Source organism: Pholis gunnellus (genome assembly GCF_910591455.1).
Source record: "Pholis gunnellus genome assembly, chromosome: 8".
In the NCBI taxonomy this organism is placed as follows: domain Eukaryota; kingdom Metazoa; phylum Chordata; class Actinopteri; order Perciformes; family Pholidae; genus Pholis; species Pholis gunnellus.
The window spans coordinates 17368378-17482400 of record NC_136534.1 but is presented as its reverse complement, the minus strand read 5'-3'; the positions used below and the strand labels follow the sequence as shown (position 1 = coordinate 17482400).

The 114023-nt window shown below is 43.2% G+C and overlaps 7 protein-coding genes across 10 annotated transcripts; 1 reads left to right on the top strand and 6 right to left on the bottom strand.

Annotated features, from left to right (window-relative positions):
• The first annotated feature begins 14159 nt into the window (after positions 1–14159).
• Positions 14160–31320, top strand: pitpnc1b (phosphatidylinositol transfer protein cytoplasmic 1b). Its single transcript, XM_079164415.1, has 10 exons — positions 14160–14773; positions 18525–18673; positions 20756–20844; positions 21086–21093; positions 21247–21318; positions 23298–23390; positions 26874–27029; positions 27963–28026; positions 28297–28380; positions 29938–31320. Exons 1-10 carry the CDS (start codon positions 14726–14728, stop codon positions 30093–30095), a joined length of 921 nt encoding a protein of 306 aa, XP_079020541.1. The 5' UTR covers positions 14160–14725; the 3' UTR covers positions 30096–31320.
• Positions 31321–50846: 19526 nt separating this feature from the next.
• On the bottom strand, positions 50847–62865 carry LOC306699360 (myocardin). 2 transcript variants are annotated; one of them, XM_079163956.1, is made up of 16 exons: positions 62579–62865; positions 61470–61611; positions 59586–59639; positions 58706–58761; positions 58186–58252; positions 57316–57441; positions 56980–57176; positions 56695–56823; positions 55906–56071; positions 55620–55788; positions 55358–55499; positions 54659–55243; positions 54454–54552; positions 54169–54306; positions 54032–54086; positions 50847–53941 (listed from the first exon to the last, which is right to left on the bottom strand). In XM_079163956.1, exons 2-16 carry the CDS (start codon positions 61522–61524, stop codon positions 53514–53516), a joined length of 2466 nt encoding a protein of 821 aa, XP_079020082.1. In that variant the 5' UTR covers positions 61525–61611; positions 62579–62865; the 3' UTR covers positions 50847–53513. The 2 variants fall into 2 exon arrangements, with proteins under 2 accessions (XP_079020082.1, XP_079020083.1); XM_079163957.1 differs by having other exon boundaries at positions 55620–55785.
• A 4423-nt stretch (positions 62866–67288) lies between these two features.
• LOC306699707 (uncharacterized protein) lies at positions 67289–70932 on the bottom strand. Its single transcript, XM_079164428.1, has 2 exons — positions 69027–70932; positions 67289–68296 (listed from the first exon to the last, which is right to left on the bottom strand). The coding sequence occupies exons 1-2, from the start codon at positions 70833–70835 to the stop codon at positions 67937–67939; spliced, it is 2169 nt and encodes a 722-aa protein (XP_079020554.1). The 5' UTR covers positions 70836–70932; the 3' UTR covers positions 67289–67936.
• Positions 70933–72766: 1834 nt separating this feature from the next.
• Positions 72767–81343, bottom strand: ntd5 (ntl-dependent gene 5; the record flags this gene model as incomplete). Its single annotated transcript, XM_079165494.1, has 8 exons — positions 72767–73294; positions 73430–73627; positions 73861–74043; positions 74827–74903; positions 76179–76305; positions 79529–79720; positions 80054–80188; positions 81277–81343. The coding sequence occupies 8 exons, from the start codon at positions 81341–81343 to the stop codon at positions 73212–73214; spliced, it is 1062 nt and encodes a 353-aa protein (XP_079021620.1). The 3' UTR covers positions 72767–73211.
• Positions 81344–82313: 970 nt separating this feature from the next.
• Positions 82314–91705, bottom strand: dbpb (D site albumin promoter binding protein b). Its single transcript, XM_079164912.1, has 5 exons — positions 91100–91705; positions 90640–90933; positions 89403–89951; positions 85716–85966; positions 82314–84704 (listed from the first exon to the last, which is right to left on the bottom strand). Exons 2-5 carry the CDS (start codon positions 90827–90829, stop codon positions 84489–84491), a joined length of 1206 nt encoding a protein of 401 aa, XP_079021038.1. The 5' UTR covers positions 90830–90933; positions 91100–91705; the 3' UTR covers positions 82314–84488.
• A 2348-nt stretch (positions 91706–94053) lies between these two features.
• Positions 94054–103440, bottom strand: LOC306699701 (uncharacterized protein). Of its 3 annotated transcripts, XM_079164422.1 has the most exons (4): positions 103275–103440; positions 102617–102722; positions 100064–100721; positions 94054–97978 (listed from the first exon to the last, which is right to left on the bottom strand). In XM_079164422.1, the coding sequence occupies exons 3-4, from the start codon at positions 100278–100280 to the stop codon at positions 95625–95627; spliced, it is 2571 nt and encodes an 856-aa protein (XP_079020548.1). In that variant the 5' UTR covers positions 100281–100721; positions 102617–102722; positions 103275–103440; the 3' UTR covers positions 94054–95624. The 3 variants fall into 3 exon arrangements, with proteins under 3 accessions (XP_079020548.1, XP_079020547.1, XP_079020546.1); XM_079164421.1 differs by having other exon boundaries at positions 94054–100721; positions 102602–102722; XM_079164420.1 differs by having other exon boundaries at positions 94054–100721.
• A 6468-nt stretch (positions 103441–109908) lies between these two features.
• Positions 109909–113632, bottom strand: shisa7a (shisa family member 7a; the record flags this gene model as incomplete). Its single annotated transcript, XM_079165493.1, has 5 exons — positions 109909–110927; positions 111127–111312; positions 111588–111653; positions 111974–112128; positions 112875–113632. 5 exons carry the CDS (start codon positions 113630–113632, stop codon positions 109909–109911), a joined length of 2184 nt encoding a protein of 727 aa, XP_079021619.1.
• Positions 113633–114023: the final 391 nt, after the last annotated feature.

Genomic DNA, 114023 nt, shown 5'->3' with positions numbered 1-114023 from the left:
CTCTCACACACTCTTACACCCAGCAGCTGGGGGGGGCTGTTCCAGATGTCTGAGAGTGTTTGAGACAAGTCAGCCCGTTGGGGAAGATTCCTCGGTGGCAACAGAGGGATAACAGTGTGCTGCCATACGCCCAAATATTCACCGTATCGGGATATAAATAGATCAAGAGGAAAAACTGATCGGCAATCTTGCGGGTTTAGCGGTGGATATAGGACGAGCAAGCAGACGCACTCACGCGCGCACACACACACACACACACATACACACACACACACACACAGCACTCGCGCACTAACATTGACCACGCAGCCTGAGAAAATGAGCATCAACAGATATGATCACCTCAATTAATATATCCGCAGCGGAGTGAGGGGGGAAACTGCAGCCAGCGCTGGTGTTTAAAGACTTAAGCGAAACCCAAACTCTGTCTTTATTAATAATGCATGGAAAATTCCTGGCAGACAAAATCATAGTCTAAAGGTTGAGTCTATATGATGAATTGAACTACCGGTAATCTGCGAGCGTGTGTATCGTCGGAACACGTATGCCGGCTGCTGTGAGGAACATATGCGTTAAGGGGCTGAGAGGCTTGTGAGTTTTTTAGGCGCAGCAATGACAGAGGGGTCAAAGCTCCGGTGCGCCGGCCGTTTCCACCTCTCCATCCCCGAGCATCCATCTCTCCATCACAAGCGGCCGCACAGATGCCGACACCCGAGCCCCCTATTCCTGTCTCAATGACGCGTATAGCACCCTCTCACTGCCCGAGCCGCAATTAATCTAAGCAGCACAGAGTCTGTGTACGTGTGTGCGCGGCGTGAAGCGGAGGAAAGAAAAAAAAAATGCCTCCGCACTGCAAATATCATGGAAAATAAATGTACTTACTGTTTTTCACCAGCCTTTCCCCCCTCTTTTCCTGCGTCCCTCCATCCTTTTTCACATCCTTCCTTTTTGAGGTATCCGTTTTGCGGGTGTCCCCCCCCCCACCACCACCGCCACCACACACGCACACACACAGACACTCACGCTGGGAAAATATATATATCTAAATATATATATATATATGTTCTACATGTATTCAATTTCTCCGGTCTCTCTCTTTACCTCTCTCCCTCCCTCTCTCCTCTCCTCTCTCTCTCTCACACACACACACTCTCTCTCTCTCTCTCTCTCTCTCCCTCTCTCCCTCTTTCCCTGTTCTTTTGTTAAAATTCAGTATATGCGCCCCGTCACCTAGCAACCGTCAACCTCTCTCTCCCTCCCTCCCTCTCTCTCTCTCTCGTTTCCTCCCCCCCTCCCTCCATCACTGGCGACACGTGTTGAATGCTAAACTTAGCGGTCCGGAATAAAATTAATAAAGGGATGGACGCTCTATATCTCCCCCTCTCTGCCGGTCCCCCTCTCGCTCTCTTTCACTCTCGCGCGTATCATACTGCAATATAAATATTTACTAGAACCACTCAGCCCTCTCATTGCCCCCCCGCACCCCACCTCCCTCCCTTGCGTCCCTCCGCATTTCCCTCCCTCCCCTCCTTCCCTCCATCCATCCATCCATCCATCTCTGGCTCCCTCCCTGCATCCCTCCCTCGCCGTCCTGCCTTTTTCTCCTGCCTCCTATCACCTCTTTCTGCTTCTCCAAGCAAAACGGAGGCGCCACACCAGCATCTGTGGATCCACATGTGAGTGTCACCCTGCCCGGTGCGTCTTTGCATGAAGAGCGTGCGTGGCAGTGCATGTGTGTGTGTGTGTGTGTGTGTGTGTGTGTGTGTGTGCGCCACTGAGAAACTACATAGCATGTCAGTGAGCATGTGTGAGCAGCTTGCAGAGAGTGGGGGGAACATGCCGTATTTCAACACTGCAGCTCAGTTAGTGAACTCCTCGTGTTTTGGCTTCAGAGCTGTAATAAGATATTTATAATTAAGTCACTTTTTTATTTGTTCAAGAGAAATGCTAAAGTAGGCTGTGCTAGATTACATTTGGTTTATAATTCTCTTTTATCCGAAGGTGAATCTCTGGGAGATGCAGACGGTTCACTCAATTTGGGATGTGTTGTTATCCTCCACTCAGTCATCCTTCATTTCCTCTGGGAGAAATCTGGAATCATCACTAATCGATTGAGCAATAGTTCACCTCAGATCACCAGCAGACTGTTCATGAAGCGACTCAGTAAATGTTCTGTTTTTTGGGGTTCAACCTTTTCGTCAGACCTTTGGTTGTCTTTCGTGATCACATGCAGAGAAACACACAGTCAAATATACGGTATAAACACAAACGGAGAGGGATAGGCTGAGGGCTTGAATGTATACTGCTTTGGGACAAGCAGGGCAAAGGTCTCACTGTATCTTTTGCCCCTGGGTGTTTGGTAAATGATGGACGCACTCCTCAGCTCAATCGAATTGAACAATCATCAATATGGGACCGACTCCAAGCAATACACAAGCTGCAGTTACAATCATTATTAAGCTTTGCCTCTAGATAGGTCACTGTAGTCAATGTGTTTGTTTGTGTGTGTGTGTGTGTACATTGTTATATACATTTTGTTTGGACATTTTTACATTTCTACATCCTTTACTCAATTCAATTAATCCAAAACGTAAAAAACAAAACATATTTCCAGCCGTTGCAGGTATAGTTTGGGTTTTATTTGCACTGGTTTTGAGATATCATCTTCCTCCACTCCACAAAAGAGCTGAATGGAATTTTGTTTGTGGTTCTGACAGAATAAAAAAAAAAAAATGATTTAAAGTTTCCAACAACATCTCTTTCCAAAATCAGTGTCCTCATTACTCTGGAACAAGTTGTCAAAAGTTTTTATATTTCCTTGGTAGAAAGTCGTTCCAAGAAAAACTCTTGACAGGGAGGCAGTAATCTCAGAGATGGATACTTCAAAAACCTATAGGCAAAAAAACTACCTGTGGTAGTTAGTATTAGTAGAGTTGAACTAGAAAACATGTTTTTTAAGAAGGAAATCTTAGTGAACCGACCCTTTAATCTACTATTAAATGGGGATTCTACAGGTGGAATTGAGAAAAGTTACACACGCCTACACTCAGTCCTAACTTGTCTCCAATGTATCCTAATACAACGGTTGGTATCTTACGAAAAAGTTACCAAAAGATTTCCTACGAAATGCCAGCTACACGTGTCAATTTCCACACGTTACACGCATAAAGTCTTTCCAAAATAAACTTCCGTCTTCACAGGCAACAACAAGTAAGACTTGGGAAAAGATTGTGGTTTGGGTTAAAATAACTACGGAAGTGGTGTTACTTGAGTACAGCAAGTTACGTGAAAAATGAATCAACTCCCATCGGCCTTGTGTGGGCTTTTGCGGTCTTTGTACTTCCTGTTTCATGATTACGTGGATTATATACAAATTAATTTCTTGGGATATCTACCAATTACAGCGCATTCATTTTCATAGCTACAAACACTGTATGAGAACAGCCTGAGGTTTCACATTGCACATACAGGTGCACAGATAGGGCAGCAACTAAGGAATACTTTCTTTATAGATTGATCAACGGATTATTTTCTCAAGAAACCATCAACAAAACGTGGAAATAGTGAAATATGTCCATCAAAATTCCCAAAAGCCCAAAAAGACGTCCCTCTAGTTTTGTCCGACCAACAGTTCAAAACCCAAAGATATTCAGTTTACAGTATAATGATGTAAGACAGAGAAAAGATTTGAAAATGAGAGAATGTTTTGAATCTGTGCTTGAAAACGATTAATCAATTATTAACACAGTTGCACAGACGCACATGCACAAAAAGCCGCTCTGTTTACACCCTGGATGTTTTGTGATGGCTTGATGCTGCACGAGCAAACAACCAACAATTAAGAACATTAACTGCTGCTACTCGTACACTGATCTATGGTCAGTTTTAGGACTCCGTCCATATGGCAATAAAGGTTGGCATGTCGGGTGATTAGGCTGATCTGCACACCCCTAGCCCAGCGATTAGGCTCCAGATGGTATAGAAAGAGTGGTGGCCGCTGTTTCTGGGCCATACGATTTGTGATAAGGGATCCATATCTGGTTCAGTGGTGCGTTCACTGTCGCTGCTGTGGTATTAATAGGCCAGATACACATCAGCTATTCATATTTTCAGCTGCGGGTAAAAGGTGAACCAGCCGCTGTACTCTTCATATTCGCCTTGTTATCTGTATTTGCCACATGCATTCATCTTCATTTGCATTCATCAATCAATTCATCATCACAGCTCACCCGCGTGCTCCTCTCTCTCTCTCTCTCCCTCTCGCTCGCTCTCTCTCTCTCTCTCTCTCTCTCTCTCCTCTCCCTCTTCCTTCCCGTCTCTATGGTGGTCTCTCCATTTTTGCCTGGGGCCTATGGAGATATTGGAGTGGTAACATTAGGGTTTATGAGGCATGTGATGGTATGCGTCATCAATGTATTTACTCCACAGTGTGTGGAGCACACAAAAACCGACAATGTCTGAGTACATTTACATGATAGTTACAGCGCAGAGGAGTGTTTTCCTGTTGTGGTTAATAAAAGTTGGACATATTATTGAGGCGCATTGCTTTGCTGATGTCTGTTTGTTTTCCCAGTTCCCCCTACTGTCTGAGAGAGCGCGTGTGTGGGAGATCGAGTGAGACAGACAGTTTGATTTTTGTTGTTTGGTCTAATCTGATGTGACTGGGAGCCCCTATCTGTATTTACGCATCTGTTTAGCTCTGAGCTAACAATCAAACAATAAGGTTTCCTCTCCCTCTCTAACACACACACACACACACACATACACTGTGTACACAGATGCACAGAAACATTTAATGTTGTTGAAATAGTTTTATTATCTATTGCAATGTTTGAAATATCTCACATATCTTATATGCAAATGTAGATCTAGATTTGTAGATGAATGTTTATTGTTTATTATCCTGCAAAAAGCGAGTGGTAAATGAAGAATTCAGATCCTTCCCACACTGTAAAAATACACTACAGGTATAAGTCTGTAAGTATGTAAGTATGATAAGGAAAAGGTTTTAAAAGTAAAAAAACTAAATGCAGAAAAATTAAAAAAATGACAGAAAACAACAGAAATGTTTATCATACATATATTTGTTAGGTACTTTAATTACTAGTGCAGTGCCCGAACAAAACATGCCTGTTGAGAAGGGGCCCGAACGCTTGGCCTGTGCCGTTGCTGCTCGCAGCTTTCTCAACACAGAAAGCTCACACAAACAACTTCACACTCGATGCTGCAGCCACTCAAGGTCAGAAACAACAGTGAAATAAGCCTGCAGTCTGGTTCACAGGAAACAACACCGGGGGCAGACTTCACCATCGTAGGCGCAGCAGGCAACTTCCCAAACAGCTATATGATGTTTGATATGAAAAGCATAACTAACTCATTGCACCCCGAAATAACTTACAAAATCACTTTAAAAATATGCTACTCAACTGTATGCTACTCTGACTGGTCACATTGCAGATTCAGCTTTTACTCAAAGAATATAATTAAAATGTTGATGGATTGTTATTTATTTCACTACCCAGCAGTCATTCAGTACATTTAAGATCATTGTGTTGATACAGTCTTCACTTGAATTATACATTTTAATGCAGGACTTTCACTGTGCGATATTGTGACGTACTTCTACTTCAGAGGAAAACCCTGTTCTAATGTACCTGACATGAGATGTTACTAGTTATGTTACAGATTCGGATTTGACTCACAAAGTCTAACAAACAAAATATAGTGCATTATTAATCACTAAACTATCCAGCTTCAAAGAATTTAAAGCTCCGCCTTGAACAGATAACACTTAATTAAGTAAATTGAAGTACATTGTGCTGCTCCCTCTCTTTCACTCTTTGCCTCAAGTAAACATTTGATTGCAGGACTTTTTCTGTGCGGTATTTATAGTTTTACAATTGATGGAAAATATTTTTTCTTCAGAGAGAACGTTTTGAGTATTTTAAATGAAAGTTTTTGATACAGTATGGCACTTTCTTAAGTTTGAATGCGTTTTCATGCGAGAAAGTTTCCAAATTACGCCTGTTTGGAAATTTGCTGCCATCGTTTTTCGAAGATGGGAAGGCCACTACGGGGTACCTTGACAATGGTCCGTCTGTCGCTTTGCATACTTCAGTGAACAGTCTGATGGTAAAATCATACTTAATATTTCGAACACAGCAGTGGGGACTCGCAGGCACTAACTCGCTCAGGTGTCCGGGTCCGTTTTAGCAAAGATATTTTGCGTTTTTTGTGTTAAAAATGAGTATAGCAAAAAACATGTTGACACAATTTCAGTTGTAATGGCAGAGTGGCTGTTCCTCTGCTCGTGCTTGTTGACTCCAGAGAAGTGACGAAAAGACAATTTTCCAGGCAAGAGATTAATTTTACAGTAATATAGAACAAAGAAAAAATCCGTACATCATCACACTGGAGAAGCCGGAATTGTTAAAAAATATTATTATTAATGTTAATTAATTTTGTTTTGTTATCATTATTACATTATTAAAGTTATTGATTGATTATCACAAATAGCTGCTAGTTCATTTTCCGTCCGCTTCAACAGCTGTAAATTCACCATCACTCAATAAGATCACCACCTGTTGATGAAGCTCACTGAGAATTTGAACACTGATGGACCGTGCATCGGTGGTGGAATATAACTAAGCACATTTACTGCATATTGCTAGGCCCACTGGAGGGAAGGGAGGCACGGGAGAACCAGAACCATGGCCTGCACGGGGCAGGCTGTCAGACCCTGCTGCAGTCAAATGAAACACTACCGCTGTTGTCCACAGGGACCAACAAGATCCACACAGAGTAAAGTTCCTCGTAGTAATTTAAAGTAAAATTGTCAATGCAGGACTTTTACTTGTAATCGAGTATTTTTACAACAAGAGATTGCTACTTTTCCTAAACTAAAGACTGTGACCCTGCATTCATGTGCTACTGAGAAGGTCCACCATCTGGAACTTGGCAGTTGGCTGCTTAATAGCTTGTTCTCACATTCTATTTTATTGGAAAATCCCATTCATAAGACAAGTGATAAACAAAAGCGGGTGGCCTGCAGCTGAAACAACTGACACAATAAACTAAACAAATGCTTCTTAAGACTCCGACAATACCCACACACGTTAAGTTAAAGCGGTGCATGTTCATACAAGAGTTGTTTTTTCTCGAGTGAAATGAAATGTGGATTTTCTGGCTCGGTAAGACAGTTAATTGTTGATGATGTTGTATCTTTCCAAGAAGTTTGATTTGGTTTCTAAATAAATGAAAAGTGAATGCAGGGAGAAGCAGGATTCATTTTCATCTGTATCCCAGATGGTGAATGTTTTGAACATGAAACAGTCATACTAATTTTGCTATCAATTAATATTTACAGTATGCTGAGACATATTTACACTTCCCACTCTAACGATAATAATAATTCAAACAATACTATCACACATGTTGCACACAAAAGTCTGGTTTTAGTCAATATTTAGACAGTGGAACTGAGTTTTAATTTGAGTCTTAGTTCAGTCAACGTTGTAGTCATGATTTTCACAAACAGTTTCATGATGCTGTCTGTAAAAGTTCCATTGAAAAGTAAGCACATCTTTAATTACATATTTAGTCCTCTAAGCTGAGAATGTGTTCCTGTGGCCTTCTGCTAAATCCGACATATTTCACTCAGTAGAACAGTAGGCAGACGAGCTTTATCTGGGAAACATCACGTCATTATGTGGAGCTAAAACTGATATTGAATGAAGTTGAATGTTCACCGAATGAGTTGGTGTCCGTTTATGAATCGTAAGAAACCGTAAATCATGTTTTAGAAGGAGTAGATTACTGTAAAGGAGCATGAAATGTCATGAAATAAAAAAGGACGTCAACAATTACTTTTCATCAAAATGTTCGTTGGCAAAATTGAGGCTGGTACACGAGCAATTCAAACTGGTTTGAGAACAATTCAAAGTGCAGTTAATGAGGGAGATTAAGACATAGAACAGGTCCTTTTTTACTTTTACGTTGTGCGATTCCTGCTCTTTCTGCAGCACATTTGTCAGATCCCACTGAAAAAGGAAGACAGACAGAAAGACGTTGACCACAAGGAGTGAGAGATTGCAGGGCTGTGAGAACACTTCTAGTGTCTCAGAGGAGTGGTGCTTGATTGGCAGTATGTTCTATCTGAAATAAAAACTTGTTCACACAGGTCAAAATGGAGGTTTTGAGCAACACATCTGGCTGCAGTGTGAGGGGCTGCTCCACTGAACTCCTTAAAATATACCCTTTTTCATTGATACGCGTCATATAATTCTTTTATTTAAGATTTCCAGTTAAGTTGTTTCCTCTCACGGTGACTGGTAAGTTCCTCCATCTGGCGTGGATGTTGTTAAACAAACAGACCTCGAGCCGCGGGGAATATACTAAGATTTCCACACGGTGCTGCATTACACAAACTCACTCAAATTGTATTTCTTTTGGAGAACTGCATTTGCCTTAAAGCTCTTGGGATGACTTTCTGCACCTGCATTGACTGTACGGTATTAACAATAAAGACGTGAAGCCAGACGGTGTGTTGGGGAGCTGGTTGGATGAGATGGAGACAAGAGCGTGAGGAAGGGGTTCAGTAAAAAAAAAGAGAGGCAACAGAGCACAGCCATGTTTTTAAAAGAGCTAGAGATGCCATTTCAACTTTCTTTAGATGCCTCCACTTCGCCTGCGACACTATATGTGTGCATTTACTTTGCATTCAGTCACTGAGTCTATCTCTCTTTCACCCTTTCCTCCTGATCTCACACACAGGGCAGAGAGTGAGGTAAAGTGGCAATTGAATTTCCTTTCAGCGGTGGTGTGTGGAATAGGAAAAAGTTCAGGGCCACAGTGCTAGCCTCTATCTCACACACAACGCAGCCCAAATCCATTCCACTGCCCTTCCTCGTCCACACATACTTGCCTCCAAATCCCCTCCGCTCCATTCCTGGAATAAATTATTTATTTTCGGTCCGCAGCATTTTTATCGTCTCTGTGGTGCGCCTCAACTTCTGTCCCTGTGGAGAGCCCTGATGAATGTGTTGGGCTCACACCCTCTGATCATCCCTGCTCTGAACGCCTTTAGATACACACTGGCTTCTGGCTGCCTCCAATGCACATAAGGACTCTCTCTCTCCTTCCCTCACCCCCCTCTCTCTATCCCTCTCCCTTACTCTATCCCTCTCCCTCACTCTCTCTCTCTCTCTCAGACTCACAAATACACAAAGGGATAATGCAAGCTATAGAATAGATCTGGATCCTTTATCTTTTCCTTTGCACACACAAACTCTGCAGAGACAAAAACACATTTTCTTCCTCCTCTGTGGATCTCAGCTGGCAATGTTGTTCCTTGTTCAGATTAATGATGACATTTAAGAACACTCAACAATTTCAAATAACATCTATAATTCATCGGGGAACATGCGTTCAACAATGTATGGAATTCAGTCTATATTGCTGCGCTCATGAATATGTAGAAAAGCTGCAAATGAATTATTCTTTTTCATAATTGGGAGTCTCAGGACTTGATTACCAGAGCAAGAAGCCTGCCCCTGTGTGTGTGTGTGTGTGTGTGTGTGTGTGTGTGTGTGTGTGTGTGTGTGTGTGTGTAATGGTATGTGTTAATATGTGATGCACATCTAGTGTGTGTGTGTTTGGAGGAATTAATGAAGGCAGTTGAATTTTCTCTTGCGCCAAGTTATCATGTCGGGGTGCTGCACTGATTGGCGTGGCCTGGACCGCTTTCTGGAGCCCCTAACGATGTCGGATAAGACCTCATCTTCCTCGCTGGCGTGCGCGCGCGTTTCCCAACGGGGCACAGCTTGACAACACGAGATTGGGATTCGATAAGGATAAGTGAGCGCTCTGTTTCATCCAGGTCTCCGGGGGATTCACTTCTAACTTCTAACGCGCCATAAAAGCACACATACACACATAGGAACCACATCCCCCCTGGCGGGCGGTCCTCCAGTGGTATCAATTAAGGAGCTGGTCCAATCAATGTCTTAGCACAAGCCTGACACTCCACAACAAGGAGATTAAGACTAATCTTACATCTCAACACAGAAGGGACAGCCACACAAACATACAAACATACAAAGACACATCACAACACACAGAGATGTTAGCACAACAACCAGCCTCCTTTTTGACTGCTTAGCAGTTGTATCTGGCGGCGTTTGTGCTTTGAGACACTCAACAAGGGACAATAATGGAATGTGTACTTTCTCTTTCTCTCACTGTTATTTTTCTCTCCTCTTGTCTCTCCTTTTTTTTTGGCCAGGCTAAAGTCTGACCTCAATACTTCAGGTTTATGATGATTGGACCAAAACAGAGATCAGAGGCGTCCAGCGGGCTTGTCGTGATAGTGGAGGGAAAAGAGGGAGGCTGAGGATCCGGACGCACTCGCAGAGAAATGCTGCTACTTACCACACTTCATAACTGTACAACACGAAGTACATAAACCAGTCAAACCTTATCCGCACTGACCGCTGAATTCCTCATCTTAAATCTCGCTCAAAGTCTTACCTTTCACCCGGCCGTGAGATGAAAAAGCTGTAGCGTGTCAACTCTGCGCCCCTCCACCAAACCACCGTTAATCCAGGCCCTGGAGGGAGGGGTCCATCATTCACACGCTCGGAGGGGACACCACAGAACCTTTGACCTTGGCTTGTGACCACATCTTGAGATTGGAGAGCCAGTAATGCAGCAATGGCAGGGAGCCCACCAGTTAATGATCTGCTTCTTCCCTATTTCCAGCTACAGATCCGTACTGCTCACCACCATCGCAGCACTGACACATAGCCACACGCACACACGCACACACACACATTGTCTTTCTATCAAACACATGCACGCGTATGAACACAATCAGAGCCGGAAACATAGAGGTCAAAGAACGCCTCACCAGTTTTTTAAGTGCACCCATTCATTTTTCATTTGATGATGTGAGGGGATGTGATAGGTGTAAGCACCGTGATGAAGTCCCCTCCAATTCCATCACCGCCTGCTCCTCCATCCTGCAGGACATGAAATAAGGACGAGCAGCTTTGACCAGGAGCAGAGTTTCAAAATGTTTCACTCAGGTGGAAGTAAAGCACTGCCGCCTCAGCTGAATTTGTTGTCATTGAAAAGATGAAGGTGAGGGAAGATTGATCACAGCTTTACAATCAGAGCAAGAATAGTTCGCAAGAATATTTTATATATTCATCTTTGAAATTTTGGAAAATTCTGTATTCCATTCACATTTTTAGCTTTAAGTTTATTGAAAATGCAACGTTTCTGTCAAAGACTAACCCGATCTTTAACAAAACTCCATGACAACTCAATTTTCTTCTGTTGCAAAGATCACGAGTACACTCGAGAGTACTGTTGTGCCCTGAGGGGCCATGGTGCTAAAACAGGAACTACAAGTCGGGCTATCTTACCCTGATCAGGGAAAACACATCTGAATGCGTTTAAAGAGCGCATCGTTATCTGAATGCAGTCAGCTAAACCACATTTGGAGAAACTGTGATCCGATCTGAGCAGGATGCAGCTTTAACACATTCTTGATAAAAATAAAATTCACCCACCAGGCTGAATGGTCACCTGATTCTGACTCTCTCTGCTAACATGCAAGCTACCCACCAAGAGCAACAAGCAGCAGTATCTAGCAAGTCCGATAGCGAGGCCTTACTAATTTCCATTTCGAGATTGGATCAAGACAACGAGAACGCTTATTAATGCCAGGTCCCGATGATCAGGTGTGATCATCCAGATAGTGTTTCCAGATAAAGATCCCATGTTTATACCGGCATGTTTATTAACAGCAGCTTGGTTGCATCTTTGTCCTCCTCTCTCTCCTCTCATGTCTTGTCATCTCTCTCCTGTCATAGCTAATTAATTAAGGTGTTGTGAAAAAAAAATTAAAAAGATTACAGACATTTCAAAAATAATGTTTCTCTGAATTCTTCAGTAACAGCTAGTTCCACCTCTGATCTTTTAAAGAAGGCAGAGTATAAATCTACAGTAAACATACATTACATCTTTTAATCAATCAACAAACCAATCTTTTGATCAGCTCCATAATTTGCAGGATCAGTGATCCGAGAGCCCTGCCGATTCTCACCATGGTTACCAATAAACAGCCCTCAAACCACAATTACATTTTCAATCAAAGCAATCAATGACTCAACCAACTGCTGAACACACATCTAAATCACCACCAATCATCCTTTAAACAGCGGCAACGCGTGTGCTGTCAGAGCTCTGCGTGCGTGGAGTCCAGGGGAAAATGGAGGCAGAGAAGAGAGAAGCACACCTCAGCACTCTGAAGTGGCTTCCCTTCTCTAAACACTGATCTGATAAGATAGGAGCAAACCCCGCCAGGAATTTGTTTCCACCGCTCTTTCACTGCGGAGCGGATGATAGCGAAGACACGTGGAGAGCCACTTTGGCCCTAAAGGAGGAATTAAAATCATTTTCCCAGCAAAAAAAAGCCCCCACAAACACCTACTAAGATCTGTCTTTTGTCTTTTCTGGGAGAGGATACAATCAGCATGACTTGTTGCAGTATAGTCACAGGAATTTCATCGGCTCCAGCTCCGATCGGCAGTGATGGAGACATGACACTCGGTTTGATGCTACGTGACACGTGAATATATAATAAATCTAATTTACAAGGATTTGGTTATAACAATTTATTCAAGCAAAAAAGATACAATTACTCTGCCTTCCTCAAAGTCACCAGACAACAGAAACTTTACCTCGCTGACCGTCAAAACTCACGTCATTCAAACCCGAAAGAAACAAATAAAAAACTCATCAAAGTCTTCTTTGTTACTCTTTCCACTATGTCAACGATCACAACAATCAGAGAAACTGAATAAGTAACAGGTATAACAAAGAGGTTACCACCGTATTATTTTCACTGTTTACTAATGGTGTTTTTATGGCTGTAGCGAAAGTCCTTTTTAAAAATTCTATTGAGGTTTTCATAACGAAACTTCAAATGATGATATGACGTCATTCCCTTAAAGAAATAAGAAAAATATGATTGCGTGTTACTGTGACAATATGAATTAATGTTGCCGTTAGATTGCTGCTCGACCGCCCTCCTAGTACTAGCCTCCCGTTTTGTCCTGCAAACGGGAGAGCAGTTCTTTAAATGTTTTTGAAAGGCTTATGCCAACAAATGTGGATTGAAGGTGAATATTTTGTCGGATAAAAACCTTGTGAATTTGGAAATGATCTTTTTTCAATAAATGTTGACTGTTGGACTGAAGACTGAGACAATTACGAGAACTGAGCGCTGCGAGAGAGAAGGTGGAAGGTGGATTGCACACAATGTTTCAGTAAGCTAATAATAACGGTAATTTGTATGTCAACGTTATGAATGAAGCTTCAAACTCAACTATTCGGGAAAGCTCTATCTGTTATGAACATGACACACCAGAAAAGAAAACCGAAATGCTTCTATAGACCGTTTTAGCAGGTTTTCCCATGTTTAAGAATTCTGATTGTACGTGATCATTTTGGTAGAAAAAGGGTATAAGAAGCAAGGGTTGGTTATTTGGCTCTTGGTTAGACTGACCCGGAGAGGCCAAACATCTGCTTCTCTTATTTGATGAGGAGGCAACAAAATGTGCTTGGCAGCCACAGTCAGCTCTCGCTCACACAAAAGGAGAGCGGCGCCCGTGACTCAAGGACGGACACGGGCGAGAAATTCTGACTGCTTTGATTCCTCTACTCATTGACTAAACACGGATTCAATTAAACCCGGCTCAAGGTCGTGAGGTAATACAATGTGAGCGAGCCTGGCGTTGTGCTTAATGGAAGTTCTCATGGCTCTGGTAATATTTAATCCGACGGCCCACCCTAACTACCCCTGTGTGTCAAGCGTGGGGGTCCTGTCTGAGGAATATGCCTCAAATTCAAAAGGTGTCAACAAACAGTGTTACTTATTGTTGCCAAATAGAGAACGATGATAGAGTGTGTTGTTGATGACACGTGTTGGCGACAGAGAGAAAAGAGCAGATAAAGATCAGAGAGAGTGAGAACGGGAGAAGGGGGGAGGTGACACAGGTGAGGAGGCAATAAAGTACAGTGGGCGGGGAGTGGATAGTATGGGAGGGAGAGAAAAAAAAGAGATAAGGAGGGAACAGACAGAGGAATTTGTGAGGAACCGAAAGCAGCGGAGGGCAGTTGAGGGGAAAGGCAAGAGCGCTCAGCAGACACCAAAGGTTACGCTTAAGAAGTCTGAGGAGGAATTAAACAAAGCACAGAGAGGCAGAGAAGGAAAAGAACAGGTAGAGTTGGTTGGCTTTCAATCTTACCTCGCAGCTAATTACCACTTTCTTACTGTGGCGAAAGAAAGCAAACAGAAGCTAAGTGAGAAAAAAAAAAAAAAAAACTGCAAACAGAAAAGGGCAGCTGAAGGCAGGAGAAGAGAAAGCAGAAGTAACAAGAAAAGTAGGGAGAGACGGCAGTTTACTCAATTAATTGAGTAAGAGAAACAAAACAGGAGAGACGAGGCTGCAAGGGAGGGAATAGGTGACACTCATTGACAGAGAGGACCGGACTAAACTCAATGGATTACTGACATCAGCAAAACAAAGGAAGAAGAGCGTCAGAAAAGAGGTCACTGTGGTCCGGCTGCAGCGTAGCTTGCCTGAGCCTGTCTATGCAACCAAGACCGCTGAGATAGACAGACTCCAGCACAGACAGCCCTCTCTGCAACAGCACCATGTTGATGAAAGAGTACCGCATATGCATGCCACTGACTGTGGATGAGGTAAGCGTGTTTGTCTTTCCCACGCTCACACACGTGCGCGCGCACACACACACACACACACACACACATAATCCTCCCACGACTTTAAATTGAAAGGACAAGAGAGGGGTTTATTTCTAACGTGCAAAGTGTTGTTTTCACTTGTAATCTTGAAAGTGTTAATGTGCTGATAAGGACAGTGCCAACGGAGCACACAGACCTCCTGCGGCGGCTCTGTGGGAGCTTTGGCACGCTGGGGTAGCGAGGAATGATCAGCACCGACGGGCTCGGCCAAACTGATGGAGCCAAAGCAACAACACCTGGCCGGCAGCAGCATAGCGTTTCATCTCCCCATCTGTCCGCTTCTCGACTTCCCTCGCTTGCTTTAGCACACCAGCTCAAAAAACTAGTTGGACCGGTTTACGGTTTTTCAAGACCGTAAGCCAAACAAAGGCCTGCGGGTTTATCAACAAGGGAGATCCCGCTATGAGAGAAAAGGCGGGCAGACGAGGGGAGTTAGGCGCCAAAGTGCCCTTCAGAAGAAACGTCCTCATCGTCGTCGCCTCCTATACCGTCCCCCCCCCCCCCCCCCTCAATTGTACGTGTTACCACAACAATGACAGTGACAAATAGCAGTCCAAAATAGGATTTACAGTATCAGTTCGGGGCACACAGGAACTCGAGCTGGCAGCAAATCCTCTTTCGCCTGAATGTAATGTAAGTTTAAGTGCAGCTTATTTAAGGCAGTATCAACTCGTGACAGTTACCTCAGTCCAAGCCTTTTAATTTTTTAGAAGGGAACGCTGCTGATTTTCAGGTGTGAAATATCCAGAAGCACTTCCGTAACACAATACAGCTCAGCGTGCGTTAAGGAATGTTCACTTTTGTGTTCTGCTGTTGTTAAAAGCTGACAGGTGGCGGCTGCATTTCAGGTGGCGGAGTGCGTTAGTGGAGTTGCACAAAAGCAACTGCCAAATAAATCCCATGATCCAACCTGTCCGAGACTCTGGGCAAATCTACAGCTGTGCCATACTTGGAGCTGAGCACACAATAAATGACAAATATTTAGATAAGGTTGTCACATTGTCATTGTCAGTAGACGGATCCAGGGTTACATAACAATTTCAAGTCTTTGCTCTTAGTATTTAATCACTGGAAAAGTTGCCATGAGCTTTACTTTAATCTTAAATTCTTTCATGTTCAGTTGCCGTCACACTGGCACTATCTGCAGAGTTTTCCGCCCCGCAATCATGAGCTATATTTACACTCAGGAATTTATGACTAATTCACAGCTTGTAAACTATCCTTGCCTTTTTTTCTTTTTTTTTTTTAAACAGGAGGAGGAAAATACATGCCAAGTGCCGTCAATAGATGAGTCTGTCAACACATAACTCATCACCGCCAGTCAGATAATAAAAATGATTTAAGGACAGATAAGTCTTTTCAACTTCCTGCTAAGATTAGTATCCTAAAAAACAACCTGTGAGGGAGGAGCTTATTGCTTTGCAGTCTGTTAGTCTTAAGACTGTGTATAAACTCCCATCGCTTTGATTAATGAAGTCCCATGGATACCCAATAAGTAAATATTGAATGTTGACATTCCAGTTGTAATTGGAACAAGAAGGAGGAGTGCCATGGTGATGTCAACAGAGTACATCGAAGGATCGAAAACTGAGATCTGCCCACCTCTTTCTCTCTCTTTAAATAATGCTTTAGTGCCACGCAAATATAGGGCAACGAAATGAATTACATTACAGTGGCCACAGCAGAACAGTTTACTTGTTTGCAGTATAATTTAATTGCTTTTTTTCATGCAAACTTTCACCAAGTGCTCTGCAATTAAAAAGCGAACCCAATGCTGTCCATAGAAACAACGTCGAGGAGGAAAAGACAGATAGCAGCATCAGTGCAGAAACTGAAGTATCATTGTGGAAATGGTTCAAAAGGACACCCTGAATCTGTCAGGTTGGGCTCATGGAGGAGGCCGCTCCAGATGCCCAAAGGTCTCGTCCTCTTTAGACTCACTAACTGAAAACACTCCCGCCTCATCAGCATCGGGCACAAACTGTGGGCTGCAGCAGAGAACAAAGTATTACTCCCCCTCTATCATTTAGACTCGTGCATTCACCCTCACTGGCCAAATTACATTTTGATGTCAGATATGGTAACTTGAGGGAAATCTTTAAACACAGCAAAAGACTATTTAAAATATTGAAGAGCAAATAACAAAGCGTGTCCCTAAACAGTGTACGACAACAGCAGTGAGTAAGTGCCTGTCGAGACAAAATGAGACTCAGCAACTATGGCTGAACCTGCTGCCAGGAGATTTTTCTGTCATCACTCCCACCAGCTACTTCCTCTCAGTGGCTGATGGTTATTATAATTTCCTCAATGGAGTGTGCAGTTCATTGAGTAGTAGTAGTGGTATTACTGTATTGAAGTCTATACAATTCCTTATTACCTTGTGGCCACCAATGAGTAAACATTTCTTTCATCTTTCAATTAAAATCCTTCAGAAATGTTTATTTGTATAGCCTAAAATCTAAAATTTGTCTCAAAGGGATTGAAAATCATATGTCACGCTATATCCTTTAAGTAGGGATGAATGAAAGAATGCAAACCCCATTAGTTCACATGCGTGGTCATATTGTGCCTATTTTACAACATTTACATTTTTTTAACAAAGTACATTCATCTTTCCCTCCCTCCAAAATAAGAGCTTACGCAACTTTTAGCGTATCGCACTTCATTCTAATCAGATGAAAAGGATTTGATTTAAATCCCTCTTGTAACTGTACACCTGGGGAATACGTCACAGTCATACTTAGAGAACTGGTACTAATAAGATGGGGGTATTGTATAGCTTTTAACACCAGGGTATTGTGATACCTTTCTAGTATCGGTACACTGTGCAACACGACCCCTTTCGAGTATCTCCCCCCATGGCTTTAAGAGCTACCTTTGCAAAGGTGCACCATATTTTTCTCGCAAGCCAATCAGAGCAAAACTTGGCTTTTTTGGAGGAGGGCTTAAAGAGACAGACGCTAAAATTGAGCATTTCAGACAGAGGGTGACGGCTAGTATAGTCAGTATGAGAAAAAGGTGTGTTTTTGGATCTTAAAGCTTGCACATTTTTCTAATAGAAACCCAAAATACAAGTATGACCTGCAAATGAGCATGATATGCCCCCTTTAATCACTCTGTGTTTATTAAGAAAAACTCCTGATAGACTTTTGATTGGGGGGGGGGCCTCGGGAGGAGCAACACGGAACAGACAGACATGCAATAGATCTATGTACATAGAAGAGAGAAATAATGAAATAAAGTTGTGTGCAAGCTCCTAAAGTTAAATTAAGACTATAAAACTGCTGTGGCCACAATAAATATTAGCAGTCCTCCTGTAATGTCAGTGAACAGCAATATTCGGGCCATATGATTACCACACAATCTCTTTTATTGCCAATGAATTCAACTTTACATTTGTAAGAAGAAGAGGATGCGAGTCCCTTCAAATGTTTTATAGTATTATTTTAATCTATAAACCTGCTGAATAAAGTTTTCTTGTTGCATGCTATCAACAAGCAGGTAATGAATGAAATAAACACTGCACTCAAATGTTGTCTATTTGGATGGCTTTTGATGACTTTGCTTTGTGCTTCACGCTTTCTCACCACAGTTTCTTATCTTTCTCTCTCTCTCTCTCCCTCTCTTTTCACCCCATCCCCATCCTCACCTCCATGCACCTCATCCTAAACCTCTCCTCGGGCTCCAGTACAGGATTGGCCAGCTGTACATGATCAGTAAGCACAGCTGCGAGCAGAGTGGCGGGGGAGAAGGGGTGGAGGTGGTGAAGAATGAGTCAGATACTCACCCCCAGCACGGCCAGGGACAGCTGACAGAGAAGCGAATCTACCTCAGCAGGTAGAGTGCAGCTCAATCGCGTTGTTGTACTAATGAGGCACTAAAACTAATAACTGGTGATTTGCAGTCGGAGCCTTATATGCTCGAGTTGTCAGCTCTGTCATTATGATAACCGATTGTGTTTGCTCTTTGATCCCTCACTTCACTGCAAAGCTTTACGCTCTATAGATCCACGTTGCAGGTATCACTACTGACAAGCAATAAAACATCATTTCAACACAGTAACACCAACACTGCAGTGTAACCTTGCCCACATCCAAAGTCCAAGTACCCGCTGCCTGGAACAAGTTGAGGCCTATACTGTGTGGTTACAGTAGACCTGTTACTGTGCCATGAGCTCATCTTACAGTCAACGCTTCAAGTGTTGTAATGTACAGACTTTCAGCTGAGAAAAACACGTCATCCCAATGGTCATAGAAACATATCTCTGTTGGCAGTTTGAGACATTTTGTGTGCTGGTTACACACAAAACACAAGCTTTTGAATAGAAGTTCATATATTTAAGTGGTGGTGACACTTTACTTTAACACCATCTTAAGCATTTATATACAGTGTGTAAACAGATCATGTTTTTTAGCACACTATAATTTATTTGTAATTAGATATACGGACATTTTTTTAAGGAACATATCCGGCCAGCAGCCGGTTAGCTTAGCAGAAAACGGGGTTAACAGCTAGCCGAGCTCTGCCCAAATGTACCAAAGCCCACCTAACAGCACTTCTAAAGTTCACTAAATAACATATCATATCATGTCATATCTCACTTGAAAGAGATGTCACGTTTTTTATAATTATAGCTTGTGTTAGAAAGTTAAACAGGTCATAATTCCCTCTCTAATATCGCTTTTCTATTAATATGAAAGCAAAAACAAACCTTCAAACAATTCAAGTTATTATTCAAGTTTCTGGCCAAAAACTAAATTTAACAAGATAACATTGGAAGACATTATGATAATGTTATAATTTACCTTTGCCCAATTCTAATGTTTACTGAATAGAGCTTGAAAGCGTCAATACGTGACTCAATGTAACCTCCGTTATGTAGTTGTTAGCTTAATTATTAAGCCAAGCAGAGGTTGTGCTGCCCACATAGACTGTATATATCCACCTTGCAACGTGCCGCTCGCAGCCAGTGAAACATGCAGTCAAACGAGGCGAGGGGCAGGACTACACTACACAAACACACATGGTTGTTGCTCTCAGCCACATGCAGATGCGTGTAGTACTACACGGGTGTGTTAATAAACACTTATATATGTCTGTATATCTAATTACAACTGTATAATAACTGTAATACTGTAATATAATATACAAACTCTGAATGAGGGGTGTTAAAATAAGTGTTGAGCTTTGCTTCCAGTTACAGTCATCAAAAGTAAACAAGGAAGTATGTGAGAGATGCCAGGAGCTCTGCATGGATCCATTGTTCATGTTATTGTGCTGAAAGGAAGTGTTATGTTTGGGTTGTGTTCAGGGTGACAGTCCATGAATCAACACATTGTGATAACTGTTAAAACGTCAGACTGAAAAACAACCTGGATTCTCTTTTAACTCTAAATACAGTCCCTAACCCTAAACTAACCTCACTCATTACCCTAATGTAACCTCAACTCTTATTCTAATCACCAGTATGAACTCAAGGCCTAATCCTAAAATAAACTCTTACAGAAGTAAAGAAATGTTCTCACTGTGGAGGATTTTCCTAATCTTTCTGTGCTTGTGGGGCATTTGGTCCTCATTAGTAAAGATATGCTGGAACACACACACACACACACACACACACACACACACACACACACACACACACACAAGTACAGTAAGTGCAAAATGTATTTTACTTCAATCATGCTCTGACATGTGATGTAAAAGCTAAAGCTACAGTGACAATTCCTCACCAGAGGTGTAATTGGGAATGAGTCATAAAATGAATGCTGTGGTGAGAGTAGCCTACAGGTAATCTGGCTGGAAATGGTCCAGAAACCACTTAGGATTTCTCTGTCTCCTTCCATAATCTCTACCTCGTACCATTCCCCTCTTTCACTCTCTGACTACGATCCTTCTTTCTTCCCTTTTTGAGTTCAGTAAACTCCCGGCCTGGGCGAGAACATTTGTCCCGCGATTCTTCTATGTGACAGAAAAGGCCTGGAACTTCTACCCGTACACCATCACAGGTGTGTTTTTGTGTTTGAGCGCCTTTGTTTGTCTTAAAACGTGAAGTTACTTTCACTTCAATGCATTATACAAAAAACATATTTACTTTTAACAGCTGGTTCCATCAAATATTCATCACTATGTATGCATGTATTCCCCCACGGTGACGTGCATGTGTGTGAGAGCAATTGCGTGCTCATGCATGTATGAGTAACTAATGCCGTTTCTCCCTTTCCATATTGAACGTCCCTGGTGCTGCAGAGTACTCAGTAAGTATTCTCACACATCATTTAGTGTACATGAATAAACAGAGCTCATCTCTTTCCAGTATCAGTGGATCTAATCTGCTGCGTGTTTCCACTCTCTCTATCTCTGCCCTCAACCCTTTTTTCCTCCATTTTTACCTCTTGTCACCCCCGTAGGTATCACTCCTGCCCAGGTTCAGCATCCGCATTGAGACGAGATTCGAGAACAACAACGGCGATAACAGCAATGTGAGTATGAGAGGGAGCGAGAGGTGAGAAAGATGGAGTGATTATGGGAGAGGGGGAGGAGAAAGACAAGGGGGAAGGAGAGAAATTGCTATTTTCTCTGCAGCACGAAGAAAATGTTCATCACATTGATGTGCCCATTACAAGGAACACAAGCAAAGCACAAAATGCAGTATTGGCAGATCTATTAACCAGACATGCAGCGGCATGTTGTCCAAGACGAATAAACACACACACACACAGAAATTCAGTGACAACTGCAACTCTGTCTGGCCATTAAATGTGCGCTCTGTAATCAGGGACAGAGTCGAGGAACAAGAACCAACGTGTCCAAATATTATTAAGATCTACAGCTCTGCTTGTGGAGAAAAATGTGGCGAATCTTGTTTCATGTCACACAGTTACAGGTTACATAAGTTTATTCCAAACAAACACGAATTCATAGAGTCGTGGATGATTTATGCACATCATTATATTAGCCAAGTTCTATACTGAAGAACAAATTTTACTTTGAGTAATTTCTTTTCTATACCACTATATTTCAATAGAAAATGTTGTACTTTGTATTCTACTATATTTGACAGTTGGAGTTACTTCTTTACAAATTAGTTATTATACACAAAAGAAATAAAGGGCTTATGAAATATGATACTTTGTTACAAATTAAACTACCCAAAAGGTTATCAAATTAGAGCTACAATATTTAGTCTATTTTGATAATCTTTTACGCCCCTTTTTAACATTTCATGTTTCCAGGTTCTCAGGTTTTTTTCCTTGTCATTATTATAATGATTTTATTCTATTTCTTTCAGTGTGATTTTATGCATATTTTGTATTTATACTTCTGATACTTCAACTACATTTTCCTGGTCTTACATGCATACTTTTAAAAGGTGCAATATACGACATTCAGAGCATTATTGTGGTAGCAAACAACTATTTGCTATGTAAAGATTTAGTGGAGTAATGTCTACCTGTGCAGAGAATGATGCTGATCTCCCTCTGTGTAAGACGAGCTTTTCCTAGCTTTGTTGCCGTAGCCGGGCCGGCAGCGTATGCATTTAGTGCATGTTCGTGCATGTGAGCGTGCCCCACTGGCTCACTCATGGCCACTGCACTGTGCCCACTGACAGCTTTGTTGCGGAAGCGTAGCCCTCACCCTTCCATTCCCCCTCAGGTGAACATTGTAAGCACTTTTGCCGTAGTCAGCACTGTAAGCATCGTTAGCTGCAAGCTGCCGACGAAGAAATGCTTAGAATCCCGTATCGCACTTTTAAGTAACATTTTCAGTGCAAGACTTTTACAGTTCAGACTTTTACAGTGCAGAGGCTTTCTATATCTATCTGTCTATCTATCTCTGAATGATTATCTAAAGAAAACAGAGAGACAATGACGAGGAAACCGTGAGAGCGTCATGCCCTGAGCACATTTGTGAAAAGCAACACAAAACAACAAGCTGATGTAACTCATTCCATGAGAGGGAGCAAGACCCTGGGTAGACACAGACCAACAACAGCACCACGGGAGCACAGCGGGCTTTTATCTAACAGCAGGTTTTCCTTATTTGTTAGTTTTCAACTGTGCAATGAAGAACTTCAGCAAGGCATTAGAACACATTTTAACCAAGGTCAGATAAAAGAGCAGCTCCCCTCTCTCCATTGCATTCCTCATTTTCTCTCAAGGAAAAGTGTATTCTGCTCTCATAATTCTTCTTTTTCCCCCTCTTTTAATACCTCTCATATGTCCTTGCCGCCCCCCCACCAACCTCCCCCTCCTCTGTCTGTTCTCTCCCGTTTGCTCCATTGTGATTTGCTCCAAGGGCCTCAGGGTGGGATATAGTGAGGGGAGTTATGGTGTGTGACCTCAGTTTTCTACACAGTTACTCATCTACTCTCATCCACCCTCTCCACTGAGTGAGTGACTCTATGTGTGTGAGAGATCGGATGTACTGCATCTGACCTCCCCCATCTGTTTGGATGCAGGTGTTTGGGGACACGCCAACCCCAGCAGAGAACGTGAGTTTCTTGGATATCCTGAGTGACCCCATCCCTGAAAAGCACTACAAAGAGTCAGAAGTACGTACTGTTTTGTTAATGTGCAGCCACATAAAGGCAAAAACTAATTACTATGTGCAAAAAAAACTATATTGATCACAATAAAGGGAACCTATCATTTACATTTTCTGGTCCATACTTGCATTTAGGGTGTCGGCTAGAAAGCATTTACATGCTTTTAATGTTCAAGAAAAACTTTATTTCTCCAAAACTGTCTGAATATACCGTTATTTACCCTCTGTCTGAAAGACATTTTAGCTCATCTCTTTAAGCCCTCCACCCCCAGTCTGCTCTGATTGGTCTGCGTTTCTGGGCCTTTCGCTTCAGTGCCTGTCGCTGTCTTGACAGCGGCCCAAGAGCCAAGGACTCACTGCGTGTGTGTCAACTACACAGAGTTTAGCTGCACTTCTATCTTGAACTATAACCAAAGCAGTTTCTTTAACCAAAAACTTGACGCGGCACACGTTCCAGCAAGAATCTGATCCTAAATCGGGGCGAAATTAGCAACACCTGCAACCAAGACCACAGGATTTCCTGACGTTTTCTCTGGTAAATAATGCTATTTATATCTCTCTGTTACATCATGTTAAATTAATATTATTCAAAAACTCTGTAAACCGTAAATATACACTCTTTTTTTGTCTTTTCAGGTACATTTGTGAGAAATGACCAACAGAGCTCAGAGAAAAAATAAAGAGATAAGGAAGAACATTGGGTCATTGTTTAGCCAGAAGAAGAAGAAGAAAACATTTACAGTGAGGAGACACAGATGTAACATGTTAGCATGTAGCTACATGTAGCAGAGTATGAAATGCAAACACAATGACTCCCTGGCTGTGGTGGTGGAAAGTACAATATGAAACAATAGAAGGTGTGAAACAATAATCATGTGACCATTTCTTGTAAAAAGATACCTGGTAAACATAAGAGGGTAGAGTAATTGCTTGGTTATTACTGTAAGAGCTGTCAACATGTGTTCACACGGTGTCTGACCAGTTGAACTTGCTTAACGCACCAACATGCAGGAATTTACTTTGTCCTGCCCCTTGTCAACAAAAGTGAAGGTGAAATTACTGATCTCATATAAAAGCTGCTCAGTAACTACAGTATCAGCAGCTACTGAGAGATATTTAGATATTTTCACTAAGTTTTTGCTATATTTGTGCAGTGAAATATTTGTCAAAGCTGCAGATTATCAATTTGAAAGACTTTCAAAATACGGTAGAGAATATTTTCTAATTGATATTGTCATCTGTCAACATTGTAATAAAGTTTGACTGTGAAACAGAAATGTGTGGCCTAACAGTCAGGATTTTTTTTACCCTTCTACACGCATGAAATCAGATTATTTACCTGTTAAAACAATGCAATTGCATAAAGTCTCTCGAGGGGATTGTATTCGTATTAGTTCGTTGCACGTATTGTATTGCGGGTTTGCTCGTCGCACTTATTGTATGTGTTTGTTTCTGCACTGTATGTTTGCTCTGGTTTATGCTCTTAGATACTTGTTTAGCAAAGGATATGCACTTATGACTTCTGGTGACTAGTAGTTCTATTGAATACCGATGTTGAATACACTTACTGTAAGTCTCTTTGGATAAAAGCGTCTGCTAAATGACTGCAATGTAATGTAAAAAAATGTAATGAAATAACATGTTTTTATCTAAGATAAATGACATACACCCTTGTTAAAAATATAGCCTGTATACTAACTTTGTGTCAGCTGGTAATGGAACCCTCAGGTCAGTATACAGAACAAGGCAATAGTGGTTTAAATCCCTTAATTCTCACATGAAAAAAACAATAGAATCCACAAAGTCTTACTTTCTGCCTTTCTTTCCTCCCCCTCCCCCATTGTTTCCTGTCATCAAGTAAACCCACTTACCATGATTGCTTGTAATCTGCAAGCAATCAGGTAACGTGTTTGGCGGTTGTGAAAAAAAGGTTTGGAGCGGATATTGTTGAAATAAAAAGCACATATCTGACTGCTTTGGTGCATGGCTGTTTTGCTATGTGCCAATCACCGTTTCTAAATATATGACCTAGGCTGCATTGTATACACCCATTGTCTGCACTAAAACTGTATTCACAAGCCACTTGGTCTGATTATCAATACAAGACAAACATTTAAGAGAAATAAGGTTACTTACAGTTTGCACTTCTGTCTTCTCAACGAAGCCATTTTTTTGATGGAAAAGCCTTTTAACATCAGCCTAGCCGAAAATCACACACTAGGCTGTTGTTGAGGAAAGAGTTAGCATAGGACAGTTATTGGCCCAAAACTGTATCCAATATTTCTGCATCAGCTTTTTGCGAAAGTAAAATAAAAACTGCCTGCAGCCTGAGGTTAAGGCTCTTCGGGCTTACTTTTACATATGTTTACCTCATAACTTGAAACAATGGCCACGTTTAATATTCTGTCACATTACATATATGACAAGGTCCCCTTTAAAGGAATAGTTCTGCATTTTTGGAAATAGGCTTGGTATTACCTGAGGAGATTGATACCACTCTCATGTGTTTGTATAGCTAGAGACTTGAGGCACATAGCATAGTTTAGCATAAAGACTGGAAGTGGGGAAAGAAGCCAGCCTAGTTCTGATCAAAGTTGTTTTAAATACACCTAACAGCACCTCTAAAGCTCTCTAGTAACATGTTGCCCTTTGTGAGTTTAATTCACATCAAACAGTGATGTAAAAACGTCAAATTGTGTTTTTTAGGTGGAGTTACATCGGTTCAGGGCACAAATGAAAACAGTCAAGAGAGTGCAAATGTGGTTCCAAAATTGGTTTCAAGTGCATTGCATTACATTTGGCTGAGGAGCTCAACTTATGTCGTTGCAAAATGGTAACGTTAAGCGAGTAGTGCCAGAGAGCTATCGTCAATAACATTATACAAGCGGCCTTATGGCAAGAAAGCAAATAAGCATACTGACCAAAATGTAGAACTTCTCTCCATAAAATATTTATTTATAAAGGCAAATAAATGACATTTTGTGTTATTTACTTTGATTTACTGGCTTGAGTCTTTGCTTCTGAAAGAGCATAAAATTGGTGACACACCCGCACTCCTCTTTTAAATCTTCACTCCCTCCCTGCCACGGTTTTACACTTCTTCACTCCCTTCAGGTCTTTAGAGAGAAAGGTCAATTCACAGTCATGGGTACACAGAAGCATGCAGATGAGCACATGTCAACACAGATGCATATACATGCACACACAAACACACATGCATGCACACACAAACCGAAAAAAAGCACAACACACTAAACTCATAGATTAAGTGACACGGTGAAAACGTAAAACCACAAACACTGTTATCACACTTTCCTCCTCTGGGCTCTGTTCAACAACAATCTGCTTGCATCTCCACACACAACACACACACACACACACACGCACACACACACACACGCACAGAGTTTCCCCCCGAAGACACCTCACAGGGCCAAAGTTTCTGCAGACTCGGCAAATAACGTATAGACCCACTGTTTACTCTGTGCAGGATCCGAGTCGCTGGCAGTCAAGTAAAACTGGCCGAGGGCCTCTGGAGAAAGGCTGGAGAGACAACCAGAAGCCCATTATGTGCTCCTATAAGAGGGTGCAATGCAGCTTCGAGGTGTACGGCTTCCAGACCAGGACTGAGGAGTTCATACACAAAGTGAGTTTTTTTTTTTCATCATGCCTTTTCCCTGTGCTGATGTAAAGAGGGTTGGATCAAGACACGATATGCAATTAATGTTACGAGCCCATATAGGTGTAATACAAGGTGCCAAAATTAGAATTTATAGCTAATTGGATTTAATAAAGCACTGCGTTTCATTCAAGCATTGATTTCTGCATGTTGGAGTCTTTATACACCTACAGTAAAAATGGTGATCCTACACCATCCGGATTGGTTATTTGTCACTCAAATGTGCCATGTGTTGCATTTTAACACAAACAAATCATTATGACATTAATTTACAGACATTAGTATAATTACCAAGACCATCGCCACGAAGGCTCCCAGTGGACCTCAGTTTTATGTAATACAATATTAGACCAGATTTATTGGAAAAATAGCGCTATTGTTTTATACAACTAAAAAGAGTAAGAGGACCTCTGTTCTTCATGGCGTAAACAAAGCAAAGGTTTTCAGAGGTTCTCACGGAGGAAGCTGGTGTAACAAGTTTAAGAGCTGATTTTTTTTTTAATCTCTTTCGATCTGACACATGTATCCTACACAATGAAGCAAAGTAATTAAACTAGAAAGAAAAAGCGAAAGCACTAAGAACAAAACTAGAAACGCCTAGTTTCCACTATTACTACTGCACGCAAAGGGCTTTGACGGGAATGTGGTTTTAGTTTCAATACAGGCAAGCGCAAACAAAAGTGCTGAGATAAGTTTCCATTTATCTGAATCTTGATCTAATTATTTTAAGTAGTGACATGAAGTAATCACTATTATTCTTGACAATGACGTACTTTAACACACTGCTGAATGTAGCATTCCAGACCCATACCTGCACGATTCTAAATTCAGATTGCTATGTAGCCTTTTTATTTACATTTTCCTTTTCCTGCCATGTGTTTGTTTTTGATATTATTTCAGAACATCCGGGAAATTCTTCTGATTGGCCACAGGCAAGCAGTAACATGGACGGACGAATGGCACGGTGGGTCACAATGTAACAATTTAGATATTACAGACACAACATAAGACTCAACGGAACAAAGCAGTTATACTTAGTTGTATTCTTAGATGTACACCCTGTGAAATGTAATACACATTACAGACTCTGTGCTGATGCTGTATGTGTGTGTGTGTGTGTGTGTGTGTGTGTGTGTGTGTGTGTGTGTGTGTGTGTGTGTGTGTGTGTGTGTGTGTGTGTGTGTGTGTGTGTGTGTGTGTGTGTGTGTGTGTGTGTATTTTGCTTTCCCCACAGGACTGAGTATTGAAGAGGTGAGAGAGTACGAGCAAGAAATGCAAGAGAAGACCAACACTAAAGTCAAATCCAGTCTGAACACAGGTGAGGTTGCAGCTCCTGACCTGCACTGTACAGAAATATCACAGAGGATTAAGAGGGAAGACAGAAGGGGGGAGTAAGGGAGAGGAGAGAGAATACAGCTGGATGTGACACCAGCGAAGGTACAGAGAGAGATGAGTAGTATGTGAAAAGAGCAGTAAGTTGGGAATGCATAATTGTGCTGCGCGGTTATTATTCTTGCATTTCATTCCAGCTAAATAAGTAGCAGATACAGAAGGAGTTGTAGAGGAATTACAGAGAGGGAAAAACAAATTAGGAATCTACAATAAATCTAACAGGTCATTTGTATTTGTACCATTGCTGTCAACCGACTACAAAATAGTATGAATGGATAACTTTGTAATGCTAACAGGCTTGAACTGAGGCTGGTTGCGCCAGTAGTGCCTTAGCTGTGCCCTACAAGTACCCAGATGGCTGGTGCACATCTGTGGGAGAGAAGAAAAAAAAAAACGAAGAGGGAAGAGCAGTCAGGAGGCATTTCACTACATATGGAGCAGTGAGGAGGGAGAGACGAGAGGGTGTATGCCCAGAAAAGGACGACAGAACGACAGATGTCAGGGGGGAAAAAGAGTAAATGCTGGCTCATGAAGTGATAATGCCACTGCGTCCGTCTGATAAACAGCGTAATGCAGCCACCTGCTGAACTCCCCACATCACCAGCCCTCTCAACATAAATAACCAGCCATTGCAGCACTTAGCTGCAAATGTCAGCCCTGGTGGGGGTCTGTGTCTGGGCCTATGTGTGCCTGTTGTGGGTGCATACGTGTGAGTGTGTGTGTGTGTGTTTTTGTGTGTGCGTGTGTGTGTGTGTATGTGGTCACCCTGCCCCCTGCTGGTTAGTCTAGTGAACCTCAGCTGGATGTGAGAGATATCAAAGGTAGAATTCCCAGTATGGCCTGTAGCTTTTTGCTGCCTGTGCTCTCTCTCTCTCTCTCTCTCTCTCTCTCTCTCTCTCTCTCTCTCACTCTGTGTGTGTGAGATGATGAGAGACATCAAGCTGCAACAAATCTGCAGTCATTGCTCAACCTGCTGCAGCTCGCTGCACCGCCATGACTCCCTACAGGCCAAACGATGCCACTGTGTTTTTATCCGCACAGCCCAAATGATAGTTTTCATTTCATTCATCTACCATAATAAAAGTAAATGGATGTCATTTACACTAGAGTCTAATATAAAGTCGGGAGTGTGGGTTGAATACCAATAAGGGATTTAACTAATGGGAATCTAAGTGAACGACACAGATCTTGAGTATACTTAAATAAATTGAAAACTCAAACAGTTGTCCCTCTGTTTCTCTTCTTCTCAGTGTCTCTTTTGCTTTTATTCCTCTTTTATCTCCGTACTGTTGTTCCTTTCATGTCATGTGTATCTAATTCTCTCTCCATCTCTCAGTCTGTCAATTTCAATTTGCTTTAATGGCATAACGTGAAAAGCATCTCGATGTCAAGGCAAATGGAGGAGAATGGAGGATAAAAGAAACAGGAACAATTCAGAAAGCATCCCTCTCTCTCTCTCTCTCTCTCTCTGTCTCCCTCTCAGACTCACCGACTGCCTCGCGTCCTGTGATCTCTCGCTCCATCTCAGTGACGGACGAGCGTTCCCTGAAGAAGATGGGAGTGACGACTGTGGCCATGTCTGACCCCTCTGCCTCCTCTGTGCCCCACAGTCCCATTCGCCTCAACTCCACCCCTGAATGACGCCTTACACACATTTACTGTACAGCGCATACAAAAGTCAAATAAAGGCTACAGCTAACAGCCGTTTAGCTTAGCTTAGCATAGAGACAGGGAACAGTAGGTAGCTGCTAGCATGTCCAAAGGTAACATCAACCGCTTACAAGCACTTCTAAAGATCATTTTTAACATGTTATATCTTTGTTTCGTTTAATCCGTACAAAAACCAAAGTATGAAAATAACAATTCAGTTTCAGGGGTTGATGTACTGGACAACGTTGTGTCATATTGCAGTAAAACACTCCGATTTCTGTGCAGATTAAACAAGTGAGATATAACCTGTTAATAAGTAATCTTTAGATGTAGTGGCAGGCAGATTTTAGAACCATTAGACAGAGACGTCTAGCCGTTTTCCCCTGTTTCCAGTCAGTGCTAAGCTAAGCAAAGCTAAGCTAGCTGGCTACATATTTACAGTACATATATGAGAGCAGTATATATCTTCATATCTAATCCTCCAGCAGAGAGCAAAATAATGCATGTTTCCTGCAAGACCACCAAAGAAATATGCATCTATTCTTATGCACATGTAGTTGCGCTCTTCACTGCATGTTAAAACCGCACAAACGCAGAAGAACACACAAACATTATGTGCCTATGTAAAAACAATTTGTACTGTTGCAAACAAAAATCCTACCAGTGTCTTGGACAACCTGTAAACTTGGTGCATTTCAGCGCTTTTTGTCAGTTCATCAGCGATAGTGGAGCTCAGCGACCACCAGCAGTGCTCTCCGATTGTTCCCTAACCCCCTCCCAGCAGCCTACAGACAGCTGCATAAGGAGTTTAATAGAGTGGATCTAATGAGAGAGAAGAAGAGAACGGAGGAGGCTGCTATAGATCTGTTCCACCTCTGCCAATAGGTCAGACCAGGTGTATTGACGGAGAGCAGTGAGGCGTCTTATTGGTTCCTTGATCACTTAGCTGAGCACTGCAGATTGGTCAAACCAGGGCTAAACTTCAACTATGAGTCAATAATATGACCATTTATAAGACTATTAGCTGAATTCTTTTATGTACATTTAGAGGAGAATGGGTTTTCAGCATAAGGGATCAACGATGGCAACGATGAAATGTGTCTGCTGTCCTTATTTGTTTTACCTTTCAGTTTGAAGAAGTATCAAGTGGAAGATGTGGAAATTACACTGTACAGTCTTTTGTAATGGATTTTTTTTACTAATAAATACAATTTATATCCAATGAGAGAGTCAAGTAGTATCCTGATATCTGCCTAGATAAGCAAAAAAAAAAGAAAATGGACTCACTGCACACATTATCAGCCATGTTTAATCAGTATTGACCTGTAAAGATGGACCAGCTGCTCTCACATCATAGCACTCACATATAATCTACTCACCAAGTTCACACTGGTGTGCCATGTGGAACCGGCTCCAGCAGCAGTGGACATGAAAAGAGGCAGCCACTTGGTCCCGCCTGGTTCGGCTCTGCAGCTTATGGCAGTTTTCTCTCTCTGCAAGACAACGGAGAGGAGAATAATGAATGTTTAACAGATGCAGGGTTGTGGGTTTGGGGCGTGTGTGCATGTCCGTCATCACTCTATCTCTTCATTGTTCAAGACTTCAGGACAAAAGCTGAGGCTTTTCACGAAGTTCCTGTGACTGACAGACATGGCGGCTTGCTTCAAAAGGGGCACTAAATAGCTCGCATTATGGGGCTCATTATGGCTTCTTTTATCCATACAAATCAAGAGCCAGCATGACAATTTGTTATTAACTTCCCGACAAAAGGGTTTGCAGACGTGCATTCGCGTACACACACAAACACATAAATAAATGCACGCAAAACTCTTTCTCTCAATGCGTCTATTTTACAGAAGCAGCAGGAGGCTGATATGAAAGAGCAAGTGCTCAACACAGCCAAGAGTGTTCACAAGTGCTGCAGAGGGAGCCCAAACTGCTGGCTGCACTGCATTAACATTACCCCTTTCTCTTTTACTTCTTTGTCTCTCCCATTAAATGTTATCTCTCATTATTGCAGTCTCCACTATTCTGCCTCTCCTTTCTCTCCATCCTTCTCCTTCAGTCTCCCTCTCTTATTCTTGTAATCTCCCTTTCTCTCGTTCCTCTTTATCCGTGTGCCCTCGTCTTCGTTCCTCAAGAGGGCCTCTAAAGAAGATATGGTGTTCATTATATGGAAATGTTCCCCGTGGTACATTATCATAGATCCTGACCCTGTAGCGCTGAATCATCCTGCTATTCCCAGTTCGCCCGTCAGACCCCACAAATAGCACGGTAAAGGAAAGACGGGACGCTCTCCCGGGCCGCAACCAGTCGTCTGCAGCGCCATCGCCGGCGCTGTACAATCACTTTCATGTAAAACCTTGAGCTGGACACCTTGGGTTCAGAAAGGAAGGAAGAAGGTACAAAGGAAAGACAGCGGAGGAAAGTAAGGAAAAAAAGGAAAAGGAGATCAAGGAGAAAAAACAAACTATAATAAACTAACAAACTAATAATATTTAGATAGAAAGACAGTTTTAACAGGCAGGAAGTTGAGCCAGTTTATTCTGGGAAAGAAAAGAATAAAGAGTGGGTGTGCGAATGTCTGTACATGATTTCTCCTCCACCTTAATGGCATTTTGCCAAACCACACTGATGTACGAGCTTCTTCTCCAGATCAATACGCGCTCTCCATTCACTAGAAAGGCACTAATGCAACGGCCTCATTTGTTTGACGACGTGTGCACGTGCATGCAAGTGTGTGTCTGTGTCTTTTCAAACTGGTCCCCACGTCCTGACTGTGCAGTATCTTTAACTCAGTCGTTAAGGGAGAGTGACCATTAAGCCCCATAGTTTAGCATGTCACTAACTTAATGTGTGGGTTTGCACTTGCGTACCAATCGAACAGTGGACCGTGGCGATATTACACATTTACCAGTGGAGGAAAGGCGAGCCGAAGGGGGATAGTTTGGAGGTCTACTGTTGGTCATGTATGTATGTGTGTTAAAGTTTATACTCAGCGCTGCCCCTGCAGGCTGGAGCAGGGATTTTAACGACTCACTAACGCCCTCCTTCACAACCCTCCACAGTGCGAATGGTTTGCCACCGCAGGTACTCTTTCAAAACCATTGCGGGGTTATTCAACAAGCCACCAGCTGATTAAGACAGTCTCCTTCTCATGATTTAAAACTTATATTTATGGGGGGATAAAGTCAAATTCAATCAAATATTGGAAACAGAAGTGGAAATGGAAATGTCTGAGTGACGCAAAGTGCTCAACTGGAATACGAATGTTTCAGCAGTAGGTTTTTCACCTCTGTACATGTTGTTGTCTCTAAAATGTTCTTATATAAGGATTATAAACATTGTTCAATTAGCTGTCTTTTTTGTTCCTTTCTTTCGTACCGCTGAAATGCTGGTTAAGTTCTTCAACATGAAGACGAAGGTGAAAGTGTTGCCCTTCAATCTCCTCTCTATACAAATGTAAATTGTGTTGGGGGTTGTGTATTTTACTGATTACAGCCTGGCTACACACTCCCAGCCACCTCAACCAGCCCCCCGTGCACACACACACGCACAACAATATTTAATGCAAAGTATTGAGATGAAAGGTTATTTTCTGAGTAAGTTATTAATAATTTACAGAAACATTGCGCGCAATAGAGTGCGACAGGAATAATACCTAAAACCCAGAAATGTGTTCGCATTTTTGTACTTACCTCGTCTAAAAGAGAAGGTTTTTCTTTTTTATGGGTTTTTGGTTAGATGCCTCAAGTAAGGTCTGTGGTTAACACAAGCTTAAGATTTTAACGTTTAGTTCTAAAACATAAAATACGACAGTTAATACCCCACTCGTGAAGATACGTAATCCCTGCAGATCTATGGTCCACTTTGTTTCTCTCTCTCTCTCTCTCTCTCTCTCTCTCTCACACACATGCACTCAGTCTGCACCTATGCATTTATGTTGACAAAACTGATGTCATATTCATTAAAGAAAGTTCATTTCATAAAGAAATGTCAGACCACGAGCTAAAGGTCCTGACTCACGAGGTGCGGATGCATTCCTCAAGACTTTAGATGAAAGGAATTTAAACATGGCAGACAGAAACTGTATTTGGGATTTAATATGCCACAGTCACTGGAAAGTCAGGGCGTGACCCCTTTTAAATGTGGTTCAAGTCACCACCAACTCTCTGAAGACGCTAACAATTTCCCTGTAACTTTGTGTGGCTAAGTTGATCTTAACTAATTTGCATAGAAAGGGGCAAATTTTGCGGCAAGTTCATGTTGCACAATATTAATGCCTAATTTAAATAATGCAAATCGGACAGGAGGCACAGTTAGGTGTGCTTTGAGTTTTACATGGTTTGTTATAATTGTGCAGGTTTAGAGGCCACAAAAACCGCGCAATCCTTGCCTCTCTGTGTTCATTTGATTTTCTTTTTTTTGTGAAGAATTAAATCATTTTCAGTGTTATCATCACAGGCGAAGTCCATGTCCTTGGTTACTGTACTTTGACATTACACTGCAACACTGGTGGGCAACCGTTGCCCTTGTATCTGGTTGAACAGATGCACATCCCTTACAGAATGGATGTTAGGCGCATTAAAGGGTGACTTAGTGTTTGTAAACGAGATGGTGTTGTAAGAATATCTACCTCCCATTGTGTTGTTAGTTATCTGTGTCTGATACGGCATGCGTGTGCGCCTGTGTATGAACTCCCACGAGTATTAATCTTGCGTAAGACTACACGGTGAGGCCAAGATGCTTGTGTTCCCTCATTACAGTGTCAGCAATACAGTTTTTAGCCCACTCAACCGCATAAATGACTTCAAATCCTCTGTGTATTAAGCCGTACCACTGGGAACCCAATTTGTAACCTCTGCCCAGTAATACGTTAACTGGACTTTATCTGGGGACAGGCAGAGTGTAAAATTCATAAAGTATCTGAGAGAACTAATTGAACCAATTAAGAGAGTGAATATGGATTACTGTGGGACTGTGAACACACACATCCCCTCTGGAATAGAGTTGGAGACCACTGCTTTCACGCGATAATGATTGTCATTGCAAATGGATGGCGGTGCAGGTCTCAGCGTGCCGCACAACAACAGAGTTGGCCGGCTTTGCATTTACTCTGATGTGTTTTCATTTCCTTAGCAGCTGATCCCAGGGCTGCTATTCGGGGCAGTAATTAATTGTGTGCGGGTAAAGGAAAAGTCAAGGATAAGTGTTGAAACTGTTCCTCGTCTTGTACGCACTCTCAAATCGCACACTAACACAAAAGGCAGGGCTCATTTTTCACACAACCACACATTTTCCTGGAGGACACAAAAAGAAATTGAGTATAAACAAGAAGATACGCAGAAACTTGCACAAAAATAAGAGCCTTGGGTACTTTAAATATCTTAATCAGCACCCCCATAAAGCCTCCCGATTTTAATTGCCCCACCATGACTATTAATTACATAACAGCCATTGTAGCCAGCATGCCCATATGTTTGCTAATAGGAGAGGATGGATTAGGATAGTGAGTGGAATTTATTAGAATACAGTGTTTTTTATTGATCTACAAAGGTAGTATTGTATTTCCCCCTCAGGATGTGCACACAAACAACAGCAGTTACAATGTACGACTTAAAAAAAATGGCAGGAGACACTTCATAAGCTGAAAGAACAAAGAGCCGCATTATTGTAAAGACGCTTCATAAGACAAGTTTACTGTAAAACAAGAGATACTTCAGCTGTAAGCACAAAGTACTAGGGCTGGGGCTGGATTTAAAGAATCCATTTTTCTGTTTCACAATGTTCTTCATTTGAATGATGTGATATCTATTCATAAAATCCTGAGATCGATCTTTTAATATTATGACTATTGAACCTCAATTGAGTCAGAACATGCCGGGTGCTCCTCCACTGAAGGCACCACCAAGCAGCGGCCCGGGTCCATTTCAGAAGCGTGTGCGACGGTGTACATTTAATAAGACGAGGCAACTTCACGGCTAATTTCTTCTGTGCTTCGATCGAAAAACAACAGCCGTTCCCTCTCTGTCGCTCAAACACATTCGCTGCTTCCACACATCACGCTGCTCTTACACCAACATGTCCGACGTAATTGGGGGGAAAATGTAAGGTTACAAAATTGACCTCATTTGATTGGCAGCCAAATTCAACTCACACATGGCTTGGGTAACCCTTGGGTAACTTTTGTGCTTCCAGCAGGAGTTTTAAATATACCAAGAGCCAATGCAATCCTTCAATGAAACTGATCCCAATAGAAAATACCTTGAAATACAGTAAGGGACATTTTTTTAATTCAATTCAATTTCTTTTTCCTCCATTTCTTCTATTTGTGCGGTGTTTAGTGAAGCGTAATCTGCATAGACAGCTGTTTAAAGCGCACAACTATCCCACAGTATATATGTGTTTTGAACTTATTAACGGTGTCTGCATTGACTGATCCGTCTGTGAGCGTGCCCGTTTCACTACAGGCAGATTCCCCTCACTTGCTCCAGCGGACGGGAAAATAAAATCAATTAATCAATACACAGGCCTACAAGCACTTCTGATTTCTTCCCATGGAGCCGACATGAAAACTATTCAGGTTCAGTAAATGTCTGCTGTCAGTCAGCCCGGTGAAGGCAGGTTAGCGAGCCGCTGCCCACTCAGCTTCTCCCAGGAGCCGCTGCTGAGTGACAGGCAGAGATGTTTGGATGGAAGATGGAGTCAGTGTGGATTTGATGACATAAGGCTTACGCGCCACTCACTGATGTCTCCTTTACATCTCGCTTCCAGTGGGGATTCCCAGTTAGACGTGCGAGGCCATCACCTGCCAAAATGCTTTAAAGAACTATTCACATGTGCTACTGTTGCTTTGTTGCTTTGTTCAGTGGGCAGATGCAGCCTGGTTCTGGGATGTAAACAAAGCAAATACAGTTAAGAATTGAATCAATTCACTGTAGAGTATTTGATCGTGTTAACAGTAAAAATTCCCCAATGGCAATTTTCTTGACCGATTCAGATTTCCATTTTTTGAGCTGCAGTTATCGATTCTTTTGCGGAATCCGATTTTCTTTCTTTCCAACACCTAGAATTGACAAAAAATGTTGTAACCTTTTATTTTCTGGAACATTTTAATTCAATATTATGTTCATAATAAAACATGGACTATTCAATCACTGTTTTCCAAAACTGCAGCCAAGTTACAGGACCCATCGATGCTTCTCTAAGCTCTGCACGAAGCCGGTAAATTGGCCTTCAGTGAAGGTTCTATTGTTGTTGTTGTAAAATATCCTATTTTAAAGATTGCACATCATTTGCCTTGTGGGGCCTGTAGGGTTTAAACTGTAAGCATCCCACCGTTTGTTACCCAGTGACCTCATTAAGGACTTCTCTCTCTGGGCGACTGTGCAGAATTGTGTGTCTGCAACGCAGGTCACGTTGACAGGTCGCTCCTGACAGACTGTAAGGTGGGACACATGTCAACAGGTGACTGGCTCTTCAGTGACAGTTCAGGAGGACAGTGAGGTGCCAGTCGAAGAGCACATTGGAGCAGAGGTATCCTTTCACTTCTCCCAGCTCACCTGTCAGCTTTGTCTCTATTAGTACTAAGACTGAAGTTTGCACTTTTGTAGGCTCAATGTTTTTACTTTTTGTTAGTCATTGAGCACCCGGGCTTGATAGACTTTATTTCTTTTGTTGGGGACCTTTCAGGCTGATGTACTTGTTGTTTCCCTTTTAAAGGCTAGCTCTCTCCGAGAGTTTGTTTGCATTTGACGAGACTGTTTATTATGTATTCTAGAATATCATTTTATGATACCTGACGCATGGCAACAGCAGCTCATGTACGGCAGCTCATGTACGGCCGGCAGCTCATGTACGGCCGGTAGCTCCCGAGAATTTTGAAACATATTAGTCTTAATTTGTTGTCTTTTCGTTAATCACTGGAGCACTTATAACATATGACAGAATACAGAGTGGAGTGGAGAGTAGAGATAAATTCATGGGGGAGTGGGCCTTGAGATGATCACCGCCCACTGCCGACGAACCAGCCAGACCTGCAGGAACAAACGAGAGAGCCGAGATGGAAGCTAAGCTAACCAAGCTAGGACCTAAGGCTATTCCCCCACCCGATCTGCTCCTGGCTGATCTCCAGTCGCAGGAAAATTCTGCCTAACCCAGCGACAGGAGGTCGGTGACTGTTGTGTCCACATCTTTACAGAGACCTGGTGCTCCAACATAGTCAAAGTTGATGGACAGTGTTTCACTGGTGTCAAATCTTTTATGTTAAGATGTCGGCCATATTATCTACCCAGAAAATTGTTTTGTTTCTGCCGTTTGCATTCCTCCTGATGCAAGTGAAAAGAAATGCACAGGAATGCACGACTAATTTTGTTTTATTTGTTTGTCATGTCTTTCTCGTGTAGCAAATGGGCTACAACTGCATTTTGTTGTGCAACCCTGTGTTGCAAAATGACAATTAATTATCCTTGAATCCTTGATTTCTACCCTTACTGTTTTTTAAATGAAAGGCTTATAAAAGGTAAGGTCCAGTCAAGAATTTGGTGTAAGTGGCTTTATAAATTTGAATTTAAATTGGGAATATAAAGCCTTTTATTTTTCCCATCATCTTTTCTGTGCTTTAACTGTTTTTTAATGAAAGTAAAGCTCTTTAAGTCAGCCTATTCGATTAGATGCTCTCACCGTTTAAATGTGTGCATCTGCATATCTATGTGCATTATTTGGGGATGTAATTTGAGAAAAACCAATGCAATCCTCTGAAAAGCTGAAAAGTCTTAGACAATATGGTAATGACTACCCAAGTCTTAATTCCATAAAAACGCCCACATGCTTTTTATTCTCCTGCTGCTCACATAACATCTATTACAACTTTCCATAGCTCTAGGCCAAGCTTTCCTCTCGTCTCTCTTTCTTCTCACCCTCTGTCTCTTTCTCTCCCTCTCATCTGCGCTCATTTTCAACTTTGCCACCACACTCTGTTTTCTTCCCCAAATCAAAGTAATGAAACGGATCGTCTTCACTGAGGTGATTTTGTAGCAAGCGAAGAAGGGGCTGTCGTTGCCGCATCATGCGGACAGGACGATGAGAAAAAACAGGAGGAGGAAGTGAGCAGAGACGAATCAAAGAGACCCGGCTGCCTGGCTTACTTTTATTTCAAGTGTCAGATAGATCTAGAGCTACTGCCTTCAATACTCCTCCCTTGAATACTCTTACACTGTTATAAGTATTCAATCTGTGGCGTTCAGTGGATTGCAGGAGTTCGTTTGTCATGAAATGTTGACATTTACAATGGAGTTATCCTTGTGTGATTGTTGAACAGTGGTGCAAAATTGTACGTCTAGAAAGAAGCTGCCGTTATTTGATTCTCAGGTCTTTTTTTTAAAAATGTTTCAGAAAAAAATACTTTTCTCTGCCATTATATCTGAACTATTAAGCACCAGAAATATTTTGACACGACGTTACATCAACTGTGGTTGGGCATTCATGGGGAAACGAAACCAAGAAGACTGCCGCCATGCTAGCAGCTCTGAGGCTGTACTTAAAGAGGTCCAGCACACTTAAATGTGTATTATTGACATTTCTTACCAAATGTTTGTGGCTGATGGAAATGCAGGTATTTGGTCATAAACCAAAGTATGAGACAATGATTGAAATGTAAACCCGATGATATGCTATATGAAAGTCAGGGCACCAAGGTTATTACAATTCATCCTGAGGGGGAACATAAATATGTGTAGCAAATTAATGACAATCCATCCAATAGTTGTTGAGACATTTCACTCAAAAGCACGAACGTCAACCTCATGATGGTGCAAGAAGAAAAGTCAAGGAATCACTGAAGCAGTCCTTTTTTACAGCATTTTTTCTGCCTTAAAGCCGCATTAGTTAAAGGTGTAAGAGATTTGGAGCAATTTGATTGTCTCTCAGTGCCGCTCAACATGTTGAGCATGAGGGGGAACCCGGAGGGGGGGGGGGGGGGGGGGCTACATGTGGCCACGACTCTGTCGGTCCGGACGGCAGTGCAGAGCTGCGGCCGCGAGCTAACCAGTGGGGCACGCTCACATGCACTAGCGCGGCTATGTCAACATAGCAAGGAGAAGCTTGGATAGCATCACACACGGAGGGAGAGCGACTTCTTCCGCTGGTCAGATGCAGGACTCCACTATATCTTTACATAACAAATGGTAGTTTTCTGCTATATTAATGTTCAGATTGTTAAATACAGCTCCTTTATAAAAACAAGTCATTGCAAATAACAAATGGTGCTATTTAATCCATTAACTGAAATTTCTGTGAATTCCCCCAAGTTGCTGGGGTGGAATGGAGCTTAAGCACGCCTGTGAGCCTCTGTTACTGTGGGCCGCTGCTTTGTGCTGCCGTGTCTACCTGCTTCACAGGCCTATTATAGAGACATCAGGGGAGTAACAGAGGCCGACAGAGACAAACAGGTCACCCTTACCTGGGCTGCAGGATAAACGATTTCCCCTCCACCACTGCTCAACCCCCCTTGTTTTCTCTTTCTTTGTACCGTCATCTCTCCATTCACTCCTCTATCAGCCCCCCCCCCCTCTCCTCTTTTCTACCCGTCTACCACCCTTATCCCCATCCCAACCCCACCTCTGTGCCCCATCCCTCTACATACCAGAATTAATACTAAAAAGATGGATGTGTGCGCGTGTGTCTGTGTGGTTAGAGGGAGGGGGTGATGAGCGGAGGACATCGTGTACACAATGACCTTACTCACAAATCGTTGCCTCATGTACACCAGGCATGTCCTTGTTGCAGCACCATAACAGCCCCAGACCACAGCGCGGCATAAACAAACACACACACACAAACATGTCTACCGACTACTCTCAGTCTCTCTCTGCAGCAGTGTTATGTGCTCATTAGGTACCCTGAAAAATTCACTCAGTTTGCTTGGTGGGCATTTAATAGAAAGCACAACCGATATTCCATTCTTGTAGCATAGTGCAGCTGAGTAGAACAGCTTTTTTAGGTCTGACACCTCAGTCAGGTGGAATAAGGAGGACGAATGTGCCGGCAGCTTGTTCCTCTTTAACTGTCATAGAAAGGGACAAATGATGTCAGACTCTGTTGCCACTGCTTCAAAGATGCACATGTCCTTTTAAAAAGCCCTGGAGCTCTGGCATTTAACATTAACACAAGACAGGTGCCGTCATGCATTCAGCTCCGTCTCACCAACGGGTTCTTGCGTATTTATGCAATCTCATCCGCTGATATATGATCGCATGCGCACTGTATGCATGAATGCATACGTGTGTGTGTGTGTGTGTGTGTGTGTGTGTGTGTGTGTGTGTGTGTGTGTGTGTGTGTGTGTGTGTGTGTGTGTGTGTGTGTGTGTGTGTGTGTGTGTGTGTGTGTGTGTGTGTGTGTGTGTGTGTGTGCGTGTGGCGCTGTGCTACCATGGCATAAATCACTAGAGCTGAGCAGGGGGCTGGCGCTGCTCTCTCCATCTGTCTCTGTCTGCAGGGGTGAGGTATTTTACACTGATGATAGGGCAAACGGAGGGAGGCAAGAAAAAGTGAGCCGCGCTCGAGTCGTGTGGGATGGACAGAAAAATAAATGCCGTGGTATCGAAGGGCAGCGTGTGCATCATGTGAGCATGCAGAGAGACTTGGGGGGGGGGGGGGGGGGGGTGAGCCTTCAGTTCACATAATCTGCATCCAGTTACTCACTACCTAAGATCTGCTTCTTTGAAACTGACTCTGTTATCCAGTGTTGGGAACTACACATATAATGTCTCTGCATGCCGTCTTCCCTCTCCTGCAGGCTGCTTGCTGGATACATAGAAATGAATGCACCTGGAATCTAGAAACTCAATACATTTTTGAGTCAGTAATATGAACACATCAGGACCATTCATGGACTACATTTCTTGTTCCATCCACATGCAACATTTCTTAAGGGAGAGCAACTGGCTGTCCACCGGTTACCTCCCTTCCGTCGATCATGCTCACCTCGTCTTAAGAGGATAAACCGAAGCAGAACAGCTCCTGAACAAAATGTATCCAGCACTTCCTAATCAGGAAGGGAAAACACCCTTCAACGCCAAAGCGCAGAGATTCTAGCTACAACATAGATCTTGTTCCGCTGAAGTGTCCTTGAGCAATGCAATGGATCTCTACAACATCCAGAGATCCTCTGCAGTCTGTCATACCTGTAGAGCAACAGCAATCGAACTGCACTTGCAGCTGGTCTGCACGTTGCACAGCTTTGACAGCCGCACCACTGGACACTCTGCAGCCTCTGCTCCAGCTATACCCACAAGAAACTAAGAGAGCTTAGTGGAAAACAATTCAAAAGCTGGAATAGGTTTTGAGCCCCAATTTATGACTTGTGTTGCATCCCTCATCCCTCCTATCAATTTGGATTACAGAGTCTTCGAAGAGACTGAATGACAAAGACAGACACGAGCAGAGTGTTGGCATATATGCGTCTTCCATTGAAGGAGAGGTGGTCATGCTTGGTTGGCTTCGTTGTTAAGGTAGAGGGAGCAGAATCTCTCCTGACAGACAACCAGTAGCTTGCCGCAGAGCAAGATTTGGTTCTGGGGTCTGAGATTAGCTCATGCATGGCAATCTCTCCTTGGAAGCATTCTGGAGGGCTTAAAGAGGCAGCCATAGAGCAGAGACACAACTGTTGAAAGGACAGAGCCGTGCCAGGATTCTTTTTTGCACAAGCAGAATTGGCAACTGAATGCTGCATAGTAACAATGTGTACAATTGTATGAGTGTTGCTGCACGGTCATGTAGTCTGGTGCTTAAAGTGGAGATGAAATGAAAAATACCTTTTTAACCCTTTTAGGTCGTCTGTTAGTCGTTCAAAAAAAACGGAGGAATTTGACTCTAACAGCTCAATTTAAAGCACTTTGCTTACAAAAGGATAAAATGTTTTGTTTTATAATTGTATTGAATCGCATTCTTTGATAAGAAAAATAGTGCAATGTTGTGTTCAATCAAATGTATTGATATTTCTTAAATATTAAGTATTTTCTTATGAATTCATCCACATGGTTAAAACAATTTTTCTGACAACAAAATGTGTTTTTGAGCACAGAAAAAGAAAAAAAAAACATTTTTGGAAAAAAACAACCCTCAAACACATCTGCTATTGACAGCGTGCAAGGACATGCTGTTACCGTCTAAGCTGGACAGATATCTGCACTGTGTGTTTTTCACACATTACACCGTTATAAGATGTAAAAACAGCACCGCTGATGATATGGGTGAGAGGGATTGGCGCACCTTGAGCACACACGTGGATTACGATAAGTATGTACATGTCTGCACAGACAGAAACCCACACGTGTGACAAGGTCAGTCTAATCTGTGTGCCCATGGTCGTATTCAGAGCATATGGAATAAGGATGCAGTGGGAAGTTAATCCCTACAGCACTCCTACAGTGTTTATGACCTTGGAGGGATAGGAACTCTTACATCCTCATTAACATGGATGCAACATGGCCGCAGGGTTAACACACCTACCAGCTCACCCTGGTTTGCAGCAAACTAATTGAGGAGGTAACACTTGTACATGCATACGTGCACACACACACTCGAGCAAGCAGCCAGGCATGCACAACCCCCAGCATCAATTTTTCATTAATACAACGCTATCAGCTGGAGGCAAGGTTGGGCTGTGTTACGCTGCAGCTGCACAGACGCCGAGCGCGTGTGGTGGGCTGTCATTGACACCCGGCCTCAAACATGAGTCGTTACTAAAAAAGTACAGGAAAAAACCCAGCGGGGAGCAGAAAGGGAGCAGCGAGCAGTGCTGGTGCACATCCTGCGCTGGAACTCAGCTGTGTCCTCTGCAGGCACAAATACACACACGTAGATACACACACACACACACACAAGATGCAAGCTTGTGGCGCAGGCTTTATTTGATCTAATCTTGCTTCTACAGGACAATAACTCTCAAGAGGATTAATCTACAGTTCTGGTGCAGGCAGTTCAGCAAAGTGCACAGCCGGGGTCAGACCAGTTTGTGTCATGTCCTGTACAGTGTCCTGTCCTGTGCCAATTCAAGTCTTGTCCTGTATGAAGAGGTCCATGTTTTATTAGCTGACTGTTCTGACATGAGCGCTAATATGTCCTTTATGTGCGGCCATGCGCACAAACGTAAAAGAAAGAAAAAACGTGTTTGATTGACTGTGACGGGACAAATATTTGATGCCCTGAAAGTCTAAGGTACCAAGTGTGATAAACAGCAAAGTAAGATTTGCTTGTGCTAAATTTACACACGGATGTCAAGACGGTCAAAACAATAGCACCTATTAGTGTGAAGACTTTCATTAACAGACAAAATGATCTAATCCTCTGTCAAAATACAGTAATAGTACCACCGTGTACCATTTGTCACTACATTTTCATGCAGTATTTGAGGACTTACATGGTTTCATTAGTTGTAGAGTTTCACATTTCTTTAGACTTCCTGTGGGTCACTAACATCCAGCTCCTCACACACAAGTTGGCTCTGAACGGTCCTTTGTGATTTTTGATGTGATTTCTGATGATTTTTGTCGCATCTTTGACCTTTATTATAAAAGATTAAAAAAAACTGCATTATTCAATTTGGATTTCAATTTGGAACAAATTGACACTCGCGGGTCAGATTTCTAAAATTAACATCATTGTTATGCAGAGTAACTTGACAAGAAGAACTTCAACACTGAAATGAAAGTAGAGTCACCTTTGAGGATATACAGAAACTGTGCGAGGATGAATCACATTTCTGTCACCTTTTTTTCTGTCTGCACAGCTAAAACTAAATAATAAATGAAATGTCCCAACCCGTTTGTTTGTTTCTTTTAGAAAGATGCTTTTTGTCTGGCTGTTGAAGACAGAGGTCATTCATTTCAACACGGCTAAGTTATGCATTCGTGAGTCTTATTTTTCCCTCTCAAGACATAAATGGTTCAATTAAAAAAAATCCCATCACTCATTCTTCTGTCATTTTGCTCGTTGACCTTCTTATTCACAGGATTAAAGAGATTTAGGCCTTTTTTTAAATCACAAAACAGTGTAAATTGCTGCAGATTGAGGTTGTTAATTTGACAATATTTCAGTTGCTTATGTGAGAGTATATTTCACATCACAGAGACTTCAGATATTTACAGCATCCATTTGTGTCCAGTTGTAGCTTAGATTTGTAGTAAAAATGTAAATCTCAGCATCAAAGGTCAAACAACCCAAACTCCATCACAAAACTTTGTTTAAATGCCTTTCAGCATATGTTTAATTAAATGCTGCAAAAGACACATTTTCATGGATGATAGTAGAGCTAAACTAAAAGCTAAACTACTAATAAATCCTGAAAATTAATAGTCTGTTAAAAGCTGTTGAAAAAGCTGTGCTTGTAACTGATTCCATGGAAAAGGACCAAAACAAACTATATTATTATGTGGGGTTACAGGTTACATTATGAAAATCACCTGTTCAAATCCCCTGTGTGTTTGCATAATTTCAGAGATAGAGGAACAACAGCAGCTCTGCCATCGTCCCTTTAGTGTTGACAGCTACATTTATACATACGAGTATTAATTAGCAGTATAGAATGACTGAAAACAAAAGATTCATAACGTCTTCCTGTGTAAATCTAAACACCGATATTTTGATGAAATAAACAGATATAGAGAGCTTTGTGTTACACTCCTACATAACCGCATTGAGAATCTAATTAACCAATTTAATTTAAATGAAGTTATCATTGGAACTGAATGTCCTGAAGAGACAAATTTGAGACTAAATTTCATGTTAAAATATTCACAGGATCCACGAAAGCTTCTCAGTCTTTTGTATTATAATAAACCACTATAATGAAAAATACTGTCTATATTTATCTCACGCTAAGCCTACAGCATGCTACTAAGATTTTCAAGATAGGGATACTTACCAAAAGCCCTCTGGGTTACTCTCTTTTATTTTGTTGGTACAAGACAATGTGTGCGCTGCACAGTGGAGTCATTTTGGGCTGATAATGTGAAGCACTGTGGCAATAAATGATGAATATGAGGCACATAATCTTCCTCATGTTCCTCAGCAGAACACAGAGAGCAGAGAGTAGCCTTAGAAATGGAATTAAAACGCTGTTCATAGAATTCAAGGCATTACGTGCTGCATTTGCTCAAACCTAACTTTGCTGTAGTCTTTATGAAGTCTGCATAAAGTACGTAAACAAAATGAACTGTGAGGAATCAAAAAGGCAACGAGTGTAACCCATAGATATGCCCATATATGGCCCATAGACTGTAGTTGTAACCAGCAAAAAGCCATAAACCAACCTCCACAATGACGAGGAGGGATTGTAATGATCTGTGAAATCATATCTCATATTCATGGATTAATATATGTTGTACAAGCCCTGTAAAGAAACCAGTTAAGTATCGCATGCATTATATAGAAACAGGAGGTTAAAAATCCTGCAAATTTGATTTGGCTAGCACAAATATTTACTCAAATGAAGATTTTAACACCTGCAGTTTCTAAAGCATCTAAAAACGAATTGACCTGCTTTGTAAATAGTGTTTTTATCAGTAAACTATCTGTGACAGTCATGCTACAAAAATTCCAAGGTGCACCACCAAGCTCCCCGACCACTTGCCCGCCATGATTACGTCGTTTTCCGGCGAGTATAAACTGAGCTTGAGCCAAGAACAAAATAGAGTTCAGACCAGAAAAGTGCAAAGTTGGTTAAGCTTTCATCCCACAGGGTAGAGCGCCTCAAATACTGCCTGTCAAGAAGCTCGGTTGGAGTTGTGAGAGTCCCGCTATTGTGGCAAAGGTCAGTTAAAGCAGCAGCACATCAGAAACATGTCTACCCGCCTGTTTTGTGACTGCACAGAGCCTAATAATGCCACATCGGGTTAGCCTTGAAAATGAGTCTCTTTTCTCTCTGCATCCTTTTTTCCCCACTAAAAAGGGGCGAAACATCTGTGGTACAGAAAGACAGTTCAGTCAAGCCTTGTTTTGGTGCTAATTAGTCCAATTAGCCTTCCCCATCTCACACAGTTTTAAACAAAGCTGAGCAGCAGCTATGCTCAGCTCTAACCAGCTCTTCAGTTTGATGTGTGGCAGAGCTGGAAAGCTGCAGAAGCCTCTAGTTACAGACACAGACGCAGGCTACTTTAAACAGTTACAGGGCCTCTTTGCTTCACAGGATAAAACTGCACCCTGCCACGTCTTTTGAAATAGTCTGTGGATGTCCCTTTAGCAAGATTTCAGCACAGAAACATGGTTTTGTGCAGCAGGAGTCGATCCTCCGCAGTGAGGAGGTAAAATTCCCACAGACGTAATTTCACGATTAGCAACGCTGAAGGGCACGTTCCACATTGGGCGCGTGCACTTCGTGATAACAGATTTTATGAGGAGGTGTTAATGAACCAGTTAGATACAGTTGAACAGAGAACTACAAGGAAATAAGTTATTCTGAACATAAGAAGAATAATTCATCATTCCTCAACAACGGCCTCTTTACAGAAGCGGTTTATCATCACGAATCAACCCCAATCTTCTCTCAATTATTTCTCTTTTATAAACACAAATTATACAAATCACTCTACCTTCTAATGACATAGAGAACAGCAACAGAGAGCTTTTGAATTTATTTTCAAATATTTCCTCGTTGAGGCAGAGCAGCTGTAATAATTCACCAGTTTCCGCAAGAAAAAAAACAAGATTCAAAAATCCACTATAGCAGGTTTAAGTAAGTACTTTATGCTATCTACAGTACGAGGCTGTGGATGGGGAGCCAGCAGAGGTTCAGGGCATCATGCTCTTGCAGTCCTTCATTGAGCCTCTTATAACCACACAGCTCACATAGTAAAGAGATTATTAAATAGATTTAACATCCCATGTCCTGGTTGCTGTGGTACCAAATGCCTTCTTACTGCCTCATACTGTAAATGCGATTCATGTTCGCTGTTGGCTAACTGACACGCGGGCTACAGTAGCTGCTGAGAACATTACCTTCCCTCTGCCTTCTCTCACATGGTTTATAATTGCAGAGCAAACGTCTCAGAGGAGCGCCAAAGAAATCGAACCACAGCGACCTTCTGCCAGTGATCAAAGCCTACCTCAAACCCCCCCCAACACCCCACCACCGACCCAAGAGAGAAGGAGAGAAGGAGGGAGGGAGGGAATCCACACAAACCATCTCACGTCTCAGCAAGAGCTACCTGCTTTACATATGAAACACACCTTTCTCCCTTTAATTCCCATGAAATCGCACAGGAAGCAGTTATTGCAAAGGGGGAAGTGATGTGGAACGGCTAGAGGGGCCATTACAGAGAATCCCTCATTACACCCTGGTCACAGCTTTGGAGTATTACCCCTGTGAAAACACACTCTCACCCCTGGGTGGATAAGTCAAAGAGAGTAGATTGTCTCATCTTATTTCTTCTTTGTGCCTGGTCTCTAGACAGGTACGGCAGGGTTAAACTTGTCAACATACAGCAGCTGTAGCTCGCTGTACAACCAGCAGACAGGCTGGTTTAGATCTTTCTGAGCTGTACAAACGAATTGTCTTTATATCCGCATCTTTGATTGCAATGGAGATGGATCCTCACAACACATCTTGGTCTGTGATCAATCAATCAATTAATCAACCCACCTGCTTTTATAGGGGTAGATCATTTGCAGCAACAGTGTCTGAACCACTAAAGAAGACTATGAAGCTAGATGAGAAAAAAAAAAGGACACTTCCTTAAGGCGTCTTCTTGCATAGCAGAGTAACGAGTTGTTTGGCAAGACATCAGAGGGGAAAAACAGCCCGACTCATCCATCAGATACATTTGGATCCATTAAGCCAAGTTTTTTCCATTCATTAGGAGATGCAGTTTACAGTTAAGCAGTTTGCAGGAATATATTGAGAAATAAAAAAAAATAAAAAAAACATGGATTATAAAATAGACCAGCAACACAACAAGTAAGAAAAACAGCAAACACATTTAATAATGACACATTACAATTTTAGCCATGGATTGATGGATGGCAATGTAAGTCCAGCGTTCGGTCCGTTACTTTAGCCAAGACTACTATATCTCAACAACTGTTGGTTGGATTATCATGACATTTTGTGCAAATCTTTGCTATACTGACGTAAAATAAGGGCCTAACGTTTTTCTCCTGAGGTCCATTTGATCAAACCAGCATTATATGCATGCACGTGCGACTGTATTTATGCCTCACTGTGACCGTTAGGACAGTAACGCTACTACAACAACACAACGCAAAGCAGCCACAAACTCGCACAAAAAAAGGCTTTTTTTATACAGTCAGAAGCCATACAAAATATCTCTAAATGCATTATAGAAGACAAAATGATACGTTGGGCTCACAACATTAATACCACCATCGTTTATGTTGCACGTTGCCCGCACATAACAGACACTTTCATCAGACAACAATCACTATCAACAGAGTGGAACCACTGATACAAAATGCACATGTAACCAAACTGCACTAACCTTCCTAGCTTATTATATATCATACATGGTCAACATTGGTCAAAAAAGAAAACATGGAACATTGGCAGGCAAACACATAAACGATGACGAAATGCACAAACTGTCGAAACAATAAATCTAAAGTACTAATTGACAACTAACAGTTAATTGATAGCGATGTGAACTCACCAGTAGCAGAAGAACAGCGCCACGGCCTCAGTGTCCAGTCCGTTAACGTGGGTTTCTATGACGCTGATTGACAAGAGATCCAGGTAGCTGGTTCTCGGGTATCTTCAGCCCGATGTAGACGCGAGAAACTCGGTTTGCATGCAGCTGATGTGACAGGCAATGTCGAAGAGATAACAGGTAAGTACGACTTGAACAAGTCCGGGGAAACGTCCTGATGTGGCCTTATTAACACGAGGGCAAACGCCTGGTGAATTTCAGCAGATTATCGTCACTTACTCCATAATGTGATTCTTTTAACTTTCGGACGCTGCTAGATAGCTACCTGCCGTCTCTCTCTCTGGCGCGTGATCTTTGAGCAACCAATCAAAAATAGGGTCAACTGAGGTCGATTTTGTACGAAATGACTACATACTTTATATTTTATTACGAACGAATCTCATAGGATTCACTTTCATATAAAAGTTTAATTCCAAAAAATATTTTTACTGGATTAATAAATAAAAAAATATTGACAAACTTTTTAGAGGGCTCTTCCTTTTTTGGAGGAAAATACATTAAAATGTTCAAACGGATCAACACTAAATACACTTATAGGTGTAAACCCTTTTACTTAGCAAACTATGCTCACCTGTAGGTCTACTCACCATCTATGAATAGGAAGGTGTATGCTACCTAATACACTCTTCTAGTGCATATAATAGTACCACTATATTATTGTCTTTTTTGCTTAATTTGATGTTCCTTGCCTCATGATGATCACTGACTGGGGTTCATAGATTATCCCGCTTTTTATTTACAGCTACACCATCGCTCTCTCCACATTACAATTCTGTGTCATTATGAAGATTAACAATGCAGCCATGTGGATGTTAGTGCTGCTTCATGGATATTTAAACAGCAAATTAATATTTAATTTTACTATATCATCAATATTTAATGAGACATCATTGGGGACAGTTTCTTGTGAAATATGTCAGTTATCAATAATTCGTTCTTTCTTTATTAAAGCAATCCACTTGTTAATCCTTTAAATGTGCCATATGTGCAGCAAAAACAAAAACAAAACAAAGAGGAACCAAATAGAAAATCTATTAAGACTTTAATTTTCTTAATGCTTTACATACATTTTTGGACAGTGGTTAATATCTTTTGCATGAATAAGTTACATAATAAATAAAAGCAAAAACATTTTATTTTCTCTTACGTTTTTACAATAAGGCATTTATAGCAGCAGAAGTAGCCAACAGAGACTTAGTTACCTTAAACACCTGCGTGTTTCCAGTGTACATGCGTCTTAACCAGCCCCAAATCTAGATCAGGACAGTTTCAACCCCAGTTTAAAACAGAAGTATCAAACCTGCGGTTTAGTCAAACCTGTGAAACTGTCTCAGGAGTCTTCCAGGAACCTCTGCACCAGTGTCCGGAAATTAAATAAGTAACAAGGAAAACACTGGGGTTGGCCCTAAAGCATTGGAAGTCACAGGAGGTAGCATCTTACTCTCCTGCCAATCAATTTTCTTTTTTTATTCATGCAGCAGGAAATGTCTATTGATCTCTATGATTATCATAGCCATCCTTCCACATTCAACTGCATTTTTCATAGTCTCTGTAGTGAAAGCTGTACAAGAATTGCTTCAACATAAAGCTGTGTGTCGAAGGTTTGCCTATGCACAAATATCTTCTTCCAATAATTTACCACGGCTGTCTTGCGTAGTAAGACACCGGTTTATCATTAGAACAAGGCACTGGTCGGCAGCAACACTGAAATAATTGCGTACAAAAAACATGACATGATAACCTCAGATCTGCCAGTTGATGTGCCCTTTACACAAATCATATTGCACTTGGCACTTAACTTTTATTTTAACACAATACTTTGGAGAATGAGGAGGGACAAAAGCTGGGTTGGTCTTACAGAAGGACATCCAGTTAGTTGTCAGATTATACAAATGTTCCAGATATGAATGAGCCAATCAGAGCTCTGATGAATGATTGATGGGACATGCAGCCAATTAAGGGCAGAATATAACTTCATGTAGACGAGATCTTCTATCTAAATTACATTTATGTGGTACGGCAGAGGTTAATGGCAGCTAACCTCTGTCCGATTTTTTATCATTAGTGTCATTATGTTAAGTGGGGTTGAGAATGGACATAACTCAATAAAAGTGTATTATGCAAACAAATAATGTGCTCATTTTTTGCATGGCCAGTAAATCATGTTGAATATAAAAGCAAGATCTCTGTCACCATTAAGAAAATGTGCAGTTTTTACCGTATCAGCTTCAACAGACAAGTTCTCCTCTGGTCATGCTACCGGTTCTCCAGACATATTAATTTGTGCTAATTCTACAGTGCATTTTCTCTTAATATAAATGGTCGTTTTGTATATTTAAATATACAGCAAAGATGTAACAATGTCAAATGATACATGCGTGGAATTAATTTACACTAAGTGAACAGGTGTGGCCTTGATGTTGGGTTATGAATTGTGCTAAATCTGGCTTTGCTAGTAAGCACCGTGCAGCGGGCCAGACACGGTTGGGGGTTAATCAGGCAACAAAATGACCACCTGTTTTTGCAAAGCGATGAGGAAACTCTAACTTGTCTGATTGGGGCATTTATATGGGGACTATTTTTGGGGTGGTTGCCTGATTGCTCTCCTGGAGAATGGTGACTTGAACAAGGTAATGTGGCTGTTCTGATGATTACACTGGGTAACTACACTGGAGTTACTGCCTGCTGGCAATGAGCCTACAATAAAATGTCTGGTCTGAAATGTGGACACAGAGATCCACAGCTTTTTTTCTGTGTCTTTCACATGTATCCTCTCACAGTTCAATCATACTACGCATACAAACACGCACACTTATTAATTGCAAGCAAACAAATAACTACAAGTGCATTTGGCATTAATGCTAATAAATGTACATGGAAGCAGTCGGGTGTTGACACGTACAAAACAGAAGCAGCCTTGTGTGCTCAGTCACACACAGTCAGACATATTGAACGCACACATACTTCACACAACACACAAGCTTTCGCACACACAAGCACGTACACACGAGAGCACGCACACACACACTGCTTGTTTGCAACTTCTGCCAGCTTTCTCCCTCTGCATGCCGACTGTGTGTCTGGCACCGGGGTTAAGGTCTGGAGCCACACACAAGCTGTGTGCTCTGTCTGGCTTATACACACTCTAAATGGGCTTTATGAATGGCTAGGACTCAATGACTGAGTCAACACCAGGGGCCACACTCAACCCAATCCGACAACGGGTCTTGGAGATAAGTCAGAAACAACATTCTCCCAGCGCAACCAGGAAGCATGTTTAAATTAATATGCCACCAGGTTTTCTTTTGTTTTGCACTGCAAACATTGCGCTGTGGAGTGTGTCAATCCACAGATGTGTTGCTTGTTTGCCATTTCTGGCTGAGCCCAAGTGCCTTTAAACAGCATTCTGCAGCGTCTATGTGTGTGTTTGTGTGTGTGTGTGTGTGTGTGTGTGTGTGTGTTTGTGCTCTCGTTGCCCCATCAAAGCCATGTTTAATCTGCTCGCTGCAATGAATCCAGCTCTCGACATTGCGTGGAGCCAGTGACTCTGATAGCCTTGCAATGATGGATGGACGGATGGAGGCCGCTAGTCACAATCTTGTTCCCTCAGTGGGATGCATGTTTGCCCCATTCATGACCATCAAGAAACACTCACCTACTATACATACAAACAGACGCATGCACACACATCCTCACCACTTCTCTATCATTAGATCCAACACTCGACTGACATTCAGATCTGAATCCAGACTGAAGTCTGACTCAACAAAAGGAGCTGCCGGCGGAGTAAGAGGGCGGAGGCCGGACGTCAGAGTTTCAAGCCAGTCGGCAGCGTCAAACGATGTCGGAGCCCGTCGTTTACGTGACTTCCCAGTGGACGGCAGAGGGGAAGTACAGCTGGGTGGCGGTGGTGGAGGAGCTGAGATCACCTGGCTGGGGTTTATAACAGCAGGAGACGGAGGGAGCTCCAGCAAGAGAGAGGAGCAAAGAGGGGAGGGGAGGTAGCTGTCATCCTTGTGCAGCTGGGAGGCCTGGGACTGATCGGCTTGAGAAGGAGGAGGAGGCGAAGGGCCGGCGACTGAGTGGGCAGGGGATTTATGATCACAGACGTTGACAGAGCCTGGAAGAGAGGTAGTTAAATAGATTAGACACTGAAAGAAATTGCGAGTGCCATTTAAGTTGTGCTCTTTATTAATTGTGGGATACTTACCAACACAAGTCACGGGCTCATCCAGAATGTCATCTATGGATTGCCGAGGGTCCATCTGTGGCCAAAAGAAACACTTAAATCCCACTGTGTAAAAGCAACTCCAGGTGATCTCTTCCACCTCATCTACAGACTCTAACCTGTGCTTTCTGGATAGCCTCCTGTAGTTCTTCCTCCAAGCTGCGAACACAGGACAACGTCTGAACTGGACTTGCTGTAATCTGCACTGGCAGCTCAAAATCCTGGCCAATCATATCACACGGCTGGCAGCAAAACACCTGATTGGAAAGCCGGGGGAAATCAGTTGACAGGTGGGTGATGAGAGTATGCTCACATGTTTGACCAGTTTTCTAGATTGACGACTGCGTAGCGTGCCCTTGAAAAGCGATTATCCAAGATGCGTGTGTATTGATTTGTGTGTTTACCTGTGTAAACAACACCTCTGTCTGTGTGTCCGTTTCTGGTTTCCGTCTGGAGCATCCAGGATCCTGTTGCAGGAACGGATGAAGGGATCCTCCACAAGACTGGAGGAATAATAAAAAAAAACGTGATGATTTTAGTTCTGGAAAGCAGTCATCCTGTTATTCTCCCACTCCTCATACCAAACAAACAAGCCCTGTCTTTGCTCACCTCGTTGCCGGTGATAGTGGAGTGGTCCCTGGGCCTGCTCCGTAACCTCTCCCTCATCTCCAGCTCCACGCTTAGCTCCTGCTGCTGTTGCTGCTGCTGCTCGTTCTCAGTTCTCCAAGGAGTCCCACACTGCATGGGCGAGGACGACGACATGGGTAGACTGGGACTTGGAGTTCCTGAGGCGGTGCTGGCAGGAGCCAGGAAGACAGCGTTGGAAAGACACTGTTCACCAGCCAAACTGACTGGCGCAGCATTCGATAAACCATTGGTCACGCTGTTCAGAATTCCATTTTGAGCGTCACTGAGAATCCCATTAGGAACTCCCCTGTCCGGGACGTACATCTGTTGGTTCGGGCTGCTGCTGGGGGAGTCTCGTCCAGAGCTGGAGCTTGAGCCGGGGCTCTGGCTGGGTGGCAGCGAGGGGCAGGGGGTGAGCGGCTCCAGGCTGGTACCCAGCTGGCAGAGGGGAGCAGGGGTGAGGCAGGAGTGGGGAAGCTGGAACGGGCGGAGACGCTGTAACAGAGCAGGCTTGGTGCCGGAGACAGGGAGGCCACGCTTACGCAGCTGCTGCCGCAACTCTGACACCTGAAGAAAAGGAGGAGGTGAAGGAGGATGGGCAAAGGACAAGGAGAGTTTGTCTTCTCCATTCATTTGTAAATAACAGTCATCATTATTTCAGTGCTTTCATAAATGTCTTACTGTTAGATCGACAAGATTTGCAGGCAGAAGCTCAGGCTTGGACGCAGGGTTTGTGTCTGTTGGGTTGTGGTTTGTTGTGGCGGGAACAGGTTGGGGATTCAGGGGCATGGCTCCAGAGGACTTCACATCATTGTGCTCTCCGCTGAAGGAAACGACACAAGCATTACCTCAACCAAACGATCTGAGGACTAATACTAGTATCTCATGATAAAGAGATCTGCCTAGTTTGCTCATTTAGAATTACAGCCATCTATACGCATACCTGGGAACAGCAGTGAGCTGTTGTTGTGGTTGTAGTTGTTGCTGTTGTAGTTGCTGTTGCTGGTTCTGGTGGATTTGCAGCTGGAGGAAGACCTGCTGCTGCTTCAGGAGATGGGAGTAGGCCGGGTCTAAAGACTGGGTAGGAGTAGGGCTCTTCTGTTTGGCTCCTGCTGGAAATAAACAATTGTTTAGGATAAATTCAACCACCTCTCCAAGAGCAAGACTTGATTTGACAAATGAAAAGATTTTTTAAATAAATGTTGGAAAGTAAAGCATTATAGCGGTACCTCCAGTCCCGGACCCTCCTCTCTGGTCTGGAGGAATGTACTGGTGATATTTGAGTTTCCTCATTTTGGGTTTGGTGTCCCGTGGTTTCCGTGGGCGGGGGAGATGGTTGAAGTTGAGGGAGGAAGGTAATGAGGAGGAGCAGGTTGGGCTGTGGGGCCGTGCTGTCTGTAAAGACACACATTGCCCACATTTTAACTGTAACCATACTGTGGTCCTGGTGACTCATTTTAAGAGTAGCGTGTTGAATATTGCAGAGAAAATGTAAAATCGTTTCACGTTGTTTCACAGTATTTGCCCCATGTCAAGGTTAAACTCTTACATGAAATGAACAAATGCCTCACAAATCTCCAGATGACAGCATGTGCTGGTTCTGACATACAGCCATGCCTGTGTGTGAATGTGTTAACCTACAGGGCAAATACTGAGCTCCCCCAGAAGTGCAAATTGACAGTAATGAATGCAGAGCAGCTTACTGCAGAGCATTGTGTTTGACAAAACAGACGAGTGACCATCTTATTTGGTTGAAGATCTCTACAAGTTCTTTAGTTTCTATGCTGCAGGAAGCACATGCACACATACGCAATCTAAATGTGTTTTATTCTGGATGAAAATGGCATATTACCGCATGTATTTCTTTCATTCTTGATTCATTATAATGTTATTTTGAGGAGTTGTCAAAAGATTCACAACAAAAGAGACTCTTGTGAAATTCAAATGAGCCACAAAATGAAAGTCAAGGCGATGTGGTTGTTATGTGACAGCATTAACATGCACTAACCCCACATTACCTTTGGCAGCAGGGGTGTGGTCTGAGAGGTCAGATACATCCCATTTGGTCTCCCAGTTGTTGCCATGGAGTTTGATTCACTCATAGTTTGTCTGATGCCCTCGGTTGCCGGGAGCAACGCCAAACCAGACTGAAGGCAGAATATCAGATTTTCAGAGTTGACATATGAGGCTGTTTAAAAACTCACAAGTCTGTTAATGTGAGGATATTGGCGGGAACTACTTTCTTGTCGCTGCCAACAGACATGGGTCTTAATCTAAACTAAATCTCGGTGGTGTTTCCTCACCTGAGCATGAACAGGGCTGTGGTTGAGGGACGGGCCCACAGCCGAGAAGTCACTCAGTAATTGGTCACCTGAGAGCCCCGGCAATGACGTAAAGGCTGGTGATTGGTGAACGCCATGTTGTTCTGTGGGCGAGGAGGAGGGGCAGGAGGAAATGTCATCTTCGAAGACATCAGCGGACAGAGGGAAAGAGGCAGTGCCTGAGGAAATGAAAAGTGAAAGGAGGTAAGGTCAAAGGAGGAGGAGATGAGATTGGAATAAAAAATTGAAGGAAAAAAAAAAAATATGTGTGTGACCCTGTCTGTGTGTGCCGGCGCATGCATATGTGTGTTGACTCACGGTTCTCCAGGGGCAGTGTGTGTTTGCGCTGTTGCTCCACAGGCCCAGGTGGACGTTGGATCCTCTCAGTGAGGTCCTGCGTCTGACGAGACTTCTTCTGCCTCTGGGCCCCACACGCAGTCCTCTCTGCGGGGACGACAAGGACGGTGCAGATAAGTGGAGAGATGATGGGACAGATGGGAGATCAGCAGAGAGAGAGAGAGAGAGAGAGAGAGAGAGAGAGAGAGAGAGAGAGAGAGAGAGAGAGAGGGAAGCAAAATAATTCCAGAACATATGTGATGTGAGCATGCACAGCAGTGTTGCCACAGGCAGTCAGTCCCAATTCAAACCAGCAGAGGCATCAACAAATTGTAAACACTCCTCTCCATAGGGAGATGTATCCCCATGGATATGAACACACATACAAACACATTTACACAACATTTTTAAAAGGGCAGAAAGGGAAATCAGATAGTTTCGGAAAGCCTGATATTTTAAAAATAGTCTTTTCAAATTAAAAGGAAGGTTAGATGGTGTGGAAAAGATAAAGTGAGAAAGACGTCAGTAGGCTAAACGATGACTCTGATTTCTGGATCGGTGGGTTTATCGTGCGCTGTCAATCACTGATATGTTTGCAGGCTGCTTAAAATGCAGAGTTACAGTGTGCAACAAGGTCACTTGTATTTTTAACTGACAGCTGATGAAACGGCGAGACCATTGCCAGATTTGCACACTTCCTTTCCTCGCGCTGTACAACAGGAAGCGGAGAGCAGACATGATAAAATACAGAAAGAAAGAAAGAGAGAGGAAATATGCCACTATTTTTTTTGCCAGTAGCACAGAGGGTAAAGCAGGAAGGAGACAGCAACATCACTGTAGGCAGGGCATCACCTTGTGCAGTTTCAGTGTTCAGACCACAAGGGGGCAACTTCTGAGCGGCGCCACCGTCAGTTAGACGCTGCATCAGGAAACAGCAGGTCAAACAGCCAGGGCCCACAGATTACAATGCAGTTCACTCAGGGGAAAGCTGAATCATACTTCAACGTCAATGTGGCCTCATGAAATACTAATTTACACCAGTGTTTCCCCCCCAGAACATTTGCAAAGTCTGTGGGTGAGATGGCTCAACACAGAAGACCATCTCACCCATTTAACAGTAAAGCAAACACTGACCTACACTTAATCATTTCTCACAATTCATGTTAATTCATTTATTCAACTGTAAGACAGGTAAACAAAAATGTGGTCTCATCCTGTTCTACCAAATATAATCAACTGTACAATCTAATATCAATTAAAAACATATGTTTTTCTTTACATGGGAACTTGACTCGCATCCAAATCCGTATTTCATCTATAGCGTGGAAATGTAATGCTGTTGGATATCATTGAGAAACTGGATGCTACTTACCAGAGCTTCACTCTGATCTTTCTCTGCTTTTTTAGGGGAGCAGGCAGATTTCAACCCTATGGAAACAGACAAGATGTGGTGGTATGATGAAACTACACTACAGGGCAGAGTTTTTTTTATAGGATGCTAGCATGATACAGGAGCAACTCAGGTGAACCAGTGCATCAACAAAGCACTCTCAGCTTTCAACTCATCCCTCAAAGTTACAGCATGGAGCATCTGAGGCGCTCTTTTTTTGTTGGCAGGCGTCAGAATGTGCAACCTGCTTCAGCCTCAGACAACAAGGAGGGAACTGAAGCAAGGTGCACAGCCTGTCTGGCTTTGAGATTGTTGTTTTTTTCCCATGTCTCTAGATTAGTCTTTATTACATTTGCTGCACAATTTATTTGCTGCTTTATCTTAAAACAATGTCTGATATTTAAAGCATATTGTTGGCTTTGGACATATGTTATCTTGGTGTAATCATTGCATGTTATCTGCAATTAAATACTCTCTAATATTAGAAGATGCTAGTTTTCTTTCTTCGTAAATCTCTGACACCTGCTGTATGTGTGATTTTGTGCAGGCTTCTTATTGTGAATACAATGACAGTTTTGCATCCTGCGCATGGTATAAATGTCACATTTTATTAACATTGTTAACAAAAGATATGCAGTATAATATGAAAACATTAAGTTCTAGGATCTTGCACAATTTTTTAAATAAACACAAAATTTCAAAGGAAAGTAGAAACCTGGTCAACATAGTAAAACCAACAAAGAAGTTAACGAATCATGTGTCAGTGAAGAGAGGGCGACCTGAAGATCATTAATATGAAACCCTCCCTGCAATCATGGCGTTCAGGGATCAATAACAATGTAACTGATAGACATAAACTAACCAGGGTCTGCATTGATTTCACTCTGCCTTCGGTTCTGAATCCTCAACTGCAGGACTGAAAGACAAAAAAAGAGATTGAAGTACTACAAGCAGCGTTGATAGAGCAGTAAGTTAGTTTGATTTGAAGGACAAATGCTCAGGGGAAAAGAAATGACACGCAGAAAGGTAAGAGTTGAGCAATGCAGGACTGCATGATCACTGTTAAATGATATGGCCTCGTAATGTATATTACCCCATGACTTTGCAATGCATATAGATTATATATCTCCTTGGATGCCTGTACACATCTACACACCACACATTTGCACATTAGCATTCAGTACACACACAAACAGGTGAAGCAGGGTAGGGCATGGTGTGATTTCGGTAAGTTTTGAGACCTGAGAGACCTGATGAGGGGAGGGGAGGGGAGAGGAAGGGGGAGTTACTATTTATCTCTCAGTATGTCTATTTCTGTTGATCCCATCCCCCCTTCAGCTGTCCCGCTCTCTCCACCAGCCTCCCATACATCCCCTCTTCCTCACGTCATCCTCGTTTGTGCTGCTAACTACACTACTCTCTGACACCTCAAAATAAAAGTTTAACGTTGTGATTTAGAGCACATTAACGCGAAGTTAAGGAAGCTGTGCTGATCACACTGGAGTGTCTGTTTGATTTCAATGTCTGTCTGTCTGTGTGTCTGTGTGTGTGTGTGTGTGTGTGTGTGTGTGTGTGTGTGTGTGTGTGTGTGTGTGTGTGTGTGTTTCTACTGTTAGATTGTTTCATATTTTAACATAAGGCCCAATAGAAGTGTTGAATTTTTCATGTCTCTTCAGGCTTCTTCAAATCTTTCAAATTAAACAATCTTATGAAGTTCTCACAACTAATATGATGAGGTGCTGCAAGTAGATTACATTTTAAGGGTTGGGAGCTACTTTTTACCACTTTTTCTTAACATTGACCCTTAACATCTAGCATATGCTTACTTTGTGATGTTCATTGGAAATGAATTGTGTCAATGGTCAACAAAAACAGATAGAATTGTTAACAACTGAACAATGAACTCAAACCAACTGCGTCATATTATACAATGACTGACAATAGTCAATGTTTTTTCCACAAGGGATGAACATCACTTTGATGTACCGGCAGACTTTATAGACTAGCATAGACTCTTGTATGTACATACATGATGTCAAACAGAGCAGCTGCCCTAAGGAATCATGTTTTCCAGCAGGTGTTTGTACACCTAAGGGACTGCGTCTATGCCATTTCCCCGCCTTTCTATTTTACTAGCCGTTAACGACAGCTGCCTGAGAACACAACAGCCGCTACAACTTGTAGGGAAACTTGAATTATTCAGTTACAGGAAGGTTGTTCAATGCTGTTTGTCACAGAATGCTGGTTGTCTGCTGAAAGTTGTAATCAGTCGAATAATACATCAGATAAATAAAACTAATTTCAGCTATTCTTTGATTATTTTTGCCCTCAACATCTTAAACATCTTTACTGATTGTGATAGGATATCATCATTAATAACTCTGTTTTTTTTTTACTTTAACGTTGGTTGGTGCATATTTAGACATTACTATTGTTATAGAGGTTTAAAAGGGGATTTAAATAAAAGGATTTCCCTGCTTATCAACAAACCAGAGCATGTTGTGGTTTAGGTGCCACGCAGTACCATGCAGAGAACTTTAGCCTCTGGCTCAGCTGTCAATTGCTGAATCCACTCACCATGATCAATACCTTCACTTTATCGATCACAAGTTAGACAACGTGAACGACCAGCCAATAACCCTCATAAACACTCTACATATTGTTGCACGAGATGAAAAGTCGTTGTGGGGAAAATAAACCTTTCTCTCCTTTAATTGGCGTAAATTGAGACTCCAGGATTCCTCACCTGAGCGGAACTTGTTCCGGATGAGAAGAGACCTCTCGGAGGCCAGTAGTGTCATGGTGGAGGGGAGGGCGGGGGAGGAGAGAGAGGAAATTCCTGGAGTCACTCTACCAGGAGGAATGGACCCCTCTCCTTCTGTCTCTCACTGTTGCAGGGGAGCAGAGGAAGCAGGGGAGTGAGAGAGACAGATGCTTGTTAATCCACTGATAGACACAAACCGATATTGATAGAGGCACACAAAGCACAGCGGAGATAGATGGAGGGGGGAAATAGAGACGCAAAGCCTCTCAGACCTACGGGCGGACTGAGCACTGCAGTGAGCTGCTCTGGCAACAGCAGGCCTCACTGTAGACAGCCTGTCATAGTCACACAGAGAGTCGCAGAGGCCCACCCACAGAGACAGAACTAACGACACAGAGAATTAAACAGACAAGTAGGCTTTTAGAGGGACGGAGCGGAGGAGCCAGAGGAAGAGGAAGAGGAAGAGGATGACGGAGACAGAGGCTCTATAGCAGAGACTGAGACGTCAGGGCCGGAGGACGCCGATTGTGACAGACAAAACATGACCTCGTGACACCTACAGCATCACGCACACACTTATACAGTGACAGCAGCACCACAAATGTGTCATGCACTAAAAGAAGTGGAGCTGCCTCTCAAACAGGGAGAGCTGGGAATCTACATAAACTGCATTAGTACACACACACACGAAAACACACACACACACAGAACCGATTAACAATATTGATTTGAACTGGCCAGCCACACAACACCCAAAGGAAGATTGTTTGAAGGGAATGGACGAACACACACGTACACACACACAAACACACACAAAAAAACACACACACACGTGCTGTGGAATCGCTGAGGTTATGCATTCTAAATCACCACAGTGCCCTTCCTATTCCCAATCCCATAAATGCACACACACCTCACTTATTTACAATATGAGTCCAAAAAGAAGGCCACTCACTCATTAATGCAATCAAATAACAAGCAATTGATTGACTGTCTGGCACAGGTATTATTTCTCAGTAGGGCACTGAGGCCCAAGAAGGCACTGAAAACACTGAGAGAATAAAAGCAGTAGAATGAAAGAGAATACTTACAGGAAAAGAGAGAATTGAGTCCCTCTGGGGAAATTGGAGTGGATTTAAGATTAAACTGAGAGAGGTGCGAGATGGAGGAAGAGAGGGAAAGAAAGAACTTCGTAGTGTGTTTAATGACGATTTCTTTCTTTCATGTTCTTTTCATATCCTATTTTTTCCTTTCGCCCGCTTTCTACACTTCTTCTTTCCCCTAAAGGTGAAATGCAAAGAGAAAAAAGGATCAGTGGTTCCTTCGTCCCCTTCCGATAGAAACTCACCCTCTCTACCACTGCCTCGCTCTCTCTGCCCCCTCTTCCCATCCGCCCCAAAGCATCCTGGATCCTTGGTGCCAACTGTGAGCGACTGTCAAACTTTACCCCTCCCCCTCCATGGCCTCGCCCCCCCCCCCCCCCCTCCCCTCCCCTCCCTTTGAACAGCCATTGACTCCCACTCTGTTATCTGCTGACTGATTGATTCACGTGCAGATTCAAAGACAACAAGCACTTTTTGTGTTTGTTTGTACGTGATTTTGACAAAAAAAAAGTAGACACACTGATGAAGTAAGGCCAGCTCCCTAAATGTTAGGAGCAGAATTGTCATAGAAGAGTGAAGCAGGATAAAGAGCCGGTTTAGTACAAGGCAGCGAGAAAAGCCCGGGAGTGTTTTGGACTCGCATCAAATCATGTACTGCAGCAAGACTGCAGGCTCATATGCTCCTGTCAAGACACCTTTGGATCACCCTCTTAAAGTGATTTAGTACTGTTTGCGGGCAAGTGTACGTGTGTGTATTGCGTGTGTGAGTGTGTGACACCACTGAGAGTCACAGGTCAGTAAGTCAGTGTCCGTCAGCATATACTTTACAGTATGTATTAGCGTTGATGCCAAGGAAAATCACCCGAGTTTCACCTCAACCTTCCAAAGCAACTTGAGTGAACATGTAGGAGAGTGTTTGCCTGTGTGTGCATGCTCTCTACGTGTGTGTGCGCGTGTGTGTGCGTGCGTGTGTGTGCGTGTGTGTGCGTGTGTGTGTGTGTGTGTGTGCATGTGCCTTAGGGCTGCAGAGGGAGAAAAGTGGGGGAAGTGAGGTCGTTGCTGGAGCACCTGTTCTGTCGATTTGACAGACAAGCCGGCGTGTGCTGGTTCAGCAGGTCGTAGAGAGGGGGAGACAGAGAGGGGAGGTAGAGAAGGGTGAGGCTGAGGGGACAGCAAAAGTTGGAGAGGGAAGGGAGGCCGCAACACTTGGGGAAGTCTTTACTACGGGGGACAGGAGGAGGGCTGGAGCTGATACGGGGGAAACAAGGAGGTTGCTGCCATTTTATCTGATGCGGAAAGAAAGATTGACAAGGAGAGCCACTAAACGGAGAACACGGAGCAGAGAAGGCGTCGCGTGGGCCAATTACGGTTGCCATGGAACAAAATGGAACAACTAATGGAACACAAAATGAATGGGAACTTAAATATAATACATGGTTATAGACGGATGGCTCTTTTGTGCCATTTGCACAGTACGTGTGCTTTTTTTTTAGTCATTATAGAATCTCACCTTTGACAGCTTTTTCTCTGATGTCCTGTAAATGCATCACACGCACACACACACACGCACGCAACACACATACAAACACTCACTGCACTGACAGCATGGCATGTTATTGAGGGAAAGGTGATGTAATTGCTTATTCCTCTGGTCCCCCTCCACAGACACACCCTCTTTTCCAAAAGCCTGGACTCCCTCTCTGAATAACACCTGTTACTCTTCTTCTTCTCTCTATCTCTCTCTCTCTCTCTCTCTCTCTCTCTCTCTCTCTCCCCCCCCCCCCCCCCCTCCCACACTCTCTCTCCCCAACACACACATACAGATTTCATAGTGTTAATCCTGCACTGTGTCTGGTGAGCGAAGAGGCTTGCACGCTGTTAACCTTTACTTGTGAAATATCATATTTCTCTGTTTAATTCTGGACTCATCTCTATGTACAGGACCCTGCAACCCACAGAAGCATCACATAGCTTGGAATCAAAGCATATTCATGGCCGATTTTCATATTAATGTCAAACCTGCCTCCTTCGCTGCTGAAACAGCAGAAATTGAATGTGGATCCAGCTCTCCCCAAGCTCGCTGTTTTCTGCCTTTCACCCTGGTGTAAGTATCCCTCCACCATTTGAGAGAGCCGAGAGGCAGCATAGGGAATGAGCCAGCACATGCAAAACAAGTGTGAGTGTGCCCTCTCATGGCTGAACTGTGCAACGACAGAAACAAAACGAAATCCTTCCATGGTTAGTTTAGCTTTCCATCATGTTGGCTCTCAGTGGCATTAATGGGACGTGTGTGATGCAACAGAGCGGATATACAACAAACCTATCAAAGTGCCGAATGTATCAAAGAGAGTAAAAGGCTGAAACATACCAGTCTAACACACTTCATTACATCTGCTGCCTCTCCCTGGTCGTTCATCACTGCGCCTATTCTCGCTCCTTTCCTCCTCTACCTTTATCACTTCAATCACTTGGCCATGTGCCTCGTGCCACTCAGAAGCCCTGCTGCCTGTTCCACTTCACGCCATACGAACACATCAGCCCCACACACACACACAGACCACACAGATTGCTGTCTGCTCTCTGTCCATCATCCATCTGTCTGTCAGTCACTGCACTTTGAAGCTGTGTGTAATCTGGATAGCTACCAACCCTACACAGACACACTACACTGTACTGCACACACACACACACTCACATCTCCAGCTGGACTGCTGATCTCACACACTCGGCCGGGTTGAATATTCATCATCATCATCATGCACTGAGGACCTTGTAGGCTCAGCGATGGAGCAGTCCAGTGGTGTCAATTAGGGGACCAGAATCGTGTTTGTGTTGCCGACAGAACAGCATCGATCTAATGGCTGAACCCTCAGAGTGACCCTAACAATATGTACGCAGCACTTCAATGAGCGTCTACAACAAGAAGGCGCGATTGTTAGTTAGGGCCAATGAGGAGGGGAATACTGTAATTAATGAATCAATCAATCAGGTGATGCTTGCATTACATTGCAGGGTAACAGCATGACTGAAATGAATGGGACATGTGTTTAACCTCTTCAATCGAGGTGAATGTGATTTATTATGTGTCTCACGTTGTTTATTGGCAAAATAACCACATGGAAATGTTTTCATTATAGTTAACTTTATTTATATATAATGAAGAGATGTAGAGATCATACATGTCTTATTGAAAGAACATTTTAAAGGTGGGAATTATTCATATTTTTTGTGATTTGCAACGGCATACAGTTGGGATAAAGTCTCTCGACTGTAATATAGTTTATAGTTTAACTTATTGTATTTCCTTGTTGTATCTGTGTGTGTAAATAATGAAACTATATTTGTTATAAACTTAAACTTTTAAGGTAATTATCACAAATGAATTGCATATTTTTCTAGCCATTGTATTTTGGGCTCCTGGCAGCTTTATACTTGACTGAGCTGAGTTTGTGCTGAAAATGAAAACCATGAATATAAGGTAAGGACAGTTTGAAAGGTGCTGAACAAAGACAAAAACATATACAGAGAAAGTTGGCAAAAATGAACCAAAGTTAACCTGAATTTTGGAACTTCATCAAATTGATTGAAAAATCCTGTGAATCCAATGACAGACGTGCTCACTTATTTGCAACTTTTCCCACAATGCAGCTTCAACAGTCTGACCAATAACTCTGAACTAAACAGTAGCATAGTTGCATCTGAGCATTGTTTTAAGATAAACTTGAAAAAATGTAAAACCTCCATTTAACGAGTAATTGACGACAGCTGAAAATGGTAATTGTATTAAACTGTATTATTTATCCTTTCTGTGTGACTCCTTTGTGGACCAAAAATCAAAACCTCGTAACGAACAAGAATCCCTATGCAGTTATACAGTCAGTTAAAGGTAAAATAGTGAAAGAAAAATATGCATTAAACATCTGCTCTTTCAGTTTTACCACAGCAAATAGTCTCCACTATCTCCAAAAACAGACGGTCTCTCAGCAGCACATTCTTCATTCTCTGCTTGGTTAACCTTTGTTCTTCACACCTCTCTCCTTCAACTGACCCTATAAAACGGAGTTTGCCGAACTAAAGTAGAATGAAGCTTAGCGCAGGCCTTTCAGCACGCCAGCGCATCTCTATTCTCACGATGACCAGCGCAGAAATAAGGAAAGGGTCGGCCACAAGGACCCACTCAGGTCATTTGAGCGATCCAGTATTTAATAACTTATCTTGAGCCGAGCTCCGTTAGGCTCGTTGGCTTAAATGGAGCAGAAAATTGAGAGTGTGCAAAAAAACAGAGGTCTTACAAAATCAATTACTCTCTGGAGGCAGTCCAGCAGATATATATCAGGTATCTTCATTTTTTTTTTTTTCCCCTCACAAAGATCCATGTGAAGTCAGGTCTCATCTTTGGTGATTAACTTAGAGAAGAGAATCATCTCTGGGGATCAGCTTAAATTAGAGGAGAGATATGGCCCTAGTGTTCATTATCAAGGAGAGATGTATGTGATTAATATGAAAAGCCACATCCAATACACTTCAAATACTCAAACATCTGGAAAAGACACACGAACGTGGAAGAGAAGATGGTACAAAGAATCATTTACAGTTGACAAAATTTAATTCAAATAAATTAACATAATTCACATTAAAACAAAAACAAAATTCTGAATATAGTGTTTTGTTAGAATAACTCAAAAACATTTGGTCAAACTCTCACATGATGAGTTAATTCAAATACAGCTGCAACAAAAGATAAAGCAAGCATTTTCCATCACAATGTAAAAAAAAGTGAATTGAAATAAAACAAGTGCAAATGACTCACAGTGTCTCTGACGTAAGAAAGATAGATTACATCTTTCACACAAGATAGTGCAGAAGTGCAGCTCTTACAAGTAGTACTCTTTATATACACACAGCTAGTGCAGAGGATCCTTTAGAGCAAATAAGTTATCCTTCTTTTCTGAGCACTTGAGGGTTTTATAATAGATTGTATGGGAATGCGTCTTCATGGGGGGGGGGGGGCACGTTAGCAGTCTAACTAGTATTATGAACTCACATAAAAACCACGATTTCAAGCATGAGCTTTCCCATTTCATATGCATATCCATGTATGCAACTTTTTTCATACAGGAAAGGCGAATGTCAAAATCAAATTTTGACTGGCTGAAGTTTTGACCACTGCATGGAATGGGAATAATATACATTCATATAAATAAATTAGCTTAAAAACACTGAAATAAATATTGCAAGTGCTCCCTTTTTTAGTGTTAATAAATGAGAAAGGTTTAGTGTTTAACCAGCGTTACATATGATCACCCTCCTCCCCTTCACTTTGGAGCCCATCTGCAGAAAACTCTTTTAAGTTTCCATCTCAGACTCGGAGTTTTCCAAATTGGACACAGTGGAGCTGTACCATTCAGCGCTCTCTTCTTCGTCCTGCACTCCGGATCCGACGCCGCCGCCGCCTCCTCCTCCTCCTCCTCTGTCCCTCCTCTCGTTCAGCATTTCCATGGCTACTTGGTGGTAAGGATGCTTGCGTTTGGTGTGTCGGCGCAGCGTGTTGCGCTCGGCAAAGCGCGTGTGGCAAAGTTGGCACTGGTAGGGTTTCTCTCCGGTGTGGACCCTTTGGTGGCGCTGGAGCTCGCCGGCCTCCCTGAAGCGTTTGGCGCAGATGGGGCACACGAAGTTCCTCTGGCCTGTGTGGATGTGCCTGTGTCTCTGTAAACGAAAACAGTAAATGGGTCAAAAAAAAAAATCTGTGAAGCTATCGCTCGGCGCTTTTATCAAAGTGCCTATCGCCAATGTTTTTAAATGAACAATGGATCACATGACTACTTGTAGATGAGAGCGATCGCTTGTAGTGATGAACCCATCGAGACTCATCACCCGACACCTCAGCTCTGCAGAGCTGCGTAGCATCTTTCAGCTCATTGTTGCGATTTACTGTTTTGGTTCACTCTCACCACTAACAGCAGCGTGCTCGGTCGCAGCAGGCGGCGGCTGCTGCTGCTGCTTTCAGCTAAATAGCTCTAAAGCACCCACTGTGCACTACCTGCTCAGCACCAAACGACAGACAGACTAAGTCAGAGACTAGCTGCTGAACATAGTGAAGCGTTTAGCAGCTAAAGAGTTACATATTTCCCCCAGGAGTTGGTGAAAGCCAGAGCTAAATGAGAGTGAACATTGAACTTGTGCATAAGCCACAAACATCAAATCAATGCTAACATATGCATTGATTAATCCATGTCTGCTGGATGTATAAATAAGCAACTGTTTGCTAACATATCGACTTAAATAAGGGGATTGTGTTACACAGTTTGAACACAATCACCTTGTGCACTGACAGCTTTAACAGTCAGTGCACAAGTTAGTGACATCTGTTCAAGTGGCTGATGTTATTACTTGTACTGCCGATGAAATCACAGTTATAATTGGCTTGCAAACTGACCTGCAGATGGCTGGAGCGCTTGAAGGCTTTGCCGCACTGCTGGCAAACGTGAGGCTTCTTCTGCGAGTGCGTGATGGCGTGGCGCTCAAGGTCGGAGAGGTAAAAGAAGACCCGCGGGCACAGCTGGCAGTACAGCACCCTGCGGGCAGCCATGTCATTGGGCGACCCCTCTGGAGATAGAGGATCCAGCGGGTCGAGATTATCAGAGGGGAGAACGGGTCCGACGGGAGGGGAGGGAGGAGCAGCTGCGTTGGAGAAGTAGAGATGGTCGTCCAGAGGTAAATGTTCCGAGTGCAGGTCAGACGGGTCAAATCTGGGCTCGGAGGCTGGTGATTGGGCCTCCTCGTGGGTCATACTAGCCGACTGTGGGTGCGGAGAGGACGCTGTAAAAGTTGATGGCTTGTTGTTTTCACTTGAGACTTCTTCAGCAGATATGGCTTCGCTTCCAGGGTTTGACTCGGAAGGGCTGACTTGAGAATGAAGGCTTGCACCGCGACGCTCGCTCTGAAGAGCAGGAGAGGGCGAACAGACGGCGAGAGAGGTGAGAACAGAGCTTACGGTGGTCACTCCCGACAGGATGTCAGGGGGGTTGTTGGGGCTCAGTCTGCCGACGGGGTGCGACAGCGTGGGCAGAGGTGATCCCAGCGTGCCGACCTGACTGGGGGGCAAAGGGAGGGAGACGGGGGCTGAGGCCGCCATGATCTGGGACAACTGGCCGGTCGAAGGGTTGAGGACGGCGATCGGGGTGGAGGCAGAGGCAGAGTCACCGGAGGAAGAGGTTACGGACGACAGGAGGAGGAACATTGGGTTGGAAGCACCAGGGGAGGTCTGAGTAACCGTAAGGGGAAGCGAGAGACCCACGCGAGCCGAGGAGAGCTGAGGTGAGGAAGAGGAGGACGACAGCAGGAGAAAAGGAGTGTTAGTAGAAGGGTTAGTGAGGATCTGAATGGGCTGAGTGGGGATTGATAGAACAGCGTTCGCCTCCTGAACAGTTTCAACAGTTGGCTCTGCGGCGTCGGAGGTTTCTGAGTTTGTAATCAAACTCGTGAAGACTTCTGTCGGTTTCGTTTGATCAGCACATACTGATGGAGAATCCGCGGCGGGGGCTGGTGAGTTGTAAAGATGATCACAAGGTGCATTTAGTGCATTATCTGAACTTTGGCTGAGGCTAGGATCGGCCAACGTGGACAATTGAGGTGACCCCGATCCTTCTACCTGATCCTCTGAAGCATCGACTTGCGGCACTTTGAGTCCATCTGGATTGAGCGTGTACGGTATTCCCTTGTCGTCTATGAGAAGAAGGTTTTTAGTGTCACAGTCTATAGAGGAGAGGGAGGTAAAGACAGAGGTAGAGAAGAAGGAGGGAGACAGGAGAGAGTCTTCAAGGGCATCTGTGCCGTCCATACGCAGCACAGAGACCTCTCCTTCGCCATCATCGTCCTCTTCTACTATATCTCGGTCTCCCTCTCCCTCATATTCATCCACCTCCATAATCAGCGAGCTCTCGCAGCCAGAGTCATCCAGAAAGCGTTCACACCTCCTCTCTCGACTCTCTCTTTTCTTGGGCAAAGTCAGGTCCAGTGGTTCCGTCTGTTCCTCCATTCCCATTTCGTCAAACGTCAAACAAGACTTCAAGTCCATAGCTTTGAAAATTAGAGGAATATTTTCCTCAATGTTTCCCTCTGTAGTTTCCTCTTTCACCACTTTCAGGCTCAATATTTTAACTGTATTAGTGCTTGAGATTAAAGGAGTTTCTGACCCATCAGTGTGAATGACTTTAACACCCGAAACGTGTTTGTCTTTGCACATTGTTTCCTCACGGAATGATTCTGGCTTAGCTTCCTCAGTCTTATGAGAAGTAACTTCCTTGACCTCTTCTTCATTCTTAACAGCAGATATTAGGATTGTACCGTTTCTTTCTGCTCCAGCTGAGACCGACACAGGTCTTGTAAAATGTGAGCGAGCAAAGTCTTTGGTCAGGCTGATGGCAGAGTTTGTGATTGGCCTCTTGCACCGTGGGGGAACAACAATTTTGAGTCTGATTGGTTGGCTGCGTAACACAGGCACGCCAGTCTTCACTGTGATTGGCTGTCTGAACACACCAATCTCGCTTGTTTCCTGAGAGGCTGGCTTAGAAGTCCCGCCCACCTCTGGCTTATTCCCATTGATAGATGGTGCAGACTGCCTGATGGTCAGTGCTGCTTTATCAGGGCACGGCTGGAGGCTACCTGGTACAGTACAGGGTGAGGTTTCTTCCTTTGGGTCCAAAGAACCCTCTGTCACTGGCCCTGATCCCTCTGCACAGTGGCTGCCATTTTGGACATCCAGGCTGCCCCTGGTCAGGACTGAAGCCAACTGAGAATCCATTTTGGGGCATACCCATTTATATTTCTAGAAGATTGGAATAAAAAAAAAATGTAATTAGAAACTCTAGAGTAGCACAATTAGGATATAAATAAGCACAGTTCATGGTATCAAATTAAAAATAATTAAAATAATATCCTGGGATGGCTGGATCAAGTCGAAGTCTCAGTGGTGATTATTGGGGTCAAGTTGAGTGCAGAAGCTAATAATCACTGATCTTCAGATGTGATATTACGAGCAGCCTGTAGGCTGCATGAGGCACTGAGCCCCCCCCCCCCCCCCCCCCCAACTCCCCAGTCCGAAATGATGAGCGACCCCCTTTTACCCCCTCCCCAACATCACACCGTGTGTTTTTGTGTTGGTTACCTTGTGTGATCCGAAATTATAGCTCAGCGGATTTGTTACCGAGGGGTCGACCGGAGTCGCCTATCATTCAAGGGAAACGCACCGGAACACAGGAGGGTCCGACTGATGTGAGCGAAATAGCATTTCCTCTCTCTCTCTCCCTCTCTCTCTCTCTCGCTCTACCACTTCTATCATGCACACGCAACACCAATAATAACAACGTTGCCTTTCGCCCTGAAACAATATTCATACTGCAAACACAAGCCTGCTCTAAAATGTGTCTGGGGGTAAACCGAGGAGAACGGTGTGTGGAGGACGCCATTACGCACAAGTCCTAGGTCCGAAAATGCCAATATTATTATGGTGCGTGTGCGCCCCTGACAGCTCTCGGACCTGGGACAACGCCGTCGATAACGCCGTCGGTGAGAGTAGAGAAACGTGTATATTTACAGACAGTCGCGGTGTGGAACGGATCCTTCCCGTTGCACCGGAGCTTCCTCGGACCTACAGCCAGCCATTTTAGAGTCGAGGGTCCGAGACACCGAGAGCGCAACCCGGCAGCCTCCAGGACAAACTTTCCCGGCGCGCTGTCATTTTTATTGCAGGCTCTTGCTGTCAGAGCCGGCGGAGGACGCGCCGGACGCTCTTCCGATACGTTTAAAAACTGTATTTTAAACTCTACTCCACCCCGCACACTCGCTGCATAGGGACTGGCTTACCCGTGCTGTGGATATTTCCGGAGGACCAAATATGACTGTGCAGTGTAAAAGGGTGATGCTGCGAATGCCGAGGGAGGGAGGGGTCAAGGGGAGTTGCTATGGTGTCGCAGCCTACCGGGTCCGACCAGTAGCCATGTTCAGCCTATGAGTACGGTTGAACCTGCAGCCTGCCGAAGGAAGGCTCTCGGCGGCGCCTGAGAGTCAGAGACGCGGGAGGCAGCGCCAGAGAAGCGTAGAGAGGAAGCAGGACTTGAGAACTCACACTGTAGGACTGTGTGTGTCATGTAGACGTAAAGTAAGCCAGGGACCAAACCGATTTGATATTACTTTATTTCACATCATTAAAAACTTACAAGCCTCGAGACTTGACGCGTCAACAGAGGAAAAGAAAGATCACACAGTGAAATATCACAGAGTCAAGCCGTTATGGGTTAAGCTACGTGGACAAAGCATAAGTGATATAGCATGTATTCATGCATTATACATAGATCCTCACATGGATGCATTGGCTCAAGATGGAGGAGGACCAAGGTAATACTTGAGGGGTTTTGCAGATTATAATTTGTTTGATAGTATGCAGGAGAGAGGGGACAAGGGCCACAAGCACAGGGAGCCACACATGTGTCAGCGTCTTAACGGACCACAGTCACAGCATGGGTAGTTTAAGCAAAGCTGCGGAGACGGTGTGATGCTGAGTGTCAGGAGGCGTTTCATATATAGTGACACAGGGTCATGAGTGTTGGACGGGTCAAGGTCTTCACTCCACATCATGAGGCTCACACGCTTCAATCTCCGAGACCAGCCGGTGAGGGAACAGCTTAAACTGCAACCATGTGGGCTCTGAACGAACAAAGACAAGGTGCAGGTTGCAAAACGGTCAATAATGTGAATCAATCCCCCCTCGTGTTATTCTGACTGACATGCTGAAGCAGATGCAGAGTAAGAAGGCCTGTGTGGGAGGTCCAAGGTTTTTACCAAGGTAGCAGGCTGGTGGCTGCAGCTTTCCATCAAAGCAGGTCTGGGTTGCGGTGAAGCTGCACTGCTTGCGAGGGTGTCTGCAGTAGAACGTCACATTTTCCCCGTGAGGAACCACGGCATCTGTCACGTCAAACGGCCAGCGCTTCACTCCGCCAATCACCACGCGGCTTCGCTCAGCAGGGATGAGACAGCGAGCTGTGAGAAAGATCAACGCGGTATGAAAGTACGATAAACACCAAACACAAAATGCTGTGTTGATTCTTGCTTGTATGTGCACTCTTGTTAGTATCAAGGACAATGTAAATGGGTATAATGCAAATTGTAATGGCATGCAATGGCATGTGCAAGAAGCTTTTTTTATTGGCTTGAATACATCCTTATTTAAAACCTATTTAAACTTGTCACAAGCATACTAAAACATCCCTCACCTCTGCAGTATGGCGGGGATGCACTCCAGCTTCCGTTCAACAGGCAGGTGACCTTCTGGGGTCCATCCAGCAGGAAGTTCTTTTTACAGAGGTAGTGAATGTCAAAGCCAACTTCGTATTCAGTCTTCTGGACAGCCACCACGTAGCCCTGCTCCACCTCTCGGGGAGGCTGGCAGTACACTTCTGAGAGAGGAGCAGATCATCAGTCTGTTTATTCAGGGGGATCCACTAATCTTTCAAACTATTAATAGAGAGCTCCTTATTTACCGGTTTTAACGTTAACAGTGCTTTATACAAGATTGGGAGCTAACGACGCTAACAGTGCTGACAGCGCTAACGGTGCAAAATACGGAAAAGGTTCTGGCAGAGCTAACAGTGTTTAGCGGAGGGGGAACCGGAGGTTGGGTGCTACACTTCTGCGACGATGCTGTCGTTCAGGACGGCGTTAACAGCTAAAAGCACATGCGAGCAACCCGGCTTTGTCAACAAAGCAAAGAGAAGCTCGGTTAAGACTACTCCACTATATCTTTACATAGTAAATAGTTATTTCCAGCTATGTTAACGGTCTGAAACCTGTATATTGCACCTTTTAAACTGGAATATTTGAAACTGCAACAATGTCCTTTTTCTGCTCTTATCTTTACTCCTTGTCAACAGAAGGCCGTGCAATGCCAGGTTCGACCACAAGATGGCAGAAAAGAACCATGAAATGGAGCAGTAGGTATCGAAAGGTGAATACTTGATGGGGTTTGTGTGTTTGTGTCTGTCTCCTTCTTTAATTCATTCTTTCGCATGAACACGTGAACGCAATGCACACAACAAATAAACGAACATCCCTGCCAAGTAAATAGTCTCTCAGTCCATTCAGTCACTCATCAACCACCGTTCTCTCCCGCTAACCTTGAAAGATGCACACACATAACCTGCTCACACACACATGGCCAGTGCAAGATACAGTGCGCTTACTTTTACAGATGGGGTGAGGATACTGCCAGGTCTGATTATCCTGGCAGAAATTTTCACTGCTCCCCACTATATCGGCCCTGCAGGAGAGAAGGAAGAGAGTGATGGGGACAGATGGCAGTGTGTAATGTACAGCATTGACAGCTAAGGACAAAAAGTGATAAAAAAAAAAAGAAAAAAGGTGTAAATGGTTTCTTTTTTACACTCTGTCTCTCTCTTTCTGAGTGTCTGAATTCTGTGTGCACAGTTCTGGCTGACACATCCACTCGGGCTCATCTTATCCTGTGGATGAGTCAGTGTGTAAAAGGAAGTCAATACAAGATAGACTGTAATGACCTAGTTAGCTCAATGGAGAGATCGTCAGCTGGGAGATCAAAATGAATTCCCTGCCATTCATCGCTAATCACTAAACGTTCCCCAACACCTCTCCCACAGCTGTGGGAAGTAGCTAAGTACATTCACTCTCTACTGTACTCTACTTAAATACAGTTTTGAGATGCTTTAGTATTTCCATTTGATGCTACTTTATACCTCTAATACTTTACTTTTACTTCACTACATTTATCTGACAGCTATAGTTATTAGTTACATTCCAGATGTTACATAAAAAAAAACATATGATACACTTATAAAATACAACGTAGTGTTAACGGTTAAACCAGAGGTTTTGAACCGAATTGGCTTGTGACCTCTTATGATAAAGCAGTCTCTAGTTTGGGCTCCTTGACAGGCCCAAAGAAGCAACATGATTCAATATTTCACCATAACAGAAAAGATTGTATATAAGTTAAAAAAATGAATTGCAGATTTGTGTAATTAGTTTTCTCTTCTTTCCTACAACAATAATCATTTCATGACTCCTCACATTTACCTTGTGAGCCTTTGAATGGGGCCGAACTATAGGTTTGGATTCACTGGACCAAAGTGCTAAACTGTATATAGTTGAAAGCTCCACCACAACCGGCTACAACAGTAAAATTCTGCATATGCATTAATACCTCAGTATTAACTGACAATGTCAGATAAAATGCTATATGTCTCGTTTTTCTACTATTATTTATCTGTTATTACTTTAGGTACATTTAGCTCATACTAGTAATGCACTTTTACTTCAGTAGGATTTAAAATGAAAGTCTTTTTTAATGTTGTATTGGTTTCTTTTACTTCAGAAAAGTATCTGAATACTTCTTCCATCACAGCTCTCCTGTATTCAAGCCATCCCTCCGCTTCATGCCTCATCTTCACACTCCATCCCCGTCTTCTCACTTCCTCCATTTGTACCTTCGAATCATTTTAGGTTTTCATAGCCTCTGCCCACGCACTCGCTTAACCTCCCATCGTCCCCCATCTCTCACCCAGAAAAGCAGGTGTAGCGGATGGAAGTTCCTGCTGTAGCGTTGCCCTGGATGCTGAAGGTGTTGACGATGTCCTCAGGCAGAGGGCAGGTTTGGGCAGCAGCAGGTTCTTCAGGAGACTGACTCTCTGTTGGTAAAAGAAGAACAGAAGGTTGAAGACTTTATCGGCAGGTCCTTTGCTTCGGTGAAAGTACTGTTAAAAATACCTCAGTACTGGTCCTGCATTGACGAAAACAATATACCCAAACCAGCAGAAAAACAGTCAGACCAGCCTTCTGTTACTTTTATATAATATTTTCATCAGAGAAGTTGCATCTCCCCAAAGCAGTGGAGGAATGTGCCTCAGAACATTTACTCAAGTGATGCACTAAAGTACAATTTTTAGATACTTTACTTTGCCTGAGTATATCCAAATGAATCAACTCAAAATAGTAATCTTAATACTTTTATATTTTATAGCTGTTGACACTTATGTCTTACTTGTATTGGAGTACTTTCATATTGTAGTATTAATACTTTTACTAAGTAAAGGATGTGAATACTGCCCTGTAGTGACAGTGATGTGTGCAAAGCTCCTCAGAGAGAACACTCAGCGTGCATTTAATGTGAATTTGTGATGCAAAGACGTAAACACAATCGATGTTACACAAACACAGAAAACACATTAGAATCAGCATGTAACTGATAGGTGGGGATGTGATTGTGCAGGTGACAACGAGGAAAGAAGGCCTCATTTGACTCCATGTCTTGTTCTATTTAAGTTAAAATAACCCTTCTTAGGTAATAAATCAAAGTTCGATGAGCAGGTGAAGCTCACAGCTATATATCTGTGATTGTATAACACCTGGCACTGCTCGTTCCTGGAAGTTCGAGTGCCTCACTCTTGTGGAAATATAAATATCAAAAGTGGTGCTTGGAGAGAGGCTGGAGCGACCCGAGCTCCATCAAGCGCGGGGTTTCGGAGATGAACGCGGCTTTGAAAGGAAGAGGCAGCTCTAGCCTGAGGGCTGTCTTAGGTATCCGTAACCGAGAAACGTTAATATAAAAATGTAAAGGGACCTATGGGAGAGGGAGAGTTACGAGTCTTGTTTGGCTGCGGATGAGAGCCTGAAGCTCAGTTCTGTTTTCACATAGCGCCCTTCTCCTGCCTCTTCTACTGCTGCCACCTACACAAGCTGCTGCACCAAACTGCTATGAAGCAGGTATATCAAATTCATCTTTAAAAAAACACAACAACTACAAAACAGGGAGTTTGAAAGAACCACAATGTTAAATACACAGCAGTCCGATTGCGACCAAAGATGTAAAAGGTTGTGTTTTTCTCCCACAAACACACACACACAGATGCATGCACGCACCGCAAACTGAATAGCCTCGGGCTGCATGCTTGTCCTTGGCTCCCATTGTAGAGAGAGACCTTATCAGAGGCCTCAGATGGAAGAGGATGAGAGGAGAAAGAGATGAGAGGAAAAGAGGACGAGAGAAGAGAGCAGAGGAGAGGAGAGCAGGGAACAGAAAGGCCTGGAGCAGCATGAGCAAGAGAGAGCTCTCTGACTCTCCTGACTGTGATCTGTCGCCCACGCACGCACACACACACACACACACACACACACACACACACAGCTCTTACACATGTGCAATCCGCCCCCCCACACATACACATCTAATGTATACAGAAAAAAATCTACCTCTCTACCGCCCTCCCATAAACACACACACACACAGACACACACACTCACTCACACACACACACACTCACAGCAGACGCACATTCACACCCGCTCTGTGCCACTTTGACAGTGATCGGCCGCCCACTGCCTCTCAACAGGCATGAAGGAGCTCGACTCACACTCTAACACACATGCAAAGGACACACACAATACAAACGCTCTCACACGTTCAAAACCCACCTACCTTCTGCCTGTCTCTCAGCAGGAGGATACACTCTACGAGAAAGAGAGCTGAGACGCGTATCCTTATTTAACATCTTTGAAAAGATACAAAATCAGGAGGGTGAGAAGAAGCTGGGTTGAGGATTCCTAAGAAAGCATATTTACTGTAGCTCCACGGCGTTTGGTTAATGCAGGGCTCAGAGCTCAAATTGTATTGTTTTTCTCAGAGACGTCAGGTTGAACTGTGTGTTGATGAGATAAGTCGAGATAAGAAGTATTGATAGCTGTACTTCATGTACTGCTGTGCAGCCTTGCGGCACAGCAGTACATGAAGGCAGTAATGTGGCTGCAGAGCGGTAGAACACATTTTGCCACTTATTCAGATAATTTTTTGTTCTATATTTAGACCAACAGAAATTTGAAAGATTCAACCACATGGTTATCTCAGGGCTCAGGGGTACTTTGGTTGTAAATGAACTTTCAAACACTGGAAGTCCTTTGTGTCCTTTGTCAGCAACTCATGCTTTTGTTTAAATGTGTTGACCTCTCTGTTCCGGCCCCTTTGGCCGACACCAGTGCATCTTTAAATCAAAGCTGGTCACATGTCAGTTTGAGGTCAGTTAAAACAAAGATTGCACAAGATCTCCTGCAAACACAAGGTTGGACACGACAAGAGTGAAGCTTATGATGAATTCATAATCCTAGATTTTTATTAAAACTGTGTTCAAGAAGTTGTGATTCATCTTGATATAAATAATTGGGGGTTTTGTATTGCATTGCCTTATTCCATATAGTAAAGGTGAATACACCTTACAGTCTAATTTTGTCAAAGTGTAGACTAGATAATATAACATGCTCCACAGAATGAACAAATATAGTTTCATACATATAGATTATAGATTATAAATATAGATTACTGTGCTGTGGTGTACATACCAACACCACACACATACACACATGTGCATCCATGTGATCTTCACACACACACAGGCGTGTGTTCAGCTATCCTCTCCTCTTTAAAACTTATTAACAGTTCATCTGTAAAATCCTCCGACAGCCATTATGAACAACTAAAGCTCCGGTTGCTATGGTGATGAGGAGAACAGGTCCCAGTTGTGCAATGTCTCAGCCGGCACGACCACCGACGAGTTTCATTCCTGAATATTTCTCTCTCTCTCTCTCTCTCGCTCTCTCTCTCTCTCTCTCTCTCTCTCTCTCTCTCTCTCTCTCTCTTTGTCTGAGTGCGTTGCATAAACACAAAATCACAATAAAAGCCACGTCTAATCTTCGCCCACATCACTGACCTAAACTCATAAACTGTACACATGCAGTAGAACCGCTGCTTCGGTTACAGAACCGAGACATTAGATTTGAGAAAGCAACAAATACCACAGCAGCATTGCTGTGAACCTGAACATGAAGCGAGAGAGAACATTTCTCTGTTGAACTCAAACCCACCTGTGCAGATGGGCTCATCCCCACTCCATTGTCGGTCACCTTGACAACGGCGAATAGTGGCATCCAAGCCATTGGGCAACGTGAATCCTGGCTTGCAGCGCACCTCGAGCAGGGCGGAAAAGGAGTGAGTGGGAGAGAGGAGACGAGCCTCTGAGGTTTCACTGGGGGGCAGAGGCCAGGGACAAACTCGACCTGAGGAGAAAAGAGACAATCCAGAGGGAGGAGAGACGACCTCAGAATGTGCTGGGTTGTTAAAAGGACACTAATGAGGCTGTATAACTACACTGAGTGCATTCGCAATGACCACTTTTACAACGTGCAGGAATAATACAAAGCTTTGGTTCAGCACTGACACTCTGAGCCCAGATTTTGTCCACGACCGAGGCTTTTTTTTTTTTCCAGGAAAACACACACAGATGTTTGTTGGCACAGCTGCGTTTAGACACACACACACACTTTTAATGACTGAGCTCACAATAGTGTTCACAGTGACAACTGAAGACACACATGCATACAAATAGTTACCTGGAGCCACACAGCTGAGACCACACTGGCCGTCACACAGGCACTGGCGCTTGTTGCCACAGTCTCCGTCAGCTTTGCAGGGCCGAGGACACGTCCTCCTGCTCTCCTCTCCCAGAAGTCTATCCGGACACAACCCTGTTGTGATACCACACACACCATCACAGTGATTGGCCCTTTGTTTGCTTCTACTCCATTCACGGGCCCCCTCGTAAAAAATGCAAACGCTAAGGGCTCTAATGAGATTTTGTTTGCCAACTCTGCTTTGTTTTCCGTTTGAAGGAAAGTGAATTCAGTGTGGGTGGCCGGGCAAACATTTGCCACCCAGGTTGCCAGATGAGTAAGTATTTAGATGGCAGGCTTTGTCGCTCTTCACCATTCAGCTATCGTGTTTTTATTTTTCAGGAAAGTGAGAGTGTTGCCTTACTTCTGCGAATAGTTTTTGCTGTGTTTTCTCAGATAAGTAACTTTGTCATATTTGAACAGGATCAGTGTAGAGGAGTAATCTGTAACCCCTCCTCATTTCCCCTCACTTCTACATATGTATTCCATCACATACCACAAAAACGAATTCCCCACTTATTTTACATTGCAACGTTGCCAACATCGACACACCCTCAATGTACAGAACATTTGAGGGGGAGAGAAGGGGGAAAGACAGGGTTCCCCATTATTCATTTCTTTGAATGAAAACATGTGTGCTACTGTATTCACTCTGCCCAAAGCCATGTGACCACAAACACACATGTGCTGTGCTAATGCACACTTGATCATCCCAGAACAGCATGGAGACATGGTGTACAGCACATACATGCAGCGGCTATGACATTAGAAACAAAAAACGTTACTGCACATCATGAAACCGGAGTTATGGAGGTCCCAGATTCACCTTTGAGGGTGCGTGAAAGGGGCCCCAATGATCCAACACAGATCAGGCATCCCATAATTAGTAAACAACGAAAACAAAAAACACAGAAAACGTACTTAATTAAGTGACTTACGTGACATACCCATGTAGTGTACGGTATTAGCAATCCAAACTATAACATTTTGCCGAGTCCCAAGCCCTTACATGATGGTCTTTACATTAAAGTACAATCTGCAGAGCAACAAAGCATGCAGAGAGAAGGTCCAGAGTATTTACTGATAGTCCAGCTGTGTTCATTGTGTATGCAGGGCTCAGCGCTCTCCCAGGTGTGAGTGACGGCTGGAGTCAGAGGGCTTACCTGGAGCCTGCGGGGACACCGTTCCAGTCAGAGCCCATAGGGACAGCAGCAGCAGTGCACAGTCCATCCTTGAAGCCTGGCCTCAGACGATATGAGGGAGGGACATGGAGACACGGCATTTTAAGGAAAAGGGAACAAAGGGTGGGAGGGAGGTTGGGGGGGGCAGGAGAGGGTGTGGAGGGGAGGGGAGGTGGGGGGGGGGGGGGGGGTACAGCCAGGAGCACACATCTGGTTTGCATTGAGGAAGAGAGAATTGGGGAAAATTCCACTCTGAAGGACCTTTCACCCATTTCTGTTGAATTATAAGATAAAAGGGATGATACACACAGACACACACACACACACACACACACAGTAAACAAACAGGGAATGTTAACAACAGAGGATGTTGATGGTCTCCTATCATTGCAGCCGGGTGTGACTTATATCTTCAATTCTTTAATTGATGCCAGTACACACACTTATTTTGTAATAATACCCTCTTAATTAAGCATTCTAACTCTATTAGAGAATGAATCTGAGTTGTGCTAAACATTGAGTGCATTTAATTTCAGGGTACTGTTTGAATTTTGTTTTCTTTTTTTGTTCTTTTTGGAAGAAAAATATATATACAAAATGTTACAGAAATCTTAAGTAAAGAGGTAAACATGAAACACCAAAGTATGGTTTACATGTTGTACTACAATGTAATTTGGAAGTAGAAATGTTATCTTCAAGGGAAGTAGCGTTGCATTTGTTGGGCAAGAATGCACATTTGGTCTGCTTTGTCTATCAAAGGAATGAACACAATGTGAACAAACAGGGAGTATATCAAAACAAGTCTGGGGACATTTCACTTCATATCATAGTTTGCTTATCAAGCTGAAGTTGATAAGTTGAAGTAGCATTCCTCCTGAAATGTGACCTCTGTTGCCTATGCTCTCGGTAAACACTTGGATTTAATTCAATATGCTGGCACACACAAGGCTTAAGAGAAGCTTTCAGAACCACAAAAATACCATAACATTGTGATGAAACAGCAGAGCCAAGCAAAGCAGTAGTGAATGAGAACAATCTTTTATTGGTGTTTTTGGAAAAATCTTGACTACATCCAAATAACCAGCACCGAGTGGGCTGGACACCATGTACACCACTGATGCAGCAGGGCAGTTGTAGTTCAATAAGAGTCACTAAAAGATTTACCAACCACATCTGTGAGGATATTAGAGACTAAATCCTGTTGGGAGAGCAAACAATCACTGATTGAGGTGATAAAGGCTGAAATAAACCAACAAGGAGCATATTGATAGTGTGCATAGTCCGTACACCGCTGGAGAACAGAAGAGGTCATCACAAAAGGTAAAGTAAGTCTGCATGAATATCATGTTCAAGTTACTGAGCCACGCTTTTGGAATCCACGGTCAAAGAAACCACGGTGGCAGTAGTGTCCGTAGTGGAAGTGAGTAATGTCTGGAGGTCTGAGACAGGATGCAAATAGCAGACTGAGGGTTGTTTCTTTTTTTTCATTTGAATAGTCTTTCTGAGGAACAATGAAGATCAAAGGTGTTTCAAGGTGCAACAGATCACGTTCATCCAAAGAAAGAAAATCATCCAATAATATAGAACAGCAACAACAAGAGGGATAATCATCATAATCATAACAGTAATAATACCAGTAATGGTAACTATTCATCATGGTCATTAAGGGGATTCAAATCACACTCTATCACTAGTCATCCTTCCCCAGGAACATAACATAGTGTACCATGCTCCGTGTGTAGGTGTTGTGGATACACAGAGGTTTTTTTTAGATACAGTAGAAAGTAAAGAGTAATAAACGGAGTAAACAGTAAGGAAGGAGCAGTATTGAAAAAAAGCACTAAATAGCAACAAGCTTTGTGGATCAATATAGGAAATTTTGGCTTTTATTTCTCCCAGAAATCTGAGAAATTAACACCATTCCACTCAACGGGGGTTTTGAACCCATCTCCTGGAATACATCAAATACACAAAATAGTATAGGCCTATCCAATATACAACATTTCTCCCCCCCATAACAATGCTAATCAAAGTGTGTTCATAAAGTACAGTAAAGTAACGATGTGCGTTTGACTAGGAAGATTGATTACTATTTTAAGGATACAATACAACACTGAGATTGAACTACTCTATGTACCGCCGAGGTACAAGAGAGACGCGGGGACAAAATGTTATGGGAAGAGTTCGCACATAACTGTGAGGGGATTGGCTGTAAGTGAGAGCGGACAGAAATAGAGCAGTTGGATATAGAAACAGAGGAAGAGAAACGTCCCGACAATTCAAAAGAGAGGATCAAGAGGGAGCAGAGTTACCCGGGGCATCACAACAGGCTTTCACCGGCTTAGGTGAGGTACGACGAGACACCGGAGTAGATTTAAAGCACTCAACGGGGATAGAGAAAAGGAGATAGAGTCAAAGATAAAAGTATGGACTCGTGAAAGATGTACCAATCGCATAAAGTCAAGCTTAAAGTACACAGAAATAATATTGTTGAGAAACGAGTCAAGTTAATAAAAAAAAAGGATGAAGTTGATCAATTCAAACAGAGTGTTTACATGGTCTCCCCTCTTGTCTCTCTCTCTCTCTCTTTAGCATGCCCATTCCCAGTGACAGAAACATAACAGGAAGAAAATTAAGTGCTTGAATAAAATCCACAAAAATGTTGAACTATACGATTACAAGATAATTTTTGCTCTCTATATTACAATTGTTACATGCGTCCTCGCCCCTGCTGCTGCATCCTGACTATAATAATCAAGTCGAAAAATACCCAATCGATGGCTGACCACCTGTTAAACGTCTCCTGACTCATCTATAATAAAAAGAGATTTACCATAGCTTTCTCCCGCCTCTATGTAGAAAATATACAAAATTATTCTCCAAATTTGCTCTCCCTCTAATTTTTCTTAAGTATTATAAAAATATACAATTCTCCAATAACAAAACTCTTAAAAGTCACATCTTTTCATCTGTTAAATTATTCTCTCCATCTTTCACTTTTAAGAGTTGACACCTCAACAAAACAAGACACCTGAGCTTCAATACGCAAATCTTCCCCTTGTCTTTTACATTCATCATCATAATCATCATCATCATCACCATTTTTCTGTCCATCGTGCCACCCCAAGAATTCAGAGTCTTAAATTTAATCCAGCTTATATTCCTCCTCTTTCTGATTTTGCTCCACGTCTTCATCACTGGTCAGCGAGACGGTTCTCGTATTTACTAAGGATGCTGCGACAGCGGCCCAGTTCCTTCCGGATCTCGGCCACTTCCTGTCGGAGGGTGGCGTTCTCTCTCTCCAGGTAGGCGGCTCGCACAGATATTTGGTTCTCCTTCAGACGGCGAGCATCTCGGGAACGCTTTGCTGCTTCATTGTTTTTATACCTCCTGGTCCAGTACTTATCATCCTAACAGAGGATGGAAAAATAGAGCACTTTGATTAGTAATCTGCCAATTTGATCCTATCATTTAATGTACCTTGTTTGAGCAGAGGATTAAGGTATTACTAGATAGTGGTACTTCAATAGAATAATCAATGAATGGTCAGACTTGTTTCTTAAGAAGCATGTAGTATTCTTGTGCAGCCTCGCTCCTTTCGTGTTTTTGGTAATGTGGGTGTTTGGCCATGAATGAGTGTGGGACATGTTCCTTTCACATGCTTCATCTTCAGAGTTTGGTCAGTACTGTGTTTTATTGATGTTATTTCTATTCTGTAAAATTCTATTTTGTTGCTCTTTTGTTACTAACCTGCTTCTTTGAAATGTCTTTGAAAATGTTCGCCACGACCCCTGTATGTGCCTAGTTTTGATTAAAAAAAAAAAGGTTTCTCAAGTAAGTACTTTCTGCTCTTACATTATGAATTCAATCTTGTATACCTTAGAATTAGAGCTACAACAATTAGTCATTTTCAATCAAGAAAAAAAAGATGGTTCCAGCTTCTCAAATGTGAGGATATGCCGCTTTGCTCTTTGATATGTCCTTATAAGTTAATTATGTTTGGGTTTTGGATTGTTGGTATGACAAAATAAGCATTTCTGCAACACTAACATGGAAAAGAACCGAGTAGAAGAGAATGGAGACCTCGTCTGCAGTATTTATTGATGTGTGCATCCTGCAAATATGGATACTGATTGTATTGTTATTGTTCAGTGGGTTTTATTATCCAATTCATGTTATGCATGTATTCAATTTCTTATTATATTTATCTTCTTTTTATTCTGTTTAGAAAACTATTTTAATTTGTTATGTTGTTATGTGTAAAGCAGCAGCTCTTGTGAAAGGTGCTGTAGAAATAAAAGTTATTATTTCGATCAATTTGATTTAAAAACCTAGAATAAATGAATTTCAATGACCTAATACCTAATAAGATTGACCACCACGGCTCTGAATTTGCAGCGAAGACTTCAGACTGCACTCACCTTCAAGCCCTCAGGCACCAGGATCTTGCGCGCCTTCTTGATCATCGGCTGTGGCTTGAGTTCCTCTTCACTGAAGGAGTGCCTCCTGGGGTCGTAGTTCGGCTGGCCAGACATATCCATGTCCGAAGAATCCATGTCGTACATGCCGATCCCATCTGGACCGCTGTCCGTGGGCGTCAGCAGAGGTGGACAGGAGGACGAGGAGGAAGAAGAGGGAGACTCACAGGAGTCGTTCATACTGGTCTGACTCCCTGCAATCAAAGAGAAGAACAATCTGGTTTTACTTTCTTTTCACTGAAATACATTTATCCTGAAATCAATAAAAGTGTCAAACTTCAACAGAGCAGCTAATGATAGCGGCCTAAAACAGCAGTAAAAACACATGCAGCATTACATCATAATGACCACCAGATGGAAGCAGAGAGCTACTTTCTTCCTGTTATAAACAACAAACAACATTCCTTTGCCTGAGGATGTTTTTCAAACTGCTTTTATGGACAGTAAGGTTTTCTGGGACACGGTTGTCTTTAGAGAATATTCCGGGGATTTACCCTGAAAGTACACAGAATTATATAGTATAATACATCGTATTTGTAGCATGCAGATAAACAGATATAAAGGAGCTACTTGTTGTAGTGAGAGATACTGTCAATGAAAAGCTCTGGCTATTCCATTACACTCTTTTGTATCATTTTATCTCGACCTAAACTCTTTTATATCAAGTACTGCACCCTAGGTTAGTTCAAAGAATCACTGATATACATATGATTCATTACACACCAGCAAACTGTCATAATATAATAAAACCATAACCCAAACCTGTCATTGTGTGTACTGCTGCTAAAACAAAAGAGTCGCTATGGTCTTGATGCTCCTGGTGATCCTATGTACAATGGAAACCAGTGCTTTGTCAAACTGACACATAACCACAACCCTCTATTACAATAGTATGTTCTATTAATTATACTGGTGCATGATATTGACTATTATTATGAATCAATACTGCAAATGCTGGTAGACCAAAGCCAACATCCAGAACTTAATAGCAAAAGAGAAATCTAAAAGTGGAAATGTTATGTAACTTTCTACCCCTCCCCTCAAAACCAGTTCCTTTAAGTGGGGCCAGTATAGGGCTATACCTCAACCCACCCCCTTTAAGGCCCAATGCACCTCACTCAAACTGACTTTGCTTCCCTATAAGAGCCAAAACCTTCCATTGACTGTTCCCATATCTCACAGGGGTATGTGTTAACCTAAAGATTGATCTGATAACTTCAACTATTAACAAAAACAACCGTTAAATGAATCAATCTGGCTAAAGGAACTGTTACATTATACGACAAACACAGAGAACTTAAGTCAGCATTGTTATCTCGCTCCACAGCAACAAGTGACCACAGTCTTAACGAAACCTGTATGCCTTTAATCCCACAAAGCTGACAGGTAATACAGTCTTATTATGTGGAAACAAACAAACAATAAAAAGTACACAATCTGGTTTTAAGGCCAAAAGAAACTCTACGTTAACTGGCAGGTTTGTAGGCTGGGAAATAAAACAAAAGCATCGCCTCTATCTAGATATGTGTTGCCACCTGTTAGACAGGCTATCTGTAGATCTGTCATGTATGAGCATAGCTATCACGTGACTAATGGCTGTATAATGGCCAGGTATTATGAAGGCATGTTTTCACAACAGGTGTTCCCTCATGACGTTCCCATGTTCCACAATGACAGCAAAACAAATTAGAGAGCGCTTTCACAGGCACCAAGATGAAGTCAAGCATGTCCCCAGAACACATAATCAGCGGGTCTAAACAAACACCGAATCTTTAAGTGTGGATACTGTCCGCAACCAAGTGCCACAGAGGCCAGAACTGAGGCACGCGATTCCTCTAAACCAGAAGATTGTAATGATTAATGCTGCAGAAACCCGACAGCAGGAACTAGTCAGTGCAACCGCCTGGTGTCATGTTTTGTTGGAACGAAAGCGTGCAAACCCTCAGCCCTCCTGTGGTACATGGTAGCCTCTCCCTGCTCTTTGAAAAGCTCTGGAACGCAGCCATTACAAAGTTGATTTGGCGCATTTTTGTCCACGTGTTTTTTAACCTTGAGAGAACAGAGAGACTTTTGCTTTTTAAGAAACAGTCAAATATGTGACTGCACACATTTCTGAACTTGTACAATAGCATTCCTGAGGGCGAGGGCCCCGAGGCTGCTGTGAAGGCCAACAGCAGCTCTGCTCCTGCTTAGGTACCTTACATAGTCATAGGTTGTTAGGTGTCGCTCCGTTTAACATTTGTGAAGCAGCTGGTTGGTCTGGGCACCTTTATGATGCTGCCGATTACAACGCGGCTTTTGAAGTTTCAAGCGTTGGGAGGGCTGACGAGAAGATGATTTGCTCAACTTCAGCACAGTCAGCTCAGCCACATAATAAAATACACAATGTTAAACGATCATTTCTCCACTTTCAATCCATTACGCTAATTTTCTATCCTATGTTTTTGTAGTTGGAATCTCAAATTATTTTAACAGTCAAATATAAAGAGATTATCATCCAAATGCATGGGACTTTAATCATGCGATATAAATGCATTATCAGCGTCTATAAACATGCACTTTGTCACCTAAATGTCCTGCGTCAACATCCCACGCGGCATAAAATTCTCCTCTGGATATCAGTGCACTTAATGTCATTCATCTGTGATCAAATGTTCCCGTTTGAAGTCCAGCAGCACGGGGGGAAACTCTTCCTGTTGCTCTGCATGTCCCTCCTCCTGTGGGCTCCTCCTCCGTGTCTACTGGCCCTGCCTCTAGTTCTCTCACTCCAGTACTCACTAGCCTCGGCACGTGTACCGACGCGCACACATGGCTGTGGCGTGTGAAGTGGGGAGAGATTTAAAGACACGCAACCGCAAAGACTCCACACACACTCTCTCTCTTTTTTTTTCTCTCTCTCTCTCTCTCTCTCTCTCTCTCGCTCTCTCCCTCGCTCTCTCTCTCTCTCCCTCGCTCTCTTAGTACTGTTTTGACCCTGCTGCACGTTTATAATGGGCTGGGACTGAATGCTGATTGTGTTGCACACTGCAGTACACAGATCACATGCCGAACTAAACCAAACCTCCTTGTGAGGTTGACTCATCAAATACAGCTCAAGACTTCTTTCTTTCAAATATTCTACCTTTTCTTCGTCTCTTCTCTCCACAGCTCCCTCGCCCCAACTTTTTTTGCACAGCACCATACTACAAAATATGTCCAACATTGTCGAGCAGCCATTTCTACACTCTTGCGTGTTTTTCTCTTTCAGGCTGACTCTGCGCGTAGAACCATGTGACCGTATATCTCCTTGTCTTCAGTTTGACCCCAGAGGTCAGAGAAAAAAAAAAATGCTTGGTCACCATTGTGTTTTGTTGTAAACGCAGAGTTCAAAGTGCTGAATCACTAGCCTATGGGGACATTATAACCTTCATCACATATCAACCATTATTAATTGTAGGGTCTACTGGTCCCATATCAGGGGACAATTTGTCTCGTTCAGCTGCTCAACTCTGCAAAGTTTGCAGAACCCTCTTCCATGATATTGCTGTTTTGAGCTGATAAGGAGAAACCTTGAAAAAACGACCCGTCCTTGGGTCACTTTTTACTCTCTGGTTCAGCTAAGAACAAAACGGTCCATGTAAGGGAACTCACCATGCAAACAGTCATTTCCACCTCCGAGGCCCTGCGGCTGAGCCACCTCCAAACCGATGAGCGATGGAGAAGAAGAAGGCGATGAAGATGAAGAGCCGGGTGGGGATGAGGGCGGTAGGCACTGGGAGCTCTGGTTGGGCACAGCTGACTGGGAGCTCTGCGAGGGGATCTGGGCTGAACTGGAGCTGTTGTTATTATGCATGCTGCCCATTCCATTTTCGGTCAGAAACTCCTCCAAGTCCATGTACTGAAGCTGGAAGAGGCCCCCATCTGCAGGCAGGGTGCGATCCCACAAGAGGGGCCCCAAGAACTGGTTGAAACTTCCTCCTCCATTTCCACCAGTACCACCAGTACCACCAGTACCACCAGTACCACCAGCAGCACCAGTACCACCAGCAGCACCAGCAGCACCAGCAGCACCAGCAGCACCAGTACCACCACCACTCCCTCCTCCACAGCCGTTACTGTTAGTACTGTTGCCTATTGCACTGCCATTCCTTACGGGGCACACTCCCATGGAGTCCTCATCAACGTCCAGCTTCTCTTTGTCTACCAGAGATAAGAGAGCAGAATCATAATAAGAACAGATGGAGGATGATGAAGACCAACGTTCAGTACACAAGAGAGTTCTTTCACAAAAAGGTTTTCTGGAGACATTTTAGTCAGTGGACGCTAACATTGACTCAACATACTGTGGCAGGTGTCTTCATGAGATGCACTTCTGCAGAAATCTCCCTTTTATCCTATGTCCCACACACAAATACACACCCGCAGATGGACCAGATGGTAGCTGAATTGCAGCACTAAGCAAGAGCCAAAACCAATTTGTTGTCATAACACATGCATAAGCTCCTGAACAAATCTCACAATACTTGAAGGCACGTTTTGGAAACTGCACCGCATTACAGCTGAACCGAAACGTGTCCGCGCTCATTGTAATCTGGTTCCCAATTTGAAGTCGCAGCGGGGATTATAATCCAGGTGAATACTCATCAGGGTCATGGAAGAGTCATCATGAATGTGTGTGTGTGTGTGTGTGTGATGGTGCATCAGAGTGCCATGAAATAAGACAAATGCAATGTTTGTTATATAATAATGTTGCATATTTGTATTGTAATAACTGCATCAGTGGGTGGAACAGAGGGGTGTGATTTATTCATTGCACATATTGGAGAAAGACCGTGTCATGTGCTTGTGCATTCAACACAAACAGCACTGTCACATAGTATCAACTCACCTTTTGCATCGCAAGGGGGTTTTAAACGCTGGTCTCCCTTCATGGGGTGCTGCAGGAGGGATTTAAGACCTGCCATAGAGTTGAGTGGCCCCCCTGTGAGGGAGCCTGCAGGCTGGGTACAACTTCCAAACTGTGGGCTTGTGCCAGCTGGGAGGTCAGGGTTCGGAAGCTGGGAGAGCTGCCTGGACATCCTGGGCCAGATGGGGTCGTAGAAAGATAGGCCTACTGGGGGCACTTGAAGGGGCGTGGCAAACTGACCGTAGAGCCTACCAATAGGACAAGTATGCTGGATGACTGCGCGCCCGTGTGTGCAGGGGGGGAGGTGTGGGGGTGGAGAGAGAGAGAGAGAGAGAGTTTTGAGAAGAGTCCTTGCAGAATAAAGCAACCATTGTAATGTAATCACAAGTATGAGCATAGAATTAACAGATGAATCATACTTTGACAACTTAAATGTAGTTACCTTTCACTTGAGGTTGTGCAGAGTTCCTTATTTCCTTGCAGAAATATTTTCATCGAAATATTCCATTGCAGTTGAATGTTGTTAAAATTCTTCAGTAGATGAAGCTGGTATTCTCAGAGGACCAGTGTGGGAGGGACACTCAGACTATCTGAAGAATACTGTCCATAATAATAATACAAAATAAAAAAAATACAAAGACGTCTAAATGACAACGTAACCCGCAAAAAGCACGGACAGGGAAATGTTACAATTAAAACTTGTAGAATAATATCCCGAGTTAATCGTTCCGGCAATCAGAAAGAAGATCCCAAAATAGTTGCAAAGCAGACCTCCGTCAAAACAACAAAACTGTGTGTACAAAAAAAAAAAACATGCACAGCGACGAGAGCAGTGACTGTGTTGGTCAGATGACAAGTTGTATTGGTGTTTCTCTCCTCTGCTGTCGCGCTCTGCTGTCCGTCAGGGGGGGGAGAGGAAAGGGGGGAGGAGGGGGTCGTTTCCTCTCTCTCTGTCTGTACTTTTTTTTTGCATCCGGTGAATCCAGTCACGGGCGCACGGGCTTAGGTCTGGTAGGGCCGCGCGACGTCCACGTCCGATCGTCCTCTCTCTCCCTCTCTCTCTCTCTCAGCTGGAGCGGACACGGGCAGTTCACGTGACGTCACACCTCGCGGAACAAGCGAGTGAGGCTCGAGGAGGGCGGGGCTCCGGGATTTAGCAGATCTCTCAATTCTCGCTTATAATTTATGAGACACACCTACCCTCGTGCCACACCTCGAGCACAGCAAGCTGTTTGTTTTGTCTGACGGGTATAAACCCAATGACTTGTACCAAGGTTTGGTTATTTGCTGCAGCAATCACGATATACAGTGGTATCAGATTTAGTATGATGACACACGGTAAACCGTCTTTAGACTGGTAAACCTTGACATCACGGACATATTCATGCTCGGGATTACTGGCTCAAGCCTTGTTTGCACATCTCTGTTCACCCACAGTTGTTGGCTTTCTGTAATAATCAGGTAGTGCAGCATGGCTTTTCCAGTTTCCTTGTAATCCACAGAAAACGTGACTGTGCCGTTTTTTTCAGGCGAGAGGAACGTTTCGGCACGTTGCCTCCCGGCGTACAATAGCTGTTCCAGCTCACGTGTACGAGGCACGCGGGAGACAAGGCCTGTGAGGCTCGCGACTCCGGCTCCGATTGGCTTCGGAGACTCGTCGCTCCGCCCACGACGAGCGCCTATTGGACAGAAATAGGTCGAATAAACCTGCCCGCTCGGATTCCCCCCAGTGCATGCCATTGCCGCGTGAGACCAGTTCGAAACACAAAAAGCGCGAGGGCTGTCTGGTCTACTGTACAGTTGCAGAGCACATGCAAAACATTGCGCGCCACAAGGGTTCACCTTTTGTTTTTGTTTTTTCACCAGACTAGGACATGTCAGCTCCATATATACAGAATCCATATGAGTGTTGTGCACTAAATATGCATATAAAATGTACCAGGACTGTCTTCTGGGCCCCTTCAGTTAACACCGTCCTGTCTTTTAAATAAAACTACACAACTGTAGGTATTGTCCAGCTGTGGGTTCCTCCCCACCTGGATCCACACCTAAAACAACAGTGGGTGTGGATCATCCTCTTCTTTTTCTATTTGAAAGAAAGTCAGATGGATTTCTTATCATCAATCTAAATGCAAACACACCTGTGACTCATTTTAACATATATAGGACTTACTCCTTTCACTTCAACGGTCTAACAGTAAGTTAATCACAACATTGTGGTGTTGCTCATTGAAGTATCTTACTGTTTCAGATTTGTCGACCATGAAATCATTGATTTGGAATCACAGAAAGGGCTACAGTCCAAAAAAAAAAAAATCTAATTTCTAATGTTGTGAATGTATAGTTCACACACATGCAAAAGTACATTTCACCCTTCATTTGTAAACATTCAGTGAGACTACCGAATGATTCTCACGCATTGCGTTTACTTGGTGGCCTTAATCTCGTAGCAAACAGCAGACAGGAGGCACATAATTCACACAGTCATACAACACTCAGCCTCTCCAGTCCACCCCCTATCTGTGCAAAATCCATGTGACTGCCACACTTATCAACAACAGGCCAAGTGTACAGTATAAATGAGTTGCCTACTGCCATCTGGTGGCGCTATGAGTGAGAAGTTTTACACAGCATATATACTGCACATTTTAATTATTGAGAACAATTCATTACCCTGGAGTATGCTGGCCAACCCCAATGGGAAACCTAGGACCTTTAATGTAATTTATTGCTATGTCACAATGAACAGCACCGTGTCTGTTGTGGAATCCTTCAGATGGCTGGGGGTTTCTCTCAGGACCTAAAGAGAAAAGAGGATGCACTTCCTTTAACCTGCCTCAGGAGCTGCTCGTACGATTCAACACGGCAATAACGCAGCCTGTCCTCTGCACGTCCATCACAGTCTGGTTTGGATCAGCCAGTTAGAACTGCAGAGAAGATCACGGGTGGCCGCCTGCCCCTCCATCCAGGATGTACACTCCCCCAGATACATGGAAAAGGGCCGGAGGGATCACTGCAGACCCTTCAGAATACCGAATGCCAAAACAACCAGACACAAGATCAATCTCTTCCCACAGCTCGTCCCTCTGATGAGTTAAATCAGTCACACACTGTCAATAACCCTGCAACACCAAAACATTCACTGCTCCCAATATAGATCTTTTTTAGTTTTTAATGCACCATGTATATTGATATATCAAATACAAATCCTACAAGCTGTATACAAACTATATAGACATGTATACATGCACATACTGCACATAACTGTATTGACCATGTATACCTATCAGTATTTATTTCTTTGCACTGTTTGTATAGTTTGCAACTTACCGAACACTTAACCTGTATAAAGACTTTTGTATATGCTTTTTTAAAATATATTTATATACACACCGCTTGGTTGTCGTCGTTCCTCGCTGTGGTCTATTTCTGTGCACATTAAGAGCACAAAAACTGAGCCAAATTCCTTTTATGTGTATAAATACTTGGCCAATGAAGGTGATTCTGATTCGTATACATCCTGAAAGCCATTTAATCCACAGTGATATGGAATTCACACAGGACATTAAGATAAATGTCATTTTAAAAACTTCAATACTAACTTTGCTGACAGTTACAACGTCCTCATGACTCGCTGTTTGTACCATCTTCAGGATATTTTAAATGACAAATGAAAAGGAAAACAAATGATTACACTTAAGGTTTATTCATTGCTGAAATATAATCAACTACTGACTTCTCAGTAAATAATGTGATAGAAATCTACTAAAACTATCATTTTTCTTCAGAAGAAAAAAAGGGAAGGCTTGACAGGGGTATGAACATTTCATATGTGAATAAAGTGACATGATGTACTTAAAACTTGCTTCAGAAGAAAACAAAAAAAGGCTTAACAGTAAGAACATGATTGCAACTCAGCAAAAAGTAAAAAGGTAGAAGGGGTTAAGTATACGATTGGCATGAAGACTGATTGGGTTACACACATAAATACATGGAATATTACATTGGTTTCTATTATGATATAGGTCCTTGTCTTTAACACACCGTGAAGTACTGTAGAAATAATCACTGCTAAAAAGAGCATACAAATAACATGAGATAAACATGTGTTACAGTCCACTTGTTTAACCTGTTTTCAATCTCTTGGTATAAAAGCTAGGAATATCTCAAATAAATGAAGTAGTGTGAACATACTAAGCAAGGCTTTTTGTAAGTTTCTTCATTTTTGGCGGGAGAGGGAACCTTGAAATGCTAATTACCAGCAACTTTGACATTTTATCTATACGTGATTCAATCACTAGGGAATATAGAGCAACTTTTAAATCAAGTTTTAACACTACAAACTTCTGGGCGTATACTGAATAAACCATCACATACTGTAGGAGTGATTTCACAACCTCAGCTAAAAACTTGACCAGAGAACAAACATGCACTGACAAACTATCAACAAAGGTCTTTGTCCTCATGTCCCTACTCCTAATAAATGCACTTTACATGTTTTAAAAAAATCCTCAGAACCTCTAAGTGAACAACAACAAGACAAATTACACAGCAGAGACGTATATCATACAGCAAGAGGTGTAGCAGGGAGTCTAGTTATGGGGAAGAGAAGTACATTAGCAGGTCATTTCACCTAAACTTGTCTAGTAACTGCACAGTGTCAGCCAAGCATAGTGTCAATGCACTTAAGGGGTTAATGAACCTATGGAAACAGTCACGTCTTTGAAAACACCTTCCAATATAATCTGGAAGGATTTCTGGTGAACTATTATAGGACGCTCTACAGTAGTTGTTAACACACTCATTCTAATAGTCAGCAGAGTAGATGTCAACAGAGACACGAGGAAAATTATCCTAAAAGGCAGCATTTGCCTTTTTTAAGTCCCTTTTTTTTAAGTTTTCTCGCCTTCCCATTTTAGAACTGAAATATCCCACTGGTGTGCCACTCTTTTCAGGTACCGGGACGCTCAGTATCTATATGGTCCCTGTAGGTACGGTATCTCCTCCTGACCCTCTCGGGTCGGCCTCTCTTCTGGTCTCTTTGAAAGCTTCAGCCTGTTGGCATCTCCTCGCTGCAGTCCTTTAGCCCTGCGGCGGCAGGACACCTTGTGCCTGTAGAGCAGCGTAGCATTCCAGAAGCGAGTGGAGCAGCGTCGGCAGGAGAAAGTCCCTCTGGCGCGATGGGAGGCCCGGTGGATGAAGGCGGACAAAGCCCTGTGAGACTGCTTCCCACATACACTGCACCTGAGTCGCTCCTGAGTGGTCGAGGCTTTCTGTGGGTGTTTAACTGCCATGTGGACAAGCAGTCCCGCTTTACGGGAAAACACAGCATTGGGGCATATGGGACAGCCGAAACGTTTCACGGGGACTTTGAGAGACGAGAGGATCTGCACCTTCATCCCCCCAGTGTTGACAAGCTTATACCCTCCACTACCTGATCCTTCTCCTCGCCTAATTGTCAAACGAAGAGAGCCTTGTTTTTTAATCATCTGCCTTCTTATTGTACAACTTATCTTTCTCTTCTTTTTGCTTCCATCGAACCTGACTAAATCTTGGGAATCCCATTTATTTTCCCTCCAATCTCTCCTGTTGGACTTTTTTTTTTTCTTCTTGAGTCGTCTCACGTCATCGTGTGATAACTGGATGCTGCAGTCGAGGTGTTGGTGGGACTGGCTCCCTGACTGATGATGAAGATGATGGTGGGAGATATGATGATGATGATGCAGATGATGATGTTCAGTGGAGGGCAGTTCCGTGAGGGGCTGGAACGGGGCGGTGGTGTGGAGCGTACGGCTACGGGATCCAGCTGGATATATGTGCTCTCCTTTCACCCCGGCTGGGGAATGCGGGTGCTGGGGGGCCATGATTGTAGAGTTTGGAGGCAGAGGCTGCGAGTAAGATGGAGCATTAGGGGCTGAAGATTGGGCCGCAGCGTCATAAAAGAGAGGAGAGTAAACAGGCGGTGGATGCGGGGGTGGCTGCTGGTGGCTATGAGTGACGACGCTAAGACTCTGCCCTCCATGGCCTTCTGTGGAAGGAGCCATCTGCAGCAGGGCATTGGTGGCAGCCTCACTCTCTGATGTTGACTGATTCACATCACTTCCGCCTCTGTTGTCTCCAGACCCACTGCTGCCTTCCTGCGGATTCGGCGGATCCGTACGGGTCATCCCGTGCTGCGATTGCCTGTGTCGAGTGAGGCTGTTAGAGTAAGCAAATGCTTTTCCACATACCTCACAGCAAAAGAGCTTTTCACCCCCACCTTCATGGACCGTCTGATGATGGGCGGTCAGATGGAAGTGGTGGCGGAAGGACTTCCAGCATATAGCGCAGGTGTAGAGTCGAGGCGGAGGTGGGGCTGGAGGCTGCGACTGGGGGTTGGTGTCTTGAGGCTTGACGTCTTGAGGGTAGGAGTAATAGGAGGAGGTGCTTGGTGCTTGGATCTGGCTCCTGTCTTGGGCCACGCTACATTGAGGGTTGGGGTTAAAGCTGTTAAGGTTATCCGCAGCTGGTGTTGTGGGCACCTCTTCCAGCTCCCCTTTCTGGTGGAGTTTACTGTGCCTCCTGAGGCTCTGGGAGTAACCGAACTCTTTTCCACAGATGCTGCATTTGTAATTCTTGGCCCCGGAGTGGACCGTTTGATGCTTGCTGAGGTGAAAAGCCTCTCTGAAATACTTTCCACAAACAGTGCAGTGATGGGGCTTCTCTCCAGTATGAATGCGGTCGTGTCTGCGTAGGGTCTCGCGACGTGCAAATCCCTTCCCACAGACGCTGCAGAGGTGAGTGCGTGGCAGGCCACTGGACCCCATTCTGGGGGTGTATTGCCTACGTTTGGGGGGCTGTCCACCAGCTGCAGGATCTTTCTTAGCTCTGGGTTTGCGGGGACGTTTTGGTTTGGCAGTAGGATTCTGTGGGTTGCTGCTCATAGCCTCCTGGCTCCCGCCACCTCTGAAATTCTTATCTAAACCAGATGTTGATGAAGGTGAGCCCAGAGGACCTAAACCAAGACCGCCTAGTAGACCTCCTATGATGTCTCCCCTATCATCCCCTCTATTTCCACTGTTACTAGCTGCTGTTATAGCAGAGATTGCGTTATTGACAGAGCTAGTGACATCATCCTCTGAGTCATCCAGTAGAGAAGAAAGGGGCAGGTGGGGCTGTTGCTGCGGATGGTGGTGCTGGTTGTGGCTCTGTGAGTGAGGATGCAGTGTTGGAGCCAAGGGTGCCTTTCTCAGAGCTGGGCCCGCCATCCCACTTCCACAGGGAGAGGCACCAGAGTAGCACGGAGATGGATTACCTTGAGAACGATGGTCGTCATGGTAGCCTGTGTAACGATTCCGAGAGTAGTCAGTGGGGTATTTAGCATCTGATCTGTCCCTGTCATTTGAATTAACTCCCCTTCCAGACTGAAACAGACCATCACATCCTAACCCTGATTTTGGTTCTCCTTCCCCCACAATGATTACACCATCTTCTTCCTCAGTTTTCCCATAAATAACACCTCTATTGCTCTGATAAGTTCCCCCTCCTCCATTACCTCCTCCGCCCCCTCCCCCGACTCTGTCCTCACCATCAGATCCTGTCTTGCCGCCCCTTTGTTTGGGTCCCCTACCTGGCTTGCCGCAGGTGCCTGAGGCAGCATGGTTGAGTAGAGAGGTGCTCTCACGGAAGGCACGACCACAGGCGGGACATCGGAATGGCTTTTCCTCATGTATCTTCTCGTGGCGTGTCAGTGACTCTCTACGATTAAACGCCCGAGAGCAGGTGGAGCAGCCATATGGGCGGGCTGAAGAGTGTATTACACCATGTTGCAGGAGATGCCCTTTTTTCTTAAAGCCTTTGCCACAATCAGGGCAATGAAATATTTTGTCTGGGCTAGGACAAGAATTGGTTGGGGTTGGGGGAGTTTCTTGGGTCGAATGAGGAAGGCTTGGGTCAGACTGTGCTTTAATGTGAATGGGGTTTGGGACAGCAGAGGAAGAATTGCTAGTACCTGCAGTGGTTGGCTCATGCATGCGCAAATGCCTGCGAAGGCTTGAAAGGTGAGGGAAGCTTTTGCCACACTCTCCACAGCTATAAACAAGCTCTGAATCAGACTCTGTGTTGTTGGCTTGCATTGAGCTCTGGTTATCAGATTTAGAAAGGTGAGCATCATTAGTAACCAGTACTGAGGCAGCAGTGGACGAGGGAGCAGAGGAGGAGGAAGAAACTACTGATGAGGATGAAGATGATGAGGCAAGCAGGGATGATGGGTCTCCACCCATATTTGACATACCAACCCCGCTCCCAATTAAAGCTGGGGGCTGACCATGACTAAGCCCTCCACCATTACTGCTAGTAGTGGGATTACCACTGTGGCTGCCGTGGCCACTACTGCTATTACTATTGCTTTCAGATTTTCTCTGTGGCAAATAGCCAGCCATAGCTTTCTTCCTCCTACTGCTACTGCCGCCGCTACTATTACTTCCACCTCCACTGCTTTCCCCTTTACCATCATCTTTAGATAAAGATAAATGGAGTGGCAAGGGGAGCGGCAAACCTGCCTCCTGCTGCATCAGAGATGCTATCTGATTTGACGAGAGAACAGGGATGCCCTGGAAGTCAAAGCCACCCAGTGATGAGGAATGGGAGCCTGGGTGGAGTGGGTGGTGAGGATGGGAATGAGAGTGAGGATGAGAAAGGGCGTGAGGTGGAAGCTGTTGCTGCTGTGGAGCCTGATGTGACTGGGGGGTGGAGTGGCCATGTGAGTGAGAAGAATGCAAAGCAGGAGGCGGAGCAAGACTAGAACCGGGGTCCCCGCCTGTCTGACTTAAACCAAGCCCTAAGTGGTTATGGGTTCCCTGTTGGACAAGAAACTGCTCTAAACTAGCATTAGAAGGCACCCCAGAAAGGAAATACTGATTAGCAGCTAACATGCAACTAAATTGTTGGTGAAGGCTTCGTGCATCAGACTGGGCCCCAACCAACTGGTGTCCCAATGAGCTGACTGCACTGCTGCTAGAAGGGTTGTTAGAGGCGGCCACAGATGTTGAAGTGGAAGGAGAGGAAGAGGAGGGACCAGATGATACTTGGGGGAGAGAGAGGCCGGGATGCAGAGGAGGAGGGGGTGGAGGTGCTGATGTTACTAATCCCCCTAATCCCCCAGCACTCCCACTACTACTACTTCCCCCAGCAAAGTGCTCAAAACGCCCTATACCTGGGTGTAACTGCTCCTGTGCTAGTGCTGCCTCAGACGGGTGGAAAGAGCGCAGGAACTGTGGGTAGCCTGACGAATGGCTTGAGCTGCTGCTGCTCATCTTGCTTGACTTTGAACGAGAGCTCTGAGATGAGGAAGGCTGTTGTTGTAAAGGTGGGGGAGGAGGGGCACTCATCTTGGCAAAAATGGAGGCAGAATCAGAAAAGGCGTTACCTCTTGACCCCTGCAGGGGGCCCAGGCCAAGTCCAGACAGAAGAGCTCCAGAAGACTCAGCCTGCTGCTGCTGCTGCTGCTGGAGTTGATGCTGGTGAAGTTGCACTTGCTGCTGATGCTGTAGTTGTCGATCTAACCCGAGGCCTTTAAACTGGTGGGCCTGATGCCCACTTAACATCTCTATAATGTCCAGATTGTACTTTCCAAATTGGAACATTTCCCACTCACTGGCACATGGGGGTGCACGGGCCAAAACTCCAGCACTAGGAGCGGCAACAAAGATCCCACCACTGACTTTACCCTAAGAGTGAGGTTATGCTACAAATATTTTCCAGATCTACTTGAATGTCTTAAATCTTAAGTTCGTCTCTCCAGATAGTTTACTTCTGGTGCTGCTACTCCCTGTTGATTATCCACTGCCCACACTCTACTTCCAAAATGAGTGGGGTGGCCGGGAAGATGAGTTTATGATCAACGGGTAAAAGTGTCTTTAAGACAGGTAGATGAGTTCCACCTAATTTTAAAATGGCTTAGAATAGTTTTTATTGAGAAGCAGTTCAAATGACTTCTTCTGGTTTCCTTTGAGAGTTACTGCGTTGACATTATCCTTCATCTAAGCAAGATTCCTGATCCGTGTTCAGCCGAGACGATCCTACAGCTGGAAAAACAAAATTCAAAAAGGGATGAAAGTCATCGGGGGGGGAAACAGGACTTTTGAATAAAAAAAATCTGCTAACTGTCTTTGGCTAATATAGGCCTTCAACCTAAACAGAGATGACCCCCATCTATTAAGGTGAATCCACATAGACATTAACTTAAGTCTGCACTGTAACATTACAAGAGATTTTTCCCCCAATGGCTGACATTAGATGAAAAGATTATTTAAATGCATTCTGTATTGTAACTGCAAATCACAATACTTGACTGGAGAGAATGATTATGTTAAGTTTACTTGAATACTTTAGACATCAGGTTTAATTTGCCATTTTTCTTCTACACATACATTAGATTTGAGAACACAAATTAGTACTTTTGTTAGGTTTTAGCTCTCACTAGCGTCTTATTCATGCTGCAATTTACCGACCTAAAGTTTCTTAATATTGTGAGGCAATTAGCCCCTCAGTTTAAAACGATTAATGTACATTTCGATGTCCGGTTACATTTCTCAGTTCTCCCTCTCCAGGCACGTCTACATGCTAATAAACACGTGCAATCTTTTATGTTTTGTAATAACTTACCATTATGTGGTTCTGCTGGGTTGCAGCACAACCAGAATTGTTGCATGATTGCCAATTCTTTATATCATTAGGTACATCTTTACTAAAGGAGGCAAAAGTTACTTTCATCATTCTTACTTGTCTACACATATAGTTGTTCATATTAGGCCTCTGCCATCAAGGTTGGCGCTGAAAGGAGGCAGACATTGCTTATTTAACAAAGCTATCTTGGAGATAGTGACCCAATTTATGACAATATTATATCCTGACTTACCTACCACTGTAACCCTTATGTGCTGCAGCAGTTCAGTGATGTACAGTAATGTACAGTACCTCACACTATATTTACTACAACATAAATACAGTATATGTGGCTCTCTCTGTAAGTACCAAATGGTATTGAGGAAGAGAAACTGATAGAATATAGAGGTTTAGCCGTGTTGCAAGAAATGCCACATTAGACAGCAGATGCCTCGCTTTTGGTTAAATGCCAGTGTGTGTACATGACTGATTGTCCACTGGTGGCATCCCTGCTACATTTTACACTCTGTGCCGTCAACATACTGCAAATCATGGCTCGTAATTATTACCACGAGAAAGTTGACCGTTTTTGGTTTCTACATTCCCGTAATCATATTCTAGCACCATACTCACCGTTGCCTTTTTTTTTTTCATTTCCGTTTAAGTTTGTTTATTACCAGATAGTCACCAAGGCATACAAGCCATAGGTTCCTTCTTAGCCTAAAATCAGTCCACATAATGTCAAAATGCAGTCCATGTGAATGTCTTTTGTTTTTAGAAATGTTCTGAAAAGGAATATTAGAAGTGGTCAATCACCTGAGTCGAAATGGTGGTGGTGGTGGTGGTGGTGGGGGGGGGGGGGGGTTACACAGTATCAGATGCTGTGTAATACCTTAAGGTGTGTCAAGAGGACTGGCCTGTAAATATCAAGTTACATCCATTCATATTGCACATTTTCCATATGATATATAATTCATCCCGTCTATTGATTTATTTATATCTATGGCACTTAATTATACTAAGCTGCCTTTAGTTGGACCTGTACTCACTATGTGCAGTGTCATTAAAGTCGGATTAAATCTAATCTAACCACAACCACCAACAATATGATAATTAAATAAATACACTTTTCATAGTCAAAAAAAAAGGGGGGGGGGGGGGGGGGGTAGATCATTTAACTGTTGCGTTAAACGTTAGGTTGCTGTAGGCATTCAAATGTGCTGTTGTTCTACTTGTGAAGGCTGAGAGTAACGTTACACCGGCTCCGGTAATCACTCCATTTGAATCTCGTTTTGCTCACCTCGTAATATCTTACCGTTTCCTCTAATCGATGTGATGAAGCTAGTGGGGAGTGAGCTCCCCTGGCAGATGAGGGTGATAATCTATCGCATATTTCACTGCCTCTCATTTTAACGTAGATCCTGTGAAAGAAGGGCAGAAAATGCTCAAATTAACACCAGTATCACACCCGCTGCACAGTGTAAACATTAGCGGCATCTTTACAGGCGCAAGTAATAACGGATGCACTCGAGGAGGCATCCTGCATTAGTACTGGCTCACATTTGGGAGGAAAACAAGGAAAACATTGGACGCGCTTGCATGCAAAACTTCTCTCTTTAGCGTCGTATTCTACACTGGCTCGGTGTGTTTAGCCGAGCCAGTGCCTCGCGCAATCTAGAACACCACCACCCGCTGGAAGCTAACGTTAGCCATCTTTCCGATTCGCTTTATTAAAAGCACGCCGACGACCGTTACCATTACGAGGCTAGCGTTAGCATTATTACACATGCGTAACCTATATTCGGCAAATGTTTACCGACACATCGAGTTGGAGCACAGTTGCAGATGGATGAGGCCTGTCACGCCTTCTTATAACTGCCTAGCTAGCTATCGCCCGCGTCCATGTCTGCGTGCTGTTTTCCAGTCGTTAGCCAGAGCCATTTTCACTGATGCTGAGCCGAGTGAACACTTACACGGTTCCCGCAAGAAATCAACGCCGACCGCAGCCGCCTCCTTTGCCGTTAGATTGCGACCGTTTGCGTCGACAGGGAGCGTTAAAGATTTCGACGGGCGAGGAAAAAAATTGGATGGTCGGTGATGATATTTTTTGGGTAAAAGTGAGTGACGTGTGCTCCCTTAACATCGGTCCTTTCCGGCCCTTGTAATATTTCCGGGTAGCACGAGAGGGGCTCACGGGCGGCTGCATAGGGCTCACAGCGGTTTTACCGTTTGGTAAAAGGGGGATAATCGTCCACAAACGTGACACATTCATATAATTAGTTTAAATTCACTTCCACAACCCTCTGCCCGATTATATACAAAGTTACCCAGTCTCAGTGGGAGGTTGTGGACTTTACCCCAGGTTGTATAATGGATGATAGGCCTATTATACTTAAAATTCGGTCTTTTGGCTATAACTAATAAATAAATTGCATTAGCTGAATAAAAATAGCCTATGGTGTGTCTTTTATTGTATCTCTTTGTATTAGTAATTCAATGTCTTATTTATTAATTTTATGCACAGGCTACAGCCATTTTGAATTATGCCATAAAAGTAACGTTACACATCTAAATTAGTTTCATAAACTTTACGTCTATTAGCCTATATATCATTTATAGAGAGATATAATCTGCTGATGTGATGGTAGGTTTCCAAAATAGGTCTTCAGGGGCATGAACCCAATTGTTTATGATTTTTATTTATATTATATATTTTTTAAACAGCCAATCAAAATGAATAAATATTTCACAGTTCTATGTGTAAAGAAAAAGTCTAATGTGTACGCGTGTAAATACATAATATAAATTCATTGTGATAATTATTACTACGAAAATTCAACTTATTCAGGGGATATAATTATCTTTGTTCTCAGTCATTTGATTGTTTGTCTGTCTAGTTTGAACCATATAGTAGTATTTACAAGAAGTGCTTGATAAAACCAAGAGCTTGTGATTTCATTTTTCATTGGCCTTTCAGTCACATACACATCCCTAGTTCTGAGTGTTAAGAATAATGTAATAACAATGAACAAAACAAGTCACATTAATTTCTCAAGGCACTCAGATAAAAAGGACGTTTTGTTTTTTCCTCCTGGCCTCACCTGTTCCTCTATCCCAAACAGATCTACACAATTGAACCACTTTAAAAGTGATCAGCCGTAAATCAACAAACTCCAGATCAATATGATTGTTAAGAAATATGAATAAAGACAATGCTTTGATAAAAGTCGTGGGGAACTTACCATCAGGCTTATCATCACACACATCTTGGAATTGATTCAGTCATTATAATCACAAATAAGTGAATGATTTCAGCTCTGTGCCTCTCTGATATTAAGGATGGTAATCAGGCCTGGGTTAGGTTAGGATGCTAATCGTGTGCACAGAGCATGTAGGACGCATAATCTTTTACTTAAGACCATCAAAGGCACTCAAAGCCTTCACTTATGTATTTGCAATTTGAATATTAATTTGTATTTTATAGCAAATGTGCTGTCCGTCAGTGTCTCAAACTGTGCATAATTTGTGAAAAATGGGGTTTCACTTCACTTAACAGATATGTAATGCATGAATGGTGACAGGTGTTGGACAGTGTGGGCAGCTTTTCTTATAAATTAAAAGACATTTTGAGTGAAGGCTTCATGCAGGTTTTGTCTCAGACAGAGCCGAGGAGCTACTGAACCTCCTGGTGGTGAAATGTGCAAATTACAATGATTGCGCTGCATCAGTGGCAGCCAGTGCCTAAATCAAACATAATATTTTCCGTGCCCTTTGTGTACCTCCTGTAAAACATATTTCTCTATCAGTACAATGTCACCGTCTGCTCTTTTATTTCAGCCTTCATACATCTCAGTGCAATAAATGTATTCACAGGAGGTTTTAAATATGAGCTCCGTAGCCCTCACCTCACTCTAAGGATCCAGCAGGTACTGATGATATAACTCCGCACTCAGATGGTCTAGAGCTGTGAATTATATGAAGACACATTTCGCCTTTTCATTTCATTTAAAAGCACTGTTGCCCACTCCCACTGGCACTGTATAGCCCTAATGTGGCTTATACAATATCTCACATCCTGATGTGAGGGATTGTATCATAGAGCCACTCTGTGTGCTCACTAACCAACTGAAGACTAATGGCTTTTTGTTAATATAGAGCCGTTGCTTCTGGTTTGACCCCTTGCAAAACATTAATTTGTCTTGTGATTCTTTTAGAATCTCAATATTGTCTCTGATCAAGCCACTGGTCTCAAAACGTACACCACTGCTACTTAAGTACAAATTTGAGGTGCTTGTACTTTATTTGTGTATTTCCATTTTGTGCTATTTAATATTTCTCAGATCACAGTAAATCACGAGAAATATTTTACTTCCTACTTGTTACAGATTAAGACAATTGTAGATTAAACTGCTTACCAGCCTATATATATAAAACTGTAAAACTAGCTGCATCTTTAGCTTCAACAGCTACTTACACATGAATGCGCCAGTAATAATAATCTAATTTTCTGCTTCATGAATACTTTTAATAGCTTTGGATGCTTTAAGTGAATTTCACTCATACGACTTAATATTTCACTGCAGGACTTTTACTTTCAATCGAGTATTTTTATTTTGCAGTTTGCTACTTTTATTTAAGGAGCCAAATACTTCCTCACTGAAAACGTCGATGTGAGCTAGAAAATATAGATTTCTCCTGAAACAGAGAAGTAGGCCTAGCTCATTGGCTTGCCATGTGTTTTATTACAAACAGAGTCTCACTTTAACTAGATTACACATCACATTAGTCATACTTATGATTGTCCTGAATTGCAAACAATGAACATAGAAGTCTGACTAAAGTCTGATCTATTGCTAAATTGTAGATAGATTTGTGTGAGCAACCAAGCACTTGGGGGTCTACTCCTCCAAGTGCAGTAACTGTAAGGCATACAGCCCAGTTTACTCATATTAATATTGTTGCAAGGTATAGGTGCAATGTGCCTCAACGTTTGTTTCTTTAAGAAAAGAGTGTGAGAGGTCAAATGGTTGAGGAATATCTGTAAAATATTCCATACTAAGATAAGAATATATCACTGAATGACAGAAAACAGTGCCTTGGTTATTATTTATTATTATAACATTCATAATAATAATAAAAATAATAATTCAAGAACATTAATGCAAGAAACTTACACTCTATAATAAATAACAAACCTTTTTTTCCACCAACTTTATTATACAAATTCTTTGAGAGTCACTGTCGTATCCAAGGGGAGCAATGCATTGAACAATAACAAAAGGGTTGTTTTGAAATTTATAGGCATGAAAATAAATCCGTGAATTTTCATTAATGGACACAATCCCTGTCCATACAATTTACTGTTAATAATGCTTTACATTTCAGGTGGCCATTAACCATCCTCTCTCTAAATTAATTCATAATGTTAAAAACACACACCATATTCATTCATTTCTATTCTCAGCTTTTTAGCTGACTTGCCTGTCTGTGAATTCTTAGTTGTGAAAAATAAATATCCCATGTAGTTTTGAAGGAGGCTATGACAATAGAAAGACAACAAAATGTTATGAATTTGGCACTGTACAACTCATTAAATACTAACACATAATTTGTCGAATCCTCAAATTAATGTTGAAGAGATCACTCAAAATATTCTGATTGTACTAGCTATACAAAATACAATACTTTCACAAATTAGATTAACCATTTATAAAATTGTGATAATGAGTTTCGATAGATATGGCTTGTGAGATATTACAGACTTTGCTACAGACCTTTTGTGGCTCTATTAAAAAAATCTAATACTACTGTATGTCACTTGTCCTATTTCCCTGAAAAAGACACTCAAAGCATTCAGGTTTCCATTAGACCTTCGTTTTTCTCCACCCGATAAACATTCATCCAAAAACACATACATTATGGCATCATGGGTTTAGTGTGTACAACCCATAATATGTTATTGGGGCAGGCTGCTGCAGTTGAGACAACAGACCGCCTCCGGTCTGGTTTAACAACTTCTGGCCCGTCCCAAACACATCTATCCCTCACTGGTTGTTAAAACACTGTCGTCTACACATACGTTTAGAAGGCGGCAGATTTTTTCAATAGATATTTTTGTACCCGAGTGGAAACCTAAGTAATCACTTGAGATCAAGAAGTCATAAGGCCGATGTCTAGGCACAGTACGTACAGCTGGAAAATTGGCCATATAAGCATCGATGACCTTCAAATCCAGGCATACTGTAACTGCCTCTCAATGAAATGGAGCTGGCATGCATCAAGATTCAGAATGTTTTTAAAAACTTGACTTTATGACCAGATGTATGAAAAAAAACCAACTAGTCGTGAGAATGCTAGTTATCTAAAAACAATAAACACTTAAATCCCACCAAGTAAAAGAACATCACATTATAAGATAATTGTTAATAATAACCATAACAGTTATAATAATCATTAATAATAACACTCCATCATATTCATAACAACTACATTTAGCACTGTGTATAGGAAGATTGTCCAAATGAAATCTGTGTTTCTGTTTGTCAGTATCTCTTCTCTGTACCCTTTCCCATGACTGAACAGAAACCAAGCAGTAACAAGTTCCTTCATTGGTCTGCGTAATTATCTCTGATTCCATGTTTTTAAAAAATCCTCTCTATACAATACCTTAAATTGATCAGTCACAATGTCGGCCGTGCTTGTACAGAATGTAAACCTTGAGGACACGATACAAAGTATGTCTGTATCTGGTGCAAATAACAGGGGATAGATTTGTGCAAAGTTTGTTTTTGTCTCTATGTTTCTCTATGAACTGTGCTTGAATTGCTCTTGTTTTTTTGTACACATTAATACTTAATACATCATGACAATATCAACACAAAATCAAGAAAAAGAGATAGCATTTTATATGGACCACAGATATCACATACTACAGTATATAGGATAGGATAGCCCTTAGTATTGATAAGCGTTGTTATTGATGAAGATTTTTTTTTCTCTTTTCCGTTTTTTTTCTTTTTGTTGTTTTTTATAACTGGCTGAAGTGCGTTATGATACAGCAAGTTCTTCCTCTTGAGGATGGGGAGGGCTTCCTAACCATCCGAGTCTCTTACGCCATATTGAGCCACGCAGGAGAAGGCCTCGGGTCGCCCTCTCTCTCCTGACTCAGAGGCTTTTTTGGCTTGCTCTGAAGCCAATCCTTTGACTGTACAAAATATCACTGACTTGTATAATTTGTCACCTGGTGAGAATAATAAAATGGTGATTGTCAGACCAGCTTCCTCTGTGGTATTTTCTTTGTATCTCCATAAATGGCTTTGAAGGACAGTTGTGTAAGTGCAATCTCTGCATCACGGTCGATTCATTTGTGCTCTGTAGAAAAACCTTTGCTCTTCGTTCACAACCTGCAGTAAAGCAAGTTGCCTTTTTATTGGTAAACTGAACACATGCGTCTCTTGACTCGTCAGTGTTTGTGTCAAGATATTTTTGTAATAACATGACAGATGGCTCTATATTATTTGGTAGCCCATCGTTTTTACAGTTAGGTCCTGATCTTGAAGATGGGAACATTAGGGGAAACTCACCCAAAACGTACTCTAACATCAGTTTACACTCCTGTAGTGTAACGGTGATCAGTGTGTGAGTCCCTCTGGGGGTTTGGATCTAAGGTCACATGGAAAACTAGGCAACCCAGGCGTCAGATTGGTAATGTGGGTACGTCCGCGGTTTCAAATCCTGCCAAGGCTGCAGTGTCCCAGTAAGAAACAGGCCCCACCTCGTCCACTCAGTCACATGGGAAGCAACAAAAATCCGTTCTTTCTCCCTGTGATGAGGTTCAGGTGTCAGATCTCCAAAATCCCTCACCAGGCACACGGTTTATTCACACTCATCTGGTCCACCCGGGCTTCTCCCCCCGTGAGGTTCAGTTTGATAAATCATTGTCGGCAAGAGCTGACTAGGCTGACAGTCCAGCAGGTAGTTGGCTCAATTCTCTATTGACTTCTGTGATACAATATTCCAGATGTTCCTCCTCTTCATCAACCTCTCTCTCTATATACATATATGTATATATACATATAAATATGTATATATACGTACAGTATATATATGTATATATACATATATATATACATATATATATATATATACATATATATATACATATATATATATATATATATGTATATATATATCGTCTTGTTCCCTATCTAATATGGCTCCTGAGTACTTTTTGCAAAACAATATAAAAACTAAATTATGAACGACACTTCTGTTGGATTTGTTTCACCCTTCCAGTCAGTCTATCTACAGTAATGGCACCGCTGTATATGGCAATATGGCAAATTTTGTTACAAAATATGGCTGATGTAGGCTATTACATAATTGGAACAGATATTCCCCGTCTAGATGTTTAATTCAGTAATCATATTTAAGCTATTTAATAACAAGGTAACACTAATTTCAATAGCCTAAACACGTTATACTGTTACTATACTTTATACTTGTAGTTTTATTCCTTGTAGTTGAATATCTAATAGTTAAATGCAGAAGGGTGATCTAGTCCCATATCTTTAATGAGGGATAAAAACTCTACATTAGGCACAAACCTCACACCGTCACCTCATTTTTACTCCCCGTCCTGATGCCCTGACTCCCTCCTCCACTTCCTGCTGACCCCCCGCCGCCGCCGCCGCCTCCCGGTATGAAATGTAGCTGCTCAATGGTGTTCTGTCGTTTCGCTGCAAAAGCCATCCTCCTGGCGCTGTGGCCCCCTAGTGTTCCCGTTCCCATGACTACCCCCTGCCCGGGGGGAGGCTCCCCCGCCCAGCCCATGCCCCCGCTCATGTGCCCCGTCATGGCCGTGCTCCTCTCCTGCTCTCGTCCAGACGTGGGGTGAGAGTTCATCTTGATCATGTGGTGTCGGTCGAGGGAGGGCGTGGCGCAGACGTTCTGCTGTGACTGGGCCTTCTGCTGGCGAGGCAGCGTGGGGACAATCCCTCCTGTGTGGGCGTATGGATCTGCAACCCCCATCCCGCCGACCCCCATCCTTTCCTCCAAATGGTCCGGGGACATGAGCAACCGTTCCTGTCTGTCCTGCCTGTCCTGCCTGTCCTGCCTGTCCTGCCTATCCTGCCTGTCCTGCCTGTCCTGCCTATCCTGCCTATCCTGCCTGTCCTGCCTGTCCTGCCTGTCCTGGGTCTTCCTGGTGAGGGTCTGCGTGTTGGAGTTCTTATTGGAGGCAACCATGGCTTTGTAGTACTGGTGTTGCTGGTTCTTGGACAACCTGGACAGTGTTCCCGTGTTGCCAGGGACGTCACCCATGTTGAGCAGCTGGTCAGAGGATTTAACTTTCCTCGCGGCCTTGGAGAGAGTGTCATAATTAGTGTTGTACAGGGGCTCCGGGGGATCCAGAGGGTAAGGGTTGGGGGTTGGTGAGGCAGGCATGCCAGAAGGTGGCGGCGGGATCCAAGGACGGACTGCATGCCTGGGGAGGGTTCCTCTACCACTGAGGGTGTAGTCTCCACCCCAGTGGAGGTGGTGCTGAGAAGACTGGAGAGCCGGCTGGGCTGTGTGAGGCCGTCTCTTGGTGGTGCAGTAACCAGACGAGTACTCATCAAGACCTTTCTCTGGAAGCCAAACAAAATTTCTCTGAATTGTTTATCACCACAGTAAATAGCATCAGCACATAATGATGCATCCTGCACTTTGTGCCCTGGTGTCAAGAGTGTCACCGTGCTTCAGTGCTCGCGGAACAGCTGCGAGGGAAGAGATGGACAGACAGACGGGTACATTTGTCCTAATTTCTCGTAAAATGAAGGTACTTACCGAGGCGTTTGAGCGAGGAATATCTGTTGAGCTCAGGCTTGGTGGCACTCTCATAGGAGGGCGGCAGCTGAGCGAGGTTGTGCAGGGAGTGGTGGAAGGCCGGCTGGGATTTGGTGTTGTTGTGTTTACTGGAAAGCAGGGTGCCTCCAGCTGCCAGCTGAGCGTTGTTCATTCGAGGGGTGCGTTCTACAGGGACCACAGCGAGAAAACAACTGTGTGTTAAATGAGATTTGCTCCTCTGGATACAGCGCACTGCACGTAGCCGTGTGAGAATCTGCTAACATTCACTGACAGATTTTAACTTGCTTTCAACACAAGCAACCAAAGCTCTGATAATCATCATTATTGTTGGGATGAATGAGTCTACTTTTGAGCTTAAATGAAACTGAACAAAGTAAATGAAGCATCGTGGTGATTACATGTAATTCACAGAGGATCCCGGCTTTCACCAGCTGCCTTACCGATAGTTGCGGTGTGTTTGGGGCTGGTGCCTGATGAGTGGATGAAATTGTGTTGCAAATTGCCCACTGCAAGAAGAACATAAGGTAATCAGCTCAAAATGGATGTCAGGCAGTTTCCAGTTCAATGGTCCTTTAACATACAAAGATGAAAGCAACCAAAGACATGTTTGCATCAATCCACCTTCACGTCATCTCACATGCACAGTGCTTCTCACCATCTTCATATAAAGCATACATATTTGAAAGATGTCAGATTCCTGTTCTGTTTTTTCCATAATGGCTACAAACGCGATGTGCCCCGGCACACAGAGGATGCTGTTACAAAGTTCTGGTTGGGGCTCTGCTTGTGCTATTCACTAATGCTGTAAAATAACCTGAATCCTCACATCTGTTGTCCTTGCTGGGCGGTCCTGGGGCATAAAGATTTTTCGGAGGTCTCCCCAGTGTCCCCTGTGTGTCCGCTACAGCCAAAGCCACGCTGTTGTTTCTCTCATCCTGCTGGACTGGGCTGGACTGGTGCCGCAGCATGTCAACCAGGGCTCTAATGATGTAATAAAAGACATTTAAAAAAGGGAGACACAAGATGAAATAGACAATAAACTATTGGCTAACAGCTGACTATCATCAAATTCATGAAGTTGTGCCACAAAGTCTATGTTTTGTGATGAGTGATTTTTCATATTCATCATTATCAATATTGTTTACAGGGTATCGGCTTTAGACATTGGATTGGTGGGTAAGTGATCGATCATATTCATGTGAGGATAAATGTAAATCATTTAATTTTAGATAAATTTATGAAAATATCAATCTCATATTTGTTATATGAGATGTATACGGTATTCAACATTTTTTTGTTTGGTTATTAATTTGTGTAGAATGATTAACCTGTAACTGTGCTTGAATAAGCAGAATTAGAAGAAAACAATACTCTATTAATCATTACCATTCTTTAAAGGATCAACCTATCGCTCTATATAAGTCATCCTCCACCACTGTACCCCAAGATAGAAAACTACAACCTGTACAAAAATCTAAATGCAAATCTTTATTGCCAAGATTACGGGCAATATGAGATATAAAGCCTAGAGGGATGTGCAGCAGCCACTCGATGAAGATCAAATATGTTTCATCTGATGACTAACAACATCATTCTGAGCCCAGGATGATGAATGTGGGCCTTTTATGGAGTCCTGAAGACCTAATTTCATTACAGTATTCATACATAAATGGAAGTATCAAATCCAGCAGTGAGATGTGATGAAAATATATTTTTCAAAGCCTCACCTGGGCATATTTAGGTCCCTTTGGTTGGCTTCCTGTTGCACCTTGTTGAAGACCACCTTGATGCCCACGGCGACAGCCACCATGAAAACGATCACGCCTCCGATGACGAAGCCCGTGTTGTGGCTCTGCTGCTTCAGCGGATCAAAGTCCGGGTCAGGACCAAAATCATCTGATAACATCATGGCGTCTGTCTGTGGCTTGGCCCAGTCTGGAGAGTCATAGTTTTTACAGATCTCCTGCTCCAGTTGCCGGGTGCGATCTGGGCAGCAGAAGCGGTAGTGGCAGGTTCCACAGCAAAAGACGAAGCTGTCCTTGGAGCAGTTGAAAGCGCTGTCAAACTGTCCCATGACGTCATAATAACCCCGACATACATCCATCCATATGTCCATCATACGAGGTTTAACCTGGGCGGCGCCTAAGGGAGGTGCGAGGGCCTCTGATGAAGTCACGTTCTTGGGGAACATGACCTGGGGAAGGGGTCTCGGAGGCGTCTCAAGAACTCCCTCTGAGGTTTCTGGAAGTTTCTCGGGGGTTTTGGTCCTGCCTTGGCGAGCTGCCGGCCTGATTTTGACCTGCATGGCGAGGAGAAGGAAAGGGGGGCTGGGGCTAGCCTTGGGCTCCGTGGTGAAAGGCTTCTGTGAGCTGTCTATTTGCTGAGATGGGGGGGACGGAGACGTCTCCGCAACAGTGGTGACTTGGGCAGTAAGGAGGGAGAGCAGGGAGACAGCGAGGACTAGGAGATTGGTGGTGGGCGTCATTTTTACATGACTAAGAGATCTATTTTCTGTTGTTGAGTCAATGCAGTTACACCGCTGTATCCGCTTTTGCAGTTTAACCCACTAAAATGGCATGTGAAATAATCAAGTAGAATGAACAACCTACTGGATATTGATGATGTATCGTAGTTTCATTCAGCAATGTTGGATGATGAAATTTGAAGCCTGTTTGTTTTTGTTTTTGTCAGAAACTGAGTATTTCTATGGTGTAATATTAGAAAAGGTCAGGAACATTCCAAATCAAAAGGTCTAACACTATCAAAAACAGTTGCTAGGTTTCAATAGTTGTCATTAATGGTATTAAAATGATTTTAATTTACTGCTAGAAAGGAACTCTGAATGTGTAATGACTTCATCTGTTGCCCTCTCAAGA

What these genes read in the sequence shown, in the direction of transcription:
- LOC306699360 (XM_079163956.1), bottom strand. Translation starts at nt 61,524, where the DNA reads ATGACACTACTGGCCTCCGAGAGGTCTCTTCTCATCCGGAACAAGTTC. An exon ending in CCACTATCACCGGCAACGAG is followed by an intron (nt 54,553 to 54,658) that starts GTGAGCAAAGAC and finishes TTATTCCTCCAG; the next exon opens with TCTTGTGGAGGATCCCTTCA. An exon ending in AGGCTATCCAGAAAGCACAG is followed by an intron (nt 54,087 to 54,168) that starts GTTAGAGTCTGT and finishes TTTTGGCCACAG; the next exon opens with ATGGACCCTCGGCAATCCAT.
- LOC306699707 (XM_079164428.1), bottom strand. Translation starts at nt 70,835, where the DNA reads ATGTGCAAAGACAAACACGTTTCGGGTGTTAAAGTCATTCACACTGAT. An exon ending in AGCGCTCCAGCCATCTGCAG is followed by an intron (nt 68,297 to 69,026) that starts GTCAGTTTGCAA and finishes TTTCGTTTACAG; the next exon opens with AGACACAGGCACATCCACAC.
- LOC306699701 (XM_079164421.1), bottom strand. Translation starts at nt 100,280, where the DNA reads ATGTTCCAATTTGGAAAGTACAATCTGGACATTATAGAGATGTTAAGT.
- dbpb (XM_079164912.1), bottom strand. Translation starts at nt 90,829, where the DNA reads ATGTCCAGGCAGCTCTCCCAGCTTCCGAACCCTGACCTCCCAGCTGGC. An exon ending in ACCCCCTTGCGATGCAAAAG is followed by an intron (nt 89,952 to 90,639) that starts GTGAGTTGATAC and finishes TATCTCTGGTAG; the next exon opens with ACAAAGAGAAGCTGGACGTT. An exon ending in TGGAAATGACTGTTTGCATG is followed by an intron (nt 85,967 to 89,402) that starts GTGAGTTCCCTT and finishes CTTTGATTGCAG; the next exon opens with GGAGTCAGACCAGTATGAAC.
- pitpnc1b (XM_079164415.1), top strand. Translation starts at nt 14,726, where the DNA reads ATGTTGATGAAAGAGTACCGCATATGCATGCCACTGACTGTGGATGAG. An exon ending in AAGCGAATCTACCTCAGCAG is followed by an intron (nt 18,674 to 20,755) that starts GTAGAGTGCAGC and finishes TTTTGAGTTCAG; the next exon opens with TAAACTCCCGGCCTGGGCGA. An exon ending in ATGGACGGACGAATGGCACG is followed by an intron (nt 28,027 to 28,296) that starts GTGGGTCACAAT and finishes CTTTCCCCACAG; the next exon opens with GACTGAGTATTGAAGAGGTG.